At 38.2% G+C, this 114,108-nt stretch overlaps 4 protein-coding genes across 30 annotated transcripts; all 4 read right to left on the bottom strand.

The window, feature by feature from the left end:
* Nucleotides 1-10,648: 10,648 nt before the first annotated feature.
* LOC148870278 (uncharacterized) lies at nt 10,649-12,122 on the bottom strand. Its single transcript, XM_088967669.1, has one exon. The coding sequence runs from the start codon at nt 11,905-11,907 to the stop codon at nt 10,921-10,923; it is 987 nt and encodes a 328-aa protein (XP_088823795.1). The 5' UTR covers nt 11,908-12,122; the 3' UTR covers nt 10,649-10,920.
* Nucleotides 12,123-15,243: 3,121 nt separating this feature from the next.
* LOC148870277 (POLAR LOCALIZATION DURING ASYMMETRIC DIVISION AND protein) lies at nt 15,244-23,322 on the bottom strand. Of its 4 annotated transcripts, none has more exons than XM_088969503.1 (4): nt 22,349-23,322; nt 16,527-16,987; nt 15,638-15,932; nt 15,244-15,495 (listed from the first exon to the last, which is right to left on the bottom strand). In XM_088969503.1, the coding sequence occupies exons 1-4, from the start codon at nt 22,896-22,898 to the stop codon at nt 15,350-15,352; spliced, it is 1,452 nt and encodes a 483-aa protein (XP_088825629.1). In that variant the 5' UTR covers nt 22,899-23,322; the 3' UTR covers nt 15,244-15,349. The 4 variants fall into 4 exon arrangements, with proteins under 4 accessions (XP_088825629.1, XP_088825630.1, XP_088825631.1 ...); XM_088969504.1 differs by having other exon boundaries at nt 22,367-23,241; XM_088969505.1 differs by having other exon boundaries at nt 15,638-15,800; nt 22,349-23,190.
* A 4,356-nt stretch (nt 23,323-27,678) lies between these two features.
* Nucleotides 27,679-74,794, bottom strand: LOC148870276 (E3 SUMO-protein ligase SIZ1-like). 10 transcript variants are annotated; one of them, XR_016107170.1, is made up of 19 exons: nt 74,544-74,651; nt 74,165-74,226; nt 73,967-74,054; nt 72,326-72,406; nt 71,523-71,565; nt 63,890-63,968; nt 63,229-63,391; nt 61,430-61,560; nt 51,452-51,520; nt 41,987-42,074; nt 41,797-41,872; nt 40,589-40,662; nt 40,341-40,448; nt 32,466-32,627; nt 30,481-30,585; nt 30,318-30,398; nt 29,056-30,238; nt 28,121-28,548; nt 27,679-28,032 (listed from the first exon to the last, which is right to left on the bottom strand). XR_016107170.1 is itself a non-coding variant. In XM_088969501.1 (18 exons), the coding sequence occupies exons 7-18, from the start codon at nt 63,280-63,282 to the stop codon at nt 28,403-28,405; spliced, it is 2,277 nt and encodes a 758-aa protein (XP_088825627.1). In that variant the 5' UTR covers nt 63,283-63,391; nt 63,890-63,968; nt 71,523-71,565; nt 72,326-72,406; nt 73,967-74,054; nt 74,165-74,226; nt 74,544-74,651; the 3' UTR covers nt 27,679-28,402. The 10 variants fall into 10 exon arrangements, 5 of the variants coding, with proteins under 5 accessions (XP_088825627.1, XP_088825626.1, XP_088825624.1 ...); XR_016107169.1 differs by having other exon boundaries at nt 74,165-74,288; nt 74,544-74,630; XR_016107166.1 differs by lacking the exon at nt 73,967-74,054 and having other exon boundaries at nt 74,165-74,288; nt 74,544-74,794.
* Nucleotides 74,795-79,543: 4,749 nt separating this feature from the next.
* Nucleotides 79,544-113,800, bottom strand: LOC148870275 (transcription factor GTE6-like). Of its 15 annotated transcripts, none has more exons than XR_016108006.1 (12): nt 113,343-113,395; nt 112,104-112,171; nt 111,785-111,940; nt 110,297-110,506; nt 84,259-84,336; nt 83,685-83,909; nt 83,376-83,474; nt 82,397-82,455; nt 80,508-80,694; nt 80,249-80,413; nt 80,016-80,166; nt 79,544-79,896 (listed from the first exon to the last, which is right to left on the bottom strand). XR_016108006.1 is itself a non-coding variant. In XM_088973221.1 (9 exons), exons 2-9 carry the CDS (start codon nt 111,938-111,940, stop codon nt 79,702-79,704), a joined length of 1,173 nt encoding a protein of 390 aa, XP_088829347.1. In that variant the 5' UTR covers nt 113,410-113,800; the 3' UTR covers nt 79,544-79,701. The 15 variants fall into 15 exon arrangements, 6 of the variants coding, with proteins under 6 accessions (XP_088829347.1, XP_088829349.1, XP_088829348.1 ...); XR_016108012.1 differs by having other exon boundaries at nt 80,319-80,413; nt 80,508-80,756; nt 113,343-113,359; XR_016108005.1 differs by lacking the exon at nt 80,249-80,413 and having other exon boundaries at nt 113,343-113,394.
* Between the last annotated feature and the right edge of the window lie 308 nt (nt 113,801-114,108).

Below are 114,108 nucleotides of genomic sequence, written 5' to 3'. Positions count from 1 at the left end.
ATTAATAGCAATTCGGTAGAATTTTTAGTTTTTCTAATTATAATTAATATTAAGTGTTCCTTCAATAACTCAGTTAATTATATTATAATTTTAATTGAACATAATACAATATAATTAAATTATAAAAGCAGTTTATTTAATTAAAATTGTCACTATGAAACTAATATTAAAAATGAACTTCCTTCTCGATAAAATTAATAAAAAAAGATAAAATAATACAAGTCAGTATTTTTTTTAATTTTAATGTTTATTTCCAATAAATTGTAACCACAGAATAACTAAAATGAAAAAATAATAAAAAGTAAAAATTATAATTAAGTACAAAAATACTAAATATAAAAATAAAAAAGAATAATTATAATAAAAGTAATAAAATTTGTTTCTCTTAACAAACAATAAGCCCAATAATTTTAAATTCTGTAGAATTTCAAAATATGATTAATAAAACGTAAAAAATAAAATTATTTGAATAACCCTGAGAATCAACAACCTTAATTAAATTAAATTAATTAATTAAGGTTAATTAATTATTTATTAGTTTCTTAATTACATTAATTAACTTAACAAATTTAGTTCACTTAGAAAATGATTGTATAATTAAATAGATTAACAAATAATAAGATAATTATATAATTAGTTAACTAATTATAACTTAATTACTAAAGCTTATTTGATTAGTTAAATTAATTAATAACATAATATATTAGTTAACTAACTAAGTTAATAATGCAATAAAAATATAGATAAGAATAATATAAAATAGTAAAAATTCTTTTAATATAATTTTATTAATAAAATTTTATTTAAAAATAAAGTTAATACAAATTAATACATATTTATTAATAAAACAAAAAAAAAGTAAGAAAAGTTTAGTTTCAAAATTAAATTTTATATTTGATATCTATTTAGATTTCATTTATAAAACAAAATGACCCTAAAAATTTGTTAATAGAATTAATAAATTAACAAAATTATTAGTCTTAAACTTAATTATTATTAATTTAAGATCCCCCTATCCACTAAATAAAAATATGTAAAAGTCAAAACAATTTAGTAAAAATAAATAAAAACTAATACAATTAAGAAAGTTACAATGCTACTTCTTAGGGTGCAACTTGGGTGAATTGGGTTGGGTTGAGGGCCAACCCAAGCCCAACCCTAAGTCTCAAACCTCGATCTTAAGCTTGCCCAACTCAAGGTTAAGTTTGAGTGTACCAACTTGAGATTAACCCAAATCTTAGGTTGGGCTTGGGTGTGTGTAGCCCAATTTTTAGGTAGAATAGATTGATGACCTATAGATGTGTATATCATAAATTGTTGGGTGGGCTCAAATTGGGTTGGGTCGGGTTAGACAACCCAAGGTCTCAATTCAAACCCAACCTGAGCTTTAGGTTTAAGTTTTTTTACCAAGACCAGCTTGAAGTTCAAAAACTCAAGCCCATCCCTATGCAAAAGCTTTGGCTGAGTTGGGTAGGGCTCAGGTTGGGCTTATCCAAGTTGCAACCCTATCTCCTTTTGCTTTAAATTCCTTTAACAAAGCTCGTGCATCACATGGTCCACATCCCATGCCTCTCCTTGTTCCATTACCCTCACCTTGCATTTTCCTTAACTCTCTCTCCTCTCCTCTTCCCACCACTCCTAATCTTCTAAGTCATCACTCTCTACCCCCATTCCTCTCCTTTCCCATTCCAATTACCTAAAATTATTCCTAAAATCTCTCTTCCAAAACCCCCCATATTTATCACTACTAGACTTGTTCATGGGCCAGGCCAAGCCGAGCTTTTAGTCTTCATAAACAGGATTTTGTTAGCCCTGAGCCCGAGCCTGGCCCGACCAACGGGCCTACAACATGGGTCCAAGCCTGAGCCTGAAGCCCGACCTAACAAAAGAAAGGACTCACCGCCGGTGTTGAGTTTGCATCTGAGAGAGAAAGAGAGAGGACTCACCGCCGCCGTTGGTGTTTGAGTTCGCGTTTGAGATTCTAAGAGAGAAGTGAGAAGAGGAACGAGAAAGAGAGAGAGAGGACTCACCGCCGCCGCCGATGCTTGAGTTCGCGTATGAGATTTGAGAGAGAAGAAGTGAGAACTGAGAAGAGGAATGAGAGAGAGAGAGAGAGAGAGAGAGAGAGAGAGAGAGAGAGAGAGAGAGAGAGAGAGAGAGAGAGAGAGAGAGGGACTCACGCCGGTCTACCAGAGTTTACTGGTTGCATCGATGAGTGTTTGCCAATTCTGTGTTTGCTTGAGAGTGTGAGGTTGTGAGTCACTGTGAAAATTGAGAAGAGGTTCAACTAACTAGCTTAGACAAGAAAGAGATGAATGAGAAGAGGGGTTAGGATATTAGGGTTTTTTATTTAACCTATTGGTTGGGCCAGGCTTTTTTAACAAATCCTGAGCCCAGCCCGCAAACATAGTCGGGCTTGGGCTTTTAGGCCCGAGGTCAAACCCGTGGGCTCAAATGTGTGTTCAAGCCCATCCAGGGGCCGAGTCGGCCCATCGGGCTACCCGACCCATGAACATGTCTAATCACTACCACCCAATTTATCTATACGTATATTAAGTAATATGGATCAACTAGGTTATCACGTAGGATTACATCTTTTATTACGTCTCTATTAGATTTTTTTTCTCAAATTAAGAACCATTTTTCTTTCATGCTTTGTTTGTTCTCATGCTAATTAAATTTAAATTAATTAATTATGTTAAGTGTAATTTAGTTATAGTAATCAAATTTCTATAATGGATTATTTACTAATGGATTGTTTATTAATTTTTGGTTGATTATTACATTATTTAATATTTGTTAAAATGGGTTATTTCTAGAATAACTATTTCATAATTTTTGGTATAATATTTTCCAATTTTTTTTTAATAATTTTCATAACTAATTGATTATTATCAATAAATTATTATTTAAGAATAGATTATTTAACAATAATGGAAGATGCCATGAATATATAAGAAACACCGAATTCTCCTTATTCCCCTCTCTTTGCCTGAAATCCCGTCTATAGATATAAATATTGTTTGGTTTGGAAAACCAAATCTTAATAAATTATGGCCTTATTTTTATGGGAAAGTTGAGAGAATAGAGGGGAATTAGATATAGAAATGAAGGAGAGGATAAAACATATATTTAGCTAATTAAGGAGAGAAGTTAGGTTGTTATAAAAAGTGAGAGACGTGAGTTGTGGGGGGAGAGAGCCCAATGGGAAGGGAGAGGAATGAAGAGAGAGGGTGTTGAGATGACAAATTAGGAGTGGTGGGAAGGGGGGGGGGGGAGGATAAAGAGTCAAAAAGAATGCAGGGTTGGGGTAATGGATGAAGGAGAAGCAAGGTGGCGTGGACCATCTTGTAGATGCTTATATGTTTTTTGGTAGAGTAGTGTCCTTATTAGGGCTAAGTTTGACAGTGGCTAAAAATAAGCCCTTATTCGAATAAGCACTTATTCTAGGCTGGGACTACACCAATAAACACTTATTTAACTTTGGAAAATAAGCCAAAAATAAATAAATGCTTATTTAAGAAGCCCAAATTTTGAACTTTCTGACCTATCTTGGCCTATTGCATCATTTTGAAAATGCCTATACTACCCGTTTGAAATTAATGCATTTTCACAAAATGCTTATGAGCACTTACTAGAATAAGCACTTATTTTTCAAATAAACACTCCCAAACTTCACCTGAGGCTTCAATTGGAGTAAGAATGACTCTACCAAGTCTAAATGTCCAATAACTTCTTTTGCTTCAAGTTTGCTAAATAAATCCTGTGCGTTGCATAAGGTTCTGACTAGTGTAAGATATATGGTAATACAAATGCACAACATCTTGTATCCAAATATTACATTTTATGTTTACTTTGAAGCGGCATTCTCTTTCAGAATTTTGAGTAGGGGGAAAGTTGGCCAATGGGATTTTGATTCCCATTGACCAAGAATCCCATGTTCTTTTTCAGATTTATGTGGGGACCAGTGAAAGTTTATTTTTCTGGGTATCACTTACTTATACCCCATCTCCTAGGTGGGTACCCACCTGAGGGGAAAGTTGCCGATACTTGAATGGGACAAAAATACTTCTTTTAATAATGGATTTTTATGACTAAAATGGTCATTGCCTTATTTACATGGGAAATAAAAGAACATGGGCAAATATACTTACCCAGATAAATGCATTTACCCAGGTGATTAACTTACTGAAAAGCAAACTAGGCCTGAAAGACATATTTTGAAAGCCTATTTCTCTAAACATATTTCACAACTAAAACTAAATAGTAAAAATATGTAAATGTGCTTATGCTTTCCCACTTTCAAAAGCATAAAATAAGTAAATGTCTATCTAGGTGGTGCCTAAGATTTGTGTACCTCTTCACATTCACATAGCTTGAGGCAGGTCTTGTGTAATAAATAATAGGGATTTTTAGTCTGCATTCCACCTCAGAATTCATATTTGAACTGCAGGCCACAATAATTCAAATTTATGAACAGCTCCACCTATAACACCCATACCCGCCTGTGAATTGGCATCAATTCCGAACTGGCACCTACCCCCAACTGTACGGTGGAGATAGGATTTCAGAGGTGGACTGAACAGTAAAAACCCCAAAATAATATAGGGAGAGACAAAGTGGGAGGATGAATATCCTAATTAAGAGTCACAAATAATTCAGAGTTCGAAAAGAAATAGGGTATTTGTAAAAATTGTCATTCCCATCCTCAAACTTGCCTAAGCACCCATAAGACACTATAGCTGCACATCTAGAACATATGTGGGAAGAGACGAAGAGGATCCCAACCCACAAATAATCAGAGTTGGGATTTGTGAAAATTGCCATTTGCATCCTCAAACTTGCAAAAGCACCATTGATCTTAAACCTAATTAATTTTCTTCTCAATTTTTCAAACCTGTCAGTGAAATGCAATGTTCCTCCTAAATGAAAATGGTGTGGTAGGTTAATGGTAAAGACATTTATAATTGGGCACAAGGGGAAAGATTTGAATTCTCTCTTAACCCTTCTTACTATATACATTATTTCTTATAAAACATATAAGATATATTTATTAGAATTTGACTATGATGCCATAATAACTTATGACCAGTCAACTAATATCATACAAGTCCTTGGAGATCTTGGGAAGAGGATGCATAATATTTTACCTCATATGGAAATGGTAGAAACGGAAAACAGTTTGAAAACATCACATACACTCCCCAGGAAATTATAAAAAAATGGAGAACCTATCAATCACAAGAGGGGCAACAAGGCTTGAGCAGTTATGCAGATGTTCAGTCTTCCAAAAACCTTTTTAATGGAGTGGCCACTTTGCAAATTGATGGTTCATATGACCCTATAACAGGAAGTGCAGGACGAGCTTTCATCCTCCAACGATCGCCAAGAGATGAAGCCATCTATAAAGGTAAACCATGCTGGGCAATTTGCCTTTATGATGCGGAGCTAAAAGCGTTAATTTCAGGTTTAGAGGCAGCGAGAGAACAAAAAGTATCTACAGTAACAGTCTACAGTAACTCCATGTAGCTCAAGACATTTTTGCACGACATACACAAGCCAAACCTCTGGATCGAAAAGCTACACCAACCACAGATGGCCAAACTTTTGAAAGCTTTACTAGACTCCTTTTGGTTCATGTAAATAAAACAAACAATCAAGCTGCCCATATTTTAGCATACACAGCTTGCAAAGCAGGTTTATCAATAGTCTCTACTACAAACAGTAAGATGTATATTCACTTAAGCCACATCAATGAATGATAGCTGCCTCTCTTTTTTGGAAAAAAAAAAAAAAAAAAACTAGTATTGTACAAATGGTAACGAATCATATGTTTTTTATTAAATTTTTTTTTTTGGGGGGCTGGTTTGATTGATCAAAACTCTTTCAATACCTTGTCTTCTGGGCATCATAGATTTTTCTATAATAATATATGCACGAATTTATAATTCCCACAAAACTTTCATCCCTATTAATATGTATCATGCTTTGGGTCAAGTGCAATTTACAAGCAAGGATAATGAAAAAATATGTTGGAGTCTATATGGGCTACAAACAAACTATTCCGGATCTACTACCCACAGGACACGACAGAAGGGGAAACTCCAAATCTCCAATGACATCATACTTATACTTGTGGGTAGGTGTGGCCGTGTGGGTAGAGTTCTTGTAGGCGAGAGATCTGAATGCCAAATCAAAGTCATGCACATGGGATCAATAAAGAGTACTATTCCATACACATAACGTGTGACTCTGTGGATTCCATTTTTACCAAAAAAAAAAGGGTGTGGCCGTGTGGGTTTTCATTTGTAGGAAAACGTGGTTTTGTTTACTCTTAATTGGTCCCTCAGCCCGTTGTATATGATTTTGTTTGTAGCCCATCCCGTTCCAATGTTCTGGGTGTTGCGGTAAATGTTGCAAATCTGGCCCAAATAATTTAATGCACATCAATAAATAATTTCAAATATTTCTTGACATGAAAATCTCTTCCCAAAAAAAGCTGCCATTTTAGAGGAGAAAACTCAGAAATTCTTCGGCAAGAACATAAATTACCGTTTTTTATTCAATGGATTTTGAGAATTTTGCGTTGCGTGCTGGAAAAAGAAAATCCAGTATCCTCCGGTTCAATAAATATCATCTTTTAAGTAATTAACTTGAATCAGGTTAGCCTGAATCCAACCAAAAAAGTTAAATTGGGTTGAAGTGAACGACCTCAAGTTAGGTTTATGGCTGAAAGTTATAAATCCAGCTTTAACTTGGATTGGATAAGGGTTTAGGGCTTAGGCAACGTGATGCATATTCGTATTTGCATGTATAATTGCCATGCATAGTATTTATTCGTGGTTCAATCCAATTAGGTCAAATTTGCACATCGATTAAGTCGAACAGATTGGATTGGATTTAAGGAAAGTATTATCCAACAATCATTCAATATTCAATAGATCGAATATAAGCATGGTTTTTAAAATCAATCCGGAGACCGAATCAGTCAGGGTCCAGTTATCAGGTTGAACAGTCTGATCATGAAAGAATGGTAGGATTCATCTAATGGATGCCAAGAAGGGTGTGGAAAGGAGGGCGAATTTCAAAAAAATTTCCTACATTCTTCCAACTGGGAATCATATTCCCTAAATTTAGAATACATTATTTAAAGATCCTACTTGAACCATAAACAAACCAGATCTGAACCAAAAGGAAACAGGAAGGATTATACCTGATTCGGAGAAATAATATCTCCCAAAGTTGATGTTCACGCCCAAAGAAGTAACCAAGATCCGCTCCTACTGAAGATGACACAGCTGTGGATGGAACGGAACCAGCAGGATACGTCTTACACACTGGATTCTTCACAAGAACCCTCTAGAAACTTTGAACACCGAATCCTTTTGTCTTTCTTGCAAGACTATTGTCAAGAACTGATTTCTTGACTTCCTGTTGCTGCAAAGATCCAATCTTCCAACAGGGAGTGGCGGTGGCTGGAGGAGGAGAAGCCCAAGGACGAAGAGGGCAGAATTGTCTCTCCTCTTTGGAGTCTTTGAGAGATCTAATCTCCAGGATGTGTTTCTTGCTTACTCAAAACCACTTAGTTCAAAATCTGATATTTCTGCTAGGGTTTTCTCCTATTTCTTCTTGATTAAGAAACCTCCCAATATTTTGGGAGTTATCCCAATTCAAATCAGTATTTGGATATGGCTTAGTCTTAATCCTATTTGCAGATTAAGTTAGTTAATTCCTGATTTTATCAGGAGGTTACCAGATTCAAATCTAATTTGAATTTGGTCTCTTGGAGTGGATAAGGTCAAAGACCCAATCCTTTTATTAGCATTAATCTCAGATTCACCCCATGAACTGGTGATCATATCAGCCCAGTTCGAAATGGGCTTTTGGCCCATTAAGTGTTCAGTGTTTAACCAGTTTCCAATCTGCTGCCCAGTTGGGCTTCTTTGTATGGCGTGGGACCTAAACATTGATCTATACACCAGTCACATGGGTTCGGCCCAGCCTTTGTTACAAGGCCCAGCCGAATTCACTAAAAGACTCAGTGACCCCCTTGAGCCCATCACATGGACCCTATGGGCCCAACACTTACATTAAGTGGTCCCTAGGCCAAGCCATCTTATAAAAACCCAAGGACTGTGGGCAGGTGCAAAATTAGCCCATCAGGTATTATCCTAAATGGTCTTACACTTAACCCCTCAGCCCTTAATGATCAAGCACTGCCCAACAAGAGAAGACTTCTCTCTCAGCTGCAAGGAAGAGTGCCGCACTCTCTACTCACATGGATTCCGGGAATTAAAACATTTTGCAAATCTTTTGAAACCGTATATATATATATATATATATTATTTTTGCAAAACAAAATTCCAACGATTGAAATCAACTGCCGACAGTTTGGTTTCCATCAGAGAGAGTGCATTCTCGATCATTATCATTGTCCGACAAAGGGGCTGATTCTATCACTATGACCACTCACTCAGATGAATTCTCAGACTGCCCCAACATGTCCAGTTTTGACCCCCACTAAGGATCTCACTGATTGACACATCAAAGACAGCCCAATCCGACACCTAGTGATGTGTCATAATCGAGTCTAGGGGTCAGGTGCAACTTTCCAGTTTTGCTCATCTATCTCTAAGGTCTAGGGCAATACTGAAAATCTGGTCCGGTTCAAGGGTTCAAGCAATCCCATACTGCATGTGCCTTGGGTCTTACCCTGATGGCCGAAACAAGCCATCCCAACACTTGGTGGCACATCAGTATCAGCCTTGGCAGGATAAATCTCCCCAGACTTATCCAATGGCTATGAACATTTAAAACTAACACAAGTTTCTATAAGTGTTCAGTTTTAAGGTCTTACACAGAATTATACCAAACAATATGAATCAAACATGCACTTTAATTTATTTCCACTAAATAACAAAAGTACATCAAATCCGATTGAAGCTAAGGGCATACAAGACTGTCTAACAGATCATTCAAACTGAACGTTTGGCTCATTTTGACAAAAAAATAAAAAATAAAAAATAATAAAAAATGGCCAAAATCGTTAAAACGGTTAATCACCCAGTTCAATTTGCTGACCAAAATCAATGATTTTGAGAAAAAATCCGGTTCTTGAGAAAAATGAAACCGATTCCCAGATTTTTAGGTCCGACCATCTGGTCCAATTTTAGAAACCATGAATACAAGTACACAGCAACAAAGAAAGTTTTTTTTTTTTTTGAAAGCCTAACAAAGAGAAGGTTAGTTAATTCCTATTTTCTTCGTCATTAAATAAAATAACAAATACAACAACTAGATATGTATAAAACTTGTTTTCATTACTCTATTCTAATAATAATTACTTAATACATGTTACTCACTCTCTTCTAATAATAATTACCAAACATATTAATGGTACCTTTGTATCATAATGAGGGCCCCCTTGGTTCGTAGGAATAGGGGTCTAGAATTGAAAATAGAATGGTTTAACCATTTGGTTGAATAGAATTGGAATTCTATTTCTAAAATGGCATATCCCTATTCCCTTAAGACTATATTTGGTTTAAAGAAAAAAAATAGAGAAAGGAAAAGTAGAAAAATCTTTACAAACCTTGCATGGGTTTTCCTACTTCTTCCTACTTTCTCCCTCAAACCAAATACAGCCTAGGGGAGTGGCCATTCCTCCTCGGGGATAACATTTGATTTGAGTATAACAATATTGGATTGGATCACAGTTCAATCCAATGTGGTCCGTTTTTCTGTGAGATAAATAGGAGAACTAGGGTTCCTTAAACAACAAGGCAAAATAATGGCAACATACAGCAAACCTTGTTCAATTTGGCAATTTCATTTGTTATTACCATCCAAATCCAGGACCAACGGATGTTGACCCTGCAGCTAAAGGAGTACGTAATCTCTTTATGAGGGGTAGGCTGAGTATAAATGTATAATATCCTTTTGTGCCATTCCGGGCTGCCTCATGCATTAATATCATCCATACCTCAGCATGACCTGGGATCTCCTCCCTCATCAGTCAGCACATGCTAACTCACATTACAATTACATTAACAACAAGCTATGTCACTTCTCCGCTCTGTCCGCCTGTCTGCAATTAAAGCTATAACAACCTGTCACGCATCGACCCAAATATGCTCCCACCATCCCCCATCACCATTCATTGCTGCTCTGCTCTGGCCTTGTTATTTGTTTACACTTAACAATTAACAATGACTCTCGTGAGACAAATTGACCCACAAATAATGTTGTTTCGACATTAGGATCACATGGGTCTCTGAATTCTTTGAGATCTGATTTCATCACTCATCAGCTTGTATCTACAGCCAATCAATATCTAGAGATGAAATCTTGAGCAGAGTAAATTACAGAAAAGCAATGAAGTCTTGGTTTTGACTTCTACTAAATAACCAAGCAAGACCTACAATTAAAATAATAACAGATGGGCCAAATTTATTGATACTTGATCTAAACAAATGAACATTGGAAAGGTGGACCACTTTTACTCCAAAGGAGATTTAAAAAAAAAAAGACACGCAAGTTCTTTTCCCAATAAAAGAGCTAAAAGAGTGTCGAGAGAAATTTTTGAACTGATTAAAAAATTCCTAATTGTAAGAAAAACTCCACCAGAAATTAGACGGACATCAATCAATGATAAATTACTGTTGCACATAAACTTGAAGTGTAAATTAATACAAACAGCTTCATCATATTTCCTATTACACTTAATAAGGAGATTCTCTCGCACATCCAAAGAAGAAAAGAAAAACAATATATAATTAAGTTAAATGTGTTTGACACTGAAAGAGCGGGGAGGGGGAAGGGGAGGAGGGAGGTGGGAGCCTGGGAGGTAGGGTGGGAGGATTATGTTCAGTTCGGCAAAAACATAGAAACAAAGAATTAAATAAAAAAAAAAAGAAAAAGTCAGTCAGAGGCTTGTGGAAACCGCTCACCAAAACGAAACCTCCTTTTCTTCCAGAAACAGGTCTCTGGGTCGAGATTCCCCGATTTTCTCGCCGGCTCGGATTTACACCTCGTTAGTATCAGAGGTCGAGTTGGGCCTCCTATCATTTTCAATATTTCATCTTCGCTTTTAGCGGTGGTTCTGATTCTTCCACTGCTTGAACTTTCAAATCCTTCGCAAAAACCCAACTTTTCCTCGATTTCTGGATCTGTTCTCGTTTCTGCAATCGAACCTCCTTTTCCCAATCTGGGTTTCTCATCATCATCATCATCATCTTCTTTTTCTTCCTCTTCTTCTTCTTCTTCTTCCTCAACAGGGTCCCTTCCTCCCTGCTCTCTTTTTACTTCTCCATCTTCAGTTGTAGAGGGCGAGCCCCAGAAGCGACTAGCCAGTGAGGAGGATCTGTACGGCTCGGATCTACATCTCATAAGCAGTAAAGCGTTCTTCGGCGGAGAGGAAGAAACAAAGACCTTGGATTCGTCATCTTCTTCTGAATCGTACTCTTCCCCTGAATCTTCTAGCTTGGGTTCTCTCTTCACTGAATCTTCCATGACTTCGACCTTCCTCCGATAACTTAATTGGAAAAACAGAAAACATCTTCGCCAAACTGACCGAGCAGTCCTGGCTTTCGGCCTTTTAACATTACAGTTACAAAGCAAAGCATCCCGGATCCAATGGCACCGGCGTTTAGAAGTGGTGCCGGTGCGTCCAGATTTAGACGCAGCTTGCTTGGACCTTCTGACGCGAACTTGCCCGATACAGGTGACCTTCGGCGAAGAGGGCTCCTGGGTTTCGACGGCCGTATTCTTCTTTCTCACGAACAGGGGGCTGGCTCGGGACCTTCCTCTGCTTCTGTTCCCTCCATGGCTTCTTAGAAACCTCGTTAATGGAGGTGGGAACTTATCCGTTCGACATGGGCTGGAAATGGGTTTGGAAGAGAGACGCATTTAATGTTAATCAGAGAAAGACACAGAGGAAGAGATACCCGAACAGCTAGATTTCGAAAAAAGTTCTTGCTTTCTTCTACTCTGCGAATTCTCACCGATGTCCTCGAACATCAACACTTACTATGACCCTAATAAACCAACATATGACATATCTTTTTTATTATTTATTTATTTTTTAATATTTTTCTGGTGTTATTAATTAACTTGCACGGGTGGGTGAATCAGACCAGTCAGCTCAGTGGACTTTTCATCTCGAGGTTCTGTTTGGGTTTTCGAGGTCAAGATATTTTTTTATTTTTTATTCCTTTCACTCTTCTATTACTGAACAGTGATTATGATTTTGCCATAAATTACAACATAAGTAGTAGCAATTACCCATCATTGATTTCATGTTTCTACAGTATAAATCTTTACTCGTAACCGTTGGATGAGCATCCAAAGGTAGATTAACTTTGACTAGATATTGATCCAGCGTGACGTATACATGTGATGTCATTTACATATCTTATACTTGAAATATTGACGATTTGACATGGCGGAAAAAAAAGGAATGTCAAACCAACTATGGTGGGCCTGGGCCATCTAGCTCAGCCCAGCTAGTCAAATCAGTGACATGATCAAGTGAATCTTTTCTATTCCCTATTTTTGATCAAATGGATCTTAAGTATACAACAATACAAAGGTCCGCAACCCGCAAGGCGCCTCCTAACCGTGGGATTGGGGTTCACATACCGCACCCATCAGCATGCTGTCAGGCTTGAAATTCAATGGTTCATAGCACTTTGAATAGTCTGTCAAGTGTGACGTGGCCCGTTAGTCTAGTCCTCTCCTGAAACCGACCGTGTAAAACTCGGACCACCGCACGTATTCCTCCTCTCTTTCTCTGGATTGCGGAGTGAGGACAGTGGCACCACCACCACCATTTGTCGAAACCTCCTTGTTGCCAGACGAGAAAGACAGTCTGAAAAGTCAGGTGATGCATTTACATTAACACCCTCCTACACCTAGCTGTCTAGCTCAATATCCACACAGTATAGAGTATACAACACCGACTGGGAGTGTTTGAAGGATATTATAATAACTTTACTCTCTGGCCTCTAGAGTACGGCATCTCATCGAACAAGAAAATAAAAAGTCAAATGAATAGCTTTTCACCAAACAAAAAGCTTTTGGGGGGCTTTTCTTTCTTTGGCTTTATGATTCCCATATTTTTGGGAAACTGTGAATAGGACTGATTTTTTTTGCTAGAAATAAGACTGATTTTAATCAATAGATAAATTTTATATTAGAGCAAGCAACAAAACATTACACAGATGGAATAACATGATTCATCAGTCCTGAGGTTCAGAGGTTCATTAGTCCTTACCTACATTAGCTTTCCTAGATGAGCTGCTCTGTCATCCTGTCTTTTAACAACATTAAAGCACATTTTATCGAAATCGGAATTTCTCCTTACAGGGCACGCCTCACACATATCGCAGTCCTGCATTGGGAACATCATGGTACGAGACTCGCTTTGTGAGGAGGAAACCAGATTAAATTTATACAAAATTTTAAAATAAGACCAAGATTTGGATTTTTTCCTTCAACACATTAACAGACTGCAGTCTGCAGCAAATGTGATTATTTTTCTTTTTTCTTTTGATTAAATCGTTATACTTGTTCATCCTGTTGCCTAAGCAAACATCACACAAAATAAAAACTGCGAACACCTCTCGTAGCCACACAGAAATTACCAGTATCAGGTTGTGCATCGGAACCAAATGATATAGTAGATTTAGTCATTGTTCCACCGTCACAATTAATCCTGATAAACTCTCTTGAAGGAGGAGACCAATAAACAATTAATAAACTGTAAATTAAATATTTCAGAGTTAAATGAATCCTCTGTGGTTAAATTATAATCAACAAAGCTATTATAAATACCATAAACAACTAAATACGCTGCAAACCCAGTGAAGATTGTTCTATTTCCTTTAAAATAGATTGAATTCCTGACCATCAAGATATAATAAAATTAAAATGTACCGCTCTGCCAAACCAAAATAAACACCTTATCATGATGATTCTGAACAGACTCTACTCAATCAGTCTATCATAAAGTATTCTTCTTTTCACTTCTATTCACACAAAGACCCATCGAACTAGCAAAAGAAATTTCTCTAGTAAAAGCGACAGAAATAAAATGATAATTAATAGTTCCTACTTCCTAGATCGTTGCCACACAAAACACTTTTTGGTGTTTGGACTTTGGAGGTTACACCCAGTATCCAACCTACTAAGAGAAATCTTATTCCCTACAAAACCTCTATAGTCCCCTATAGATTCTCCCCGGTCCAAAGAATAGACTAAAATCTAGGAGGAATTCTCAACCGACATGTGTTAAAACTATCTAATTGGGCATTCATTAGTATCCTTGCCGTGGACAATCACGTGACTCCACGGACCGGAGCCCGACTTCAATATATGGTTGGAGATTCCAAGGGTGAGAGCTTAAATGCCATTTGACTTTGATCCTTACATCTCGTTTCATTAATTAGCTTTAACCATCAGAACATATTAGAACTGGAGGCTTCACATCTCCGCCCCACGAGAAGCCGCCCACAGCATATTCCCGCCGTGTATCGGAACTGGTACTATCATCGGAGATGTTTACAATACACGGCGAGGATGTATTGTGGGGCGGCGATGTAATCTGAGAGCAATGATACTGGACGACGTTGAGGTTCATGTGGGTGGTTCTGGAGTTGGACTCTGGAATCTGAATGTGTGTTGCTAATACACCAAATCAGAAATAGACACGTCAATGGGCTATTACCAGGAATATCAACCACTGACGTGTTTATTTCTGATTTGTGTACCAGCTAAACGTGCGCTGACAACCACATCCTACATATTCATACTCTACAACCAACCTAATTGCAACCTTTTATTACCTTAAAAAAAGCTGCCTCATTGCAAAATTACAATGTTTTTTCGAAGCCTCAAAAGCAAGGACAGCAGGTACACGAACAAATAAAAATTAGATTAAACATGGAGGAATTAGTGCAAAAATGCCAATTATGTTTTTTTTTTTTTCCCGTCAAAGTCTAAATATAGAATAAAAACATAATCGTTATCATGGTTCAAACAAATTTTCAGCACAATAATCTCCATGAGGAGACTCATGTTCGTCACCAACCTCTTAACCAGGGAGTGCATAGTAAGTTATGGACCCCAGCCTGTTTAATCTTCTAGCCCTCCATCCTAATCTTTTTCATGTGTGTGTTCTTGATGTCTTCCCAGTTCCTAGTTGGTTTTTTCGCAGGCAAATGCTAAATAGAGATATGCTTATGCTTAGATAAATTGGTTAATTCTCATGAATGAGCACATATAAATGGAACATTTACATGAATCCCATCTTGTACAGAGACTGCAAGTTATTCAGGTGACAATTACACGATTAGAACTTCATCACTCTTTTCATTCCTACCACCGAATCCTGCCCACCTATCTTGTTAATACCTGTAAGCAATTCTGAAGCTGCGGATGAGTGATCATAGCCCTTCTCCCCCTCTTTCCCAACCTTCCATGATTCTATTTCTTCATCTGAGGAATGACATAGGCATATTAGAAAAAAATATACAGTTTGGGTTCATGGACCATGTCATGGATAGATTTTGATCCTGATGGAAAACCAAACAATAACAGAGATGGTAACAATTAGATCAATGAAGTCAGAAAATCTTGCCTGACGATGCTTCTAAAGAAAATTCTGTTAGTTGACGAACACAATCTTTCAGAGTTTGGAGTTCTGCTTCTTTCTCGTGAAGTTTGTTTTCAGCTGAATGGAGTCTGGATTCTAGCTCAATGATATGGCTTTCCTGCTGTTTGATAAGTAAATGGCATAGTTTCTGATCCAGTTCAGATGGAGAAACCCCACAAAATTGATGAGAGTTAGAATTTGTGCCTTCTTCATGTGGACCTGGTAGTTCATCAGCTAAAACTCCATTTTTTACAATGTCTGAAGGATGCTCTATGTCAAACTGAGATACCGAAGTTCCAAATCAGAATGGATGGAGTTCAAAAACACATTGCCCAACATACATGCAAGTTCCTAACTGGAGGCTGTAAACATTTTCTCCTTACATTCACCACAGATGGGGCATAACAGTCACATAATGATGTTCAGATTACATCATCCATGAGCCACCTCATTGATGGGGCACAAAAGTCACATAATGGAATAATTCTAGTAAGGTCACTTTCTCTCCATTATTGCATTACATTCTTTGACCATTTAACCATATTAAGCAATTGAGTTTAAGCTTTTATTTAATCTTGAACCATGGTTACAGTAGCTGTTTTATGTACCATATAATTTGTGGCTACCGAAGGGGTTTCCAACATACTGATTGGTCTCAATTGATACAGGCAGATATGTCTGACACAACCTTTGTGTCTGGAACTGTCACCAAAGTCTAGTACCATAAGACCCCTAGAATGCTGTGTGTGAACATGCTAATCTGAAAATAACAAACGATGCGTTTACTATGCCTTGTCTCATTGTTTGTCCATTTTGTTTTTGATTAATTGTCTAATAAGTGAATTTAATGAAAGGAGAATGAGAGAAAACTTACCTCACCCAGTCCTGATGTTTGTTCAGTGCCAATTGCTTCTTTGAAGTTGTGGCAAGTTATTTTCTGCAGTTCAGACTCAAATGCTGCTTCAAGCTGATCTACCTCTGGTACTTCTGGCTGCTGTTCTTCAGTAAGAACACTACTGGCACAGTCACCATCATCACTTAATGGGAAGGCCATAGATTTGGGATAATTCAAACCTCTTGCCACTCCACCTGACTTAATGGTCACTGGTTGATTAGGCTTGCCCTCACATTCTCTGGGGTATGTATCACTTTTACCGTTGCAATTTGAATCCTGCAGATCATGAGATAATTTTCTTTTGTGAAGCTCAGTTTTCAATTCCTGAACAACTTTTACGGTTGCCTCTATTGTAGAGTTTAGTTTATTGATCTCTGCTTTCCCAGCTGACACCATGTACATAATCCCAGCACCAAGCCCCCAATTGAAAATTTCTTCACCTATAAGATATAGTCCAAGGAAAAATAAGTTATGCATACCATCCAGAAATAAAAAACTAAGAATTATTGAACAAATCAAACCTAAACTGAAGAGAATACAAGCCTTTGAAGCAACAAAAAGCAGAAAAACCAGCTGTCTCTAAGAAGTACCAAGTGAAGCTAGAAGTAGATAGGTGTCATGAAGTTACAAGATCAGATTAGGTTCTAATACAATTTATGAGCATCCTACTGATAGTTTTCAATAACTTGATGCTCTATTGATCCAAATGGTAGACTCTCTTGATGGACCATATCTCACATGCTATAGTTGCTGGAGTACTGACTTTATTTTTTGCTCATTGATGCTGGATTTTCAATTTGTCAGGCTACATTAAATGGTCAAACATTCAATTGTTTGATGGTTGTTTATTTCACTTGCAGCCATCAATCATCTAACTGGTATGGTATCTATTAGAGTCAACATTCGGGAAAATCCACTGGTCTACTGCCTATCTTTGATAATTAATGACATGCTATTATAATGCTGTAAACAATAAGCAGAAACCCTAAAGCCTTGCTTTTCCATAGGATCTCAAGAATAGTTTATATCCACAGCTTGGTATCATGACACATAAAATATCTTTCTTGTAAAGCTTTACAATTTTGAAGAGATAATATTCTTTACAATCCATTTTGAAGTTTAACTATGAATTGACGTCTATGTCTCTACCAAGGTTTATAATGTTGTGTTGGTAGAAATGTTGGAAATATTGTAAAAATTATAGACATGGTGGAAACATTGTAAAATATGCAAAATATAGAATGATATTTTATGAAATGATAAAAGAAGCATAAGCACACTTTTTAAATTATTATTTTGTTCCAAATCACTAAATAAAGCTAAGAAACTAAGTTATAGACAAGAGAATGCATTCTGAAGTTGCCCTATAAACCATAAGATTCAGAGCTTCATGATAGAATGAGTTAAAACAAAATTTAAACTCATTGAAAATGTAAATGGTTGTAATAGATCAATCAAAATTTAACTTCATGTTAGAAATGAATATTGAGATAGCTCAAAGTGGTAATCATGTAAGTTAGGTAGGAAATAACATTGCTACTCCACATATCTACAACATTGTTACCAACTTATGTTATAAATTTATAATACTATCTCTTGTACTCTACACAATGCTGGTAGTGTTCAATGGGGAATATATCGATTCCAATAAAATGCCATGTGCTTCCCATGTAAGTGGAAATGGAAATATGCCACGAAAACTATCTCTTATACTCCACATAGTGCTGGAAGTTTTCACTGGGGAATATGTTGATTCCGGTAAAATTCCGTGTCATTACCCATGAAAATAGAAATATGTCGTGGAAATTTTAGGGAAATCAGGGACATTTTAAACCATGAACAAAACCAACCTCTCGGTGAACCAATTTTTTAATGGTAAAATATAATGTATTATATATTAAAAAAAATGTATAACCCCTTTAGTACAAATAGACTTTGTACATCAATGGCACTAGGCTACAAAGAGTTGCCAAAAAAAGTCTATGAACAAAAAATAATGACTTAACTCTCTACAAAAACTCTACGGTGGAGAGCCAAGCCCTAATACACCAACCTCATAGTGAACCAAACTGTTTTAGAAATTATTAATTATAAACTATGAACCTAAACCAGAATCAAATAAACTAATGAACTGGGTCACCCTTACTCTAAACTAGACCTGTTCATGGGTCGGGTAGCCCGATGGCCCGGCCTGCACCCCGGTCGGGCTTGGTCATGTAATTAGGCCCGTGGGCCTGACCTCGGGCCTAACACAGTAAGCCCAACTGTGTTTCGGGCCGGGCTTGGGATTTGTCAAAAAAGCCCGGCCCGACCCGACTCTATTATATATTTTATAAAATACATAATATGTATTTTATATATTATATAAAATATATAAATAATATAATATTTATTAAAACATATATATATATATATATATTTATAATTTAATATATACATTTATTTTTTTTCTTTATAATTTCTCTCTCTCTCTCTATCTCTATTCAGCCGCTTCAGCAATAGTAACAACATGGGCTATATTTCAGGCTTTTTATGAAGGCTAGGCTCGGGCCCAAGTTGTAGGCCCGATGGTCGGGCCGGGCTCGGGGTCGGGACTTAGAAAAATTTGTTAATACAGAGTGAAAGCCTGAGCCCGGCCCATGAACAGGTCTACTCTAAAGAATCCATCAAATTAGAGCCTTGAACCTATGTACTCATGCTTGTCAGCCTCTGGCTTCACAATTGCAGCAAGAAATGACCCCTTCTCTATCAAGAGAACATACCAATGTTGTTAAAATCTTATGATTTACAATACGATTCATGATTTGCATCATGAATCCCAAGGGTTTCGATTCGAATCTTATGTCCGAATCCTTTTCTACAAATATCTTACAATTACGATTTTTGTTTGAATCCTATGATTTGTTTCTTAAATCTTACAATTTATACAATCCATTGTGATACAAATCAATTTAATTAAGAATTGGGTCTCTACTTTGTCATTTTGCTTTGTTTATATTTAGTTTTGTCAAGTGTGACTTGATTTAAAGACCTTACTAGAAACTGATTTATTTGTGTTAGTTAAGACTGTATATTTAGTTTATTTTCTATCATGTGTTGGATAAAGAACCATTGCATGTGGATTATGACTTTCAAGTCAAACTCGATTATATCATCTTAGAATTCTATTGCATAACTGGTAAGTTCAATTGTTTTAGGCACGTATATGGTAGATATGGCTTAAAATAACTCTTCTATATATATTTAGTCTTTTAGCATACCTATATTTAATTTTTGACATGCTTGTAAAAAATAGAAATAATCTTATGGTTCATGATTCAATTTGATTCAACTTTCTCTATGATTTACGATACAGCTATGATTTTCAGAACATTGGAACAGACCAAAAATTATAAACAAAAAGAAAGCAAAACAGCTTGATGAAAACATCTTGTGGATGATAACTAAAGCAATTTCATCCCCCACCACAAAGAGACCTTTTTGAAGTATCCTAGTTGACTAAGATATAATGATGCCTATGTAAAAAAAAAAAAAAAAAACAAAAAGAAAAGTTGCATCAACTATCAAAGAGTCAAAATTTATGAACCACAAACTATGAAACTGTATGATATAATTAGAACAAAGATACAGAAGAGAAACAGGAATATTGAATATGAAGACTGTCTCTTAGAAAATTGATGACACAGTATAAAAGAATGTAAACAAATTCCACATGGTTATTTTGACTAAATGAAAGCATATGATAGATTTTCGAAAGACGACCTGATAAGCATTTGGAAAGAAAGACACATCAAGCAGTTAATGCATGTATGAGAAAACATTGACCAACGTGAGAGAAAAATGAGAGAACTTTCAGTTGCAGTAGTGAGTTTACACAAACAGATTTAACTAGATCTTATCCTTTTTTATTGGTGATGGGCATGGTAAATGCCCACATACAAAAGGGAGCTATATATATTGTGTTTATTGTTGACCCAACCATTCATCAAAAAAATTGTTGACCCAACCTGCCATTCAACCTAATGTTTTTTCTTCTCCAAGCTCAGAACATTGTAGCTGAAACCAATCAATAATCAGGTAGCTTTTGAAGTTTGAAAATTGGAATTTAACTTGTGCTTGAACTAAGACCCAACCTAGTCATAAAATTTTAGCAAAAAAGATAAAAAAAACTTGAACTAAACCTTAGTTACAGTAGGTTTTTTTGGAACTTAATCTGATCCATTGCTAACCATATTCCAAAGAGTATAGTCTTTGTTGATAAAATTTGCAAAGAGAAAGTCCAAAACTAGGAGTCAATCGTTGTTTCAGAGTTTAAAAACTTCAAAATAAGCTAAATTATGGACATGTGAAATGTAACTTAATAACTACATGTATATGATCCTAGACATTTCTGGATGACAAAAAGGAACTTAAGCAACCCAAATGGTGGGGCAAGTGTTGGATGTTAATGACAGTGGAATCGTACTTTGCTGACTTCTCACTTGACTCCTTGACACCCTCAAGTTGATTCCATTCCATGATATGGAGAGCCATGTCATGGTAATAAGTCCAAATGCACATGACTTCTCCAAACCAAGTGAATAGATACCATAAATCAAGTGATTAACTCAGATGGCTTCTTTGGTTCCTGCCTAAGTCACTTGATCCTTTTGAGTCAAATGGCATACTTCTCTGGGTGGATGACTTCTATGAATTTTTGACATACACTACGTCACTACCAATAACAAAGGTTTAGATGTATGCTCTTTCAGAAATGCAGAAAATAGCATTAGATGCTAATAATATCATGAAAAGATAAATCGAGCTTTGTGTAATTCTTTTTTTATGAAGAATCAAATAAGTTAGTAATAATTCAAATGCTGTGCATACATTCCCTTGCTCTTTTTGAATTTATAATGTGTATTAGTAGATGATGATCACATGTGCTGATTTAGAGTCAACTTCACTCCTTGGTTCTAAATTGTAATATTTATAATATTATAATATTCTAAATTGTAATATTTCTCCAGAGTCAACTTCACTCCTTGTCTTGCCGAGACAAAGCAATAGCTCAGCTGGTGAGCTATGGGTGGAGTTACATACTAATATCTCAATACCTAAAGCATTGGTCATCGCCATTGACCAAGAAATTAGCATATCACAAGCAATAAATCAGGTAAGAAGTTTTATCTGTGTAAAGCCACAATAAATTCCTAGCAGTTATTAGAAAGATGGCTCACAGTCTACAATCTGCACTGTATTAGAGAACAGCCAAGTGTATAAACTGCTCCTACATTTCTCAGTTTATATTAGCAAGTCCTTACAAAGGAATACTTTATCTTATTTTTCTTTAATGTGCGTTGGGAAACATACTTGTAACAAAACTTAGCACCTTATCAATAAACGAACAGAATCTAATTATCACAAGAAAAGAAAGATCAAGAAATAGAGGGGAATCACTCAACCACTAGGTGAGAATCACTTGGTCATCATTAAGGAACCACTCAGTTCTCAAAGTTCTTTCCGAAAATAATCTACTAAAATGCTCTTTCACCTATTCTCAAAATTTCCACGTTTCCCATCCTATTGTAATTTCAAGTATTAAACCTTCTGGCATTTGATCATTGAGCTGCATCAGTTATTCCCCAACAGATTCGATACATTGAAAATTATGAATAATTAGAACCCAAAAAAAAACCTGAAGAAAGAAAAGTATAGAACATTATAAAGCATCCACGAATTATAAGGAGATATATGTTGAAAATGCTTCCAAGATAAAATGTAGAAGAAAAGAAGTTGGGGGGAAATAGGGAAAATTTTACCATTAGATGAACACGAACCTCGACTTCCAATTGCATTCTTTCCAGTCCTCCTCCTCTTCAAGCAAAGAAAGTATTTCCTTCCTTTCTTTCTCTGTTCGTCGAACACCACCACTCCACCACTGTCCGTAGAACCGGACTTCCCCTCAAGTTTGTGAAACCGAACTCTTCTCTTATCACCACCTACATTCCTCTTCCGCCCAGTGGACCCTAAACCTGCTTTCTTCCGTGAACGAGAGCCAGGTCCAGGCTCACCACCCGAACTAGAAAACCTGAAGATTCCCTCTTGTCCAGCCGTCGAATTCCATCTCTCGGAACTCAAAGAGCCACCTACTTCTTTAGGCCCACTTTGAACCGAAGGAGAGGAACCAAGTGGAGAGGATGGAACTTGTACTTTGGCAGGATCTGAGAGTTCTTTTCTTTCTTCCTCAACCACGACAGCCTGTTCCTCTTCCTCCTCACATTTCTCAACAATGGAGTCGCCATTCTTAAAGAGACGTCGTGCGAAGAACCCAGATCCCGCAACTGCTGCAGCTAACAAGAACTGCCACATTGCGATCGACAAAATTAGGGCTTCTCCAAATATCTTATTTTACTTTCTTTCAGTTTTGTTCTTTCAAGAGATCTCCGTCTCAACTCTCAAGCAATGGCGTATACAGGTACAGCTCTGGAATCATTAAGAAGGCAAGAGAAAAATGTCGAAGAAATTGAAGGAGAGACTACGGTCTGTTCACTCCCCTCTCCTTTTTGTTTGTTTCACTTCCACGACATCATGTGTTTCCTGCCCGCTCTAAAGTTTTTTCAGACAACTTTCAAAGGGATCGTGACTGATGTCGTTTCGTCGTGTCCCACAGGAACTCGGATTCAGTCCCAGGCAGGAAGCAAAGTTGGATCCCTAGTCATTTGCGGGCGCGTGGCGAGATTACATCTGCGCCTCACAAACGCCCAACATGCAAATCCCAGCGTGCAGCAACATCTCCCACAATACATTATAACCATACGTTGGGAACATCGATTAAACAAATACGTCAGATTACTGGCGTGTAATGTTATCACTGGTTTTACAGCCATTTAAACAACTATTGCGTTCAGCTGATCCGACGTAAGTGTATTGTCGATAGGTGTGAGTATCGACAATCTACAACTACACGATCGCTACACTACCCACAAGACACTACAACCGTAAGTTGTACGTTAGGTAGCGTTCACGTGGGTAGTAGATCCCAACCGTACTTTGGAAATAATTCATGTGCCTTCTACTACCCATGAATCGTTCACATGTACATGACAACATACAAATAAAGGAGAAAATTTGCAAGAACAGTTGATTTGTTAAGGTATCTAAGGGGAATCTTATAATTTTAAAGAATGAGTATTCATTATCTCATCTTTTATTTTTTAAAGAGGAATTTTATGATTTTTTATTTTTTAATGATATTCCTAAAATATAAATAAAAATGATCGTATATGGGATTAAAATGGATATTTAATAATTTTCAAAATTCAAAGTTCAAAGAAAAGAAAAGTTCATCAATATCAATATACCTCTTAATATAATTATTGCATCAAGCAAACAAGCTGATTCTAAGAATAAAAAATGGGACAAAAATAAAACTAGAGGACTTCTAAATGATAATTTATGGAATAAAATAGGGCCAATTATGATACCCTCAGGTGGTGACATGATAAATTGATTTGGAGACTGAATCGGAAAGGGGGATTTTCTTTTAAATCAATATTCAATCCAAGTGTTGGCCAGCACCAGTATCGCCCCTAAGAAAATAAAGTGTTATATGTTCCTTCTTTTGGAACATATAACACTTATTTTTTAGCCATAAATATTCTAGGTAAATTTGGAGTCTTTTGGAAAGCTCAAATTTGGCCCTACTAATATGGATAACTCGATTCTAGATTGGTGGAAAAGAACCCAAGATAATAGGGTAGTGTTTTCAACCAGTCATTGGCCCAACTGGTTGAATTGTTCGAACAGTCACTTGACCATGATTCAAAGTCCGATTCTCCTAAACTTGGAATTTGGTAAAACCATTGACCTGATGAAACAAATGTCTAACTTGGGTGGTTAGACCATTGATAAAATGCATGTTTATACATAGACATACATACATACGTAGGTTGATGTGGCATGGTCTGATCCGTTTGATCCGGATGGTTGAATCAGTGGCCTGTTACTTGGAGGCATGAACAGTTATTTGGCCTCCGAGCCAGTTTTTAAAACATTGTAATAGAGGTGATGAAAGAAATTTGAGAGAGATATGATGGCTTTCATCCTATAAAGAGTGTGGGAAAATAGAAATGAGAAACTATTTAAAAATAGGTCTCCCCCTCCTTTGATTTTATTTGACAAGGCATGACAGGAGTCTTTAGAATTAAAGATATAAACGAGTATAATCCTGGGGTCACTAAACCTAAAAAGAGAATTTGGATTAGATGAGAAGTCCCGAGATCAACTTGTATTAAAATAAATTTTGATGCTTCAAAAACATCTAATGGGTCCTTTGCTACTGGATGTATCGTAAGGGATGAATGTGGGTATGTCCTCATAATTTGTAGTAAATTGGTTGGCTTTTGCTTTCCATTAATGTAGCAGAAGTTTTAATGTTATAATCGAAGGTGATTCAAAGCTTGTAATCAACTGTAGGAAAGATGCAGTATATTCCTCCTTGCAGTATTAAAAGCATCATCAATCGATTGTATGCTGGTTTTTAATGGAATACCTACTTTGAGTTTAGATTCCGTCCACTCTCCTTGCAAATTCATTGAAAAAAAGGAATAACCTAGCTTAATCAAATAACATATTTCTGCGCCTTCTTGAGAATGAAACCATAGCTTTTCTCCCCTTAATCTACAAGTTCTATTTGAAGTCAATGGCGGATGTTCAGATGGGCAATGCAAGACACCTTCACGTTACAGGCTGAGATCAACCGGTTTATGATGTGAGTGAATGGCTTCTTTCTTTGAATTATAAGTGCCCGATGAAGGGTTCACTTATTACAAATTGTTTTTAGTTTCTAATTTTGATGGCTAATGTGTTTGCTCAGTCTTGGTGATTGTCAGATGGTTCAGTTCTTGAATCAAGTGATGAATAGAGATTAGTATTGTGTTATGTTTTTTCCCATGCGAGTTAAAATTTGATGGTATTTAGAGGTTTAGAGCAGAGCATCAATTCTATGTTTTGAGTGCAAAATTATTTACAATCCGGCTTCTTTAATCCAACCAATGTCTTCAATACTGCATATGGTGAAACAATCGGTTTCTTTGTTAGTGCCTGCAATTAAGAATCCTTGGAGAAAAACTACATAAACAAGTCAATGAGCTAGCACCAAGCTAATGGGATGTGGTATCCTCTGCAACTCATGGTGAGCAATTGATAAAACTGCCATGGTTCAATCGAACAGTTGAACTTGTATTGGAAGACGATGTCTTTATCATAGACGATATGTCAATAGGTGGCAATGGTGGTGGAGGAGAAGTGCTTGTGTAGAAAAAATTGAGGGTTCTCAAGGGATGGATCTCTTAGGCAGGGAGGTTTTACCGGAAATTGAAGTTCTAGATGCATGTTGTTGGAATTGGTCACTTAGATGCTGTTCGCATGAGTAGTGCTTCAAGAATTTGTGAGTGAAGATTTTGCAATTCGAGAGGTCCTATAGTTGCAGTTCTAGATGCATGTTGGAAAAACGCACAACCATTACATCGGGTGTTGTCTGAAAAAACAGATTTCAGACTTGGCACCGATGTAACACCGTTTTCTTTAAGAAACAGCATTAGTTCAAAACACCTGCCTAACTTCAAGAAGGATTAAGGTCCGTTTGGTTTGCAATCAGAATTGGAATTGAAATTGAAATCATCTGGATTTGGAATCAAAATGATCCATTCCCATAGTCTTTGCTTCAGACAGGAATGAAAATAGAAATTGAAATAAACAGGAATAAGATTTCATTCCTGAGGGGCAGGAAATGGCCATTCCCTCAAATTGGAGAATGCCATTCCAGCAAGAATGGGAATAAGATTCTGATTCCATCTAACCAAACAGTTGAAATTGAAATAGTCCAATCTGATTTGGATTCCAGATTCCTATTCCCATGAACCAAACGGGGCCTAGGTATTTTCCGCAAGTAGTTGCTATGGGGTATTCGGATTCTCTGCATAGAGCACATCTTACACAACCTCACATAGCACATTGCAAGTTGTGTGGCATGTGGGTAGTATTCATATGGGTCCTCCTTGTGAGTGGTAGGGGTGTCCATGAAAAACTGAAAAACCGAACCAAAAAATCCGATTGACCGATCCAACCGGTATACATTTATATATATTTTTAATATGTCACATTTTCTATATATTATATATTATTTATCACTTATAATATAATATTATACATATATTTGCATAATATATATTATAAATATAAAAATCGAAACAACAAAGAACCAAACTAGTCGAAAACCGAAACCAGCAGACCAATTAACCGGTGGTACCGGTTCGGTTTGCAAAATCTGCCCATGGTTCAGTAAACCGAACCGTGGACACCCCTATTGAGGGGGCTGTAGGTCTATGGTGCCTCCACTTCACATCTGAATACGTGTCTAGATTTTAAATATAAACTACGTGGCAAACAACCTCATATATGCATGACACCTATATTGTTTTCACAAGGATCGTTAGATTCGACTATTCTATATATCTTTCACATTTACAAAAAAATTATTTTTTATAATTTTGCCAAAGGAAAGAATTGTTCGTGGATAAAATTGACCTCGACTTGTTACTTTATTAGTATTGCAAAGGAATCCATATCTAGTAGGCACACGCCACACGGTACGTCTAGTGCTCTACAAGCCACACTCTGCAATGACCGTGTACTCCCAATCAACCTGTACCATAGACACATTGCAACATAGGCGTTACACACTTCTTGTATGCTCACTTGGTGTGCTTATTGCTTAATGATCCAGACTTTGGTACTTAAAAAGTCAATTTTCAGTTGTGTATTCTGCAATGCCTATTTAGTTAGGGCTTTTAGTGGGTCGGGTTAAATCAACTCACAAAGTCACAAGTGGCATTGCCTTTGGGCCCCCGATCCTATTCGATGGCAAGTCTTAAACTGGTTTTGTTTCAGATTCGGGTTGATACCAATCTACAACAAACCCCACCGGTTGACATGGAAGCATAAAAACATTTATAGATATCGCCTCCACAAAGTATATGTAGGGATGGGGCAGGTCAGCTTCGATATCCCATTTTATTCAGCTGTGTATTCCCCAAGTTTTAACTAGTCAAGAGTCAAGACCACCAAAGAATAGTTTATTTCTATCCAATTTTATGTGCCAAATTCCCAATGCATATCACTAAGAATCAACCATGTCCATGTGGGTAGTAATATTAACAATACATATGTAGGAAGTACAGAAAACAAAGCAGGGTCAAAGCACACTTGCCAAATTGTTTCCATTGATTTCTGGTTCTCAGTAAAATGTGTGTATGTGTGTTACAACTTACAAAATGAATGCGAGGAGTGGGTGGCTTCCTCTTGCTTGCACCCATGGGATGGTCACTTCACTATATTTACCGACCTCATATGATTATCTCCCTTAATGTACAACTTAGTGCAGACACAACAAAACTGCACCTGCAAAATTCAATTTTTGGGGGAAAAAGTACAGGTATTAACCCTGCTAGGTGGAAAAGGTTGTTAGTATGACATTCAATCCTAGAAAAAATAACACATAATAGATAAAAGATCTGGCTGTCAAGGCTCACCAACAGAGAATGAATCAGGAATTCCCAATAAAATTCTGAATGCAACAGAGATCCTGCTGGATTGACTTCTGTGCAGTGAGTACTTTGCACCATGTCAGAGAACCCTTACTCATCAGGAGGAAAATGATGTTTTCGCTATCTCTATTTTTAAATACAGACACCATATTGAAATTCAGGAAGGGAACCAATCACCAAAAATCTCTCTCAAGCAGTGCATCCAAATGCAGCCACTCCAATTTCAAAGCAGAAGAGGTTTTGATCCCACAGCCAGCAGCCATACCCCTAATCAGAGTCTAGGTCTATACAGAGGTCCAACCTTGGTCTAACAGACCGTGGTTGGCGAGGATGTGAGAAAGGGCCATCTGACCTTTGCTTATTTGTGGTTATCCTGTCAGGCCTACTGCCATTCATGCTCAGAAGCAAAGAGGCTGTAGAAACAGATTAAAAGCATCATGTCAGTCAAAATAAACCCGAATGTTTCAAATGGCAATTATTGACTAGTAAGCCTTCGCTTATCTCACTGTAAATATAGCAATTCAGAGTTCTAAATTTTGATAATTACCACCAATAACCATTAAGCCTAAATTTTAAACAATCCTGCTCAATTTGATCTCCCATTCTTTTTCACTATCAGATAGTGAGGAACAAGTGAGAAATGATTGCATGTTTTCCAAATAATCCAACAGGCCCGAATTACCTTTCCTAGTCTACCCAGTGTAGGGTATAATCCCCATTATGAGATTCTAAACCACAGAGTTAAAAAAGCAAATAAGTACTCTATATAACACACTAGTTTTATGATTCTCAACCAATCAGTTGGATTGGCTTACATCCCCTACTTGTTGCCAGTCAAAATGGCCTTTGATTATACTACAGCTTTGACACAAACATGCCAAAGAAAGAACTGAACAATTGCATATTGAGAGGAAACGTACCAGTGTTGGCTAAAGCTTCCATCCTACCCTCCTTGGATGCAAGCTGGTTTCTTGAATTCAATCCATTTGTGGCTCCAGACTCACCATGGCCCCTACTGCCACCACCACTACCACCAAGCCTAAGAGAAATCCAGTCCTCAGCACGAATACCATTGGCTAAATCAGGTTGGTCTCTTGTATCAGACTGTGCTGAAACACTGGCTGGTTGAGTAGGAAGGAAAATTTGCAGGGAGGGATCATCCCCACCAAATGCCAAGGGATTATCAACCAAACCATCATTTATGTCAGTGTTGGAATGACAAGCAGAAGGATCTGGAACTTGTGTTGAAGAACCCAAAGGCATATCTGGAGTCAAAGTGTATCCATTCATTGATGTTGGACAAGAAGCAGAAGTATTTGGCATTCCAACTAAAGCATCTGAGACATCTGTATCCGTACCAAATAGTTGAAAACCTGGACCTGCTTGAGTACCAGATGGAAGTTGCCAGAGAGGCATCCCAAAGTCATCATTGTTGCCACTGAAGAACAGGCATGAGTTCCCCCCTTGATCTTCTTGGTATGAATCTGGAACTTCGGTAGGGGCAACAGGATAAGGAATCCCAGTGGCTACAGATTGACAGTTCTGATACACAGCTTCATTAGAAGGAAATTTTTCATTCTCCTCTTCTGAATCACTGAGAACAATAACATTTGCATCCACTACTGGCCCAGAAGAACTTCTGTTACCAACTCGATATGGATCAAAATTCAAAGACAGAGAATCTAGCTCATTGCCATTGTTGACAGAGAAGTCAAAATGCCCACCACCATCCTGATTAACACTTGGATCTTCACCATCTCTACAGCTTCCAGTGGCACTACTGCTCATTGGAATGACCTTTTCTGGTAAGCAGTTCCCAGAAGAGGGGCAGTGCACATCCTCTGCTTTGCTGAATTCCCAAAATCCATTACTATTCTTCCTGATACCTAGTTTCAGACCAGTATGCTCCTCTGAAACACCTTCTTGTTTTATCCGCTTTGAGGCTTCCAAGTTCAGTTTTGCATCATTGTTTAAAGTGACAGAAAGAGAACCATCAGGGAAGTGCCACTGCGCAAGATCTCCATGTTCATTTTCATTCTTTGCACGCCAAGAACCATCTGGCTTCACATCAATCTCGGTTACATCTTCACTACAATGCAGCATCTGCATAAGAAAATTAAAGCATGTCAGAAATATATCATAAGGATTTAAAATAGATAAATGAGGCAGTCTAAAGTATTACCATAGTGGTGATACGATTGAAATATGGATCAATGATGATATTTTCCAAGGAGTAGTTCTTTAGGCAAATGGGGCATTGCCACTGCAGTAAAAGTACAAACATTATTCAAATATACCGGCTCAAGGAAGATAAAACAAAGCAAGAAACATGGTCAAATACTTGCCTTCCTAGAACGTTGGTTAAGCTCCACAAATGTTTCCAGATCAAAACAGCCCATATGGGCACAAGGTTTGAATCGGCCAGCAGTTTTTATTCTTGAGCCACTCATCTGCCATTGAAGTGCAAACGTACACAAGACACCAAGTTACAAATTGGTTACAAACTAGATATAATTATGCTTATTCGAGAGTAAACTATTTACCATAAGCAACTTCCTTCAGTAGCTTGATCTGTTCAATGTGATCTTTCTTTTATGTGTTGGTTTCAAGTACTGCCTTGTTAATAAGAACCCAAGTTTTTCATACAATGAGAATTTTATTGAGAGATGTATGGATAGTGGGCAGCCATGATCATCATGTGGCAACTAGTAAGCGAAATGCAAAACCACCCACTTACAGGATGAATGCTCAAAAAACACATTGTAAGGTTTTTGAGGCCCCTAGGTCCAGCCCAGCAACCCTGGCTTCATAATGATAAAAGAAATGTCTGAAAAAAATCCTAACATATCGTTTTTTTTTCTCAGTCCAATTCAGTTCATCCTTATCCCAAGAGTCCCAACTATTAAGGCTTTTAAACAAACCTTGTTCTATTATTACACTATGCAGAGGATATCCACAATACTTAACATTCCATATCAAATCTTTGGAGTATATTTTCAACTTCTTTTTCAAGTAGAAAATTTTATAATACACACAAAGACCCATCGAACTAGCAAAAAGAATTGCTCTAGTAAAAATGGCAGAAATAAAATAATAATTAATAGTTCGTACTCCCTAGGTCGTTGCCACACAAAACACTTTTTGGAGTTTGGAGGTCACACCCAGTATCTAACCTACTAAGAGAAATCTTATTCCCTACAAAACCTTAACCTCTATGGTCCCCTATAGATTCTCCCCAGTCCAAAGAATAGACTAACATCTAGGAGGAATTCTCAACCGACGTGTGTTAAACTATCTAATTAGGCACTCATCAGTATCCTTGCCGTGGACAATCACGTGACTCCCCTCCAATAACGGGCCGGAGCCCGACTTCAATAGATGGTTGGAGATTCCAAGGTGAGAGCATGGAACTGAGAGCTATACCATTTGACTTTGATTCTTACATCTCGTTTCATTAATTAGCTTTAAACATCAGAACATATTAGAACTGGAGGCTGCTATGGAACTGAGAGCGATGATACTGGACAACATTGAGGTTCATGTGGGTGGTTCTGGAGTTCGACCCCTGGAATCTGGATGTGTAACAGTTGCTAATAAACCAAATCAGAAATAGACACGTCACTGGGCTATTACCAGGTATATCAACCACTGACGTGTTTATTTCTGATTAGTGTACCAGCTAAACATGCGCTGACAACCACATCCTACATATTTATACTGTACAACCAACCTAATTGCAACCTTTTATTACCTTAAAAAAGCAGCCTAATTGCGAAATTACAATTTTTTTTGAAGCCTCAAAAGCAAGGACAACAGGTACACAAACAAATAAAAATTAGATAAAACATGTTGGAATTAGTGCAAAAATGCCAATTAAGTTTTTTTCCCTGTCAATGTCTAAATATAGAATAAAAACATAATCGATATCATGGTTCAAACAAATTTTCAGCACAATAAGCGAAAAAGAGCCTGTTACCGATCCAGGCCATTGGATATCAGAGACTGCAAGGCACAGATGTGCAAAATCACCACTTACAAAATGAATGCTCAAAAACCAGTCATCCAAATCCCTGAATAAGCCAATGGAAACAATGAAGAGCCAAAATGCAAGCTCAGTGGTTGCTATGCATTTTTTATGAAATTTGCATAGGGCTGAATATTCAAATGGAAGTACACTAGATACACAAGAGTACTGAATATTCAAATGGAACCTGAATTTTAACCAAGTAATCAGTGTTACAGTTCAACATCTACCTACAACGTAATTAACATGAATATGAGATCATGTACATCGTATATAAATGATGAATCAATATGAACGCATACTTACTGGGCAACGGAGGTTGACAGTAACTGAATCTGCAACAACTTCCAAGTCACTGTCACTATCAGCATTTTCTGTAGTATTTCCTCCGCCAATACAGCGGCAAACACGGGCAAGAGCATCTTCAAAACGCTCACCTTCTGTTTCTTTTGGAATCATGTTCAGGACCTAGGCAACAATTTTACCATTAACAAATCTAAGATGCAATGTGATGAAGCCTTGACAAAAACATATCCAGGCACACTAAGAAGGTATATAGGCACTTGCCATGTATACCATATGACATATGATGCTGATGATGCTTGATGACAACAACAAAGTGGACAGAACGAAGACACAAATAGAAATAAAGATCACTGAAGACACAATGGTATATTGCTCATGCCATCACCTAAACATTATAATACCCCCTATCTGGTGCACTATAGCCGCAGATGTGTAATGCAGAAAAAGATCAGCAATACAGAAAGTAGAATAAGAGCAAATACTAGCAGAAAATCTGTAAAAAGAACTGCCCAAAACCTGTAGGTAGGGTTTAAAGCCACAAAAGGACTATCAAGTATCAACTGACCCTTTTAACCTCATGTTTAGTGTTGTCCCTACTTATTAGGATTCCTTCTTTTAAATGCTTGTCATCATGCTTGCAATCTAAATTATGAATTTAATTAATAGGCAGATGACGGAGTTGCAAGCAGATTATTAAGGGAACAAAGGACCAAAAGTCGTGCAATAAAAAAGTCATATAATGTAGTTATAGCTGTTTGATTGGTTAATCTACTCTTCATAAAGTTATGCAAGAAAAGAGGAATACAAAGTACCTGTTTGATTGGCTTATCTATTCTTGATGATATAAAGTTTTGCTAAGCAAATGGAAAAAAAAAAAGGTTAAACCAAAAAGGAATGATTGATCCATCTCAGAAAAGGTAAACCAAAATATCAGGAGCAGCCATGGCCCATGGTTAGGTCTCCCCTACAAAATATACCACCACCACTATCCATCACACCTTATAAAGAAAAAATAAAGAATAACCAGGAAGTAGAAGCACCAGAAATAGTGTGTTTGTCAGTACTCAGTAATTCCTTTCCCTTGTGACTGTCAACAGTCAAATTGGCTGGTCATTTGAATCCAATGAAACACCTTATCATAAATTCATAACTTTCTTTTCTTGAACCTCTTATAACAAGCTCTGTATCTCCCTATCCTAAGGGAATTTCTTATTGCATGCAACCTGTGAAACCCAGATACCAGCACAAGGATGCTGCATTGTGTTGGATACTTCAACTTTTAGTGCAAATTCTGCATCCAGTCGTATCCTTTCTGTATGTGGCTAACATAGCACTCAGCACTGAAAGAATTAGGTCTAAGGGCCTTGTGTTCAAGCATGATTTTGCTAAGATGAAATGAGCTGCATCTTTATATCTCATAGGAAGGGACAAGGGGGCAAGTTACTATGGAGATGGCAGTTTCTATGATGCACTATAAACACTAGAGTTCCATCACAAGAAACACTCAATCCAGTAAATCATTGAGACAATTCCTACTATGATGGCTTACTGGATCACTATAGTTTTTTTTTTTTTATAATTGAAAATTTAATTCATTACTCAAAGAAAGATCTGTTACAAATAAGCCCAGAGAGGCTCGAGGTGCAGCCTCACTCTTTAAGAACAAATCAGGACTACATGAGATACGAGTTACCACTAGAAGAGAGATTATACACAATCATAAAGCTGCCCAGAACAGAAAAACCCTATTAACCCCTTGTTTTGCAATAGAATCAGCCATCTCATTAGCTGATCTTCTTACCCATTGGACCGTCACTATCATATTCCTAGTTACCCAAGCCACCTTATTAAGAAGATCTCTGAAACCCCAGACAGTCGAATCTGGATCCAGCAACCATCCCACAACAACCTAGGAATCACCTTCAATTATCAGCCTTTCAATTCCAAGTTGGCTAGCTAGCTGCTGAATCCCCTGTACATCAGCTAATAGCTCTACTCTGGTAGAATCTCCTAAGCCGACTGGACCTGAATATACTGCTAAGATATTGTTGTCCTTGTCTCTCAAGATTCCTCCAATACCAGAGGGGCCAGGGTTACCTTGGCTACTTCCATCAAAGTTTAGTTTAACAAACCCTTCAGGAGGAGGGACCCGAACTGCAAGAAGCCTCTGTTTTGAAGATCAAGGTTTAAAATGTCGATGTCGATGGGAATGTCGCTTACCCAAATATAGGGCATATGTTGGTAATGTTGGAAATGCTGGATGGAAATATTGTAAAAATTATAGACATTGTGAAATATTATAAAATATGTGGAAAAATGCAATGATATTCTGTAAAATGATAAAATAAACATTAATGCACCTTTCCAGACTATTATCATCCATGATGCATATCTTTTTGTTTTATTAAAAAATTAGAATTAATATAAAAAATATAAACCATTTAATATTTTTATTATTAAGAAAACTATTTTATTTTATTCTAATAAGTAATTAGTTTAAGTAATATTTTTATCATTATATAAAACATCTCACTATTTTTGCTTTTTATGAATATTTTATCTCAAATATAAACTTTCTCATTATTATTTCATTTTTTTTACTTTTATAATGAGGGTATACAATATCACTATATAAACTATTTATTAAAACATATAAATTAGACAAACCATTTATAATTTTATTATTATAAAAACATTTTATTTAATTTTGAAAAGTAGTTAGCTTAATACTTTGTTTTTATGAATATTTTATATTTTATCTTAAATATTAATTTTCTTATTATTTATTCAATTTTGTTGGCTTTTATAATGAGGGTCTACAATATTACTATAGACCTTCATATACTTGTAATAAGACTAAAAGAATATATTAAAGATTCTTTTTATAAGTTTTCTATTAGGAGGTTTGTAGTATTACAATATACCCTATTGCACTATAACATACTTGTAATTATGTTTGTAGTATTACAATAGACCCTATTGCACTATAGACTTAAACAGACCATCATGTACTGTGGCATGTCTTTTATAACTTAAACATTTAGGCTCAAGGGTTCATTAGTCATTCGAATCCTCAACCTGAAATTTCGAAGACTCTACAAAGACGCAAAGACGCAGTCATAGTTGTCAAGGCGATGCCTAGGCAACAAGGCACCTTTTGAGGCTCGCCTCACCTAATCGCCAAGCAGTTTTGTACTATGCATTGTAAAATATTTTTTTTATTCTTTATTTTTTGACATTATAATTAAAAAATAGGCACTATTAAACAAAAATATTCATTTTGTGTGTTTATATACTAATTTGTTTTAATTATTTTCTTATTTGTTAGGATTAAATCAATACAAACATTGCTAAATGTTGTATTGAACCCTCAAAGACTCTAAAACCCGAACCAATAAGTAAGGAAGAACTTTAAATTTTGTCTAATCAACACATTTTCTACTACTACTACAGTACTACAGTACTACTACTACTACTTTTTCTTTTATTCTTTTCCTATAACAAAAATAAGGGTTCAGCCCCTATATTTTTTGAATTATCTTTTCCTTCTTTTTTTTCTTCTCATGAATATGTTGATTTTCTTTACTTTAACATGAACTCTATACTTTTCTTATGAATAATTATTAAGGAAATATGGCTATGGTACCTAGGGAACTACCCTAGTATCTATTTTTCTATATAAAAAAATCCATCGCTTAGGCGACTAGGTGACAAGGTGCCCCCCAGATGCCCAACCTCGCCTTGGCGCCTTGAAAACTATGGACGCAGTGTGACTTTGCAAGGATTTTAGGAATCCACAGATGAAGATGAAGGAATAGAAGAGGAAGATGAAGACAAGCATTCTCCTCAACCCCTCATCTTCTATTTTTTCCTTTTTCCCCTTATTTTTCATGGTTATTCACTGTGAGAGGGAAATAGGGATAGAATTGCATACCTGAATCAAGATGAGACTTGAGAGTGAGATGAGAGCAATTTCTTTTGGAGTTTTAGATGTCCAGTGTCTTGCGTCTTGTTCCAATAAGGTATTTCAATGCAAGACAGAGGGTAGAAGCCACTCCTGTGCCTATTCAAGCCTAAAGTTGTAGTTCTTCCAACTTTTGGTAAGTAAACTGAAAACTTCTTTTTTCCTATTTAATCTCTCTTTTTCTCCTTTTATTTATGATGAAATTTGATTGTCTTCACTTTGAATATATGCTGATTTGTCGACTGGATGAAATGTTTTGAAATATTGTTTTTTTTTTGTTTTTTAAATGACATAGGCGATATTTACCGAAATGGTCGAAATATCGACTGACATTTTGTATTTTTTTTTTAATTCAAGTTAGAGTTCATGTTGGTATGTCTCGACACCGACATATGTCAGGCAACATTAGCGAAATGTTGTGACATTTTAAACCATGTTGAAGATGAAGTGCTAGCCACCATTGACCAGTTCCTCCAGAAGTCATCAAAGGAGAAAGACTGGGATGAAGAGGTTGTTCTCAACTAGTGTATTGCCCTTAAGAATATGCAATCCTTCAACTCAGAAAGGCTTCTCTCCTTATTGTGGAAGATTCTAGTGTTCCCTTCCTCCCAAATAGTGCAAATGGAAGCTGCTCTAATGCATCTCCACATTAAACTTCCTCATTTTGATTGATCACCAAGGACTGAGGGTTCAAACAAATGAGAGACTTCCACAGGCAACAAACTCCTGCAACCAAAGAGGGCAAAAATCCAACCCCAAATAGCTGTAGCAACAGGGCAAGATAAGAACAGATGGAAACAGAGGATCCATTGGATTTGCAAAGAGAACACCAGTTTGGGGACAAGCAGAAGCAAGGCCTTTTCTTCTGCACCTTGTCCAAAGTATTAACCTTCCCAAGGAACATTCCCAACAAAAAACAGAGACCTTTGGGGGAATGGGCTTCCTGGATCACTATAGTTGAGGTCTCTTAAATCATCCCTAGAGACAAATATATCATGAAGGTTCAGTGTCCATTTTCTAATCTAGGCACATCTTGTTGATGACTCATCATCTTTCACAGAACCCCTAGACCAGCACCATTAAATTAAATTTTGATTGTTGCATCCCAAGGCTGAGGCGTTCAGTTATTCTTGGTCATAGCAGCATGATTGTTCCGCCAGAACCACCTAAGCTTTATGGTCCTGTTGGAGATGGAGATGCTTTCAGTAGCATGGGTTCCCTAGGTGGCAATAGTGTACTGGAAGATGAAGATGCATTCAGTTTGAACAACTTGGGCATCCAATCTGACAAGTTGACTTGCATGAGTGCCGACGTTGGAAAATGAGCTAGCTGTCTTTAATTCCACTACCAATGAATCTGATCTCCAACTTCAAAGCGGACCTTTTTTTTTTATAAGCAACAATAAGTTTTAATTGTAAACAGAGGGTATATAATACTGTCTACTACCTCTCCCCATCAGCCATGCCATTAGCCCACCTTTGTAACCATTGGAACAGCCAAGAGCTCCATCTTTATGGAGCACAGATCACCCAACTCATAGTGAGCCCAAAGGCATTGCCCTTACCAACTTCATCTTTAACACTCTTCCCACTTTTTGAACTTCCAAGAGCTCCAAAGCTGCTACAATCAAAATTGAACTTTTTGAAACCTCTATCAGGCGGTGCCCATCTCTCTTGAGCCACAACCTTTTTGGAGGAAGTTCCATTCAATTCTCTCCATTTTCTAATAATATCATCTGTTGAGAAAGATATTAAGAAATACAACAATTTGATCCAATCTAAGAGCTTTGAACAGATGATTGCCCCTATCCTTTCTTTTCTCTTCATCTTCCCTTCAAAAATTCTTTTATTTCTTTCCTTCCACACCTCCCAACAAACAGCAAAAGGAATGGAATTTTCTTGAGCTGCAGACTTGTAATCTTGATCGGTTCCTTGTTTCTTAATTTGTCTCTTGTAGTGTTGGCTGTATGAGTTAAGGCTGTGGTTGGGCGCTATCTTGACCCCCCCCAGATTGTATGAATCCTTTTTCTTTTAATGAAACCTTTTATTCTGACTCTTCAAAAAAAAAACTGTTGGCCATAATTCAAAGATCTTGAGGACCCATTAGGAGACTTCCGTCCACTCTGAAAAGTGGAAGAAATAGACCTAAATTCCTTTCACATAACTGCAGTTAACCAGCTAATGAAGAATATGCTCTTCCTCTTAAAGACATAAAACACATCTGTTTGGCAAATAAAATCCTCTCTTCTTCAACTTGTTTCAAGTAAGAATGTTGTCCACTGATACAAACCATACAAAAGCCTCCACTCTTGGGGGGAATTGGCTTCCCCCGAATTCCTTTTACTGAAGAGGCAGGAGAATGGAATCAATAGATTTCAAAAAGATACTCATTTTTGTACAAAGAAACAAAGTACAACGAAGGAAAAGATCCTTAAGAGAAGAACCAATCCAAACATCCTCCCAGAAAATGACTAAATCCCTAGAACAGACATCATATCTGATGAAACTGAGAAAATGACAAAGGATTCCATGGATGGCCTTCCAAAGAGAAGCCAGAGTAGCCCGATGTGATACACCTGCATCTTAGCCAGTTCTCGACCCACCATGTATGCTAGCCACAACCTCATGCCACAATAACTCCCTCTCCAACGGCCATTTCCATAACCATTTCATTAGAAAAACCATATTCGTCTTTTCTACATTCACCTTCTTGAGTACTTTTGCATACTATCTCCCATATAACTGAATAATCTTCCCTTCACGGGATGAAGACCCCTTGATGTTGAGTAATTATGGAAGGAAGAACCACTATAATTAGTAAGCTGCTGGTGGAAGGAGACTCTCAATTGACTGTTAGTTGGTTGCAGAAGAAAGAGTCTAGCCTGTGGAAGTTCTCAAATGAAAGAAAGAAAATCAAGCAGCTAACTCAGAATATGATTGTAAGGGTTCAACGGGCCAAGAGGAGCACTAATTCCATGGCTGACACCTTGGCTAAACAGGGGGTGGGAAGATCTAATTTCTTTTGGGCTATATTGTAATAGGTGTTTTCAGTTCTGTAAGTGAGGGTTAAGATGTCTTACCCCTCCAATCTGGTTGTAATTTCCATATATTTTTATTAAAATTACTGTTATTGATAAAAAAAAAAAAAAGAATCACTATAAATCTTAGGGAGAGAACATTGGCTATTATTTTGTAGATACTAGTCATTAATTGATTGGTCTAAAGTCCTTTGGGTGACTAGCATCAAGCTTCATTAGGATCAAGGTTAGGAAGGTTGCATTAATCTTTGGATTGATGACATGCTTCTTTGCAAACTCATTGAAATGGCTCTCTCTCTCTGCATTTTTCCTTTTCTTTGCCACACCAATTAGTACAAAAGGATCTTTTTTTTTTCACTCTAGAGATGACTTTTGAATGATACAGCTCCTAGTATAGCTTCTTCATCCTTTCTAATTATCGTATTTCTTTCCTTTTCTCTCTTCCATGGCGTTGTCCATTTCATTTAAAAGAATTCTTTTGCAAGGCTTGTCTTCATTATAGTTACTTTTTCTATAGTCATAGAACCAAAGAAAAAACAAATGATACAAGAAGAATTAGCACACGGGAGTTCTAAATCCTCTATCATTCATTACATGTTGGTTCCTGTATGAGTAGTCAACTTTAATGGTTGACCCTCTTTCGGCCTTCAGCAAAGTCCTTTTGACCTTTGTTATGTACATGTACATACATGTATAGAGGGAGGGGCTTATGAAGATGGAAGAAAAAGTGACAACTAATGAAAAGGCTAAAAGGACCCAAAGAATCATGCCTAATATTATATATTACATTACAAAAAGATGAAACAAAGTCAAACATAAGACCATGCTTAATATAGATTTTTTCTGCACATAGAAAATGAAAAATTAGGAATACCTGTTGAATTGTGCGCTGCTTTACAATTCTGATCCCTATACAGAAGATGCGAGCATCACATCCTTGTAAAGAAATCTTATTTAAACCCTCCCTAGTAAAAGTTTTGATCTGACAAGGAAACATAGAACTTGAGAACATAATTAAATGAGCAAAACACAATAACAATGTAAGTAATGAAATGGTATATGACATAAATTTGTAGCACAGATATCAGCACCACCAAGTCATGGTACAAGAGAGAGACTCACAACTGGACCATCATCACGACCATTAGCTCCTAGCAATTGCGAGCCAGGTCTATTAGTTGTGCGGACTGGAATACCTGCAGACCAATAAATTTCGTTTTAAAAAAGCAAAAGAAAATAAGAATATCACCGAGATAAGGTGGATATTCAGAATTATGAAGATCATTACTAGAGAATATCCCTTTTTCTTTTTATCAGTGGGAAAACATTAACATCTGAACAAAAGCAGATCCATATTATAGGGATGGAACTAGGTTTCTCTACAGGAGGCCAGGGATCATCTTGGATACAGTCCAATCTGTATGCTCAGATTAGCTACAACCTACCCAATATCATTAAGATGCAACTCTTCATTTCTTGATATCCAGGACGTGGATACAGGATTTAATGGCTTTATAAACTGCTTAACAATCTACTTCATTGATCAAAATATATAGTTTAGCCATGCCAAATTTAATTAAACTTATAGATAAATAGATTTTTATGGCATAACTAATTCTAGCATATATAGATTTCTACAGTATAAGTAGTCAAAATATACTAGTTTACAACTTCACATACTTGAAAATGTCAGTGATACAACATTTTGTGAAACTCCTAGGTCCTAAAGTCCCAACAGAACACTAAAACATGAAATAAATAGAAACTAAGCTGGCTAACCCAACACAAATACCACAATAGAAAAATTCTTTACTGTAGCCTGCAATACAGATACCAAACAAAAACCTAGGCAACATAACCATCAATACAAACAAATCACGACAAAAAATGACATAAAACATAATTCTCAATACAGGATGTGTAAAGGGTACTCAAGAATCTTACGAAGAATAGATGCCAGAGAGAGAGAGGTCAGTAAGGTGCTAAGCAGAGGCTGGATGACAGTGTAGCACATTGTTTCCAAGGAAACACCTAGGCAATGGTTTTTTCTATTTGGTTTTAGTTTGTTTCTGTGTTTTTAATGAGTTATATTGTTTCTCTAATTCATGTAGCAACTAGAAAACATTAAAACCAACATAACAGAATCGAAAATTAAATGTAGAATCCCATAGCCTATGAAAATAGAAAATGGAAATAAAATTAGCAAAGCAAATTATTCACATTAATTGTTCGAACCATAAGAATGCGAAGGAAACCTGAAACAAAATGCATATTCTACATGTTTAGGAAAACCATTAGTGATGTAAACAATTAAAACAAAATATACATACCATTGACCTGTAGATCTGAATATTGTGGCCACTGCACTCTAAATGGAACCTTATCATTGAGAAGCATACACCATGCCTGAATTTACATAAATGTCATCACATGTAAATTATCATTGGTGCATGACCTGAGTTTCACAATAAACATCAAACTTCAAAGCACACTTAACATATTAAATAGTATAGAACCAACCTGCACATCATGGTCTTGTTTTAGTAACATATCTCTGTCAGCTCTTGTCAGTTGAAATGATCTTTCCACATTCTGTACTGGGTTTGTGCTGCAAGATATTGCAAATAAAGGTGACATATAAGAGGTATATAATGATTTTGAAACTGTGAATGTACAAAATGTTCAAGGGTCAGAAATGGGGGTGTGTAGTTGTCTAAAGGTTCAAGAAATGTTGGAAACATCCAAAAACGGTGGTGTGAGATTGTTGGAAAATTTGAGGAACTTGATGGCTTTGAAGCAAAAAAAAAAAAAAGTTTGAGGAAGGAAGAAAGAGGAGAAACATGGAGGCTAAATCAGGAATTGGAGGAGATTCTGAGAAAAGAAGAGATAAATTGGAGACAGAAATCAAGGTGTAGGTGGCTAAAGGAAGGGGATGGTAACACTAAGTTTTTTCATTCTTTGTCAAATAGTAGGAAAAGGAAGAATTTCATTTCTAAGTTGGGTGGAATGGACAAATGTTGACCTAGGAGGAGGATATTGCACAAACATTTGTAAACCAAGAATGATATTGCACAAAGATTTGAGACCCAAGAAATCAAAGATACTGTTTTTTTCTATGGAGAGATCCAAAGCTCCAGGTCCAGATGGATTCATGATTGCTTTTTTTTTAGGATTGTTGGGAAATTATTGAAGCCGACACGATGGAGATCTTTGAGGAGTTTTATGAGAGGAAAAATCCAATCGAGAGCAAATGCGACGTTTTTAGCCTTGGTTCCTAAGAATATTGATGTTGTACACCGAAGGACCTTAGACCTAAAAGTTTAGTGGGAGGCATGTATAAAATTATTTCCAAGGTCTTGTCCCTAAGATTCAAAAAAGTCCTCCCCTCTTTGATATCTCCAAATCAAGAGGCTTTTGCTTTTGGAAGACAAATAATTGACCAAATTCTAATTGCTAATGAATTTATGGCGTATATGGAAAAGGAAAGGGGCTGATTTGTAAACTGGATTTGAAGAAAGCTTATGACACGATGGATTGGAGCCTACTCCAGGTGCTGTTTTTTTTTTTTTTTGAGTACTCCAGGTGATTTGAAGCTGCAAAGGTTTTGGGCAAAGATGGTGTAATTGGATAAAGGGTTGCATTTCCTCCAAACATTATTCCATTTTGGTGAACAGTGTAGCTAGAGATTTCTTTCCTGCTAGGAGGGGCCTCAGATAGGGACATCCTCTCTCTCTCCTTTCCTTTTAATATTAGTAACTGGTCTCTTGAATGATCTGATAGCCAAGGCTGATGTAGAAAATAGGATTAAAGGCTGGAGAGTTGGGAAGGAAGGAGTGGTGGTTACACACTTGCAATTTGCAAATGACCCCATATTGTTTTGCCAAGGGGGAAAGGGAGGAACTAGTAAACTTGAAGATGCTAGTGACACATTTTGAGAGAAGCTCTAACCTCAAAGTTAGTTGGGGTAGGAGTTGTGTGGCAGGTTTAAATAGAGGGAGAGATGAAGTACAAGACTTTGCTAGCCTGCTAGGTTGTGAGGTAGGAGAGTGGCCTTTACAATACTTAGGCTTGCCTTTGGGAGGGAGACCAAATTTTGAGAGCTTCTGGTACCCAGTCATAGAAAGATTCTCTAAGAAGCTTGTGGGTTGGAAAAGAAATTACATTTCTTAATTTCTTTGGGTGGGAGGATTACTCTAATCAAGTCAACACTTGCAAATTTGCTAGTGTACTTCCTCTCAATCTTTAATATTCCTACTAAAGTGGCTAATCAACTAGAAAAGATAATGAGGGACTTTCTTTGAGAACCGGGTGATACAATGGGGGACTAGGCATTGGTAATACTAAGATCAGACCAAGGAATGTAGCTTTGCTAGGAAAATGAATTAGAGGTTGCCATTGGAACAAGATAGACTTTGGCATAAAGTGATCGTGAGCATCCATGGAATGCATCTTGTCGATACGCTATGACTAGCACATGTTTATCGGTTCTTTACAATATCGATACGATACATGATACATCCGATACGAGGCGTATCGTATTGAAATTTTAAATCTTGTCTAGAGGTTAGGCTAGGGTCAAGGGATAAGAAAGAAGAGGGGAGTCATGCGGGTGAGAATAGTCTACTTTTGTCTCAACAAGCTGATAAAAAAAAGGAGGGGGATAAAGTGGAGCTTAGGGTTTTCTTTTGGGGAGGTGAAGAGTTCGCTATAAGAGCTTCCGAAGTATTTGAAGAGAGTAAAAAGGAAGAGAGAGAGAAGAAGAAGATATGATGGAAACAAGATTTAGTTTGGGATGAGGATGATGACATATGTGACGAGGTGTTTGAACTTGAAGACTATACAATCTTTGAAAAGGGGGATTTGTCCCTCACAGCAGAACTTCTAGCTACCGCTTCCCAATTTCTCCATATACCATCAAAGGAGAAGTCTGAAAATAGGTCTGAAGATTTTGTCCAATGTGTAGCTCTATTAACTACAAATTCCCCACACTGCCTCCTCACTTTTCTTTATCTTTAAAAAGCTATTCCTTTCATCCTACACCATCCAAAGCAGTGCAGCCCAAGCAGATCTCCACATAAGTTTACCTCTTCTTTTCAGCCATCTGAAGATCGTAGGGTCAAAAAGGCTACTTATCTGCAGGGGCACATTCTACCTGTTACCAAAAAAACCAAAGATCTTTTCCCAAATACCTACAATAAAAAGGCAGGAGATTAAAAGGAGGTAACAGCTTTCTCCATTTTCTGTGCAATGGGTACAACAATGTGGGGAGATACACATTTATTGGAGCCAGCCTAATACTGCTTGCCCACAACTCCAAAATAACCCTGCAATACCTAATACCCAGACTAGATTAACACCAAACGGGTATTCACCCCACATCAGAGTCTTATCTTTTAACTCCATGGGCCAAAGAATCAGCAAGAGAGTAGACTGAGGAATCCAGTAATATTCAGCTCCCAGCATATGAGTGAGGTGACTTGTTTCCCTAATTGGATGTCTGACATTCCAAGGCCCTACCATTTTCCCTTTCAACCAACAGATGATAGTCTTGGATTCTACTACAAGCAAGCCCTGGAAGGCTGAAGAACTACAGTTTCAAGCCTTGAAGTACTTCTACAAGTTCTGCTCTTATAAGAGTTTCCAGCTCTAATTGGTACCAATAAAACCAATGGAAAGCTCCCATCATTGTCCTGCCAGACTATGTCATTAGCAAAGTCAATATTCACCAGGATTTCCAAGGCTACAGCCACCAAAACTATGTTAATCCTATGGTGAGGGTAAATCCAAACTGTGTCAACACCAGACAATGTGCTTTTAGCAAAATTTAATATTCAATTTTAATATGCCCCTAAAACATTTTATCATAAATTCAAGAAAAGATGAAACCTATTACCATGGACTCCACCCAAAATATCGGTAGTATGCAAACTAAAAGTCAAACTACAGAATGCCCTTGCTCCCAGTATGAAACCCATTAATCAAAAGAAGCTTTCGTCATAAAATAATCATGATATAATTTCACCGAGAGGAGTAACAGACAACAAAGTAAGAAATTAGCAAAGAAGAGGGAACCCCACATTCAATTTCTCAAATATGGACCAATCAAGACCTCTTCCCACAGCTGGATGGATATAGTCACAGTTTAAATTTTCAGATAGATAGTGATGATTTTAATTAGAACATTTAAGATGCTATGATCAAAGTTGTCCTAATTTAGATGTGCCATAAAAGCCAGCTCCTTTTTTTATTGATAATAGAAATTTATAGATTAAAATAAAGAATGAAAAGGATTTCCAGCATCCCCAATTTATTGACTGATGTCACCTACCCTTTGTTAACTGTATGCCCCTTTTATATTGTACAATTTGTGTTATATTACAATTGCCCAACTGTTCTCAAATAAATTTCTTTTATTAACCCCATGTTTTGTCATTTCTTTATCAGTAAACATGTATTTTAATAAAATTCAGATTGTAAGCAGTTTATACAACTTGGTGATGGGACTATTGATCCCCTTTAATCACTCTATTCTTTCCCTCATTACAGTGCAGCCCAAAATAATTGCTGTCTTAATGCCCCCTGTTTTGCTAAACCATTCGCTAGCCCATTTACAATTCTTCGGACCCATTTAAATTCAGCCTCAACCTCCTTTGCAATATTCTTCACTTCCCTAATCACAACGTCCATGGGGTATGGCTGCTGTTTGCTCCCCTTCCACTTCAACATGTCTGCATCCTAGCTGTTTGGCTAGCTTTAACCCCTGTAGTAATGCCAGTAGTTCAGCCTTCAGCGAGTTTCCGGTGCCAATCGGTCCTGAGAACATACCCAATATCCTCCTTTCAGAGTTTCTTAATACTCCTATTCCTGAGATGCCCGGATTTCCAAAGGAGCACCCATCAAAATTCAGCTTTACTTTATTGCCTTCTGGTGGTTACCACTCCAGCCTTACTTTATCTCTTACTCTCGAAGACTGTGCTACTTCGGACCATGTTCTTAGAATGTTTGTGACTGAGAAGACTTGAAAGCTATCCAAGGGTTTTACCCAATGGACTACTTTCACCTTGATACTATCAATCACTTCCTCTATTGTTCTTCTTTTTTCCAAGAGAATCCTGTTGTTCCTCTCTTCCCATATTACCTAGCAAATTGTTGTCTTTGTTGCTTTCCACATTACCATCCCTCTTTTCTTTCGATGTCTCAAGAATTCATGGTTGAAAAGTTCTCCTCATGTGTGTTCATTGTGTAAGGAAAGTGGTGAGACCCTTTCTCATTTAATGATATCATGTTCTTTTGCGCATTGAAATTGGGAGTTCTTTTGTACTCTCTTTAGCTGCAGGTGGGTTCCCCCTCTGGCCTTCTTTTCTGCAACATATCACAAGTGTTTACCTTACCAAGGAATATTTCCTAGCAAAAGGCTTGGATCTTCAGGGGTATAGGCTTGCACCAAATTTCTTTCACAGGGAAAACCCCACCTAGAAGGTTAAGGGGAAGCAAGTACTTTGAAGAAAGCGGAGCAAGAAAATAGGCCATTTGGAGAGCCTACCCAAATTCTAGAGTCTTCCAATGAAGGGTCCAAGTGGATTTTCCCTAGGAGGTCCAGCAACCGGATTAAAGACACACTCATTTTCCCTTAGTCCCCTTCTAAAGCCCAAATTCCAGTTCACACCATTTGGACACGGTGTTCCCAACATGGATATAGCTTCCCCCTTGAGGTTAGTGTGTTCCTTAAAAGGATGATCCCAATTCCTAAATCCCCTTGTTCCTTAGGTTTGCTAACTTGTTCCCACTTGTCAAGTGGTCCTTCCTTTCCTCTCCTGGGTCCCAAAGGAAATCTCTCATATACTTCTCTAAGCACCTTGCTACCTTAGAAGGGATTCTAAAGGTTGAAAGGAAATAGATGGGGAGGTTTGCCAGAGTAGTTCTAATCAAGGTTATTCTTCCACCCAAAGAAATATAATTCCTTTACCAAAGGGCTAACTTCCTATCAAACCTTTCTAAAACTGGTTTTTAGAACCCAACTGACCTGGGATTTCCTCCTAAGGGTAAACCTAAGTAACCGATAGGCCAGCTTCTGATCTCGCACCCCAAGATCTCTGCAAATCCTATTAGTTCTCCTTCCTCTAAATTGACCCCCACAATTCCACTTTTGGTCCAATTTATCCTCAGCCCTGTTACTCCCACAAAATTATTCAGCAGCACCCTCAAAATTTTACCACTTCCTCATTGTTTCCTTCACAAAAAATATGGTGTCATCTGCAAATTGGAGATAGGTAACAATCACTTGATTTCTACTTACCCTCCAACCTCTGGTAAGGCCTTGAGCATCAGCTTTTGCCACCATTCTGCTTAACACTTCTGCCACTAGGGTAAACAAGAAAGGAGATAGGGGTCACCTTGCCTAATTCCTCTCCTGGCCGGGAAGAAATCCTTTGTTGTACCATTGATTAAGATTGAGTAATGAACTGAACTTAAACATCCTTTGATCCAAGTCCTCCATCTAGCTCCAAATCCCAGTCTTTCTAATACTATTAGAAGGACTTCCCAATTAACCAGGTCATAGGGTTTTTCTAGATCTACCTTACAAACCAGCCCCTTTTCTTTACCCTTTCTTCTTTCAATGACAAATTCATTAGCCACTAGCCACCAAGATTTGATCCACAATCTGCCTTCCTTCTACAAAAGCACCTTGGAAAGGAGAGATGATCGAGGGTAACACCTTTTTTAGTCTTTCTGCTAAGACCTTTGACAGAATTTTGTAAACACTACCAATGAGGCTTATTGGTCTAAAGTCTTTAGGAGTTTTGGCCTCCCTCTTCTTTGGAATCAAAGTGATAAATGCGGCATTTGCTCCTAAGGATACCTCTCCTTTGGAGAAGAATTCGTTAAAGACTTCCAATATGTCTGATTTCACCATATCCCAACACTCTTGTAATCCCCTGACTTTCTTTTACCACTTGTCCTTCCTCCACACTAAGGATTAAGTTCTTTCTCCTTCCAATTGCAAGAGAGTGAAAAAACTCGGTGTTTCCATCCCCCCCTACAAGCCATTAATTGGCTGATATATGAATCCAGTTGAAACTGATAACTAAGTCCCTTGCCAACATTTTTCTCGCCCCCATACTGTTAATGTGCTGTCATGGGATAGAATATCATGTCCAAGCCAACAGATTACCACTTTGGAATCCCCTTCAACTACCAAGTTACTATAGTCAGAAGACTTGGCAGCTTTCAAACATTGTAACACCACAGCTATGTTCCCATTGGTCCCTAAAACTTCCATAAATGGATGTGGGCCTGTGTTTCCTCTACTACAGCCATAAAGATATAGTTTAATCAAGTTTAAATCCAATGGCTTCCATTTAGAAACAACCCTTTCTCTGGCTGAAGATGAATGAGCTATCCAATACCATCCTTTTGAAATACCTCTAAATGAAAATGGATAGAAAATTCTCATCATCATAATCCAATAAACAACCCTCACTGTGATGGATCCATTGATTGCACTCCTCAGTATTTCTTGATCTTTAAAGAGTATTATTCCTCTCTTCCCACAAAGTTCAAAGTATGGCTGCCCTGTACATCTCCACATGAAGAAGAATAGAAGATGCCACTCAAATCAGATGGAGTTCACCTGCACACAAAAAGACCATAAAACCATAACCAAATTCCAGTAACAAAGAGATAGGATATTAGCAGTCTCTACTTTTTTTATAATAAGAAGTTCCTCCACTATGCTTTGCAAAAAAAAAAAAAAAGACAACTAACACGTATAGATTTTCTAGTGAAATATTTCACAACAAAACACCCTCCCTTTTGGTGGGACTGGCCCACTCCAAATCTCTTTCCTCCTTGGGGGTCTAGCATCATTCATTAGCAATCATGATCTCATCAAGAATCCCCTTATCTTACACAAAGGCAAGTCAGGAAAACAAGATGGCCAAAAAAGCTTACAACCAATCAACTGGCATTATGAAAGAGGTGACCAATCAGGTGGTATTTATCAAAATTATATACTACTCTAAATGTGAAAGAAAGGGTAAATCTCTTAATCTACCCGTACTGTTCACGAAATTGACAAACTGTACCCTTACTGTTTAGATATTGTCTTGTGGTACCCTTAAGTTTTCGGACAATTGACATTGTCGTTAAGTGCTAATAGAAGAAAACGAAATGTCAAATTTATCCTCCACAATTCCTCAAATTTCATCCCCTATTTCACCGTCCACCTCTACTCTCTCTCCATTCTCAGACCTCCCCCTCCGCATCTGGTCTCTCTCTCCTTCTTTCTCCGTTCTTGGACCTTCCCTCCGCCTCTGAAATAATTGTGGGGATCCTTGTGGATCGAGCTGCAATGAATAATCCCCAGATGTCAGATCGTCTGAGGACTTCAAAGATCAACCTCACACTGCTTTCCAGCAAATATGAGCCTCTACTAATTTGGTGGGATCATCGGCGATGAATAGAGCAAGCACACACTCTCCAATGTTTCATACCAAAGAAGCGACGACACTGGCCTCCTTGTCCGGTGGAATGGATGAAGAGCTCTGCAAGATTCTGTCCATCCTCAAGCTGCTTTCCAGCAAAAAATAAGCCTCCTGTCATTGTCGTCACCTGCGACGACTGTGCCGAGAGGGAGAAAGAACGAAGGGAGACTGCTCAGCACAGGCAACGAGCCCTTCGTTCTCCCTCCCTCTCAGCACATCCGTTGCAAGCGATGACAGCCACCAGCAAATGGCTCCCTCCCTCTCTTTATCTCTTCCTCCCCTTTGTTCTCTCTCTCTCTCCCCCCCGCGGCGGATCCCTCCATGCACTCGGGTACAGACAGCTAGGTTCCTTCCCCGATCTCTCTCCTCTTCCCTCTCTCTTTCCTCCTCTTCTTCTCTTTCTCCTTCTTCCTCTCCTCCTCCTTCCTCCATCTTCATCTCTGTTCATTGTCTTCTTGACGGTGAATAGAAAACTACCATCGGCAACATCATCTTCCAAGAATGCCCGTTATAGAGAGGAGGCCAATTCTAGGTTGGCGAGAAGGAAAGAGGGTCGACTCTAGCACCAGCAACCGTGTGGCTGCCATTGCCAGCGACGACAATACCAAAATCACCGCCACCGCTGCTACTTTCAACAACAACAGTAAACAATAAGGGTATTTTAGAGATTTTAAAATAACTACCACTCACGTGATGTCACATGTGAACGGAGTGTAACGGAAAATTAACGACAAGGAAGGTTTTAGACAATTGTAAGAAAACTTAAGGGTACCACAAGACAATATCTAAATAGTAAGGGTACAATTTATCAATTTCGTGAACAGTAGGGGTAGTTTAAGAGATTTACCAAAAAAAACCTTACTAAGGCAATATTCTATTTGTAAGAAAGCTAACACAATTAATCAAGGACCCTACCCCTTTACTTATGCCCTTCACTATGTTACAAGACATAATCGTCCAAGAAAAGCAATTCATTACTTGTTATTGAATGGAAGATAAGACCTACCATATGGTCACCTGCAGTTTATGGCTTAGTTCTTTGTAGCAACCATTAAACAAGTCCACTTCTAAAGGTTCAGAATCTGAAGGTCTCTAAATTGTAGGCCCAACCTAATTTATGAATTCGTCATTATTGGATACTACTTGCTTGGCTTTAAATATTGCAATTTCATAGTATTCAAAAATTTACAAGCTGAATGATAAGATTTAGTCAAACAGTGGCTCTCAGAATGGAAACAAAGAAGAACGCCTTGATGTGGGAAAGTTATGTTCCAGGACCAATAATAGGAAACAGATGTTTAGTGAAACTCAGTTTCTAAGGTCTCCTTTGACTTAAAACCTTAAAATCTAAATGGTTTCATTCTTTGATAGAAGAAATATCACCTTATTTCCAAAGTGAAATGAAAGAAAAAGAAAGGAAACAAAAGTAAAATAATCACTATAAGGTCAGCAGAAATACATGCATAACAAAATAATTAACAATATAGCAGGATGTGCTTACCCATCAGGTGGGGCATTAGCAATAGACAACTTCACAGGAAATAGTGGATGCACCAGTGTGACCCAAAAACTACATATGGCAAAAGGCATTATTAGAAACAGGAAAGAAACTACCTATCCCTAAGATAAGACAAAAGAGAAACCAAAAAACATGGTATAACAATTCATGCTAAACAAATGTAGGAAGATTCTCAGGCAATATCAGATTGGATATCATTAAGAGTAGATGGTCATTGGATTATTAGACATTTTCTGGGAGAAGAAAGGTCATAGGCATCCAATCTGAATACCTCATTCAGGTGGATCCCAGAATCTTCTCATAGACTTGTTGACACTCCAGCAAGGGCAGAGGTTAGTAGAGTGGAACTAGAATCAAGAATACCAAGACCAGGGGCTCTATACCCACAGAGTTCTCCCTGTCCTTAGGCTGTTGTGACATTCCCTCTCCTCATTCTATACAATTAGGACTGATTAGGTGGTTTTTCCATCTTTTAATAGGTGGGCGCCTAGGCGACAAGCAGTTTTGTACTATGTATTATAAAATAATTTTTCATTCTTTATTTTTTGACATTATAGTTATAAAATAGGCACTGTTAAACTAAAATATTCATTTTGTGTGTTTATATACTAATTTCATTTTATTATTTTCTTATTTGTTAGGGTTTAACCAATACAAACATTGCTAAATGCTGTATTGAATCCTCAAAGACTTTAAAACCTGAACCAATAAGTAAGGAAGAACTTAAAATTTTGTCTAATCAACACATTTTCTACTACTACTACTTTTACTTTTCTTCTTTTCCTATAACAAAAACAAGGGTTCAGCCCCTATATTTTTTTTAGTTTTCTTTTTTCTTCTCATTAATATGTTGACTTTCTATACTTTAACATGAACTCTATACTTTTTTCTTCTCTATACTCTACATAAAAAAATCCATCACCTAGGTGCTCCACACCCACATAGACGACTAGATGACAAGGCACACCCCTGTCGCTTAGCCTCGTCTTGGCGCCTTGAAAACTATGATTGGTATTGCTACTCAAAAGAGGGGTATCTATAAATATTCAACCATTAAACAACAACGCAAGCACTTCAAAAATCTTAAAACCATGTAAAATTTAGGTGTCAAAAGTTAACGTATCTAATTTTCCTTATTCAAGTGAAGGGTTGTGAACAACATGAGGCATCAGGGCTTGCAAAACTTAAACCCAGTTATATCAACTTGCAACAAATCACTAACACTGAAATCACCATTGGGTTTTCTTGAGTTTGTGACTAGCAGTGGTGTTTGGGTTGCCATCCCAAAACCGAACCATATCATAATTGTATAGCTTTAGGTTGGATTCTAGTATTTATATTATATAATTATATTATTTATTTACAACATACATTAAAAATTCAAAAAAAAAAACCAAAGAACCAAACCAGTCAAAAACCTAACCAAAAAAATCCAGTTAACCAATTGGTTTCGGTTCAGTTTTGGTTTTCCAAAATCCAGTGGCACTGGTTTGGTTTGAATAAGAAGTCCACGGTTCGGTTAACTGAACTGTGAGCACCCCTAACTATTCCAACCTTTTATTATGGTTTGGAAAATAAAGTTTATCAATTTGGATGTATTAATAAATTGAGCATTTCTACCAAACGATATAAGAAGTTTATTGTAGAATGTAGAGTGGCAAAATACAGAAAGATACCCATGGCGATAGTAAGAGTCAAGAAATTAAAAATACAAAAAAGGTAATGTCCTGAGAGATGACAGATAAGGATTTATGTGTCTGTGCTAAACAACAAATGGTAAGAAATTGATCGAGTTCACTAAACTGAGATTTGCCCAAACTTAAACACATCAGACAATTTTTTCCTCCACTATTATAAATTTGTAAAGGCTCTATTGCCGTAACACTTTTTTTTATCAATAACAGAAACTTTATTAAGAATTAAGAAGCTTTAAGTACAAAAAAGGGGGAGATAAAGAGTCTTATCTCCCCATCAGAAAATTACAAAGAAAGAAAATTAAAAAATAGCCCAAAAAATAGCCTCCCTATTCACCCCTTGCTTGGCCAACCCATCTGCAAAAGAATTAGCAGTCCTTTTCATCCAGCTGTTTTGTATCTCAATGCCTCTACATAGCCATAAGAATTTTTTCTTTTCATTATTGCAACTCCACAAGCCACTGTCCTCTTTCTTCAACCAGCTAATCACCACCTTTGAATCATCTTCCAAAATCAGCCGACTGATATTTAGTTCCCTTGCTCTTTGAACCCCTTCCAAAGCTGCAAGGATCTCAGCCCTAATAGAGTCTCCTTCTCCAATAGGGCCTAAGAACAGAGCAATAACAACCCCTTCCTCATTCCTGAAAACTCCCCCAATCCCAGAGGGCCCTGGATTCCTTATGCTACTGCCATCAAAATTCACTTTTGTAAATCCGGAGGGAGGAGGGGACCACAAGGGACTAAGAGTCCTCTTACACAGAGTAGAAGTTGCTATCTCTTTCCAGTTTCTTAACAGGTCAGCAATAGGAAAGTCTGAAAACAGTTCCATAGTTTTTAGCTAGTGGGCAGCCCTTAAAAGTATTAGGTCTAATAATTCTTCCAGGGATGTTTCCTTTTTCTAAAAATATTCAAGAGTTTCTTTCCTCCCATAGTGACCAACACACGGCTGCCCTAATACTCCTCCACATCATCTTCCCTCACTTCTTAGGCCATCTGAAAAATGAAGGGGAGAACAAACCTTGGACACTCTCAGGAGGGCTCCAAGTACACCCAAAGCGAGTAAGTACCCACTCCCAAACAGTTTTAGTAACCTTACAAGAGACCAAAAGGTGGTAACTAGATTCCCCATCATCTATACAGAGAGAGCATCTATTAGGAAGGAAACAAGAATTGGGTCTCTTTTTCTGAAGTAGATCATTTGTATTTATTCTTTCCAGGAAAATTTCCCAACAAAAAAACTGAACCCGAGGAGGAATGGGCTTGCTCCAAAATTCCTTATTCGGAAAAGACACCATAAGGGACAGATGACTGAGTTAAGGTTTCAAAAAATGAAGCACAAGAGAAGGTTCCTGAAGTAGAAGGGATCCAAATTCTGGTGTCTTCCCTATTAGGATCAAGGAAGATATTCTCAAGGATGGCTAATAAAGGTAAGAGGCTGTCCAAGTCTATATCCCTAATTGCCCTTCGCAGGTCGAGGTTCCACCCAAAACCAGAAGTGGAGTCTGAAGGAATTAAAAAAGAAGATATAGGTTCATTTTTCAAATCTGACAGAACATACAAGGAAGGAAACTGGTCCTTTAGAGGTGAAACCCCAACCCAAAGATGTTCCCAAAATTTTATTCGATTGCCAGAGTTAACATTGTACCTGATCCAAGGGGAGAAAATGGAAGCAGATCATGGATGGATTTCCACGGAGAAGCAGTTGCAATCGTTGCCACAATTCCAGAATCCCAGTCGTTGTCTTCCAGCCCATGTATGCTAGCCACGATCTTTGTCCACAATTTTTCCTTTTCCACTGTGAACCTCCACAACCATTTTCCCAACAACGCCATATTCCTTTTCTTAATGTTTCCAATCCCAAGACCTCCTAGTTATTTACATCTAATTACCACCTCCCATCTCACCCTATGATCTCTCTTCCCCTCTCCCGGTTCCCACAGAAAATTCCTCATTAGTTTTTTCAATAAGTTGGAGACTTTGGTGGAGATCTTAAACACCGACAAATAATACACAGGTAAGTTAGCTAGGGTGGACCTAATCAAAGTGACTCTCCCTCCCAAGGAAAGATAATTTCTCTTCCAGGACGCAAGCCTCTTCTCAAATCCCTCCACTACCGAAGTCCAAAAGCTTTCATTCTTAGGGTTATCTCCTAAAGGGAGGCCCAAGTACGTCAAAGGCCATTCTGAGATTGCACAACCTAACACACTTGCATAATTCCTTAACTCCCTCTCCTCCACATTCACTCCCACCATACAACTCTTATCAAAGTTCACCTTGAGGTTAGACATTTGCTCAAAAAGTTGTATTGCTAATTTTAAATTTCGGATCCAGCTTATATTCCCACCCTCACAAAACAAAATTGTGTCATCTGCAAACTGGAGATGTGTCAGTGGTACCTCCTCCCTGCCAACTCTCCACCCTTTTATCAAATTCCTCGAGTCTGCTCCATGGATCAATCTCCCAAGTACATCAGCCATCAGGGTAAAAAGGGGGAGAGTGGATCTCCTTGTCTTATACCTCTCGAAGCAGGAAAAAAGTCAACCACCGTTCCATTCACCAATATAGAATAGTGACAAGTCCTAATACAGCCCCAAATCCATTTACACCACCTATCTCCAAAGCCATAGCTTCTCAACACCTCCACTAAAAAAGACCAATCCATTATGTCATAAGCCTTCTCCAAGTCCAATTTGCATACCACTCCCTTCTTCTTAGATTTCCTGAAGCTCTCTAGACTCTCATTTGCAATGAGGATTTGATCAGTGATCTGTCTTCCCTCTACAAAAGCTCCTTGGTTGGGTGCAATAATAGAGGGGATGACCTTCTTTATCCTGAGGGACAACACTTTTGCAATTATTTTATACAAGCTATTCACCAAACTAATAGGTTTGTAGGTTGTGATGCCTCTTTCTTCTTTGGGACCAAAGCAATGAAAGTTGAGTTCGAGCCCAGATTAATTATTCTCTTACTGTGAAACTCCTTGAAGACTAACCTAAGATCCTTCTCCACTATATCCCAACAATCCTGATAGAAAGCCATTGTGAAGCCATCTAGGCCTAAAGCTTTTGTCCTATCCATTGAGAATACTGTTGCCTTTATCTCTTTCGGATCAAACCTCTTTTCCAACCATTCTCTATTTTCTGCACGTAGAGTTGGCCATTCCAAACCCTCCAACCACACCCTCTCATTCAAAGGCCTTCTGAATATAGATTTGAAATGAGTTACTAAGGCCTCAACTATTTCTATCGGGTTCAACAACACTGCTCCTTCTACTTCCAATTTTGATATGAGATTCTTTTTAATCCTCCCATTTGCCATTGAATGGAAAAATCTAGTCTTTCTATCTCCCTCCTTTAGCCACTTACACCTAGATTTTTGCCTCCAACTTATTTCCTCAATCAGAATATCCTCCATTTGCCTTCTCAACTCCCATCTCATTTTCCTGTCTTCCTCTCCAAAGGATCCCCTCTCTTCCTTCAAATCCAAATCCTCAATCTGCTCTAGTAGGACTTGTTTCCTTTCCTCTAATCTCCCAAACTCCAACCTATTCCACTCCTTTAATTGTGATTTTAGAAATTGAAGTTTCTTGTGGAACCTCATTCCCTCCCACTCTACTACTGGATTAGATTGCTCCCACCACTCCCTGATCTTCTCATTGAATCTCGGATAGGTTAACCACATATTTTCAAACCTAAATGGAGTGGGTCCATCACCTCTCAATTCCTCCTTACACATCACTATATGCCAATGGTCTGAAGTAATTCTTGGGAGTGCCCTAGATACTAGATTACCCCAATGTTCCTCCCAGTCTGTTGAGAACAAGAATCTGTCCAGCTTGGAGCATACTGGCCTCGACTGAAGGTTGGACCAAGTGAAGTTATTATTTAGGAGTGGAATTTCTTTAAGCTCAAAAGTATCCACAAAAAGGTTTAACTTTCTCATACTAGTTGTCACTCTCTGTCTGGGGCTGTTGGTTTCATCTGTAAACCGCACTACATTAAAATCCCCTCCCACACACCACAGTCCCTCCCAGAGGCCCCTAACATCACTCAATTCCTCCCACAATTTCTTCCTCTGCCTATAGTCATTGGGGCCATAAACGTTTGTTAGTACCCATTCGTACCCGTCTTCCACCTATCTGAACTTCAAGGAAAGAGAGTAATCACCTATTAGCTCCTCCAAGCCGATTGGTATATCTTCTTTCCATGGTGTTACAATCCCGCCTGAGGATCCCCAAGATGGAGCGGCCACCCACTTGATTCTCCCATCTCTCCACACACTCCTTGCCCATCTGCAATCAAAATCCATTCTTTTAGACTCCTGGATCATTACCACATCCGGGTTAAACTTCTTAATCACCTCTTTAATTGTTGCTCTCTTCCTAACACTGCCCAAGCCCCTCACATTCCAACTTAGAATTCTCATTTTAACTTCTCAAGCTAAACCCCAATTCCTCCACCCTCTACTTAACCCCTTTCCTTCTATCCCCTCTCACCTCAAACTTCTTGTCCCCCTCAATATCTCTTTTCAACCTCTCTACTTCACTCAGCTTTCTTTTCTTTACCTTACTATCCTCTTTTTTAAGCAGATAAACTTTTAGACCATTTGGATTCTTCAATTTACACCCCAGCTTTTGCACAAACTCTGCAACTGATTCTTCCTTGCTAGTTTCCTCCTTATCAAAAGTTCCTCTTTTCTCACTCCCAGGGATCTTCTCACTCCTTTCCTTATATCCTCCATTATTTGTCCTTTCTATCCCTTCTGTAAACCCCCTCTACATTTCCTTCCTTTCCACTTCACCCGTTAGACCCTCAATGATTTCCCAAATCTGTCTCCCTACAAGTTTTCTCCACCACTTCCTCCACTTCCTTATCTCCTTGTACCCTCACTGTGGCTTTCTGACCATGAGCCTCGGACACTTGGTTGAGAAAGGAATCTGAAACAAGGGAAACAGAGCACTCATCAGTAGCAAAAACTGAATTGACAGAGTTAACGGAAATACCTGAAATCAACTGAGGGTGGAGAGGGGTATTCAAACAAGGAAGATTGGTTGTCACTCCCTGTTCAGAGAAATAGGAGCTCTCTATCTCCTCGGATTAGAGGAAATTAATCCCCATCACTTGGTCTGCACAAAGACCTCTTCCTGTACCCAATTGTTTACCTCTTTGTGATGTACTCTTGTTCAGTTCTGAGTAAACCCGAACTGACTACTTCTCGGATTCTTGCAAGACATTAAAACTTGGGAGGGGCACGTCCAGTTTTGGGCTAAGGACTGCTCTGTTACAGGTGTTTGTTTCGTTCACCCACTCCTCCCCTTTTTCCTTTTGTTCCTCCGAATGCCTCCTCAAGAAACAGAAGTTCCAGATTTAACGTTCCCCTGTTTTGATCTTCAATATAATCTTCATTTTCCGAGCTGCCCAAACTTTCAAATTCTTCTGAATTCTCATCACAATCATTCTATGATCTGCAGCTTATCCATCCTTTGTCTTCCTCTTCCCTCTCTTCTGTTTTTCCTCACATAACGCGGGTTTGGGCGATCAAGACCAAGGCTTTTCCGCTCGTCACCGGCCTGTCTACATACCCCACTCAGAGTCCGATTACCTCCTGTCACACGTCTGTTCTGGTGTTTCAGGTGTTCGGCCGAATCCTCCTTAGACGATGATAGATGACAAGTTTCATCTATCATCGAGTTTTCACAAAACCGCCCCACGTGATAACTTCTTAAGTTGTCACGTGGGCCTCTTAAGGTGCAACCGGGTTCCCCTCTTGGCTCACCTCTTTTTCTAGCTGGATCAGTTTTTGTTACAGCCAATTCAGAAAAGGATTTCTTAACATAAACCGCTCGCCCTTTTCCCCTTCTGGCCACGTCAGCAAAGGAAGGGCCACCCCCGAAACTCAATTTATTTTCAAAGAAATTTGAATTGATAGCCTTAAAGGGAAGGCTACGATACAAGTACCCTCCCTGTGACTGTTCCCCTTCCCGCATGCGTATCAGACTTCCCCTCTAATCCCTGAGAGCCATGTGTGCTCCAACCTGCGAGCTCCTCTCTGTTTCCTTCCTCTGTTCGTCTTCCCCACAGCGACGCCTCAGCTTCTAAGGCCGCCCAAACTCTGTACCAAGCACCATCTGAGTGCACTTCAAAGGAATGAGGCACATTTTCTGGTTTGATACCTGTGACTTTGAATTCTACAGCACGCAAGCACCTCAAGTTCACCTCCAGCAGGACACCCCCCAAAGCTCTTGTGAGTCTCCTGAGAGTAGGTTTGTTCCAGAGATTAAAGGGTAGCCCTAGAAGCTTGATCAGAAGACTACCAACTTTTGGCTCTACTTCATTGCAAACTGGAATCCAGTTTTGAACCTGTATTAGTCTTCCTTCTATTTGGACGGTGCAAGAGTTCAATTTCTTATCGCCAACATCTAATATGGCTTTCTTCTCTGCAAAGGGTAGCAGCGTTGCTTCTTCTTCTAGGCCCAGTTTCTCAGCAACTGCAATTAGTACCTTCAACCAGTCCCTTATCGCCTTATCTGCCATTAAGACCATCTTGTTTTCCCACTTGCCTCTCCCTTCTTCAAATGCTATTCTCCAGTGTTCAGTTGAACTAGCTACCAATATTTCTGGACTTTGATTCTTATGAGGCTCCGGGGAACAAGACTTTAAGGGGACATTTTTAACTGGCTTGCTAACAGAAACTTCCTCTGGAACTTTCCTCTCAATCTCCACAAGAAACACCTGAAGACTGAGGGCAAAGGAAGCCCAACCTTGCCCCTTTTTTCCTTCTGGAATACAAATCACTTGGCTTTTGTTAATGCCAAAATGCTCTGTAACCGAAATAAACCACCCTCTTCCATTCCTTCTTAGAACAGACTCAAAACTTTTTCCCCGACAGATCACCGAGTTCCTCCATCCTTCTTCCCGGATGGAACTAACAGTTCCATCAACAAATCCTTTCAACCAAAGACACACTTCACCTGGTAGGAAGACAGTCACCCTGCTTCCTTCTCTGATTTTCAGATGAGCCCCCCCCCCTTGTCCTTACCTGCTCGAATAGGAATTTTTTTGCTTCAATGGTCGTCTCCACACACCACCTCCCTGCCGGCCTGAAGTTTCTCTCCTCTCCCATACTCCCCATCTCACCTCTCGATAAATTAAGCACATTAGGCATGTCAGAATCCCTTAGTCCCCTTCTAAAACCCAAATCCCAACTGAAGCCATTATTAGAGTTTGAAGGAACCAATAAATTGGAGATAGGAAGACTATGCTTAAAAGACAAAGCAAATAGCAAGGGGAATTGATCTTTTAGAGGGGAATTTCCAACCCAAACATGTTCCCAGAATTTTATACGATCTCCAAAACAAAGGTCATACCTGACATAGGGGAGGAAAGAAGGTAGCACTGGATTGATAGCTTTCCAAGGAGATGCCTGAGTTTCCCTAGCTGACACTCCAGCGTCCCACCCATTGTCCAAGAGCCCATGAATTCTATTGCTATAACACTTAAAGAAAGGACACTGAAAAATCTCTACCATAGAAACCACCAAATGTATAGTATGTTTTTTTATAAGTATCTTAATTTACATATCAAGGAAAAGATCCACTCTGGGTGAATATGCAGTGTGTGAGGCTGAACAAAAGATACCAAAGCTATATGAATGAAACAACAAATGTCCAAAGAGGGCAAAGTTAATTCATTTTTCTATAACAATGCCAATGAATTAGCATCAACTGACATGACTTGCACACTATTCAAGAAGCTGAACTTGTACAACATGCAAATGTTTGTCATGAGTCTCAACTCTTAAAGAATTTAGAAGTGACCCTATCATCAATTACCTTAATCCACCTAAACCCCAAAATAAATATCGGTAGCTTAGGCTGCATTTGGCATGCTTTCAAAGAATTAATGCTGATGAACTTTGTGGTCCTAAGAATCATTTTTAAAGTTTGAATATATAAAAGTGCTGGAGCTAATTCCTTTTTGGAGTCAAAACTCACTCTACAAACAAATCCATTGAAGTTTAAAAAAATAGCTTAAAAAAAGATTTTTTAGGCTCAAAATTCGTTCTTCAAATGGTGATTGTTTGAAATATAATTTTAACCAAATGTGGCCTTAACCTTTGTAAACTATCAATAATAAAAGACAAAGAACAATAATACTGTCCCAATCAAAGAAAAAGAACAATTATACAACCTAAGAGAAGTTCCTCCATATCTATATAATGAATAAAGTAAATTCACAAATACACAAGAAAAATAGACTGCACATACGGATCTGCTCGACTGAGTCGACAGATTTCACAATAAAATTGAAGTGGAACGGGCGGAAGACCCTCCATAGGTTTCTCTGGGATGATAACACAAGCAATGTGTTGCCACACATGGCATCGTGGATCTTCACACTGCAACAGCAAATGCCACCAGTGAATACAGAACATGTATGATAGCCTCATAAAGTTGCATAAGAACAATAAAAAACAGACAATTTTAGTGCATACAAAGGAGGTTAAAACAAAAGTAAGCAAATTAAATAACTAACATAGTCTATGATGTATCAGTGCAACATCTTGATAAATTGAAGGTAAGAGAACATACACAAAACACCAATGAATTACGAATAATTCTTTCGAGGGAAAAAAACAGTTGGGGCTGTTCATGGCTAATTCCGAAACAGTGGGAAGGAGCTCTGTTATTTGGTGCAGGACTAAGGGTAGCATTTTATTTTTGAAGTGTGTGCTTTTGAGCTTGGGGTGTGTTGCCAAGTTGGGTCTTAACACACTTCAGTTCTTTTTTTTTTTTATTTATGGGCTGTTATGTATGTTGGGCCTTGGGCCTAGTTACTTTGTCTTATTCTTGGAGCTGCCACCTCCACCAGCTACTTCTATCCATTCCAAACCTCCAAATCCTTCTAATACCCAGACCACCTTGCTCCAGCAGAGTACAAACTTGATTCCAAGTAACCAGGTAGATCTTTTTTTCACACCACTCGGTCCAAAAGAGGATTCTGTTTCCCTTTCCAATGTTATATTTGATTCCTTTTTGGAAGTCAGGGTATATTTAATGGAAACCACTCTATACTACACACCCTGAGGGAGAGACCTGCGCTTGGGTCCCAATCTCTATTGTTTGATCCATATACTTTCGTGTTATCACCTGCCTCCATAGGCTATCTTCTTCATTGCAGTACACCTCCAAAACCATTTCTCAAGGAGGGCTTCATTTGTTTTCTTCAAATTTATTTTACCCAGAAGTCCCAGACCACCATATTTCTTGGCTGAACAGACTTCACTCCAGTTTACTAAACAAAATTTAAAGCTCTCTCTCCAACCTTCCCAAGGGAAATTCCTCATCTTTCTCTCTAAAACCTTGGCTATTGATTGGGGAGGGGAAACAATGATAGATAGTATGTGGGAAAAGAAAGAACACTTTTTATTAAAGCAAGCTTACCCCCTTTCAATAAATATCTAGTAATGGAATCCCTTCTTTTTTATCAGCATTATGGGATCACATATCTTCTTTGCGTTTATATTTGTCCCAAGTGGCAGCCCCAAAAAAGTGTGGAAAATCATTTTAACCCATATAAAAGGTTCAAAACATCAATAAACCAAAACATGCATATCACGGGTTTTGACCAACACGTGCTATTTTTTAGTTTTTTTTTCAAAATTTTACAGGGGGCTGTGTTAGAAACACCTACTCCTGGGAAACATTAAAATTTTCAAATATTTAATATTTCACATATTGGGGCAGGGCAGATATGATACAATATGCCCGATATGCCGGAAATACATGATGAAATTTTGAACCTTGCCCATATGCAAAGTAATGCCAATGATTTGGTACTTGAACTTTTCTGGATTTATGCCTTCTAAATAATAAATTCTTTTGTTTTATTTATCAAAAAAAATAAAGTTTCCCATTTATCAAAAATGAAAATAACAAATCCCTACCCCATGAAGAGATAAATCCACATCTGAAGTTGATTTAAGTTTTATGAGGATAGAAAACCAAAATGATACAAAATAGAAAAATTTTCTACCACAACAGCCTCCAAACAGGCATATTCTAACCTGAATCATAGACTCAGTAGCCAATGAACTTCCACATGGACAACGAATCTTCATATCCAATTGAAAAGAATCATCAACTTCCTCTTTAAGCTTTACATTATTAAGATCAGAACCACTCTGTCCCTTTGATGCTAAATCAGTAGCCCCAGGAACCTGCAATTTTCTGACAAGAACAGGAGAATTTATGAAGTTCAAAGTATCAAGAAAGGGGAAATGACAGCATCTACATAGCATTAAAAGTCTAGAAGACCAAGGTCAGTTAGGATTATTGTGGCTAACTAAAAATATTTAAGAGAGTTGGGACCCCAAGATTAGTCAAGCAAAAAAGCAGGCACAAAAGATATAGACATGAAAAGGATAAAGGGAAAAAGAGACAATCATGCAGTAGAATTAGACAAATGCAAATCAAATTGGCCAGTAGTGATGATTCACATACTCAGGTTTGCAAAGAAAGATAACAAATAGAAAACTATGCAGCAAGACCCATCCATCTCAATATATGCAATACCTTACAAATGCATCACACACCACACATCTAGAATGCTATATTAGGGATTCACCTGGACTGACAAAATGCTATAGATATTTGATGTATGATACATTTTCAAGGGCGTACAAAAAATATACACAAAATAAATATCAAGACAAGTCAAAGGCTTACCTGTAAATATCATCAATTATTTTAGCTACTCCTTCCTTTCCAACAGAATTTTTTCTTGCCCAACCATGCACTTTGGAAACTACACAAAAACCAGAAAACATATAACACTTTATACATAGATCCAATCTTTCTTTTTTTTTCCTTTTTTAGAGGAAGAGTAATGCACAAGATGTTAGACAATGACTACATCTAGGTTCATCACAATCTAAATTATAATCAAGCAATCAATGATTTACCAGACAATGAAACCATGTATAAAACATCTATTTAACCATGGTTACTCCAGGATGGTTGTAGTATAACCTGGGATTTATCCCAAAAAAAAAAAAAAAAACTAAAAGGGGAATCATTAAAATCCATCCTATAGATAACCTGAATTAACATGCACATTTGGAATGAAAAGCAAGTGCAAGCCCATTCAAGCAAGGTGCCAATATTCACATGCACATCTACCATGGGCTGTGGGTTCTTCTTTTAATCAATATTTTTTTTTTTTTTGAGAAAGAAGGTAAAGTATTGTATTAAACTTGACAAAAAGGTAATATTGCATCCACATGCACCTAATTGCAGTTACCAATCAAAGTAATATTGCATCCCAAGTAATAAAAACCAAGTTGCATGAAAGTTGCCTTAATCAGAACCACTTTGCCCAATCTCAAATTTACAGTTCACTTTCTACGTCTACCATGCCACACCATTATAGCCCACAGGTTGGAAAAACCACAAGTGAAATTTCATGGCTTTGTAGAGATTTCTTGTATGAAGTAAATAGTTCTTTTTTTTTTCATTCTCTTTTTGTAAACAAACAGGGGTCTTTGCAGTTATAGAAAATGGGGGAATTTTCATTGTAAACACAAAGGGGAAAGTGCTGATATGGAAAATGGGGGAGATGTCTTTTGTAACTTCCTTTCAACAGCCAGTTGTACAGGGTTTTTTATTCTTTTGAATGAAATACTATACTATACCTTCTCTCAAAAAACTTCTTGTATGAAGTACCTGCTGGAGAAAATGAAGATGCTCTATAAAGCTAGAAATGAAGGCTGCCTTATCATTTATGCTCTCAAAATATGAACCAGATTCCCTTGTAATGGCTGTGAAAAATGCAAGGAGCTAAAATGCTTAGAAAGGAAGTTTACAGCCAGTATACATGCAAATAGGAAAACATTGGAAAGCAACACAACACAGTTTTAACTATTTGGACTGCTTCAAAAGAGTCCAAATGAGACAGAAGCAAGCAACAAAGTGAGACTTTAGGAACATTATGGCAAAGAAAGAGATTTCTGGTCATCTTTCTTTGTACCTTCTTTTTATTTTCAATAAATTTTATTTTACAACCAAAAAAAGAGATTTTGGGATGGAATGGACAAGGGATTTGTTTGGAATAGTAGCCTCAAAGAATAGTTAATAAGGAGTGGTTCAATAATGGCTGAAATAGCTAAACTAATAACTTATTGTTCTGTCTGCTAGTGGAAAAATAGCAATACAATCAAATATTTAAATGTACAGTAACATGTCATTAAACCAGTAAGGAGATCGCAACCTACTTAATGTCTCATTCACTAAAAGACAAAGCAATTAGCCATTCAATTTAGCCACTCCAGATGTTATCGAGCATGACCTAAGGCAGTTTTTGATAACTGCTGAAGTAGGTGCTAAAGTCATGATATGGAAAATTTAGTGTTTTAAAAGCAAGAAACACAACAAAAGCCCTTAGAGCCTTTGGCTCATGGCCAGGCACATACCTGAACAAAGTGAGGCACAATTCTTTGAAAAGTAAAACCAAAAATATAATATATATATATATATATATATATATATATATATATATTAATCAGTAAAAAAAATCTTCACTAAACAAGAATATGAAAATTCAAATTCTAAAAGAAGTAAAATATATCATTCATTAAAATAAAAGAAATAAAATATATCAAAAAGCCTATAAGTTCAATTGGTTAGAGTATGTTTTATTAAACAACAGTTGTACCTTGTACATTTAAGTCCTACATACGCTGAACTATTAGGAACAGGTGTGCATGACAAACATAAATTTGAACGTGTAGGCATGGGTTTGGACAAGCCCAACTTGGCCAGAATTAGAACAAGAAAAAAATAAAAATGAAACAAAAAGTGAGCCTTGTTTAAACATGGTAAACAAGTGGCTGAATGAGCCCTTCATTGCTACAGTTCCTATTGACTACCTCAGCAAGAAACCAATGACTACCTACCCAAACTTGAAGTCTCCACCACTATCATTGCTTCTCTAAACTACCCTCCAGAGGAAACCCCAAATTTGGGGCTTCCTCTTGATTATCATAAAATGGAAGCAGCACCAGTTTCATAAAACATCCATTTTGTATTTGCATAAAGGACCTTATTCACAACACTTACTTTTCCAATTTGTATTTTAACACCCTAACTTACCTGCCTCAAGACAAGAAAAAAAAAAGTGTATCATACGAACACACAAATAAATATCACATACAACAGACTTTTGAGAAGCAGTTCTAGCTTCAATACACGTTTCTAATGTACCCCACATTTTGCTAAGCTGTCAGCCAAATGGTTAGCTGATCTTGCATCCGAATTGAGCTTCAGTTTCTATAGATAAATATCTCCCTCAACATGTTCCTGTATTTCCAAGATACCACTTCCACGTACTTCTTTTAACCAGTTCATGACCCCCCCTTCTAATACCAACTCTCTGTATCCTAGAGATTAGCCACCCTCAGCCTAATAGAATCCCATTAGTTCAGCTTGAGACCCCAAATTGAATCTCCATGTCCAACAGGTCCTGAGTGCAAGGCCAACAGAACTCCATTACACTTGCTGAGCTTATAGGGTATCCTAGATTTTGTTCATCTGAGTTCAGCTTGATGATATTAGAAGCTGAATGGGTCCAAGGAATAATAGTGATATGGTCTTGCTGAAGATGGATGTTCAACCAACTGCCAAATTCATATTAAATGTCATTAGAGGAGAAATGAGTAAAGACTTCCATGGATTTCACCCAATCTGGCACCCATATAGCAATAGTTTCAATTAAGGCATCTTTGCTTTGGGTTTTCTCTTTGAAAATCATAGCATTCCTTTCATCCCAAATACTCCATAGAATCACTGCCTTTATATCCATAGAATTTTGCCTCTCTTCTCATAATTACATGAATTCACTTAAGGGCTTTTTGTATTTGGTCCTAGTTTTAAAATTTGTATTACACACCATGAATTATAATTTATTTGCATGTCCACTTTATACCCAAAAAGATCTAGTTCTGCTAATTATAATCCAAAAGGCTAGTTACCCTTAAAATAGTCATTGTACATAAAAATCTAAATATGGTACATAGGTTTTAGGAGTTGCCAACTTGCCATGTCCGACACTTCTGTCAATACCCAAGACATGTCCACATCCACAGATCATGTATGATTATGTACAAATAATATATCATATTAATAACACATATATAGCATATAAACTATATAAAATGTAGAGATATGTGATGCATAAGTAATATATGGTGAATATTTTATAATATAATGTCAAAACATAGATATAGTAAGCTTAGCACAGTCCAAGCCCATCTTTTCCTACTACATATGGGTGCCAATTTTCAACCTTACCCACTCGACCCATCCATTTAAGATACAGATTGAATATGGGTCAACTCACCCATTGGGTCTAGTAAAAAGGGTTGGATTAGGGTGAGCCATGATACCTATAGGGTCGGTACAATCATCATTTAGGGTTTGAAATTCGAACAATAACCCTCTGCCTCTCCACTCCACCTCTCTGCCACTTTCTCTCTCTAGCCAGGTATCACTGACAAAATAATGCTGGGCTGCTGCTGTAATTGCTAGAGACTCAGATCTATCACTGACTATAATGGCAGATTTCAAGAAACAGTTGAAGGAGAGAGCAAAGGATCGGAGGGAGTGAGGAGAGTTGGAGGCTCAGATTGTCAGAAACTCTGAATCTGTTATTCTTAAGTGTGTTTTTTCTTTAGTTCCAGGTTTGTGATCTTCATTATGAACGTTTGGGTTTTTTGGACATTATCATCTCAGGTTGAGATTCAAAATATTTTTTTAAGACAAATAAAGAAAGTTTTATTGCTAAAAAAAGAAAGTACATCATAACTAGGTGACAAGAGGTCACCCCCACCAAACTACAAGTGAAGCAAAACAGAAACCACAAAAAACAAAACTTCATAGAAACAAAAACATAGACATCAGAACTCCTTTTATAAATTCAGAGAAATCCAGAAATCCTTTATGAGACTCAAAATCTGCTATTAGTGTGTTGTTTTCTTCGTTCTTGGTTTGATGTTTGGTCTTCCATTATGAATATCTGAGTAGATCAAGAGAATCCAAAACTTAGATCAGCTAGTATTTGTTTCTTTCTATAATAGATCAGAGAATCCTTGACATAGATCAAAAGAAACAGATATATAGATTGTTTAGGCTTAAAAATTCTCTCTCTCTTTGAAATTTTACCACTATCTGGGTTTCTACAATTTTTGCTTTTTTTGGCTGCAATATATCATTTTATTTTAAAATTTTTATCAATTTTTTGTTTTATTTACAATTTTTGTTCTGGGGTTAAAATATATAGTTTTTTTATTTTTTTATCAATTTATATATTATATGCAATTTCTATTTGTTTGGTTGAAATGTATATTTTCTGAAATTTTTATCATTTTCTGTTTTTCTGCAATTTCTGATTTTTATCTGATATATATATATATGCATGTATATCATTTTTCGGGTAAGTGGGTCTTAGTGGGTGAACATTAGGGTGGGTTGCAACCCATTAATATGCAATTACCATGGGTCACTAATGGGTGTGGGTCATTGATGAGTGGGTTGGTCTTTCAACCTGCATCCAACTTCCAACCCAACCCAACCCACCCTTTAAAAAAATAAAGAAAATGGTAAAATATAACCCAGCCCACCCATTTGCCACACCTACTACTATAATCAGGCTGTGTTTGGGCCCAAGCCCAAAGTTGTACAGTGCAGGCTGGTCCTAGTTTTTTTTTTTTTTTTTATCAGCAACCACAGAAAAATTCTTTCCTTAAAAATTAAAAGAGAGGAACACAACAAGAAGTTTTTAGAAACTACAAGCCCAGTACAAGGCAAGCCACCTAACCCTTATTACAATTGTACCCAGTACACATGTCATTATGCTGTTTTTGAACCCCTTCCTAAGCTGCCAAGTCACCCCCTCGCCCTTTTACAACCAACCCACACTTATCTTCGAATCATCATCAATAATCAAACTACCTATCCCAGTTCTTTGGTTTTCTCAACCCCATAAACTGCTGCCATAAATTCTGCTTTAACCAAGTCACCTTGCTCAATTGGGCCTGAAAACAAGGCTCAAATAATGTCACCCTCATCCCTAATAATCCCTCCAATTCCCGAGGGACCCAAACTACCGACATTACTACCATCAAAGTTCAGTTTCTTCCAGCCAACCACTGGGGGTGACCAAACACCTCTAGAATTTTAGTTTCCTATCCAGAAGAAGTCCTCCACTTTAAAGTCTGAAAGGAGTTTCAAAGTTTTTACCCAATGTGCAACTCTAAGGGTAATGAGTTCAATCACTGTCTTCAAACTCCTCTGCTTCTCCCTGAATATTCTTGTATTTTTTTTCCACACTGTCCATTGTCCAAATCACAGCTGCCCTCATACATCTCTACATAAGCATGCTCCTATTTTTTGTGCATCTCAAAACAAAAGGGCTTAACAGTCTTTCCAAACTAGCAGGGGAGTGCCACCTGCAACCAATAAGAGAAGAAAACCATTCCCAAATACAAAAAACAAAGGGACAGAAGATTAAGAGATGAAGAGCAGTCTCACCATACAGTTTACACAAGAAACACCAATTGTTAGACAAGGCCCAATTTGGTCTTTTCCTTTGTAGCCAAGTATTAATGCACCTATGGAACAATTCCCAGCAAAAGGCATTGACCTTTGGAGGAATAGGGAAACAACAACATATTTCTTTTATAGGGAAGGAGGGGGGGCATACAATGGAGTTAAAGAAGGATTTACAAGAAAACTTCCCATCATGGGTAATAGACCACAAACGAGTATCTCTCCCCTCAACAACAAAGACTACAGAGTCCAAGACACTCATCAAATTAGACACCCAATGGATTTCCGATTCTCTAAGATTCCCAGCGAAGGCCAAATTCCAATTCAAACCAGAAGAAGAAGATTCAGGTTGTAAAAAATAAGCCACAGGTCTACCTTTGAGATTGTAAAGAACAAAGAGGGAGGGAAAGACATCTTTCAAAAGGGACTCACCTACCCACACATCTTTCCCAGAACCTTATCTTACTACCAGAAGCCAAATCATACCTCACATGATTAAGGAAAGAAGGAAGGATGCCATGAATAGTTTTCCAAGGTGCATCTAGAGTAGCTCTTTGCAGACAACCAGCATCCTAGCCATTTCTTGGCAGCCCATGAATACTAGCCACAACTCTATGACAATCTCTCATTTTCCACAGGAAAGCACCATAGGCACTTACTCAAAAGGATCAGATTTTTCATACTCACATTGCCAATTCCCAAAACCCCTTCTTCCTTCTTTTTATTGTTTTCATTATTGTGTGAGGCATCCTGAGGACTAATATAAAATAAACTAGGAGGTTAGCTAGAGTGGATTTAATCAACATTAATCTCCCACCCAATGAAATGTAGTTCCTTTTCCACCCGGCCAGTCTCTTCTCAATTCTTTCTACCACTGGACTCCAAAAGCCAACCAAGCTAGGGTTATAACCAAGGGGTAAACCTAGATACCTTAAAGGCCACTCCCCACTCACACCCCAAAGTCTTTACCATAGACCTTAACTCCTCTTCTTCTAAATTGACACCTGTCACTACCTAGTCATCACACACACAAGAAGCATCACTCAGGAATTTTATTTTGTTAACCCCCCAATTAAATGGCTAGGGAAGATACATATTCCACCAAAGTTCTAAAAGAAGGTCAAATTCTAAATTGGGGAATCAAGAAATTGATGCCCCCTAAAGTTGGTATAAGGTAGGAATCGATCAATTGAAAATTGATTCAACTCTCTAACTTCAATACCTTCACATGATCCACTTTTGACAAGCAGAGCCTCTCATCCTGCATCACAAGAAATCAAGCACATGCTCTACAAACATCCCTAGGGTGAGGAACAAATTCAAAAGATGGTCCAAAACACACAAACAATGAAGTAATGATAAACAACTAACTCTCCAGCTTGCACATGACATAAAGCATGCTAGGCAAGTTATATCACTCTACATATTTTAAGTATTAATACTGTAAAATATAGTTAAAACTATCCCTGCAGTGTCCAGCCCCATATCAGTTATATATTGCATCTGACACAAGTAAGCTAGGCATGTAGAGATACCCAGGTATAACAGTGTCATCATCATCATCTAAGACTTCTCCCAACTATATGTGGTCGGCTTCATGATTATAGACTTTATAGTGTGCAATAAATAATTTTGGTTAATTTGTTGGGTAACAAAGCAGCACCATAAACCATAAATTAGCATTATTCATGACAAATAGTAAGGCAACCATATTCCATCCACAAAAGTTAAAAGGTTAATAGTGGATCCAAGTTGTTACCCTGGTCATCAGACAGCACAGCCAAAATTCTGTCCACAAGATCCTGCACAATATTAACATAGAATAAGTAATTTCAATCCAAGAGAACTCCATGAGGAAAGAACACAGCTGAATTTGATAAAGGTCTCATGCTTTGGATGCTGGACCAAAGAATTCACAATTCAATAGACATAAAAAGTTGAACTTCCAGTGCTTGGCATCTTTGTATGTAAACAATTATATTGTTCTTTATATCAATCAATAGAATTTCAGGTGCTAATAAAAAAGGCTTAATTTCCAAGAACAAATGACTCTAAAAATGTTCATTGGACACGGCAGAAGCATTTAAATTAAAGATAGTTTTTCAAGAAATAATTTCCTAAAACAAGAGTTTAGAAAAGCATAGTCATGTCCCAAATCATATAGAGGACTTCACCATATTATGTTCCAATAATGTAAATCATAAAATTAATTTGCCAGGAATTATATAATAAGGAGCTGAAATGATGATGCTGAGGTTAATGGGTGGGAAGATTAGGAAGGCTGCAATAAGAGAAGTTTTTATTGTTGTCAGCCTCCTTTTCTTTCTTTTGGGGAAACTTTTAACCTTGTTAGACATTTTTAATTTCACCGTAACCCATAGGAAACTGTTCCACTGCTATAAATTTGTTCTTCCACATTCAAGCAGATGACCACTCGTAGATTTTTCAAAGTTAAATCAGAAAATGCATCATGTGAGGGTAAAAGACCACTCGTAGATTTTTCAAATAAATTCCAAAAAAAATATTGGAGAACCAGAAATAAAAGTAACTCTAGCCACATACCTGCTTCTTCCCTTGCTTTGCAAGACCTAGCTGACTGAGAACATCTTTAAGCTCTTTTATCCGGAAATATGCCAACTTGTCCTGAAACACAAGTGCAAGGTAGTGGTAATATACAAAAATGGATATTAACAATATTGGTGTAGTGGGACAACAGGTAAAAGCAACCGTGCAATTATCTCATTGGTTGACCAAGTAAGGCCAACCAATGAGATAAGCAAAAAGAACTTTAGAAAGAAAACACCGCATTGCCTAAAAAAATGGGCTTGTTAGGTGTGCTTAACAAACTTTCTTTTCTCATTTCCATTTGATTAGCAATATTTTGTTTGGCATGAAGGTATGATAAGATGCTTGATCCTATTTCTTGTACTTCAAATCTTAATGAGGATCATGGTTCAAAGTATCGATGATACACCTCTGCGTATTGGCAGAGGCATATCGGTACTTTGAACCATGCAGAAATATGTTTTTTTTTTCAAAATTTGGTTTTTGGGTAGTTTAATACCCATATTTTTCATTAGAAAAATAGTGGGGTACAAAATACCAAAACAGGCGTATCGAAACCAAAAGATACGATATGATACACCCAATACGGGGCATATCGTATCGATTTTTTGAACCTTGATGAGGATAAAGAAATCTTAAGTGTTAAAATTTGCATTTCAACTAAAGTACCCATGTTTCCAAAAGGAAGTCCACTAGCAGTAATCATCATCGTCATCATCATCATCATCCAAGCCTTATCCCAACTATATAGGGTCAGTAACATGAATTCTGCTTCGCCATTCCAATCTGTTTAATGTCATATCCATTGTTAAATTATTGGAACTTAAATAATTTCTATAAACTATTCCAGCCATGTCCTTTTTGGTCTACCCCTATCCCTTGTAGCCCCTTCGACTTGCAAAAAATCACTTCTTCTTACAGGTGTTGTTGGTGATCATCTATGCACGTGACAAAACCATCTTAATCTACTTTCTTTCATTTTATCAAAAATTGGAGCTACTCCTTGGTTCTTTAAAATGACTTCATTTCTGACCCACATATCTTCAACTGAGGGTAGTTGTTTTACAACTCTAATCAGGTAATAATGCTAGCTCTGAAGAAAACTAATTGGGCCTCGAAAGACTCTTCAATGTTGCTTGAAGATGATGAGAACTGCATATATGTTTTTTAAATGGTTCATTGCATGTTAAGCGGTTTCAATTTGTAAACTGGCATTTCCCCATGAATTTCACTTCAAAAATTCAGTCAAGTTCATTCCTTTGGAATCAAATTAGCTCACTCGTCAAACTATTTGAGGAAAGTGTTCCGTGTTTATTAAACAAAATAAAGATAAAATGTTAATGAGTTATCCAAAAGGACACCACACTAACAGTTGTCCCAACATTCACTAAGTACATGGAAATCTAAAAAGCAAACAGTACAACTAATTGTTAACTCCAAGCTCACTTACAAACCATCTAAGTTAAATGTCTCATGTTTATTAAAAAACAAAAATAAAATTTTGTTGAGTTATGAAGGACACCACAGAAACCTTTGTTCGGTCATTCACTGAGTATTGAGTACACAGAAATCTTAAAAAATAAATAAATAAATAAAATCAAGCAGTACAACCAGACGTTAACTCTAGTAGGTCTTAACTGTTAACGTCCTTTAACCAATGCAAGTGGCATGAACTAATTTATCTGACTCGTGGCACTGGGATACCACCAATGACGTGAACTTATTGCTGCAAACAGATTTTTCCACAATTAAAAGCTAAATTAAAACCTAAGAAACCAACAAAACCTCGACGAGTCGAATCACATAATCAATAAAAAATAAGAAAATGTGAAATACCTTGCAACTAGAAACCAAATCCATCTTGACGCGTACCCGAACAAATCAGAGCAACCGAGGTCCTGCAGTAGACCGTGAACCGAAACAACAGGCGCTCAGCATCATTTCAGGCCGCAAAAACGGACTGATCAAATTTTACAAAATTACACAACAATCAATCAAGCAACATAAAAATAAAAAATAAAAATAAAAATTGCAAGCCAAAAACTATAAATCACCATATATGAAAAACCAAAAGGAAATATAAATTAAACAAATGAATAAAAACGGCAACAGAAAACATAAATTTAGAAACCCTAGAATCAAAGGCAACAAGTAAATAACTGCAAGCCCTAAACAATTCTAAGAATGGAATGGATAGAAGCTCTGTGAAGCGTACTCAATCGGGAAAGACGGAGAAGACCAGTTCAGGACTACTTGAAAAGAAAATAAGAGAGAATTTATGTTCTTCGTCGATAAGTTGATCGATTTGTCACGCCGACTTCTCCCATCGATCGCGTTTTTTTATTTTTTATTTTTATTTTATTTTTTTATTTTTTTTTTTTTTTGACCCGGCCGTGGCCGGAGCTAGCCCCCACCTCCTCCAATTACAATGTAGCGGACGCGTAGCCGCTCATACATTTGGATTTTGCTTCCCTTAACAAATCCGCTCTTCTTTATAGGAAACGATTCGCGCACATCCCATTTTTTTTATACACACAGACTCGACAACCAAACGGACCATTACATTTTTTTTTCTAAGATAAGAAAGCCATTACAGCATTACTTGTAACGGCTTCTCATTTATAGTGGCTAGCAACTTCAGCAAAATGGGTGTATATTGTATTTGATTCGATTGTACACGACGACTTCGCATCCACTGACCATCACCTCACGTCGTATGTTTAGCCCAATAGCATTCTTCCACGTGGTTTCCACCGTAGATAATAAAACCACGTCGACGTCGTCCATCCGAAAACCTTGACCGCTTATGATTACATGGGTGACGTCTGACGTGACTTTGTTATCTACAATGAAAAGAAGGAATAATAGTGAGCAAGAATTACTAATGGCGCCATGCCACCAACAAAGGTTCAAGGGGTTGTTTGGCAATTACTTTTAAAGTTGATCTTTCGACAGCAACATATCCAAAGACATAATATTTTTTTGGGGGAAAATTCCTCATCAGTATCAGTACTTTAGCTTTAGTGATAATTTAGCTCTCAAACTTTAAAATACGATAATTCAATATTTGAACTTTTAAAATGTGACAATCCGGTACCTATCACTAATCAACCATTAAGTGACTTTGAAAAATAAAAAATGTCCCAAGAATCTCATCTAACTTTTTTTATCAACCATTCAAACATTGACAATAAAATGAATAGTCCTAAATTCTAGAATTTTCTAAACAATCATCAACTTTTTAAAATAGAAGAGGTTAGGACATTAGGGTATTGATCGAGAATTTTCCCTTTTTTTTAGATTATTTTTCAAAATCAAGAACAAGTGGTGAGTCTGGATCTTTTCTTCACATAGCGCTTCTCACAATATGTTCTAGTTGCACATTAGGAACATCTTCCATATTTGTATTTATTATTCATGGGGAGATGTTCTCAATACATGGTGGAGTGTGACTGTGAGGTCGGTGTGAAGAGCAGATCCTAATTGGTGGTAACTGATAAGTATCCTGATCTAACTATTAAATGAAAGAGTTTAGGTGTGGAATGAAGAAGCTCCCCTGCTGATTTTGGCCATTTTGGGTTTTTATGAATTGTTTGGGGTGCGTGATCTCTCTTGTTTTCTATCTTTCATTGTCAAACAAAAAAGAAAAACAACTTTTGATCTTTGGAGTTTTGAAAGCCCAATAAACCATGGAAAGACTTCCAAATGCACCTAAAGCTTCGTGCTGATGAGTGACCAGGATTTTTTTTGGTAAGAAATGAGTGGCCAGGATTGGCTAGACCACCTTGCATGGACCAAAAGAACAAAGGAGGAGGCCCATATAGATGGAACGTCCCACCATTAAAAGCATTTCTCCCTTATTGTTGGATGGCACCAAAATTGAAAAGATGGTCAGGTGATTTATGATGAATACATTAACATTACAAAGAAAAAATGGACGCCAATTATGCAGTTGAGATAATTTGATTATCTTTAGTGGCATCCACTAAAGTGATTTTACAGAAAAGTACGAACAGGCCCAATGCATATTTCTGAATTCCACTACAAATTTATAAACATTCAAAAAGCAAAATACCCTCATTCTATGCACCAATACCCGCTCGTGAATTGGCATCAATTCCAAGTTGACACCTACTCCAACTATACTTTGAGCTTAAAAATTCTGACCCTGGACTGAACCGTCATTCTCCCTTGATTTTATTACTTCCTGTCACAATGCCACCTCTTGACCAGGCTACAACTACCCAAATGTCCAAATAGCCCCGATTATAATGGTCCGGGTCCACAAATTTTTGACCAAAACATAAGCACTCGGATCCAACTCAAATATCAGTAGAGGTTATATAGGAGAGAAATTAGCAAATGCATTATTTTTCTTCCTGATTCGACTATGATACCAAAAAGATATGATATCGAAAAAATTATAATCAATCAACTGATATCATAAAAAGAGGTTACCAATCAAGTGGTATTCTTTACAATCCATAATAATGCTTTGGGTTAATCAGAACAATGTATTTCCATAAGGTGAAATTATAAGCATTCAATGTTTTTTTCTATCAATTTCCATATACCCTTTGATTAGTTTGGAGGATCTGGTACTCCAGTTTTTGACCCATTTGCGGCATACCAGGCTCAAACTTGATAAACCATGGAACTCATGATTATAACAGGGGAGTTCCAGGTTTCCTGCCCATTACAACTCTACCTACACCTACCTAGGGGTATTCATTATATGGTTTAAATCGCAAAGCCGAATCGAATCAAATCAAATATGTGGTTTGGTTCAGTTTATACCTATAAACGGTTTGGTTTGGTTTGATAATTTTCTAAATTGCGATTTATGGTTTCAGTTTATGGAATTTTATAAACCGAACCAAACCGTAAATTGAAATTTTATACACATATGAATGTATGATATATAAATATTATATATAATATATCTAAATGGAATGCGTAAAATTATAAATATGTAAAGAACTCTTTATTTTTATAATAAAATAATAAATAAAAGCTATAAGTTGTACTTTTTAGGGAGCTATTTAGGCTTTCTAATTAGGTTAAGCCCAAAAGAATCAAAGAATGGTCCAAAGTCTCCAAACCGTATTAGAAACCACACTAAACTGTAATAAAATAGTTTGGTTTGGTTTGAATTCTATACTAAAACGCTTTGATTCAGTTTAAAAATTTCTCAAACCGAACTTACCTATTTGGTCTGAGATCTTCTCCAAACCACACCGAAACCGGACCATAAACACCCCTACACCCACTCATATAATATCACAGTCACACATGGGGAACACCTTATCCTCTTACTTGGTATTATGCGTATTTTGGGGGTAGGTGTGGGTAGAATTCCTATGAGCCGAGATTGAGTCCCACGTGTGCGCATAAAATGGGCCAATCCTCCTTAATTTTGCCTTGTGTAATATTTGAAGCATATAGCCACTAGTAATCCAATATCTTGGTAACCTGATGGACACAGCATGTTTGCAGCAAATCCAATTTACTTTAGATTTCGTTGGGCACATCCTTTATAATCTTAAAACTGGTAGCTGCAATCCCCCTCAAAAATCTGAATTGCGGCCCCCTCCTAGTCTACTAGTAGCCCCCCTATAAATCACATCCTGCCCGTGGATTTAGCATCAGTCCGTGGTCAGGATTCAGTCCACTCCTAGAGTGGAGCTCTAGATTTCTAGGGGCAGACTGACCTATAAAAAACCCAAAATAAAAGGCATTAAAAATTTTAAATGATAAAATTATAATTGATATTTTTTATGATACCTGAAAAACTTTAACCAACGTAATTTTTTATCTTTTTTTTTGGGTTCCATGTGGACTATACAATAGGGGATAGCGCATCTCACATACCCACAAGGCCATAACCACCCCAACGGCCCAACACAACACTGGCGAGGATAGGATTCAATCTCAACTCAAGTATCTAAGACAGCCATCCAAAGACCTTATCAAAGTCAGTTGGTAGCTTCAAAACCCATGTGAATTTGGATGTACACTCGCCAATTTAATGATACTGGTTGATTAGTCTTTTTAGTACCATACATTTTTTGACTAACAATTACAGTTGTGATCTGGCATTCATCCAAACAGCACCCTTCTTTTTTGACAAACAATTAGAGATATTATGTTATGTCTCTTATTTTGGACATTTCAATGTGATGCATATTTAGGGCCCATTTGGGAGGGCTCAACTTTAGTTTATCAGCTTTCAAGAAACTACTACAAGAGGCTTGCACAAAAAGCCATCTAAATGGCTGTAATATGATCAAATATGGTTGTTAGATCTCACTCTATGATTATATATATATATATATATAGGATATTATCTAAAATTCACCATGACTTTTTTTATATCTCACAAGCTCACCATGACTCTTCAAAACCTCTAGAGAGCCCTTAGTCATTGAGTCTTATTGTCCAAAACTCACATTCCATTAAGATTTTCATTAATCATTGATAGTGACCACTAATAAAAGTTGTCCATATAAACATTTAAGTATTTTACATTATCAAACTACCCCTGAATGGCCAATCAAGCTTATTAATTTTTTTACGACAAAATTACACCTGACTTGGGCCCAAGCCCACACTAGGCCCACAAATTTTAAAGTCAGACCTGAGCCTATACTTCAACCCTAAGTATTTAATAAAATTGACCGGCCATTTCAGGGGTAACTGTCATAAAAATATTTAATAAGATTGATTAGCCATTTTAGAGGTAATTTGGTCATATAAAATTCTTAAATGCTTACAAGGACAACTACTTTTATTAATGATCACTAACGGTAATTTAACAGAAATCTTAAAGGAAGGTGAATTTTGAACAATAAAACTAAACAATAAGGGTCTCTAGAGGTTTTGAAAACTCATTGCGAGTTTCAGATAATATCCCCAAAAATATATGGTTGCCCAATTTGATGATGGGTTTTTAGCTGGAGAATCAATTAAATAATAATGGAACTCAAGTTCTACCAACTCCTGTAATTTGGATGGTCGCTCACTCGCTCAGCGTCCCTCTAAAAGAGGAGGGGATCAAACCTGTGTAACCGCAGAGTTTGTGGTAAGGTCAGTAGACCTTATGTGCACCCTTCTCTGTCTGCCCCCATGAGCCCCTGTAATGTGTTATGTAACACCCAAAAGTTCTAATGACTCAACCCCACTTAAGGGCATCTTTAAGCAAAAACATGGAAGAACGATCAATGATGGCCCCTTTTTTTTTCTTTTATGGTGAATTGTTGGGGTACATCCCTTTTCTGACAAAATCAACACATCCCTTGCCACCTGAGTGTTGAGTGTATTGCATCAATTGTTCGTGAGGGTGCTGTAAATTCTTTTTCTACTCTTGAATGATACTACATGATAAAATACACATAGGACGATGGCTTTTTACTCCGTTTCTTTGTAGTCTTGGCAAGAGCATCACAAATGTCTCTCTTTCTCTTGGCATTGTTGTTGTCATTACCACGGCCACTCATGGAGCTCTTGCCACTACTACCTTCTAGAGCCTCCCTTACAAAAAACCTCAACTTCCACAATGTGGACTCACTCTGCATCAGTAATGCAGATATCACAGTCAAATAAAATTTTAATAAATACAATGACAATGAATTAAACTAGTGCTAGTAATCGAAGTGAACTGTATTCATGATAATGGTTTCATAATTACCTGAGCATCCATGTCGAGGTCAACCTCTTCAGCTGTGGCCTGGAAGTTTGGGTTCTTCTCAGCAATTATCTCTAACGCTTTATTCAGATCTTCCGGAGACAATAGGCCAAGGCCTGTACCAAGTTTTCTTTTCTCTTCTGTTGACATTTTCCTAGGAGAGAGGAAATTGACAGAGTAAGCTTCAATTCTACAATGAAGCAAACAGTTGAGAAAAACAATCAACAAAGATGTACAGGGTCCAATAAGTGGATCTCTCCGTTGCTTAAGACCAACAAGGCAACAACCCCAACTGGTTGTACTAACCACATGAAACTCCATAGTTCAAAAACCAAATCTGGCTATAGCGGACCTCTCTTCATTGACTAGGAAATTGAAGGATCCATTTTGACTACAGAAGTCTACACATAAGTTCCCAAGAAAGTTATAAAACATAATAGCTGAAAAAGACCCTGCAACCAATTTTTATTTCTTAAAATAACAATGTGAACTCACTATTCCCAACTAGCTAATTGCCGGAACCTCTTCCCTTAAGAGTTTGTACGAGTACAAATTAACACAATCCAGCTTGTAAGCAGTCAAGTCTGAGTACACCACACCTCCTGCAAGTCCTTCGGCTTGCTCCTTGTTCTGCTGTTCACTTGCAATCACCGTCACACTTTTGGCTTTTGTAGTGGGACCTCTTGTAACATAGAAGAATCAAGGGATCTCCCCATCTCATAGAAGCACATATACCATTCATAACTACTAAATTATTAGTGATATTTGCTGACAAAGTGACTTTGAATAAACAATAAAACTATTGGCCGAATTGTTAGAGGAGCATGTTCGTGCATACCAAAAGCTCTAAAAAAGGATGGGATGAATGGAAAAGAAAGCACATATCAAGATAGGAGAAGCTTTACAAAGGATACAAGTCCTAGATGATACAATAAGGCACAATAAAATCAACAAAACTTGTGGATCTTTGACGTAAGGCATAATGAATGCAACACTGCTAAAAAAAACACAAAATTTCAATCTTAAAGAACCCAAATTCCAATAATGCTGAAGGTGGGTAATGCACAGAGGCAGGGTTGCCCTTTCTGCTTAGAGCTTATGCTATTTGAAGTCACAGGCTTGAATCTTGGTGGAAAGAAACAACTGATGAACTTGAACTGTCCACCATCATAAAATAAAATGGAGACTACCTCTAGGATCCACTACCTTACTAAGAATATCAAGAAATACAAAGGTAACCTAACATGTGGAGTGATGAATTCACATAACCATAACACTTTCTTGCAGCCTCTAAAAAAACCCGAACATGCTATAAGTCAAAAGATAACCCAAATCACCCTGTGAGTGCATGTCTGGGTGATTTGGTTTTCATGATTTCACATAGTCACAACAATTTCTTGCAACCATTCAATAAAACACAAACATGCTGCTATCAATCAAATGAGAAACCAAATGACCAGCAAAAACATGTCTACTATTACTACACCAAATGATACAAGAACCAACTATCATATAAAATAGAGACTGCCTCTAAGATATACCACCTAACTATGACAATCAGGTCATACCAAAGTAGCTTAACATGTAGAATGACGCCTAGGCGATAAGGCCCTCATGGAGGGCCATCTCACTTAATCACCAAGATATTTTTTACATAGTGCTCTTGGATACTTATATACTAGTTTTCTCTTTATATTATTTTTCTTTTCTGTTAGGGTTCAATCAAGATGTGCACTGTCTTTAACCCTCGAAGACTTCAAAACTTGAACTAATAAGCAATCAACACATCCTTTCTTTTCTTTTCTTAGGACAAAGATAGAGGCCCAGCCCCTCTATTTTCAGATATTTCTTTTCTTTCATCCATCTTTTCATGAATATGTTGATTTCCTAAGTTTTAAATGAAGTTTATACATTTTCTATGTTATAATTGTGATAGATAGTTGCTACTTTCCATGAAACCTAGGGAATTACCCCAGAATCCGTGGTTTTTATTTAAAAATAAATCCATTACCTAGGTGCCTGCGTAGGCTACAAGGCGCGCTGCGCTCCTCATTGCCTAGCCTTGCCTTGGCACCTTGAAAACTATGGTGTAAATATTTGCTCTAAAAACACGCATTTTGTAGAAGAATTTAAATTGACCCTTTCTTCAGTTAATCTTCAAGGTGGGACTTATTGAATGGAAGGCCTTGATCGTCCTAATCTACGAAAAATGGCATGTTATGGCCTCAAACTAGTTATGGGTTCTAATGTTCCCAGACCCAGGCTTTTTCCAAATAAAAAATCCTAAATTATTACAAATGCAACAAGATCAAATCTACACACACAAGATTCAACTTAAGTGAAGTCTGAAAATTATGTTATTTAATTTACTATAAGAAGCAAACCTGCATTTTTGGACTACCATTTCTCTGAGTTCCTCCAAATGCATATCAATCACACAAAGCTGCAATGCGTCCACACTATCTTTGTCAATACAATTTGTTTGTCATATCCCAACAAAAGTTCAGAGATGAAATAGAAATATGGACTTTTTTGAACAATAACCATGAATTTTATCAAAGGAGAAAAAGAGTGTACAATTACAACAGCTTATAAACAGTCAATGAGAGATATAACCTCTAATCTCTCCTCTATTTCTTCCCTCCGTTTCTTACAATTGTGCCCTCACTAAGAGCAGAAATGATAGCCCTACTTCAAGCCCTAAGGTTGGCCAAGCAGTTGGGGCTCCACCAAATTGAGGTGGATGGAGATTCTAAGCTGGTAATAGGTTGGTTGCAAACAAACAGTTTGGGGCTATGGATTTATAGACAGCTTGTGAGAGAAATCTACTGCTTAGCAAGGTGGATTGGGGTTTCCTTTAGGTGGATAGAAGATCAGCAAATGGATTAGCCGGTACTTTGGCAAAGCAAGGCACGTATAAGGAGCATTTGTTTTGGGCTGCTTTGTAATTTTGTATTAAAATGTGGGGTCAGCACCTATTTCTAGGTAGTTGACATTTGTATCCTATGACTTTTCAATTAATGCAAGTAATTGTTTCCAATAAAAAAAAAGTGCTCAGCAAACACCAAAGTGCACACAGAAATGGGCAGCAGGCCTATAAGTATACACTAGCTTCCATCAACAGAAGCCTAACAAGCACAAAAAGAAATAGGAACAGAACTGTTACAAATTACAGCCAGGTACCGGGCAGCTGAATTTCTTAATCTCATCCCTGTAATTCCACATCTTTGCCTCCCTGCATTGTAGCCATCCCACCACAATAGAAATATGGCCATTCTAAAAGCAACTTTGAAATGGTCATCGTCTATACTTCCCTAAGAAGGCAATTTTAATTTTGCACTTTTGCTTTGCACAAATACCAACCTCATTGCCTACATCTCTAGCCATCTTTGTCTTAGCAGCCTCCTGAGCAAGTTGTATGTCTGATTGGGCTTCAGCTTCCTCCACTTTGCGTCTTGTTTCCTGCAAGTAAACAGATTTGAAATTTAAACCCTGATATTTCAAATCATGAACTAGGTGCATGAAATACACTCAAGGAAAGGAATTTTAAATTATAAAAAGGCAGCATATAATACATTTTTTAAAGAGAAATAGCAAGACCTTTTCAAAAAAAAAAAAACATATAATTTCCTATAAGTTCTAGATAACTCATACAAGGATAACAAGTTTTACCTCCTCAATAACTTTGGGCAAAAGTTGAAGCCACTTCTCCTCAAATTTAGCCAACAAGGTTTTGGCCATCACATGAATATCATCTCTCTCGTTGTTATATGCCATTGCATTCTTGAAAACCAACCTCACATCAGCACATATTTCGCGGACATTCTTATATCCAGTGCCATCCTTAGCTTCCATTTGATTCTTGATAGTGCTAAAATCCATGGGCTTGTCAATAACCTAAAATATACCACCTACAACAAATTAATCCATGACCAATATTTAGAATATCCAAAACCATAACAACAAGGAAAAGAGAAGATTATTAATAAAGGATATTACTCCTACGTCAATAGTACGGAACCCCATACCAAAACAAGGTGTATAATAACTTAGGAATCCATGGAAAAAAATCTAAATGTATAAAATAAACAGTTAAATCTTTGGCAAACCTGAAAAACACTCTCAGTGTAGACAATATCAATAATTTCAGCGTCCATTCTTAGAGTATATATATATATATATATACCACAGAGGAGAAATGTGCATGCCATGCAGACAATACTGAGAAGATCACAAGAAACTTTACCTCATAGTAGTCATGTAAACCAAGACCTTTTACATCTACAGGTTGCATAAAGGGCCATGCCCATTTGTGTTGTGTAATCTGCCAAGTAAAGGAATACATAAAACAATTGTTTATAAGTCAGAAATGGAAAAAACACCAAGTTTAGTCCAACCTAAAAAAATTCAGGTTATGGGGCATGGGACACCATGGTGAACAATTAGGCATAAGAAGACATCACTAACACTTGAAGACAATCAAAATGAAATGTTGAGGTTTGCAACCACTTCCTTAGATGCAAAAAGTGACTACATTTGTAGAAAACCAGCATAACAGCATATGAAAGGCAGAATATATTCCAAGAACAGAATATTCCATATTGCATTTTCATTCTTAGTAATACCCATGAAAGCATAACAATGCATTAAATTATTAGCTAATTCAGTTCCATTTGTCCTTTTGGGCAGTTAAACTATATGATCAATGGAAAGTTTAAAGAGAACTGTATCAAACAAGAAAAGGGGCCAGAAAACCCCATGTATAGAACAATCACATGGTCAGTGTACATCATTAGGAGCTCTGAAGATAATATTTGCATTCAATACAAAGGTGAATGAATATCAAATCTCTAAGCCCCACGAAAATAGAGGAACAAAAATGAATAACTGCTCCAGTCTTCCAAAAATTGACCAACTGGAACAACTTTGGTCTTAAAAAATCCCAATATTTGTGTCAAGGGCATAAAAAATGGCAGGAGCTAAGCTCCATGATGTAACTGCTCCAGTCTTCCAAAAATTGACCAACTGGAACAACTTTGGTCTTAAAAAATCCCAATATTTGTGTCAAGGGCATAAAAAATGGCAGGAGCTAAGCTCCATGATGCATGACTTTTTTTTGAGTACCCTTAGTCTCACAGGCCAAGAAACGATAAGCATGCAAAAGTCGCCTTAAATTACCCATTGACACCTACCAAGATTAATAAAATGGACCAAACATGAGTTACCCAAAAGAAAAATGGAACATACATTGCAGAGTAGTCACAATGAAGAAGGTGAAGCACTGACTCTTAACTGAGTTGTGTGTGTGTATGTGTTTTGAATGTCATTTCATGATGAAACAAATAGCTAATGATAAGAATTTTACCAGGGTACACATTCATATGAAGAAATAAGAGGTACAAGGCATTGTGGATGACTTTGAGCTTAAAGAGATCCCCCTAGCCCATAAGACATTTACTTGGTCAAATCTCCAATCTAGATCCATTTGCTCTAAAATGGATAGATTCCTGTTCTCTCTGGATTGGGAAGATCAGTGGGGAACCTTGGCTTCTAGAGCTCTTCCAAGGGTGACCTCCGATCACTGGCCCATAGTGTTATGTAAGGAGGAAAGAAGGCGTGGAGGTCCTACCCCCTTTAGATTTGAAAATATGTGGTTACTCCATCCAGGGTTTACTAACAAAGTGAGGGAGTGGTGGTATGAGTGTAACCCATTGGTGGAATGGGAGGGGATGAAATTCCATAAGAAACTTCAATTTTTGAAAGCAAAAATCAAGGAGTAGAATTTGGTGGAGTTTGGGAGGATAGAAGAAAGAAAGGGAGGCCTGTTGGATAAGATTGAAAGCCTTGACTCTAAAGAAGAAAGGGGAGAATTTGGAGAGGAAGACAATGAGCTCATGAGAGATTTGAGAAGATAGTTAGAGGACTGCCTGCACAAGGAGGAAATTAGCTGGAGGCAAAAATCTCGGTGTAAATGGGTGCAAGAGGGGGATAGAAACACTAGGTTTTCCCACTCTCTAGCAGATGGCAGGAGAAGGAAGAACCTGATCTCCAAGTTGGTAGTAGATGGAGTTGAGTTAGTACATCAAGAGGAGATTGCCGGGGCCTGTGTGGAGCACTTCAAATCTATTCTAAGAAGGCATGTGTGTAGAAGGGTGTGGGTAGAAGGATTGGATTGGCCAGATGTAGGGGTGGAGAATAGGAGAAGGTTGGAAAAAAGCTTTAGGTTAGAAGAGATCAATGAGGCTGTATTTTCTATGGATAGAACAAAAGCTCCAAGGCCGGATGGGTTCACAATGGCTTTTTATCAGGACTGTTGGGATATTTTGAAAGATGATCTTTTGTGGGTGTTTGAGAAGTTTTTCGGGAGAGGAATTGTCAATCCAGGTGTGAATTCTACATTTATAGCCTTAATTCCAGAAAAGAAAGATGCTTCTCACCCGAAGGATTTTAGGCCAATTACCTTGGTTAATAGCTTGTATAAGATCATTACAAAAGTGTTGTATTTGAGGCTGAAGAAGGTTTTGTTAGATATCATTGCACACTATCAATGAGCTTTTGTGAATGGAAGACAAATTACTTATAAGATTTTAATTGCTAATGAAAGTGTGGAGAACTTTAAGAGGGATGATAAGAAGGGAGTGGTCTGTAAGTTGGACTTGGAAAAGACTTATGACTTGGTGGACTGGGACTTCTTGAGGAAAGTTTTGACTAAATTTGGGTTTGGGGCTAGATAGTGTAAGTGGATCATGGGTTGTGTCCAGAATTGTCATTACTCAGTGCTAGTGAATGAGACAGTGGTAGATTTCTTTCCAACAAGTAGGAGTATAAGACAAGGAGACCCCCTTTCTCCTTTCTTTTTCATTCTAATTGAGGAGGTTTTGAGGAAACTGATTCACAGAGCATATTCTAGGGGCTCATTAGAGGCTGAAGAGTTGGGAGGGTGGAAACCCCCCTTACTCACTTGTAGTTTGCTGACGACACGATTTTGTTTTGTGAAGGCGGTAATGTGAGTTTTATCAGGAATTTGAAGTCGATGATACAACTGTTTGAGCAAATGTCCAACTTGAAGGTTAACCTTGGGAAAAGTTGTGTTATGGGGGTGAATTTGGAGGAGGGAGATATCAGGGAGAGTGCTGAAGTGTTGAGGTGTGAAGTCTCGGGGTGGCCTTTGAACTACTTAAGGTTGCCTTTAGGTGATAATCCCATGGAGAGAGATTTTGGAACCCGGTGGTGGAAAGGTTTGAAAAAAGACTGGTTTCATGGAAAAAGAACTACCTCTCTCTTGGTGGGAGAATTACACTTATTAAGGCCATGCTTGCTAATTTACCTATCTTTTTCCTGTCGGGGTTTAAAATCCCAATGAAGGTTGCTAATAGATTGGAGAATATAATGAGAGATTTCTTGTGGGAACCAGGAGAGGAAAAGAGGGATCATAGAGTTAGCTGGGAGATAGTTTGTAGGAGTAAGACCTGTGGTGGTTTGGGGCTTGGGAATATTAGGAGAAGGAATACGATTCTGTTGGGAAAGTGGTTGTGGAGATTCCCCTTGGAGAAGGAGAAGCTATGGGCTAGAATAGTGGCAAATATACATGGGTTGGAGCATAATGGATGGGACGCTGGAATCAGAGCTAGGACCACAAGCAATTCTCCTTGGAAAGCCATTCATGACCTGCTACCAGTTTTCTCCCCTAATATCAGGTATGACTTGAATTCCGGTAACTCCATAAATTTTTGGGAACAAACCTGGGTGGGAAGTGCCCCTCTAAAGGATCAATTTCCTTCTTTGTATGCTCTTTCTGATTTGAAAAATGAGCCAATCTCGTCTTTCACCACCCCGTCCTCTTCCACTTCTGGGATTGGGAGGAACTTGGGTCCAAGAAGGGATTTGAGGGACTCGGACTTTGACAATATTTTGAGCCTTTTAGCACTTCTTGATAATGTTGTCTTAGACCCCACTAGGGCGGATTCTGGAATTTGGACACCTACCCCCAACGACATCTTTTCTTGTGCTTCTTTCTTCAAAGTCTTAAGTCAGTCCACCAATCCTACCTTCCCCCCTTTTCCTGTTGATGTGGTTTGGTGCAGAGCAATACCTCCTAAGGTTGGTAGTTTTTGTTGGGAAGCCTATTTGGAAAGAATCAACACTGGTGATCTACTCCAAAAGAAGAGACCCAATACTTGTTTGTCACCTCAATGGTGTGTTCTTTGTAAAGCGGATGGAGAGATTGGTTTTTACCTACTGGTCTTGCCATTTTGCGAGGTCAATTTGGGAATGGGCTTTGTCCCTATTTGGATGTACCTGGAATCCCCCATCAGATTTGCAGGGCCTTTTTCCCCTTCTTTTTTCAGGTGGCGAATAAAAAGGGGAAGGACAATGTGGAGAGGACTAAGGGCTGCAGTATGTTGGACACTTTGGGAAGAAAGAAACTCCAGGATATTCTCAGAAGCTCAGAGAGGAGCAGTAGATCTGAGGGCTTTCATTCATATTACGGCGGTACAGTGGCTGAAATCTTTGGAGCTTTTCACAGATTACACTGTGGATGACATGTTGAGGAAGTGGGGTGAAATTGCAAGTTGCACACAACCCAAGTCAGTTATGAGTGTGGCTTGGACCCCTCCACCTGGTGGATTCGTGAAACTAAACTTTGATGGGTGTAGCAGGGGAAATCCGGGATAATCGGGGATTGGGGGTGTTTTTAGGGATGAAAATGGGGTCATTTCTGCCATGTTCTCAGGCCCAATTGGAGTGGGTGACTCCTTAGAGCTGAGATCTTTGCAGTTATGGAAGAAGTCCAGAAAGCTAAGGAGTTGAACATCAGGAAACTCTTAATTGAAGGGGATTCAGAGGTGGTGATAGGGTGGCTGATCAAAGATCACAATGGCTTATGGAAGTATAATAATGAGAGGAGGAAATTCAAGTGGCTGGTGCGGGAGATGGAAGTTAAGATACATTGGGTTAAAAGATCGGCTAACTCCCTAGCTGACGGTTTAGCTAAACAAGGGGCAGAAAGGGACTCACTGTTTTGGGCTAAGCTGTAACTATAGTATGTTTTCTTTCTTTCTTTTTTTTCCTTTTCTTGAGGTTCTTTGTTGCTCTTGGAAGATAAGCGTGTTTGTCTTCCTATTGTAAATATTCTATTGATGAGTTAATGAAAGTGTTATTGATAAAAAAAGATATATATTCAATATACATTAGATTCTTAGTACTAGATCTAGTATCACCACAAAGTGGTCGCATTACAAAAATTAGCAAGAGAGAAAGATACAAAGATGCAAAATAGATAGCAAGCAGAGAGAAGTTTGTCACATGGAAAACTCTCCCATACACTAGGCAATGATTAAGGGAGATAACAATGTTTACAAATTTGCAAGTAAGAGAGGAAAAAGTACACATTTAAATCACGTTAAGCATACCAAGAATGAGGATCAAAGAGTATTTTGTGAAGGACGATAAGATCAAGGTGGAGAAACTATTCTTAGAGATTAATGTAATAGGAAATTATAAAAACATTTAGATAGCTGAAAATAAGGATGCATCAATGGCTTTGTTGTGACAAAAAATCGTACAAATTTTGTTAGGGTTAATGTTTCTGGAATAAAAGAGACTGAGGAATAAGAAATGGCCCAATGATATGCTAACAGAAATTGGAAAATCTATAGAAGAGGTGGGCTTCTCATGGCTGAGAAAGTTGTTTAAAGAAGGCAATGCAGACAAAGAAAGAGACAAATGAATGGTCAAGAAGAACCTAGTGCCCACGTATAAAAATGAAGGTATTGTACAAGGTTGGAGTAATTATCATGGGATTAACAAAATTGAAGTAACCACATGGGATTAAATTTAGGAGCCATACTGTAAAACATTAAAAGGGAGCACATAGAAGGATATTTCTGATACAAACAAGTGCAAGAAAAATTAGAAAAGAAAAAAATAAAGTTTACAGTTCCGATGGTTCTACATAAAGGGTTGATCTTACTTGTTTGCAGATGGCATTGCACTAATTGATGAAACCCCATATTGCTTTCACCCTTCATCAGTTTGGATCCTTATGAATATAGTAATTAATATCCATGCGAACAAGGTCTTGACACAGGAAAAATTATCCCAATCACTGAAAGCTGTTTGTTGCAATGCTTGTGTCAGCTTTCCCTATTTCCATTTTCCTTCTAACAAGTTTTATCAATGAAATTCCTTTTAATAATGTAGAGAGACTAGGCCTAGCCCATTACTATCTTATTGATTAGTTCTTTCTTGTTATTTGTTCTTAATGGGCCTTTGATTCTTTTTAGGTTTTCCAAGTATGCTGATGATGTGGATGCCCACTTAAGGGCAGACTTGTAATTTATGTAATCCTAGTAAGATCAATAAAAGATTAGAGAGGTGAAAGAGGAGATTATCGAACACCTTCTTTCTCCCTTCTTCCTTCTTCTTCTCTTCCTCTTCTGCTATAATCTGAAATATTTTTACTATTTTTATTGGTCTGAATCACATCTTGGTATCAGAGCAAGTCTTCCTTCTCTTTTATTTTTCTTCTTTTCACATACACCTTTTGATTAGAAGTGTATGGAGAGATAAGTTGCTGAATATTCAGAGAACTTGTATGCCTAGTTGGTAGAGGGTTTGGAGAGTCAAAATCTAGCTGTAGATTGCCAAGAAAGTGGGGCTGCTGATTTTTTCGCCCAAAACCCTAGCCAACTAGAGAGTTTCCAGTTATAGTTTAAAGAGACTGTTTGGGTGTGGCACTCAAGGCTTGGAGGTTTCCTTATGATCTCCAAAAGTGGGCGGTTTCCATTGGAAGAGGTTTGGGAAGCTCTGGTTGGAGTGGCTACTTCTTCTCTCTTTCTCTCCGGAGGCCATGTATGGTGAAACCCTAGTTTTGGGATTTTTAAGTGTTAGACTGACCTCAGTTAGGTCTATAAAGCTTGAAAACCTTGTTTTTTTTTTCTTTTTTTTGTTTGATCAATGGAGCAATCTAGAAGTGAGATGAAGCAAATCCCAGTGTAGGGGGTTGGTCCCATAGATTCCATTTTGGCAGGAGTGACAACAATCAAACTTGATGGAACAAATTATTTAGCTTGTGCACAATCTAAAAAGATCATGTCTGTAGTAGAGGTAAACTGGGGTTTCTCACGAGCAGTAAGGAGAAACCGAGAGAGACTGATTCTACATATGAGAAATGGATGCAGGATAACTACACAATTATTGGATGGTTGGTAAATTCTATGCAGCCCCACATAAGTCAACGTTATCTTTGGATGACTTCAGCCAAGGAGATTTGGGATAGTGTTATAGAAACACGTTCTCAGAAATTGAATGTTGCAAGGGCCTATAATCTGAAGAATGATGTGAAAAAAAACTTGTAGACTTTTCCCCTCCTATCAGGCCAGGTATGTTTGTCCATTCAGGTTTTGTTACTAATCGGGGTTTTGTGCCTGAAACAGGTACCTTGACATCACAGCTGGAGAGAACAGCCGAAGGTGAAGGAATAGAAGTTGAAAGGGTGAGGTCAGAAATAGAGGGAGAAGCTTCATTGTTAGAAAAAAGATGGATGGAGGAAGTGGAGAGAATTTGGGAGAAAATCTGTGTTTTGTTAGAGGAATATAAACAAACATAGGAGTTGTTGGAGGCAACACCAAAAAAAACTAGAACCCCTAGGGAGTAACTATTGTGAGAAGAAAGGAGGGGGTAAATCAGTGATGTTAGGAAAAGAAACAATTAACAAAAGCAAAAAGAGAAAGAAAAGGTCCGAGGTGGAAAAATTAATTTCAAACATAGAAAGGGACTTAGAATTTAGTGGAAGAGGGAGAGGAGGAAGGCTCTAAGGAAAATGGAAGGTGTGGAGGGTCTCATTCTACAATCGAGTTGATGAAGATCATTAGTTGGAATCTGAGGGGTCTAGGAAGTGCGAGAAAAAGGAGGGTGATAAAAGATCTGTTAAAGCAAGAGGTGTGAGTTGGTGCTCAACTCCCTCTTGGGGAGCCTCTAGGGGGATAATTACTCTTTGTAGAGAGGATGTGGTAGAACCATTAGAGGAACTGATAGGTAATTTTTCTGTATCACTAAAGTTCAGGATGGTGGAACATGGTTTCTTATGGGTGTTAACCAATATGTATGGGTTGAATAATTATAGAGAAAGGAATGAACTATGGGAAGAACTCTATGGAATTCAAGGACTATGGGATGGGAAGGCTATTGGTGTTTGGGTGGAGATTTCAATGTAATAAGGTTTCTCAATGAGTCAAATAATCCCCAACAATCTATAACAACTAGCATGAGGAGGTTCAATGAATTTATCAACAGTTGTAATTTGAAGGAATTCCCTATGCTACAGGCTAGCTTCACTTGGTCTAATTTCCAGGAGAATCCATCTTGTTCAAAACTGGATAGATTCCTCTTCAATGAAAGTTGGGAAGCACGCTGGAGGGGTTTGGTGGCTAGAGCTCTGCCTAGAGTTACCTCGGATCATTGCCCTATAGAGCTAGGCCAAGAGACCTTTGGGATTGGACCTAAATACTTTAGGTTCGAGAACATGTGGTTGACACACCCGGACTTTGTGCATAAAGTGAAGGAGTGGTGGAGAGAAGAGATTAGGGGAGTAAAGTGAAAAGGGGTTAGATTCCACAAGAAATTAAAAAGTCTGAGATCCAAAATAAGAGATTGGAACAAAGAAGAATTTGGGAGATTGGAAGAGTTAAAAGCTAGATTGACAGCCCAAATTGAGGATTTAGACTTAAAGGAACATCAAAGGACCATGAATGCACAAGAAAGAGAATTGAGATGGAAGTTGAAGAAGGATTTCGAAGAGGTCCTATTGAGAGAAGAGATATCTTGGAGGCAAAATCTAGGCATAAATGGATCAAAGAAGGGGATGGGAATACCAAGTTCTTTCATGCTATGGCCAATGGGAGAAGGAGAAAAAACTTTGTGCCCAAGATTGAGGTTGAAGGAGTAAAAATTAAGTCACAAGAGGAGATAGCCAATTGCTTTGTAACTCTCTTCAAATCCATTTTGAGTAGGCCGCTGGAGAGAAGGGTGAGAGTGGAAGATCTAGATTGGCCAAGTTTATTAGTTGTTGAGGCAGCTTAGTTGGAAAGAGACTTTGAAGAGGAAGAGATAGGACAAGTTGTTTTCTCTATGGACAAGTCAAAGGCTCCTAGACCAGATGGTTTTACCATGGCTTTCTATCAGGAGTGTTGGGACATTACTAAAGAAGATTTGTTTGAGGTGTTTAGGGAGTTTGAAAACAACCATGTAATTAGTTGTGGAGTTAATGCCACTTTTTGAGCTCTCATCCCAAAGAGATCAGATGCCAAACACCCTAAAGATTTCAGGCCAGTTAGTTTGGTGACTAGCATCTATAAAATTGTGGCAAAAGTGCTTTCTTTAAGGATTAAAAAGGTCCTTTCATCTCTCATTACTCATACCCAAGGAGCTTTTCTCCAAGATAGGCAAATTATAGGTTAGATGCTTATAGAAAATAAATGTGTGGAGGAAATGAGGAGATCAAGCAATCAAGGTTTTATTTGTAAACTGGACATTGAGAAGGCCTATGACTCAGTGGATTGGAATTTTCTATTAGAAGTGCTAAGGAAGTGTGGATTTGGGGATAGATGGTGCAGGTGGGTGAGTGGATGTATAACATTTTGCCAATTTTCAGTTCTAATTAATGGAAGGGTCAAGAGAATGTAGAGGGCTTAGGCAAGGAGATCCTCTTTCCCCCTTTTTGTTCACACAAGTGGCAGATGTGCTCAGTAGAATGATTTCTAAAGCAGATAGGGAAGGGCTAATAAGTGGTTAGAGGATAGGCAGGAATAATGTCACAGTGACTCATCTTCAATTTGCTGATGATCATCATCTTTTGTGAAGGGGGAGACTTAGGGAGAGTAAAGAATCTAAAAGAGTTGTGTGATGGGAATCAATTTGGAAGTCTGGGAGGTAGGCTATAGTCTCTAGAGTGCTCCATGTCTGATTGACCTTTAACCTACTTGGGTCTTCCGTTAGGAGCTAACCCAAAAGAAAGTCGGTTCTAGTATCTAATTGTGGAAAAGTTTGGAAAGAGGTCGGATTCTTGGGAAAAAAGTTACATTTCAATAGGCGATAGAGTGACCTTGATTAGGGCGACACTTGCTAGTCTTCCGGTACATTTTCTTTCTGTATTCAAGATACCCTCGAGGGAAGCCAAGAAGCTAGAAACGGTGATGAGGGATTCTTGTGGGAGCCAGGGGAAGAGAAGAATGATCATTTGATTAGGTGGGAGATAGTCAGAAGGAGTAAGGAAGAAGGTGGATTAGGATTGGGAAATCTAGTTCTCGAGAATTAAGCTCTACTAGGGAAGTGGCTTTGGAGATGGTCGTTAGAGAGAGAGAGATTGTGGCACAAGGTGGTGGTGAATAGTATTCATGGCTATTTGCAGAATGGTTGGGATGCTAGGGTATCTCGACGGGAGACTCTTGCAACACATTGGAAGGCCATTCACATAATTCTACCCCATTTTCTCAATCTGCTCAGGTGTGATGTTAATTTTGTAAACAATGCTCTTTTTTGGGAAGACATTTGGGTGGGCAACCGACCTCTTAAACACCTTTTCCCTCTCTTTACTCTCTTTCCCGTTATAAGGAAGAGTCATGTTCCAGTTTTATTTCCTCCTCAGCTTCTTTTGTGGCCCTAAACTGGGATTTTGGTTTCCATAGAGGGTTATGTGATGGTGAAAGTGCTTGTGTTTCAGAACTATTGTCTTCACTTGAGTCTATTTGTTTAGATCCCCTCAAACCTGACACAAGAATTTGGATCCCTAACCCAAAAGGTTTTTTCACTTGCTCCTCTTTCTTCAAATCCCTTTGCTCCACTTCTGCACCTCAGAACTTCCCAGTTAAAGAATTTTGGACTAGGCCCATTCCCCCAAAGATTGGTGTTTTTTTGTTGCGAAGTTTATTATGGTAAGATTAATACCTTTGAAAACCTACAAAAGAGGAGGCCAAATTGGTGATTATCCCCTAATTGGTGTCCTTTGTAAATCTCAAAATGAGGACTGTGACCACTTACTGGTCTCTTGCTCCTTTGCTTCAATTTTATGGAATTGGATTCTTACATTGTTTCAGTGTAGGTGGAACCTACCATCAGATATTAGCTTGTTGTTTAGTTCGTCTATTTTTGAATGGCACACAAAAAGAGGGAGAATTATGTGGAAGTGCATAAGAGCAACTTTGTTGTGGACAGTTTGGGAAGAAAGAAACACTAGGATCTTTTGTGAAAAAGAAAGAAGCTTCTCGGAAGTTAAAGAATGTATTCTGACAAGGGCAATTCAGTGGCCGAAAACTCTAAAGCTCTTTGATGACCTATGGAGAAGCTGGTTAGCAGTGGCTAATACTTCTACCAGGAAGGACAGACATGGGGTTGAAAGGATGCCACCAGGGGAAGAGTTTATCAAGTTGAACTTTGATGGAAGTAGCCGACGAAATCCAGGACCTTCAGGCATAAGAGTGCTGAGAAACAAAGACAGTAGCATTATATCTTTTTACTCAGGTCCTGCAGGTGTGGGAGACTCTTTAATGGTCGAATTACTTGTTGTTGTATAAGGAATCCAGCTTGCAAATCAGCTAGGCATAGAGCGTTTGATTATTGAAGGGGATTCCCAGGTGATAGTGGGTTGGCTGAAGGATCCCAACACTGTGATTTGGGGTTTTAGATATCTTCTCAAAAAGGTTAAATGGTTAACAAGGAATATGACGACAATCAGAGTTTAGTGGGTAGGCAGATCAGCACACTCAATGGCTGATTCACTTGCAAAACAAGGGGTTCTCCGAGATACTTTATTTTGGGCTTCTATGTACTTATAATTTTATAGCTAGCTTTAAAGGAAAGGTCGCATCTCATGCCTTTCCATGGGTTGCATGTAACTCTTATTTGCTGGTTTAATAAAATTTTACTTGTTTATCAATAAGAAAAAAAAAGAATGATGTGAAAAATCGAAAACAGAGGGAGAAGAGTGTTGTCTACTACTCAATGTTGAAGTCACTATAGCAGGAGATTGATGTTATGGAAACAGTTGTATGGGAAAGCACCAAGGATGCAGAGACATTCAGGAAATTTGTGGAAAGAAACAAGGTGTTTGAGTTTCTTACAGGACTTAACCCTCCCTGAATTTGATATTACGAGACAGAATATTCTAGCCAAGGATGAAGTAACACTTGCTCAGGCATATTCTATGGTGAGTAGTGAAGACTAAAGACTGAAGAGAATAGGCGACAAGTACAGCTACAGGGTCCACCACCTTCAGAACATTTTGCACATATAGGATTAAAACCAAAGGGGTCAACTGAGAAGAAAGAGGTGATATGTGAATACTACAAGAAACCGAAACATACCAAGGACACTTGCTGGAAACGTCATCCATATCTTCTCCCATATGGGTTTCAGTGCATCCACTAGTAAATTTACTTTTCAATTTTACAATTTTCTTTTATCAATAACACCAGCTTCATTAAATTAAAAAAGAGGGAATATGGATACAAAAGGGGAGATAAAATATCTTAGCTCCCCAAAAACAGAAAACAAAGGGAGTGCAAAGAGAAAGATTAAAAACTAGCCCAAAAAAACAGACTCCCTATTCACTCCTTGCTTGGCCAACCCATCCGCAAATGAGTTGGCACTCCTCTTCACCCAGCCGTACTGAATCTCAATGTCCCTACCTAGCCATAAGAACTGTTTTTGTCATTATTAAAGTTCCATAAACCACTGTCCTCTGTCTTCAACCAACTAACCACCACCTTTGAATCACCTTCCAGGATCAAACGGCTGATACTTAATTCCTTTGCTCTTCGAATTCCTCCAAGCACTGCAAGGATCTCAGCCCTAAGAGAGTCACCTTCTCTAATAGGGCCAGAGAATAAAGCAATAACAATCCCTTCCTCATTCTTGAAGACGATTCCAATCCCAAAGGGCCTTGGATTCCTTACATTGTTGCCATCAAAATTCAGCTTTATAAAGCCCGAGGGGGGAGGGGACCAAAACGGACAAAGAGTCCTCTTGCATCTAGCATTGGAAGCAATCTCTTTCCAGTTTCTTAGCAAGTCATCCACAGGAAAATCTGAAAACAACTCCAGAGATTTTAGCCAGTGGACAGCCCTTAAAAGGAGATCTAACAATTCTTCCAATGTTCTTTCCTTGCTAGAAAAAATGCGTGAGTTTCTTTCTTCCCACAATGACCAGCATACCGTTGCCCTAATACACCTCCACATAGTCTTCCCTCGCTTCCTAGGACAACTGAAAAAAGGAGGAGAAAACAAACCTTGGACAATCTCTGGAGGATACCAAGAACACCCAAAACGGGAGAAAACCCACTCCCAAACAGTTTTAGCAGCCTTACAAGAGACCATGAGGTGGTAGCCAGATTTCCCATCAGCTTTACAAAGAGCACATCTATTAGGAAGTAGACAATAGTTGGGTCTCTTTCTCTGAAGTAAGTCTAAAGTGTTGATTATTTCCAGGAAAATTTCCCAACAAAAAAAACCGACCCTGAGGAGGAATAGGCCTGCTCCAAATTTCCTTAACCGGAAAGGACAACCCAAAGGGGATAGGAGGCTGAGTTAAGGTTTCAAAGAATGAAGCACAAGAAAAGGTACCAGAGCTAGAAGGGGTCCAAAATCTAGTGCCTTCCATAGCAGGGTTTAGGAAGACAATCTCAAGGGAGGCTAGCAAAGTTACCAAGCTATCAATGTTTGTATCCCTAATTGCCCTACGCAGGCCTAGGTTCCATCCAAAGCCAGAAGTGGAGGCTGAAGGGACCAAGAAAGAAGATATGGGTTCATTTTTCAAATGTGATAGAACATACAAGGAAGGAAAATGGTCCTTTAGAGGAGAATCCCCGACCCAAAGTTGTTCCCAGAATTTTATTCGGTTACCAGAGTTTAGACCATACCTGATCCAAGGGGAGAAAACTGGAGGCAGATTGTGAATGGATTTCCAAGGAGAAGTAGCTGAAGCCCTTGCCAAGATCCCAGGATCCCAGCCATTGTCTTCCAGCCCATGAATGCTAGCCACAATCTTAGTCCACAATTTATCCCTTTTCAATGAAAACCTCCACAACCACTTCCCCAGTAGAGCCATATTCCTTTTCTTGAAATTACCAATCCCAAGACCTAGTTTTTTACACTTAGTGACCACCTCCCAACTCACCCTATTATCTCTCTTCTCCTCTCTAGGCTCCCACAGAAAGTTACTTATTAATTTTTCCAAAAGATTGAAAACCTTTGAGGGGATCTTAAACACTGATAGATAGTAGACATGTAGGTTAGCTGGGGTAGACCTAATGAGAGTGACTCTCCCACCTAACGAAAGATAATTTCTCTTCCAGGCCGCCAGCCTCTTCTCAAACCTCTCCACTACCGGAGCCCAAAAGCTAACACTGTTAGGATTATCTCCTAAAGGGAGTCCCAAGTATGTCAGGGGCCAGTCCGAAATTGCACAACCCAGCTCACCTGCAAATTCCCTTAGGTCCCTTTCATTCACATTCACTCCTGTCACACAACTCTTATCAAAGTTCACCTTGAGGTTAGATATCTACTCAAAGAGTTGTTTTGTCAACTTTAGATATCTACTCAATGATAGTATCATCTGCAAACTGTAGAAGTGTTAAGGGAACCCCCTTCCTTCCTACTCTCCACCCTCTTATCAAATTCCTCGAATCTGCTCTATGGATCAATCTCCCAAGCACAGCAACAATCAGGGTGAAAAGAAAAGGGGAAAGAGGATCTCCTTGTCTTAGACCTCTCAACGCAGGAAAGAAATCAACCACAGTCCCATTCACCAGGAAAGAATAATGACAAGTCCTAACACAGCCCCAAATCCACTTACACCACCTATCTCCAAAACCAAAACTCCTCAACACCTCCATCAAGAAAAGACCAATCAACCAAGTCATAAGCCTTCTCCAAATCCAATTTGCAAACCACTCCCTTCTTCTTTGACTTTCTAAAGCTCTCCAAGCTCTCATTTGCAATGAGAATCTGATTGGTGATCTGTCTTCCCTCCACCTTTCTTATCCTGAGAGACAATACCTTTGCAATGATTTTGTACAAGCTAGTCACCAGACTAATAGGTCTAAAATCCTTTGGTTGTGATGCATCTTTCTTCTTTGGAACTAAAGCAATGAAAGTTGAGTTCAAGCCCGGATTTATTACACCCCTCCTGTGGAACTCCTCAAAAACTGATCTAAGATCATTCTCCAAAATATCCCAACAGTCCTGGTAAAAGGCCATTGTGAACCCATTTGGACCCGAAGCTTTTATCCTATCCATTGAGAATGCTGCTTCTTTTACCTCCTCCATATCAAAACTTTTTTCTAACCACTCTCTCTTCTCTACACTTAGAGTCGGCCAATCCAATCCCTCCAATCACACTCTCCCATTCATAGGCATTCTAAAAATAGATTTGAAGTGGTTTACTAGAGCCCCTGCAATTTTTGTCGGGTGGGACAACACTACTCCATCAACTTCCAATTAGAAATGAAATTCTTCTTTCTCCTCCCATTTGCCACTGAATGGAAAAACGTTGTGTTTCTGCCTCCCTCCTTTAGCCACTTACACCTGGATTTTTGCCTCCAACTGATTTCCTCCTTAACCAAGATGTCCTCCATTTTCCTCCTCAAAACCCATCTCAACTTCTTTTCTTCCTCTCCAAAGGAACCTCTCTCTTCCATCAGATCCAAATCCTCGATTTGCTCCACCATAACTTGTTTTCTCTCTTCTAATCTTCCAAACTCCGGCCTATTCCACTCCTTTAATTGTGATTTTAAGTATTAGAGTTTCTTGTGGAACCTCATCCCCTCCCAATCAACTACTGGATTAGCTTGCTCCCACCACTCTCTGATCTTCTCAATGAAACCTGGATGAGTCAACCACATGTTTTCAAACCTAAAAGGGGTAGGCCCAACTCCTCTTATTTCCTCCTTGACCAACACTATAAGCCAGTGGTCTGAAGTAAGCCTTGGGAAAGCCCTAGAAGTAACATTGCCCCAATGTTCCTCCCAATCTGTTGAGAACAAAAATCTATCCAACTTAGAGCAAATTGGCTTTGATTGATGGTTGGACCAAGTAAAGTTATTATTTAGGAAAGGAAGTTCTTTAAGTTCGAAAGAGTCCGCAAAATGGTTGAACTTCCTCATACTTGTTGTCACTTTCTGTCTGGGGTTGTTGGTTTCCTCTGCAAATCTCACTACATTAAAATCCCCTCCCACACACCAAGGCCCATCCCAGAGGCCTCTAATGTCACTCAATTCTTCCCTTAATTTCTCCCTCTACCTAGTCATTGGGGCCATACACATTTGTTAGTACCCATTCATACCCATCGTCCACCTATCAGAACTTTAGGGAGATAGAATGATCTCCAATTAGCTCCTCCACACCTATGAGTAAATCTTCTTTCCACAGGGTCACAATCCCTCCTAAGGAACCCCAAGAGAGAGCAGCCACCCACTTTATACCCCTAGAACTCCACACTCCTTGCCCATCTGCAATCAAAATCCATTCTTTTGGACTCCCGAAGCATTACCACATCCGGATTAAACTTCTTAACTACCTCTTTAATTGTCGCTCTCTTCCTAATGTTGCCCAACCCCCTCACATTCCAACTTAGGATTCTCATTGAAAACTCTTAGCCTTAACCCTAACTCCTCCAAGATCTATTTAGACCCTTTTCTTCTATCCCCTTTCACTTCAAACTTCTTGTCCCCCTCAATATCTCTATTTAATCTCTCCACTTCACTCAGCTTTCTATTATTCATCTTGCTGTCCTCTTTTTTTTTGCATGTAGGCTTTTAGGACATTTGGGTTCTTCAACTTGCACCCCAACTTTTTCACGAACTCTGCAACTGACTCTTCCCCACTAGTTTTCTCTTTTTCGAAAGTTGCACTCTCCTCACTCCTAGGAAACTTCTCGTCCTTCTCACATTACCTCCAACAACAGCCCTTTCTGTCCCCTCCATGCTCCCTCTCTGCATTTCCTTTCACTACACTTCATCCAAAAGGCTCTCTATGATTTCCCATATTTTTGTCTCTCCGCAAGTTTTCTCACCCACTTCCCCCCCTTGTAGACGCACTATGGCTTTCAGACCAAGGGATTCCGACTCTTGGTTGGGAAGAGAATCTAGAACAAGGGATAAGAGCGCTCATCAGTAGCCAAAACTGAATTGACGGAGTTGAAGGATTTACCTGAGGCAGAGATGTGAGGAGAGAGCATAGGCGAAGGAGTGGTAGTCACTTTCTTTTTTGAGAAATTAGAGCACTCTGTCTCCCCGAGTTGGGGGAAGAAAATCCTCGTCGCTGTATCAACACAAAGACTCCTTTCTTTACCCAAGTATGTACCTCTCTGTGAGGTACCGTTGTTCAGCTCTGGGAAGACCCGAGCTACCTCCTTTTCAGCCTCTTGCAAAGCGCTAGAACTAGGGAAGGGCTCAACCAAATTTGGGTTAAGATCATTCACCCGCTCCTCCCCCTCCTCCTTTCCCTCCCCCACCGAATCCCCTATGAACAAACAATCCAGGTTGAAAGAATCCATGTTTTGTTCTTCAAATAGAGCTTCGTCTGCCGCACTGCATAAACTCCCACAGGCTTTCGATCTTTCATCATAGTCAAAATCTGAGCCACATCTTATCCAACCTTGGTCAGCCTCTTCCTTCTCTTCTATTCTAACTCTCAAATTGCGCGGGTTTGGGAGATCAGGAACATTGTGTTTTTGCACGTCACCGGTTGGCCAATGGACCCAGCACAGAGGACGGCGTCCTTCTGCCTTGCTCACCACCTGGGCCCCTCCATAGTCGAGAGGGCGAGACCTAGACGATAACAGATGAATGTTGCCATCTATGATCGCCCCATGCCTGCCCCGCCCCACATGATGACTTAAGTTGTCACATGGGCTTTTAAAAAAACCACCCAATGCTTGCCCCGCCCCATGTGAAGGCTCACCCATTAACTCGTCCGGCCCAGCCTTCTTTAAAGCCAGTTCAAACAATGACTTTGAGCACACCCGAACCTTACCCCTTTTAGCCACGTCAGCATAGGACGGACCACCCTCTTTAAACAACCCAACTTCAAAAAAAATTGAATTAGAAGCCTTAATAGGAAAGCTTCAAGACTTAGGGCACCCCTACGATTGTTCCCCTTCCTTTGTAGTTCACCCACACGCACCAGGCTTTCCCACCAGCCCCTAAAGGCCACGTGTACACCAACCTGTTGACTCGTCAACTCTTTCAAAGGCGCCGGCAAGTACTCTGGCTTGATCCCAGCAACCTTAAGTTCCACAGCTCTCAAGTTTCTTAAGTTAACCTCCAATAGAACTCCACCCAACGCTCTGACTATTTTCCTTAGTATTTGATCATTCCAAAGGTTGAAAGGAAGACTGAGAAGTTTGATCAAGAAGCTGCCAACTCTATATTCAACTTCGTTGCAAACTGGAGCCCAGTTCTAGACCTAAATCAAACTTCCCTCTACAAGGAATGTATTGAAATTCAGTTTCTTATCGGCAGTATCTAATAAAGCTTTCTTTTAAGCAAAAGGCAACAACACTACATCTTCATCTAAGCCCAACCTCTCGGCTGAAGGGATGAGAGATCCATCATATGGATGGCCGAACCCTACAGGAAGGTTGGGCAAATTTTCAAAAATTTCTCTCTCCCATGTGGGAATCGCATTCCCTATTTTAGAAAACTGCATTTTCAATGATCAATCTTGAACCTAAACTAGACCAGATCTGCAACCAAAAGGGAGAGGAGGGATATACCTGATACGAAGTAATAACCTCCAATGAAGGTGTTCATGCCCAAGGAAAGATCCAAAGACTGCTTCCACCGAAGATGACACGGTGCAGGATGAAGCAGAATCAACAGGATGGTTCTTCAGCAAGAACTGAATTCTTCAGCAAGAATCTGATAGAGGGCAAGTGAGCACGACTTCATATTACCTTTTCAACTCTTCTTGATCACTCCCACAGGTGGTGGTCGAACTGGTATGGCGGCAAGAGCAAGAGAGAAGGAGACAGTGCAGTCAAACTGTGTTGTCTCTCTCTGGAATTCAGTAGTCAGTCAGACGATTTATGATGTGTGTTGAGGGTTCACCCTGCTCTCCTATTTATAGCCTTAAAGAGAGGTTCTCCTAATCCCATTAGGAGTTTCCTAATCCAAATCTTGTATTTGGATCTGGACTCTCTTTAAGAGATAAGGATAATTCCTTATCTTATCATAATCCCTTATCCTATCTGCTAATCTAAATCCCAGAACCGCCCTCTTTTAATTAATCTCATTAAGCCAGTTCGTTTTGGGCTTTAGGCCCATTAAGTCTATCTGCTCACTTACCCTCCAAATTGCTGCCCAGTTGGATATCCTTGTTTGGCGTGGGACCCAAACATTGATCTAACATCAGCCACATGGGTTCAGCATAATCCCTTATCCTATCTGCTGATCTAAATCCCAGAACCGCCCTCTTTTAATTAATCTCATTAAGCCAGCTCGTTTTGGGCTTTAGGCCCATTAAGTCTATCTGCTCACTTACCCTCCAAATTGCTGCCCAGTTGGATATCCTTGTTTGGCGTGGGACCCAAACATTGATCTAACATCAGCCACATGGGTTTAGCACAACCTCTGTTACAAGGCCTGGCTGAATTCACTGTAGGAGACAGTGAACCCCTGAGTCCATCACCATGGGCTTTTAACGGGCCCAACATTTACACTAAATGGTCCTTGGGTCAAGCCACCTTATAAAAACCCAAGGACTGTGGGCAGATGCAAGATTAGCCCATCAGGTATTACCCTCAATGGTCTTGCACTTAACCTCTCAGCCCATAATGATCAAACACTGCCCGACAAGAGAGGACCTCTCCCTCGGCTACAAGGAACAGTTTTGCACTCTCTACTCACATGGATCCCGGGAATTAAAACCTTTCGCAAACATTTTAAAACCATAGTATATATATATATATATATATATGTATGTATATCTCCATAATAAATATATTTTGCAAAACAAATTTCAATGGTTGAAATCAACTGCCAGCAGTTTAGGTTTCCATCAGAGAGAGTGCACTCGCGATCATTCAATTTGTCTGACAAAAGGACTGATCCTGTCACTATGATCACCCACTCAGGTGAATTCTCAGACTGTCCCAACATACCCAGGTTTTTACCCCCTCTAAGGATCTCACTGATTAGCATATCAAAGACAGCTCAATCCGACACCTGGTGCAGTACCATAATTGAGTGTAGGGGTCAGGTGTAACATTCCAGTTTTGCCCATCTATCTCCATGGTATAGGACAATACTGGAATTTTGGTCCGATTCAAGGTTTCAAGAAAACCCACACTGCATGTACCTCAGGTCCACAAACCTGTAGCCAGCAGATCGAAGGAACGAGGGATGTCTTCAGTCTTGGTTCCTACTATTCTTAGCTTGACTACCTTGAAGTCCATCTTTTTGCAGGAGATCAACACCCCTCCAAAGGTCGTTACTATTTTTTCCAAGAGAGATTTACGCCAGAGGTTAAACGGTAGTCCTATCAATTTCAGTCAGAAGCTTCTGTCATTAAAACTCTTCGAGTTACAAGGACACTATCTTTCAATCATTATAGTGCCCTCCCAAGTTCCAATGGTGTTAAATTCTACCTCCTCAAAGCCCACATCCAACACCACCTTATTCTCTTCAAATGGCATGAGAATGATCATCCGCTTCAGTCCCAGTTTGTTTGACACTTCTTCCAGCACCGACTTCCAGTCTTTCACCTTGTTTTTTGCATTGAGCACTACTTTTTTCTTCCAATCTTCACTTTTCCCTTCTACTAGTATTTTGGGTACCATAGTTGATAGAGCCACCAAAACAATATTCGCTTCATCTAACTCTTCCTCTGTCCCCAGCTTTTCAAATCTCCTTCTTCTCTCCTTCATCTACTCCTTCGAGACCACCTTGTTTTCCTTCGATCCTTCTTCAATTCGTTTTTGAACCTCCTGTTGTTTTTGCTTCTCTGTCGTCTAGATCTTGGTTACTATTTGATACAATTCATTGGCTATGCCAATCCACCCTTCTAATTTTTACCTTCTGGTATAATAATTATCTGTTTTCTCCCTTTCTCAAACCTCTCTTCCAATGTTACAAACCATCCTTTTGTGTTTCTTCTTCTATTTGCCATGTATGTTTTATTTGGCAATCTTAGGGTACCCTTCCATTCTACTAGCCAACTTACATTCGCTGCTCCATCAAGAAAGCATTGAAACCAAGCAATCGTTGCCCCTAAAAGATAAATTGTTCCTTTCCTACCTTCCCTGATCTTCACTGTTATCTCTTTTTGGTGGAATACCTCTTCCATCCGTAATGAATCTTCTCCATCTGTCGACCTCTGCGAAATCCCCAAACTCTTTGTGTACCATCTTTTGTTCCATCTCTGAGATTTGTCGTCATTCGCCATTCGCCGTTGTTACCATTTTCCTCAACTTATTTCTTTAGCATTCCCTGATTTCGGCTTCAACTTCTAAAGGATGTTAACTTCAACCATCATGTCACACCATCTAAATTGAGTATTACATTATTACCAGAACCTACTTTCTAGTAATTGAATTTGAAACCTTATTATGAGATCCCATCTCTCCCATGAAGTGAAAACTTTCATACTTTTTTATGCATGCTTCATATCAGCTCCTCTCTGGTAGATAGAAGATTTCCCTTGCCGATGGGTGCTCCCATCTCTAGCAAAAGGAATATTAGAGCCTCTGACTCCCTTGTTTTGTCCTTTGTCATTCATGTTCCCAAACTTAAAACTAACCTTTTATCTGTTAGTAGCTTAACTAAATCAACGAATTGCAGCGCAACCTTCTTTCCTACTCATTATGTTTTTTAGGACCAGAAAACTCAGAGGACGATTGGGAGTGACCATGAGGCAAATGGAATATATTTACTGGATATCTCTGATCGAAGTCCTGGACCACCTAGTAAAGTAGCTTTGGAGCCTATCTCATTAGAGTCAGTTGATAGAGTCATGTTATGTCATTTGAGGTTTGGTCGTTTGTTTTTTTCAACCTTGAGTCATTTGTTTCCAGAAATGTTTAAGGGAATATCCCTATCAAGTCTTCATTGTGAGTCATGTGAATTTGCAAAACATTGTAGACAATCTTTTTTGATGAGTAATAAAAGATTAATTTCTCCTTTCCATATTGTGCACTCTGATGTGTGGGGGCCATATCATTTATCTGCTATGGGGGGTTACAAGTATTTCATCATTTTCATTGATGATTTCTCTCGTTACACCTGGATTTACTTTATGAGATTTTGGGATGAAGTGCCAAATATTGTACAAAATTTTCATGAACTTATTCTTACCCAGTTTAATACTCGGATCAAAATATTATGATCTGATAATGCAAAGGAATATTTTGAGAAGAGCATTTCCTCCTACTTTGATACCTTTGGAGTTATTCATTAGAGTTCTTCCTACACTCCACAACAAAATAGAGTGGCGAAAAGGAAGAACCGACATGTGGTTGAGGTTGCGAGGAGCCTCATTTTTGCTTCTCATGTTCCTGTTAAGTTTTGGGGGGCTGCTGTCCTTACAGCTACATACTTGATAAACCAGATGCCTTCCCGAGTTCTGGACTTTAAAACCCCCTTTAGCCTCCTATTTCCAAATGAGGTTCTCTTCTCTCTTCCTCTCCGAGTGTTTGGGTGCACTTGTTATGTTCACATTCACAGTCACCAGAGACACAACTTTGAGCCTAAAGTACACAAGTGTATTTTCTTGGGATATGCCTCCACACAAAAGGGGTATTGTTGTTTTGATCCAGTTTGTGGCACTCGCTTTGTTTCCAGAGATGTCACATTTTCTGAGTCCGTTCCTTTCTTTGGTACTTCTCCTAAGGGGGAGCATTCAGAAGACTTGTTTGCGGTGTCACCATCTATCCCTCTTTCATTCCCTATTGAGTCTCCTCTCATCGAGTCTTCTATTATGTCTTCTTCTCATGTTCCTGCTCCCCCTCCTCCTCCTACTCATTCTCCCACATTTTCTTCCTTGACCAAAGGTGATACTAGAGACAAAGACTCAGGGATGTGCAAGTTGTTTCCACACCTTTAAATAAGCCTCTTGCACCTCCCATCACTACTGAGGTAACAGGTCAGCCCTCTTCTGCCACTTCTGATACCTTCCTTGACCTTGATCCCCCTATTGCTCTTCACAAAGGCAAACAGAAATGTACAACTACACCTGTCCTAAAGCCTTCCTTCACTTACCTATTATTCCTTTCTTGCCTCTGTTTCCACACATGTGACTCCCAAATCTGTCCCAAAAGCCTTTTCCAAACGAAAATGGAGGGATGCTATAATGATTGAATTAGATGCTTGCATAAGAACAATACCTGGGAAGTTGTGGATTTGCCTAAAGGAAAAGAACTGGTTGGCTACAAGTGGGTGTTCACTATCAAGTACCATTCAAATGGTACTATTGAAAGGTTTAAGGCTTGTTTGGTTGCTAAAGTATACACTTAGATGTATGGTATTAATTACTTGGAGACTTTTAACCAAATGGCCAAGATGACTTCAGTTTGAGTTTTGCTATCTTTAGATGCTACTTTTGATTGGCCACTTCATCAATTCGATGTTAAAAAATGCTTTCTTGAATTGGGACCTACATGAAGATGTCTATATTTCTTTACCTCTAGGGGTGTGTGGGAAGGAGATGCAAGGGAAAGTCTATAAACTAAAGGAATCTCTTTACGGCCTTAAGCAATCTTCTAGAACCTAGTTTGACCGATTTCGAACTGCCCTTGTTACTTTTGGGTACACGTAGACTCAGTCTGATCATACCCTGTTTGTTAAGAGGAGAGATTCCTTAGTGACCCTTTGATTGTCTATGTTGATGATATTGTGGTTACTGGTAATGATACTCAGGAAGTTGCTCGTCTCAAAAGATTTCTTAACACTAAGTTTGAGATTAAAGACTTGGGTGAACTCAAATATTTCTTAGAAATTGAAATTGCCAGGTCTAATGATGGTATCTTAGTTTCTCAAAGTAAATATGTTCTTGATCTTTTTGCATAGACTAGCAAACTAGGTGCTCGACCAGCTTCCACTCCTATAGACCTAAATCATAAGTTGTCAACTATTGATGGTAAACTATTGACTGATAGGGGAGTGTTTCAGAGACTGGTTAGGAAGTTATCATATCTTTGCATGACTCGACCAGATATTTCCTATGCAGTTAGTGTAATTAGTTCATGCATTCTCCCAGAGATACACATTTAGCAGCTGCTAAGAGGGTTTTGTGTTATCTAAAAGGGACTCCAAGGAAAGGCATCTTGTTTGCTAAGCATGGACACATGATGATGGAAGCATACACTGATGCTGACTAGGCTAGATGTATTGATGATAGGAGGTCCACTTCAGATTACTGTTCTATGGTGGCAGGGAACATTGTATCATGGAGGAATAAGGAGCAATCTATAGTGGCTAGATACTCGGCTGAAGCAAAGTATAGGGCAATGGCACATAGAGTTTCAAAACTTTTGTGGTTAAATCACTTTTATAAGAATTGGGTATAGACTGTGAGAAGCCAATGATGTTATATTGTGACAACACATCAACATTGCACATAATCTTATTCACCATGACAAAACTAAGCACATTGAAGTTGGCAGGCACTTTAAACATGAGAGAGTTGCTTCAAGAGAAGTCTATCTGCCATTTATTGCTTCTAAAGAATAATTGGCTGATGTTTTGACAAAAGGTGTTCCTAAAGGAAAGTCGGTTCACTATATAAGCAAGTTGGGCATAATTGATATCTATGCTCAACTTGAGGGGGAGTGTAGAGAAACCGGGTCGAATGGGCCCTAGCCCATTATTATCTCATTGACTAGTTCTTTCTTGTTATTTGTTCTTAATGGGCCTTTAATTCTTTTTATGTTTTCTAAGTATGCTGATGAGGTGGATGCCCACTTAAGGGCAGATTTGTAATTTAAACAACCTTAGTAAGATTAATAAAAGATTAGAGAGGAGAAAGAGGAGATTATCGAACTCCTTCTTTCTCCCTTCTTCTCCATTCCTCCTTTTTCTTCTTGTTGTCTTCTTCTTCTTTTCTTCCTCTTCTACTATAATTTGAAATAATTTTACTATTTTTTATTGGTCTAAATCACATCTAATAAGTTTCTTTGTTTTCTCTATTGGCAAAGGATATGTAATGACTAATAACATGTTTCATCTGTTTGGCAATCAATACAGTTTCATATCAACTACATGACAATTGGTCATAACTATGTTGTTTTACCCAGTGTTTTAAAAGTGCAAGGGCCAAATTGCGTCTGAGGTGCACAATCTCTTTTTCTCCTTAATTGCATTGCTTCAAGTAGCTAATGTAAAACATATTGCATTCTTAATTCTATGAGTTGCCTTTGTACCACGCCCCTCGAGGCAAGTCCGAACAAGTCTATGTTAGGGTCTGAAATTCTTATTTCTCACATAAAAAATAATGATTTTATAACTTTCATGTTGTTGCTAATGTTGTTCATTCATTCATTGCAATAAAATATTTTCTTAAAAGGCAATGAAAGTTATAAAATCATTAATTTTTTATGTGAGAAATAAGAATTTCAAACCCTAACATAGACTTGTTTAGGCTTGCCTCGAGGGGTGTGGTCGGGAGTCTGGGGGCAGAGACCCCGGCCCAGCCGTTAGACTAAAAAAAAAGCAAAAAGTGCAAAATTTTAAAAGGCACACGCCTGGGCTGAGGCGCAAGGCACATCAGGCGTGCACCTTTTGAAAGGGGTGCACCTAGGACCTGGGCAAAGCGCATACCCCAAAATGTGCCTTGCCTGTGCTCCTAGGCGCGCCTTTTAAATCATTGGTTTTACCATCCATATACAACTTACACCAAACATGCTATCAAAAAGATTATGTAATGGAATATAAAGCCCACATTAGAAACTGAAAGAGAACTCAATAGCTTTTTAAATAAAGCAAAGATTACAAATAACTTAAAGAATTTCTTTTACAAATTCATTTGAGTACCATACCGAAGAGAAACATATATCGTTCACCATATAAAACACTGTTCAAAAATAATTGTCAGAAAGAATGAAAGAGAGGAATCAGTGAACACATTTCAAGATTAATATTGACATAATATACAGAATTCATTTTATTGTTTTGCTAAGTAATATATACTTTTTCCATCTACAAGCAGTGATGCATGTAAGCATTTAAAACATGGCATATCACCCATGCATATAGTTAATGCTGACTATGAGAACAAATGCATGGGCCTGGTAATTGCCTGGCGCAATATAGTGGAGAGTTGCCGCATAAGCTCTTGCATTCTTTTTGCACTAGCTGCTTCTCTTTGTGTTGCATCTTGCTGCTGTTTCTTGATGTTAATGATATGTTTATCCTTGTCCTTGTCCTTCACAATTGAGCTGCCTTTGGAATTGATCCTTTTACTCAAAGTTAAGAAGAACTGTTCCACTTCATTCACTTTTTGCTCAAGCTGCAAATTAATATTAAAAAATAAATAAAATAAAACAAAATAACCATCTGAGGGTGCCTAGGAGAAGAGAAAAGTTCAAAATAGGGCAATGGAGGATTCCACCGAAGATTAGCTGCAATAACTAAACTATGCAATTCATACTTTGGTTGAAGCAATAAGAACAAATACTAGAAATAGTCTCAAGAAATGTAAGCACACAATCCAACATTTCCAAAGCTATTTTAGAAGAAATACTTCAGGCTCACCTCAAGGAAAGGCACGAACAAAGCACCCTAAGATGCAAGAAGTGAATCCTAGTGAGGCCTAGGTCTCATATCAGTATTTTGAAAAACTAAAAAGTGATCCATTAAGACCATAGACCAGTTGTTACAGGCTTACAGCAGTTCAGATCAATCCCCGGCCTGCCTGCCATTATTTCAACTGTTAAAAAAATCAAGAGATCTTTATAAAAGGTCAGCAAATCTGAAAGAAGATAACTCTCCACTGGATTCTTTACAGTGTTATCCTCTTATGAAGCATTAACAAGAAATCAGGTTGATAATTTTCAGGTTAGCAAGGCTTTGGGTAATACAACCATCTTTGGGTGGAAGACTGGAAGCATTAGACAGCATTTTGGTCCTCGATCACTAGAAAATAGAGGATTTTGTCTGGCTAGTTTATGTGTTATGCCCAGGAGTTCTGAGGATGCATGTCTGGCAATACATCCTCCATCCCCCCCACAAGATATTTACCATGTGGCCATCTCTTGATGGAGGTAGGAAAACCAAGATATATTAGAGTGCCATACTGCCACCCCATTTATAGTGTATTGGGGAGTTTGGAAAAAAGGGAATAAATGTGCATTTGAAAGAAAGTCTATGAATGAGAGATGCATGTGTGCTAATATTTGATCCTTGCTTTTGGTTCAGATGCTGACTTATCCAGAATATAAGGATGTGTCAAAAGATTTGTTCGGAAATCCATTTTGTAGTGTCTTGCACTAACTAATGAATCTAATAAACATGTGGATTTTGTATAACCTCAAAAAGACTTCTTTTATCTTTTAAGTTTTCTTTCAAAATTGATCATTTTTATCAAAGGAGGAGAGGGGAGGAAGAAAGATAAGAACATAAGACAGATCATAAGATGTTATACAGTCGACCCTCGGTATCATTCATAAGCACTGGGATTTTCCCCTACAGTACATAAAAGCATCTATTTTGAGAAACAGAAAAGGAAGAAAAAACAGAGGGTGGTGGGAATCATTGCCTGACTCCGAAATTGTCTATCAAAACTCACCTCATCAACCTTTGTAATCATGTTATCAATATGGTGAGTAATCCTCTCTATGTCTGCAGTATCATCTTCAGCATTGCAAGTTCCCACATTTCCAATCTCCATAAGATTACCATCAATGGGTGGTCCATCTAGAATTGGTATGTCAATAGGTTCCATCTGTTTAAAAATAAAGAATCACCAGAGTACCATTAACAAGTATTTTACTTATTTTTTCTAAATTTCCAATCAAATGCATTGATTATAATAAACACAAGATAAAATGTTCCGAAAGGGAAAAAAAAGAGAGAGAGAATGGAAGAACAGGTAATAAGGAATCAACCAGAAGGAAGAAAACATAAGCAGTCACCCCAACCATTCCCCCATTGACAACACCCAACCACACCAACCCTGAATGCACAAAATCAAAAATGAATACAACAAAGACACACTTTGCATTTCTGCAACAGCAAAAGAAGGCACTCATTTAATAGAAATCATTAAAATCATGACTATAAGCCCTCAAGCTCCAAAGAAATAACAGAAAAAAAAAAGTGAAATGATACTTAAAAAATGTGTTTAACAGCCAGAGCATTCAAGCAAGTAATAAACAGGCTGCTAGCATAGCTGCTGCTCTGCCAACTTTGTAAATTCAAATAACAGTTTTCCATTGCCTTTCAGTATCACTATCTTCAATGCAATTTATAAACATGAGTCCCTTTTTTGTTCTCATTTGCGATAAATGTTAAAAAAACACTTTTGTTTCTGAATACCTCTCTGTAGAAATAACCTTTCAATATTACCAGGTTAGATTGAAACTGGTGAAATAATTTTGCTGGATTGATCAGGAACAACCTCCAATCTGTACCATCCAATTGCAAATTACGCACCTCCTTATCCTAACATACCCAGGTTGGGTTTTAATAGAGGCAGCCTTGGAAGCCCAGGCAATTCGGGAGTGGGAGGTGTGTTTAGAAACAATAATACGGACAGACATGAAGTGAGGGCTGCATCATTAAGTATAGAAACCTGATGCTGAAAGGGGATTTACATGCTATATGGGCATAGCTCATGGCAGGTAGTGAATTAGGGAAGTAAGTAGAATGGCGGGAGAGCTGAATGTCGAGTACATACCAAGATATGTCAACAGTATGGGCTATGGCCGATGCTTTGGCAAGGCAATGGACAAATATTGTGAAATATCTCTTTTGTCTATTCAATAAAAAAAAATGCCATAGTCCTGGATTTTGGACAATCTCTTAACAATCTAAGAAAAGCATGATGAAGTCCTAATTTTATACAAACCAGAGCATGAAACACCTTCTGAATATCCAACTATGGAGGAAGAGAAATCGAATTCAACAGCATGATCCTATCAATACTTAACTTAGTTGTAGAAATGAAACAAGTACATCAGTAAATCCTCTAACGTGATACAATCATCGTAAAAGTAATCCAATAGCTTTGTTTATATAACTTCATCCACTTGTATAAAGTACTGGCATTAGCACAAAAATAGTCCGAAAAAACGACAATTCATCAAAACCTGGAAGAGACAAAAAGAGGTAGAACTCCTGTATACCGTACCGAACAGCGGCAGCAGTAGCAGAAGGATAAATCAATAAGAATAAGGATGGAAGGAGACGTGCCTAGTATGAGCGGTCTCGTAGAGGGTTACACAGTGAAGTACGAGGAGTGCTGTAAACAACCCTAATAAATGACGGTTGAAATTGATGAACTGAATGACTTTTTCGGTTGAAATCGATGAACTGAATGACTTATTCAGCGGGGGTAGCCCGCCACCCTGGTGCAGTCGGGACTCGTTTCCAAACCACCCTAGCAATTAGCAAGCGCCGCACTTATTAGGAAATATCTCCGCCGTGTATTAGGAATATCTCTCGATTATGTATCAAAAATGATATATCATCATCAGGAGATGTTCCGAATACACGACGGGATGTGCCGTGGAACGTTATGGGGCGCAGAACTTACTAAGAAGCCAGTTACTAGCTTGCTGACTACTTATTTTTTTGGTAAAAGACTTAAACTTCCTATGAGTTTTGTGATAAATACTTGTACCTCCCCTCTAATTTTTTATAGGATTTAAACGACTCTGCCCACAAGAACTCTGTCCATGCCTACTCACAATACACCATCACCTGTGTGGTTGCCATAAACGTGGACATAGTTCTCATGGGCAGAGATCCAGACTCGACTTAAACCTTCCATCTAGAAGAATATGCCTTTATATTTGGCATAATTAATTAAAAGACATTTTTACCCTCCATCACTCTTTAAATTTTCAAATAAAGCCACATAAACCATAAACTTAGGGAAGAAATCAGACA

Source organism: Nelumbo lutea, chromosome 2 (assembly GCF_056320005.1).
Source record: "Nelumbo lutea isolate HS-2025 chromosome 2, American lotus-T2T, whole genome shotgun sequence".
In the NCBI taxonomy this organism is placed as follows: Eukaryota; Viridiplantae; Streptophyta; class Magnoliopsida; order Proteales; family Nelumbonaceae; genus Nelumbo; species Nelumbo lutea.
Note: the sequence above shows the minus strand (reverse complement) of the source record. Positions and strands in the feature narration are given on the sequence as shown.

What these genes read in the sequence shown, in the direction of transcription:
- LOC148870278 (XM_088967669.1), bottom strand. Translation starts at nt 11,907, where the DNA reads ATGCGTCTCTCTTCCAAACCCATTTCCAGCCCATGTCGAACGGATAAG.
- LOC148870275 (XM_088973219.1), bottom strand. Translation starts at nt 112,139, where the DNA reads ATGGTTGGGGTGACTGCTTATGTTTTCTTCCTTCTG. An exon ending in GTTTACATGACTACTATGAG is followed by an intron (nt 83,910 to 84,258) that starts GTAAAGTTTCTT and finishes GGTATATTTTAG; the next exon opens with GTTATTGACAAGCCCATGGA. An exon ending in CTAGAGATGTAGGCAATGAG is followed by an intron (nt 82,456 to 83,375) that starts GTTGGTATTTGT and finishes GACGCATTGCAG; the next exon opens with CTTTGTGTGATTGATATGCA.
- LOC148870276 (XM_088969498.1), bottom strand. Translation starts at nt 74,188, where the DNA reads ATGGATTTGGTTTCTAGTTGCAAG. An exon ending in TGTGCTGTCTGATGACCAGG is followed by an intron (nt 63,969 to 71,522) that starts GTAACAACTTGG and finishes GTTTTTGTGTAG; the next exon opens with TTTCCAAAGTGCATGGTTGG. An exon ending in CTACTGAGTCTATGATTCAG is followed by an intron (nt 61,561 to 63,228) that starts GTTAGAATATGC and finishes TTGCTGTTGCAG; the next exon opens with TGTGAAGATCCACGATGCCA.
- LOC148870277 (XM_088969503.1), bottom strand. Translation starts at nt 22,898, where the DNA reads ATGTGGCAGTTCTTGTTAGCTGCAGCAGTTGCGGGATCTGGGTTCTTC. An exon ending in AGGTTCGTGTTCATCTAATG is followed by an intron (nt 16,988 to 22,348) that starts GTAAAATTTTCC and finishes TATATCTTATAG; the next exon opens with GTGAAGAAATTTTCAATTGG. An exon ending in TTCTTTAGAAGCATCGTCAG is followed by an intron (nt 15,496 to 15,637) that starts GCAAGATTTTCT and finishes GTCATTCCTCAG; the next exon opens with ATGAAGAAATAGAATCATGG.